Source organism: Symsagittifera roscoffensis, chromosome 5, assembly GCF_963678635.1.
Source record: "Symsagittifera roscoffensis chromosome 5, txSymRosc1.1, whole genome shotgun sequence".
Lineage (NCBI taxonomy): Eukaryota > Metazoa > Xenacoelomorpha > Acoela > Convolutidae > Symsagittifera > Symsagittifera roscoffensis.
Genome location: NC_087066.1, coordinates 11,733,489 through 11,868,896, shown reverse-complemented (window position 1 = coordinate 11,868,896; position 135,408 = coordinate 11,733,489). Strand labels below are relative to the sequence as shown.

The 135,408-nt window shown below is 34.9% G+C and overlaps 2 protein-coding genes and 1 non-coding gene across 4 annotated transcripts; 1 reads left to right on the top strand and 2 right to left on the bottom strand.

Annotated features, from left to right (window-relative positions):
* Nucleotides 1–31,935: 31,935 nt before the first annotated feature.
* On the top strand, nucleotides 31,936–101,304 carry LOC134846599 (FRAS1-related extracellular matrix protein 2-like). The gene is made up of 27 exons (XM_063863984.1): nucleotides 31,936–32,030; nucleotides 37,143–38,397; nucleotides 42,236–43,121; nucleotides 43,389–46,418; nucleotides 46,696–47,500; nucleotides 62,285–62,374; nucleotides 72,464–72,610; nucleotides 73,970–74,107; nucleotides 78,178–78,326; nucleotides 82,602–82,758; nucleotides 85,270–85,395; nucleotides 86,490–86,750; nucleotides 92,102–92,275; nucleotides 92,968–93,192; nucleotides 93,508–93,665; nucleotides 94,009–94,204; nucleotides 94,434–94,610; nucleotides 95,008–95,156; nucleotides 95,506–95,769; nucleotides 95,978–96,119; nucleotides 96,407–96,535; nucleotides 96,893–97,428; nucleotides 97,620–97,863; nucleotides 98,134–98,348; nucleotides 98,966–99,221; nucleotides 99,575–99,750; nucleotides 100,029–101,304. Exons 2-27 carry the CDS (start codon nucleotides 37,841–37,843, stop codon nucleotides 100,899–100,901), a joined length of 10,260 nt encoding a protein of 3,419 aa, XP_063720054.1. The 5' UTR covers nucleotides 31,936–32,030; nucleotides 37,143–37,840; the 3' UTR covers nucleotides 100,902–101,304.
* On the bottom strand, nucleotides 78,902–78,988 carry Trnai-uau (transfer RNA isoleucine (anticodon UAU)). Its single transcript is given in 2 exon segments — nucleotides 78,902–78,937; nucleotides 78,951–78,988. It is a non-coding gene; the product is annotated as a tRNA-Ile (tRNA).
* A 7,911-nt stretch (nucleotides 101,305–109,215) lies between the features above and the next one.
* LOC134846955 (NFX1-type zinc finger-containing protein 1-like) lies at nucleotides 109,216–127,053 on the bottom strand. 2 transcript variants are annotated; one of them, XM_063864399.1, is made up of 3 exons: nucleotides 126,757–127,053; nucleotides 117,415–117,683; nucleotides 109,216–114,998 (listed from the first exon to the last, which is right to left on the bottom strand). In XM_063864399.1, exons 2-3 carry the CDS (start codon nucleotides 117,660–117,662, stop codon nucleotides 109,403–109,405), a joined length of 5,844 nt encoding a protein of 1,947 aa, XP_063720469.1. In that variant the 5' UTR covers nucleotides 117,663–117,683; nucleotides 126,757–127,053; the 3' UTR covers nucleotides 109,216–109,402. The 2 variants fall into 2 exon arrangements, with proteins under 2 accessions (XP_063720469.1, XP_063720468.1); XM_063864398.1 differs by having other exon boundaries at nucleotides 126,788–127,053.
* Between the last annotated feature and the right edge of the window lie 8,355 nt (nucleotides 127,054–135,408).

The following is a 135,408-nucleotide window of genomic DNA, read 5'->3' as shown; positions in this document are numbered from 1 at the left end:
TATATGAAGTCTACGGAAAAAATGCTAAGTCTGGTTAATTTTAAATTGATTTAAATATTTATATCTAAGATAGAGGGCATTTTGATTATCAAAAACATTATTTTAATTTCGTAAATCAAAAGTGTACGATATGCATTGTTTCATAAACAAAAACACATATTTGAGGTAAAATCATTTTAATCCTTTTTTGTTGTTGCAAACTTGCTGTTGGGCTCAAATATAAATTTAACAAAAAAAAAATTTGCTTGCAAAATTGGACTTTTTGTGTTTACAACGTAGTCCAGGGGGATAGACAACCAGATTTGATTTTTCTTTGATCATTTTTTCTGCCCTCTGAGTGAATTTATTATGAAAAAGGTTTTTATCCTCCAAATTACTTTAGGGGTTAATACATGGTTGATTCATAATTTTTTCAATTTTTGTTGACGTATTTTGTTGCCATCCGTACAATTTTGATTGCTATTTGCTGTTGGTGGCGTTTTGCCGTCAGATTAAGGAAGTTTTAGAGATTCTTTCTGGCTAGAATCGATAGATAAAATAATTCAAGGTTTCCAAGAAGCTATACTACCTACAGCGTACACTGCCGGTTGAGGTATATTTGTCATTCTTAATTCGCTTACGGTTAATACGTTGCTTTGATGCAACCTCAATATTATTTCTACAAAACCAGTTTTGGGTTCTGAACTGACGATAAAAGTCTAAACCGGAATAGTGTGTGTATATATTATCATGCTCGGAATAGTTTTCTCTCAAGGCAGCTTGCGATTCGATTTGTTATCAGGCAATTTTTGACGGATATTTTAAATTATGAAAGATATTAAGACCCAGTGCTCAAAACGAGTATATACATAGCAACCGCGTATACACGCAAAGCAGCCGGCTATCGTTGTTTCACCTTGGAATGATTTAGTTAGCCGCTAGATCTTCAAAATGGCGAAAAAGATTAAAGATTGCGCGAAAGTTATCCGAATTTTATCGTTTGTCGTCAAAGTAGCCCGAACTCAAAACACTATATTTTTGCGTAAAATGACAAAAGATATATATATATATATATATATATATTATATATATATATATATATATATATATATCTTTTGTAATTTTACACACAAACATAAGGTTTTGAGTTCGGAGCAATTTTGAAGACAATAGCTTTAACTTGGATTATTATCGTGCAATCTTTTTCATTGCATTGAAGAACTAGCGGCTAGTTAAATCATTCAAATGTGAGACAAGGATAGCTGGTTGCTTTGCAGGTAGCACTGAATGTTCCGACCTTATTCTCAAAAAACTACACAATGTTTTTTTTTAAATCAAACTTTCTTTTTTTGTGTGCGTTGTGTCTGAACGAAAGCCAGATTTTAGGCATTTCCGATATTCATTCTTGTAATAGATATTTTATATTGGAAAACCGTCTGTTTTTGAAAATTGACTATAATAAAATAGTTTTTCATCTTTTTTGCAGTTTTTTTTTGAGTGCTTGAAGCTGTTTGTTCCCACGATTGCGCTCAAAAAAAACTATAAAAAATTTATTCGATTATTCAGGATTTGAGAAAAAAAAATTTAGATTATTTATTACTAGTCCTTCTTTAATAGGCCTGCTCGCTCGCTTGACCTGCTCAAAAATAAACGAAAAACCAAAAATTCAAACCGGCTTCTCTAGACACAGGGAAATTTTAAACCCGGCTTCTCTCCACACTGTTTTTTTTGGCAATTTATTTGATGTTGTAAAAAATCACGACTGAAACAGCTTTATTATGATACTATAGTCAAACACCAAAATGATGACTGTTTAGAGTACCTGATCTTGCGTGGAATACAAAAAAAAACTCAAACACACCCGAATACAAAGTTTCTCCTCATTTTTAATGGTCGGAACAATGAAGCACGCATATTGCACTAGTTAATACGTAATATTACTTTGTTCTTTATATAGAGTGTAGGGTATTAATACTAACAGCTCAAAAATTTGAAAGGTTGAAAATGTTCCCGTTTTTTGAGCACATTGAAAATGACTTTCTAAAAAAATGTATCCTTTCAAAGAGTTTTTTGATCGGTGTTAGAAAGCAGTGAGAACAAAAAGGGCTTCGCTCGCTGATTTGAGCGTTATTGTTTTATCGCTTTTTTTTAGTACAGTTCTGATTGCCAAAAAAAATGACGAGCACCAAAGTTTATGAAACTATCTCACAATTGCTGGAAAGCCTGAACTGATCAAACTGAATAAGTCGATCAAGGCTACATTCCCCTCTCTCGCAACTAGTAAAATCTACAAACAGTTGCATGGGGTCTTGCTGTTAATACCCCCTTAATAACAAATTTGGATCAAAAATAACTAAAAATGCAAAATTTTAAAATTAGATTGGTCAAAACCAGGGGCGGATTTAGGGGGGGGGGGGGAGGGCGGAAATAGATTATTGGCCGACCGACCCTAAAATTTGCCTTCGGCGTCAATATATACTAATTTTGAGTGGGGAGCGCGCGCCGAAAAAACTGGATCTTTTATCTTTTTTGGCCTGTTTTTCAAACATTTTGCCTGCTGCGCACAATTTTCGGTCAAAACAGGGTCTTTTTAGTGCTTTGAGAGAGCTCGGAAAATCAACTTGATCGACCGGCTCTTTTTCCTTTTCCCCCACCTCACTCAAACATGATTTTTATGGTCTAACGAGTTGTTTTACAAGGTTAATTATGAAGACCAAATATGTTTGTCATGGGCTAATTAGTCTGCACGGCAATTTTCATGACAATCGAACAAAGTGAACAGTAACTTCAAATATAAAAATTTGCAGGTGGGGGGGGGGAAAGGAAAAAGAGCCGATCGACCTTAAAAAAAAGGTCGACAAAATTTTCGAAAATTTTTTGAAAATCTGCCCCCCCCCCCCCCCCTCGAGAAAATCCTAGATCCGCCCCTCGTCAAAACTAATTATTTTTGATTAATTTGGCCTCCAAGTAACTCTTTGCTCTGCCTTTTGGCTGTTTTATGCACTGCGCATTAATTTCATAAAAAAGATGCCAAACGCATTTTAAATTGTCGTTTTGGATTTTTCTAGCTTGATTTAACGCTCGGGATAACAAATTGAATGCTGTGTGTGAAATACTCAATTCTGATTACCTGAAAAGTTCAACTAAGAACCAAATTATTACAAACCCCCCATGCTTTAAAGGTAGAAGATGATAACTTGGTCCTGTTTTTAGAACCATATCCTATTTTTTGAAAAAAAAATGGAGCTGAAAACAGTTGAGCACACGGGGGACATAACCACTTTAATTTGTTTGATTGATGCTGCAAGCGGTCAGAAATACTCAACTTCTACTCTAAAATGCGTCGAGTGCATCCACTTAAGCGCCATTTTCACATTCAAGCGCAAAAGTGCTTAAAACCTCCGAGGAGAAATTGAAAACAGTTTGGAGCCTAAATATCATAAAATGAAGATAACTTAAAATGAAGTTAAATTTGCACAAAGATCTTTTACATACACATACATTGTGTTCCATTTGCGTCACCTGAAAATGTTCTCTCAGTTAAAACTAAAACACAAAGTTTCAAAAAAGTTTCCAACTAATTTTACCGCGATCCGATGCAAAGCTTTTGCCCAGAGTATTATTCAAAGCTGCACTGGAATCCATCGGCTAGCCCACTTTTCTGCTGTATATATGTCTATCCGCCAAAAAATTGCCCCTATAAAAGGGCATACAATAAGTAAGGATATATGGGACAAAGAATTGAGCCTACTTGGTGACTTAAAGGAACAACCGGAAATGGATTGTCATATCAATGAAAAAGATACCTAAATGGTCAAAACAGCTCTTCACGTGATGGTGCGTGAAAAGAATTCACGCATCGTTCACTCTCGAATAAGAGTTCACTCGACGCCCTCATTCATTCCCAAATTAAAACATTGCTACAGTTATTCCATATTTTAATTTTTTTTCTTTTTTTTTGCCCCACCCCCATTCCCATCTTTTTAAATTTCGAAGATTGTGCGAATTCAATGGGAAAAGAGGACGAAAGGGTTGTTAATGAGACTGCTACCAACCTCCTTCCGGGATTTGACGACCTGACAACCCAAAGAGTACCCTTGATTGTGGTTTCTGCGATTCGCACAGGATCTATGAAATGCTATTATCTAGCCTGTCTAAGCATAGTCCGTTTCTCTTATTTCCCCACACTACAGACTGAAATATTTTGTTTGGCGAAGCTCTTTTTTTGCGACTCAAGGCCATTTTTTTGCGTATAGAGCTTTCACGTGGTAGCATTATTGCAGCCGTAATCGGTCAGACTGTCTCGTGGATCTGAAGCTAGAGGTCAAGTGAGAGCTCGTCCTCACACACTATCATTGCCATGGCAGGAGATCGATTGCCCTGTGTTGTGTTGTACTACGACCCCCGATTTTAACCAACCAACGTAAAAAAAGAACTGATACCGTGCTTGGTACCTCGTTTTTATCCTGTTTTTTAACTTTTGGCAAAAGGAGTTGTTAAGAGTGTTTTGTTTGGAAAGGAAAATCAAGTCAGGAGGAGAGAATTTTCAAAAATTTTGAAAACCCAGTCCTTTCCGAGAAAGTAATAGATTCACCCCTGAATAAGATAAGATGTCTATGCTGCAGGTTTGTTTTTTAAAACTTATCAAATCGATAGAAATAAGAAATATTGCATTTTGAAGAATTCTTAAAGCGTATCAGAATTTTCGACTCCGTGAATTCAACGTTATATAAAATATTTGCTTCTTGTGAGACTTTTTTGAAAATTATGCTGAAAGCTAGGGGAAAAACGTAAGGAATAATCCAGTGGCTGAGGGACTTGGGGGGATTGTTGCAGAAAAATTTGTCGAAATGAGTAAACTTCATTTCTTGCTATTCTTACTGGTGTTAGATATTGTGGAACAAAAGTTTCTTCCAGACTGATGAATATTTTGTTTTTTGATTCTAGATTATCCTACCGAGTTCATAGTCAGAGGTTGCACTTATCTGAACAGCTTCCTCAAGGATGTGCAAAGGTAAAAGGAGAAGCAGTCTTCTTTTTTCTGACAATAATGTAAATGTCTTATTTTAACCTGTATGTTGAAGAATACATGCTGTATGATATAAGTTTACAAATCAACAAATAGGATTATTTCAATCGATTCTGGCTTCTAAATAATTTGATAAAAAGAAAATGTGAGATGAATGTGAGCGTTATATATACATATATCCTTTAAACCTCCTATTTCGATTTCTTTTTTGATTTCATTCTCAAGTTTCTAGGCAAGTCTTTCCATTTTTGCGCACATATTCCAGCAATCGGAAATTCTGACCCCATTAACTTGTCCAGCACTTCCTTTTTTTAGGTAAATTGTTCGTTTAATTTCATTGTATATTTTAGAGTACTATTTTTTTGTTTTCCTTAGTTGAATGATTTGTGTTTTCAAAAAACAGATCATAAATTTTCAGTATAAAAATTTTCATTATGAATAGTTCTGCAAACAAATTTTTGTTTTTAGAAAGTAGATCACAAAGCAAATTTTTACTCCTCAGTTTTTTGTCGGTTCAAACGATCGACATTTTGTTCTTATAACTACTAACAAATACTCCACTATGACTAAAACCAGACAACGCTAAGGCTTTCAATAAAATAACACAGGCCATTAACGGCAAATTCTGCCATAAGGTATAAAATGACCTAATTTTGCACGCCCGTTTGCTGTGAGAGTTAATAGTTTTTTTTTACAAAACTCAACTCTCCAATGTATTAAACGCCAAGTTATTGTGTTGACTATTTAGTTTTCAATTTTTCCGTTTTAAAAAAGCAAAAATGACACAATTCTGTGTAATTGTCGAATCTACTTATAACTGTTTTAACTGCAAAAACATCAGTTCAATCTCCATACAGACTTTAATTTTTTTGTTTGTTAGATCTGAAAACATTCGAGTTCTCTTCAGAAAAATAAAGAAGTTATATCCACAAATTGAACAATTTGCACTTGATTGCACAATTTATTCCAAAAATAGTAAACACACTATGTGAAACCTATTGGACAGAGATTGTATTTTGTGCTACCCTATGATTCACAGTAGCCCAGCAAAACTTTTAGCGCCAATTTTTACGCAGTGATTTTGATTTGATCAAAAACTGGCAAGTGTTTTACAAACCCGAGTGAAAAACTTGTAACTCCAGCTAATTTTAAAAAAAAGATTTAAAGTGGAACAGTAGCGAAAGCTTCAGCAAGATCAAGAAAAATAGCTAAAGATAAATTTTTTGCTCAAAAACTTGATACTCTTTCTTCACTTAAATTTATAACCGCATCAACCGATGGTTTATTTTTATATGAAACCACAATGAATATAGTTTGGTAAAATGCTCTTTTCTAGATATGCACTAACTTGTTTAATTAGAACGCGCTCATATATATTAATTGAAGTAACCATTGCAGATATAGGCCTAAAAATAAATGCCTCCATTGGATCTCCTTTTTTGCATGTTTTGTATGTTTTTGTATGTTTTGTATGTTTTGTATCCTTTTTCAAATGTTTTGTGTGTTTTTATTTGTTTTTTTTTTGTGAGTAAGAGTCTCTGATAAAATCGGTCAATTAACGTTCTTCAATGAACTGGTTTATTAAAAATACAAGTGATCAGCAATGACAAATTTTGCCTTTTTAATTGCTCAGGCAGGCAAATCCATTGCACCTATCGATTTATGTTTGTCCAATTTGTTTGTAATTTTTTCTACGTTTTTTATGAAATCATTTTATCTGGATTTTTTTCAGAGTTGAGGGTCAAAAAATTCCTAACTGTGCAAAAACAGAGTTAACCTACCTGCATTTTTGTTCTGTCTTCTGTTTTCTCCCTTCTTCGTTTTTTCGTCAATTAAATCGGGTTGTTCACTTTCCTATTTTGGAACCCATACGGGCACCACCTCATTTTTTAGTACCAGTAGAAAACTGACTTTGTGGTATTTTGAATGAATTATCTAGATTCTCAAAAACAATTCGAGATTTCAACTTTTTTAAAACCAAGTATCAGTTGCCATTACGATTGAGTTGTCATGTATTTACGATTAAAAAAAAACAAATTCGTCATATTTGTGTCGAAAGCTACGGCAAATTAGCAAATGGGATCAAATTAAAGGACAAAAAAAATCCTCAAAAATGGAAATTTCACTCTTCAATGGAGGGCCTGGATTTGTTTCGATATCTCTTGAAAAATGTTTAAAATGTGTTAACGTACGAATACAAAACACAAAAAAAAATTTAAAAAGCAAAAAAAAATTACCATGTTAGAAAACCTCTAAATTTTTCTTTTATTAAAGCTTGGTTTAAGAAGTAGGTGGAGTGGAAAACTTGTAGCACAGTGTAGCAGTATTTTTTCATAAAATTGCGTGCTTGATTTTTGCTTGTTGTAATCGGGCAAACTTGACTTCTAAGGTAGTTTCTAAGGTTGTTACACAGTGCAGCATTATTTTTTCATGAAATTGCGCATTTGAATTTCGTTTGTTGCAACCAGGCAACCTTGACTTCTAAGGTAGTTTCTAAGGTTGTACCACAGTGCAGCATTATTTTTTCATGAATTTGCGTACTTGAATTTCGCTTGTTGCAACCGGGCAACCTTGACTTCTAAAGTAGTTTCTAAGTTTGTAACACAGTGCGGCAATATTTTTTCATGAATTTGTGTATTTGAATTTCGCTTGTTGCAACCGGACAACCTCGACTTCTAAGGTAGTTTCGCATTCTATTTACCATTTTAAGCGTATTGTCATTTGGGTGAGAGCAATCGGTAGATATATCATTGGCAATCAAATGGTAGTCCAAACAAGAAACTGTACTTTGACTATGTAGACCATGCAATACAAAAGCAATATAACTTTTTGCAGAACATTTTGTTCGGACCACTTGAAAAATGAACTTTGTCTTCAGGTAAGTTTTAGTTTTTTTTCCGCAAAATCAAGTACCACAATTAATCATCGGAAAGGGTCGAGTGATATATCAAATTCAAGCCAATTCAGTCGTGACTATAACGACATTGAAAATTACGAGCGACAAAAGCGAGTGAGCAGGCTTACCTCAGTTTTTTTTTATTAGCTTCATCTTACAATAGCTTAATTTAAGCTGGGAAAGTTTGATTTTACTCATATAAAAACAGTTTTTTTTAGTTTTATTTTATAGTCAAACAACATTTTTTTGTTGTCAAACAACAAAAATTCAAAAATTTGAGAAAAAATTTTTTTCGAATTCTAGTCATAATTCTACAAAAATTGCTTTCCAAATTGCTCATTCTACTATGATTGTCGAAAATTCCCAAGATTTTTGTACGAGGTTAGTGTTTCCACAGTGGATTGGGTGGGCTAAAAAGTATGCTATGCTCAGAGATTCCTTAATTGGAAGCTGAGAAAAATTGTGAGGAAATGTTAATAGCGGTTAAACTAATTGGTGGCGATTTCATTTCGCGTTTTCGTTGGAGTTTTTCCTTGATTTTATTTGGGGTAATTATATTGCTAGTCATTTTGATCTGTGGTCTGATCTGAGAGTAGTTTATACCTAATTTCCTAAGAGTAAATTAGTTGGTTCTAAGCTTTATAAATATGTGTAGGTTGTCTTGGTGTCGTCATTATTTTGTTTCCTTAGAACACGGTTATTGCTGTTTGTTGCTAGTCATTCATTCCTTGCTGGGGTAGATTAACAAAAAACGAAAAAAGCGTAAAAACTTGAACAAAATTGAACATATGTATCGAAGTCTAAATTTTAGGAACACTTTTTTAAAATATAATGTTTTAAAACGCGAAAGTGTAATTTTATTTCTTGAATTATGCATAATAATTGTCATCCGAAGAGACAAATCAAAATTTAAAGAATTCATGCGGAATTCGGAGTTTAAATGGTTGGTCTGTATATTTTTTAGTAATGAAAAATATTAGCGTTTTGTTGGTGTTTTTGGTTGATTGATGGTTAGTATTGCTAGTAATTGCGCTTTCTTTTATTAAAGTGTGGTCATAAAAAATGAAGTGTTCTGTTTATATTGTGAATGGTTTATATATCTATGGCGGTCTTGTGCGATGGTGCGGCTTGAATCTTCAATCAGGTCAAATACCATTTGATTATAACTAGCGTGATAATTTTGGCGGCTTTTCAAAAAATTTCTAAAATTTTGTCGACCATTTTTTAAGATTGACTAAATTGATTTTCCGAGCGCTCTAAAAGCACTAAAGAAACCTGGGACAAAATCTTAGCGCCGCTGGCAAAATTTTTTTAAAAATGGGCCACAAAAAGCGTTTTTAGCCACATTTTTTGGGAAACAATTTTGTCCGAAAGTTGCGTTTTTTCCGCGCGCTGTCCCCTCAAACTTAGTAATTATTGGCGCTAAAGGCACTTTTAGAAAAAAAATGAGTGCCAGGCAGCCAAAAATGGATATATCAAATTAGTACAAAGGTATGCAGTGTAGAGGTTATATTAAAAACTGCAAGTTAATCAACGGGCAGATTTATCAAAATCGATACCAAATGCCAAACTTGAATGAGTTGATAGCCAATGTAGTCTTGGCTATTAGCGGGAAAGAGGCGGAACCGAATGTGACCTGAAGTATGCATACACAAAAATGCCGCTTAGTGAGCCAACAAGCCGGCAATGTAGTTTTAGTATAGTCCGTGGCAGCATATTGTTTCAAGAGGGGGTTCAATGGATTAGGGAATATGCCTAATGAGTCTAAACGAGGGATGGACTCAAACTTGGGCAATCTACCGGGGTTTGCTTGTGTACCTCGATGATATCCTTATCGCAACCCGGGGGTATGAAGAACGTTCTACAGGTTTTGAATCGACAATAACGCCGCCGTTGAATGAATTAAGTGTACCAGTTTTGCTAAGGAAATCGACTGGGTGGGACTTAAATTATGCAACAAAGGTACAGAACCAGTAGAAAGAAAAGCAGATGCTATTCTAAAAATGAAAAAAACGGAAATGTATTAGACATCCGGTAACTAATCAGATCGATCAACCAATTCAATAAATTCTTCATGAGTTTAGCGGCAACTACAAAGCCTTTTCGGAGTTTTATGGAGAAACATTCGAGGTTTGAATAGGTGTTATATATGATGATACCTTTATAAAAACAATGGGAACTGTGAGTGATTTGTGTAAAAAAAAACGAGAAACAAAATTGAAATGCGAGCTTCAAAAAGGGCAAAGAAGTTGCTTTATATCACTTACTTACCATGGGTTGGAAATAAAATTCGTATGCGTCCCAGTTTTTGAACAAAGCAGAGTTAAAATACAGCATTATTGAGTTGGAATTGTTAGCGGTGTGGGCTGTGACTCACCATCAGAACTACCAGTTTGGAGCCCCATTCAAGATAATTACAGATCACAAGGCACTAGTTTGTCTATCAGAGGAAAAGATTTCAATAATTACTCAAACGAGATTAGTTTGTTGGATCGATAGGCTACTGCCGTTTGATTACAAAATCGATCAAATCCCGGGGAAACGCATGGCATTGGGGGAGTCTCTACCACGTCATCCGGTAGGTGATGCCGCGGAAATCTCGCATTTGAAAATATTTTTTTTGTGGCGAAAATGAACGAATTTGTTAGGCTAATATCACATTCGGCCAAATAGTACAAGAAAACTAAAAAAGCGCAAACGAAGTCAGGTGCAAAACAAAATCTGACAATAATTCAGCACTCGAAAACAATGTGCAGCGAAGGAAATCATTGAGGCGTTTAAGACTTGTAATTTGATCAGAGTGTGCTTTCAAGTTCATTGATGTACGGAGAACTGGTCAATATTAAAAAATTGCTAATCTTTTATAAATGCATAAATTTCCGAGCGCAACAGAAAACACAGGGCAGGGCGCCGAATAATTATTCGTGTAGAATCAGCACAACAAGTGCTTTCTCGGAAAAGAACAAGGATTGAATGTAAGTTAAAATAAAAACTCGAATTATCTAAATATACTTTAATATTTATACTCAAAACTGATCTCGCAGACTTACGAGGTGATTACAGGAACTTTGTAATGAAAAGATTTATCAAGGAAGGACTTATTAACCAACTGATTGCTCTGATTGCTATGAGGTGATTACAGGAACTTAGTAATGAAAAGGTTTATCAAGGAAAGACTTATTAACCAACTGATTGCTCTTCAATCTGGCTAAGTATTGATTTTACCCAGATTACGGTTTTTCGCACCTTTTGTCAGCTTTATCTGACACTATATAAGGTGAAGATTTCTCCCGCCTGCCAAAGCATTTGCATGTTTATCAAAGTTAATTAATGCGTTGACAGTTCTCAGGCATCATAAATTAGCAATGACCTTCGCCAAATTAGTTCAAAGTATGATCTTTACAATTTACTAACAAGGAATTTTCCGTTTCGCTACACCCACAATCAATGCTCACGGAAAAAAATCGATCTTTCAGCCATCAGCTGAGTTTAAAATTATACCGGCGGAAATGTTCCACTTAATTTCGTTTGTGAGGCGGAAATTTTTGATGCAGATTTCACAGTGACTGAGCAGACGAAATTCTCAATTGTATTTTTGAAGCCGCGTTAAAGAAAGATTATTCAGTCATCACTATTCTCGGGTCTCTACAGCTATTACGCATCAAAGTTCCTTACGTCAAACGGAACCATGTTCTTGGATGACAAGTTGGTCGTTCCCCCACAGTTAGGGGCGCCAATCTTGATATCCTGATGTGGTAGCTCAAAACACATGCAGGCATGTTCGAGATGCGCTATATAGCGGCAAATTGAATCTGGTGGCCGCACACAAATCGACAATTTCAAGTTACTACGGCGAACTACAAAGAGTCCATCAAATCATGTAAGAATTTAAAATCAGTTATTTCTATTGTGGAAGTATCTTGCTTAGATTCGGCAAACGAACTGAACCAGGAAATCGAATTGGACATCTTGTTGCCTTTGTCTTAAACCTGGGGAGCGAGAAAGCATCTATTGATCTGCTTTGATCGATTCTTTAAGTTTCTGACGGTTCAAAAACCAACGCGTACAACCGCAGCATTGATTTAAAAATTCCTAGAAAAGTTTATCAAACTACATGCAATACACAGGGCGGTTGGAGCGTACCAGGGGCCAGGAGTTGAGGCAAAATCAATTAGCGGAATATGTACAAGAAAAATCAAGTGAACCTTTGCACCAGTTGTAAATCATCAAGCCTTAAGTTTGATGGAACGGTGTGTTCGAACGCTTTCAGAAAAACTAATGGCATGGGGTTTTATGAAGAAACATTCGAGGCTGGATTAAGTGTTACATAAGATGATTCCCTAATGAAAACAATTGAAACTGTGAGTGATTTGAGTAAAATCAAAAACAAGTAACAAAGTTTAAGTGCGATCTTTCCAAAAGGGCAAAGAAGTTGTTTTATATCACTTACTTACCATGGGTTGGAAATCAAATTCGGAAGCGTCCCAGTTTTAGAACAAAGCAAAGTTAAAATACAGCATTAATGAGTTGGAATTGTTAGCGGTATGGGCCGTGACTAACCATCAGAACTACCAGTTTGGAGCCCCATTCAAGATAATTACAGATCACAAGTCACTAGTTTGTCTATCAGAGGAAAAAACTTCAATAATTACTCAAACGAGATTAGTTTGTTGGATCGATAGGCTACTGCCGTATGGCTACGAAATCGAACAGATCCCGGGGAAACACATGGCATTGGGGGAGTCTCTACCACGTCATCTGGTAGGTGATGCCGCGGAAGTCTAGCATTTGAAAAAAATTTTGTTGTATTGCAAATGAACGAATATGATAGGCTAATATCACATTCGGCCAAATAGTACAAGAAAACAAAATCAATGATGAAGTCAAGTGCAAAACAAAATCTGTCAAAAATTCAGCACTCGGAAACAATGTGCAGCGAAGCAACTCATCGAGGCGTTTAAGACTTGCCATTTGATCAGATTGTGCTTTCAAATTCATTGACGTACGGAGAACTGGTCGATGTTAAAATTTTGCTATTCTTTTCTAAATGCATGGAAAGTATCGATTGATCTGTTTCGGTCGAATCTATAAGTTTCTGGCGGTTCAAAAACCAACGCGTACACTGATTAAAAAATTTCGTTGAAATTTATCACACTACATGCAATACCCAGGGCGATTCGAGTGGACCAGGGGTCATGATTTGTGGCAAAATCAATTAGCGAAATTTGTACAAGAAAATCAAGTTAAAGTTTGCACCAGTTGTGAATCATCAAGCCACAAGTTTGATGGAACGGTGTGTTCGAACGCTTTGAGAAAAGCTAAGGGCATGGTCACTCCAAATGCCGAAACGGGCGTTATAATCAGTAATCAATGAAATTATAAAAAAAAATTAAAAAATAGAACTCATAAATTGATTGGATGAAAACCGAAGCGCATTTCGTATTTTTGGCACACGGTAACTCTCAATGCGCAGACTAAAAACTTGTCATGGCAACATTTTTTTGATTCGAACAAGACGAGGTTTTCTGCACGAGTGATGCAGGATTACGGACGGCCAGATGATGAATCCACCATGGTGGAATTCCAGAAGACGGAGCATCCCTTGGCTCCGAACGCTTCAACTCAGGGAACATCAACGAGTGCTAACACAAGTTTGCCGCAAAACAGAACATCAGTTTTGGTTGCTCAGATGAAAAGTTGTAAAACTTTTCGGAAAATCATGGATCGATTAAAATCGGAACCTTACTTTGAAAAGCTCAGAGAAAAAAAGTTCGGGGAATTTTGATCATAAGGCCTATCCTCGGAAAGTTTATACAAAAGTCTGACATCTCTTGATAGGTCTAGGTACTCAGCTAAGTTAACTAAAACACGGAACTCTGTTAGGATCAGTCCGAAACTATAAACCTTGATGCCAGAAAAACAGCTGCACTGACAGCAACGGCCGAATTTTCGCCGCAAAGGTTGAGTCAGCACAACATGCGATAGTTAATAACGAAGGACAGTGTGGCGATTCTATCACAAAGCTCGTAGAAGGGATTGAGGTCGACAGGAGTCCCGGTGATGTTTCGACCAATAATGGAAGCAGTGGCGAAGGAAATTAGTGATAACAACACAGTCATATCCATTGGTAGAACCTTCCGTGATTGAATCACAAGGCGTCACAATCTACGGTTTCAGATTGCAGTTTCTCTACCAAGGGCTAGAGGACCAGATTTGAGGTAGCAGAAATTATCACAACCGAGAGAAATTAGTGGACATCGCTGAAACCGGGAACCAACGAGCAAGAATAGCAAATGACATGATAGGAAGGGAATTGATGGACAGGATCGAGTCAGTATCTGTGGTATCAGTACCAATAACGGAGAGGATCCGAGGTGCTACGCCGGTCAAAAGAGAGGAACCTCGGACACAGTCGAGCGGACTACACACAAGACCGGAGGGTTGCGGCTGAAGAGGGACCGAAAAATGAGGCGTCAAAAAATGAGGCACCTTGGACATCGCAGGCCAAATGTCAACCTTAAGCATGACAGAGGACGATCATAAACAGATCTTAGAAGAACTAGAAAGTTTGTAGATGTCAGTAACAACAAACCGGCGGCCATGAGGGGAAGAAGTAAGGTGATTGATAGAGGATAGCCCGTAGGCTATGAACAGATTAGTATAAAATTAATAAAGAGTGCAGTAAAAATGAATATTTGTGCTGTAAATTTCTAGTTTATTGAAGGGGGGATTCAGTAACGAGGTCATATTCTGATGCTAGAACATGCAGGTTATTATCATTATTATTACGTCGCGTCTTATTACGTCGCGTCCTGTGACTCCCAAGCTTCACGTGACAGCTACCATGATAGACCGTAGGCTCTGAACAGAATGGTTACATGCCCGCATCCAAGTTTAGGCGTAAATAATCGATTATAACGGATTATTATGATGATTTTTTGACAATTATAATCGATTATAATTACCAAAATTAGGTCCTTAAGGGATTTATAATTGATTATAATCGTGATATTTTCCAAGAGATTATAATCTCTTATAATCGATTATAATTGATTATAGTTCTTACCAAAAGCCCTTAAAATCAATTATAATCGATTATAATCGATTAAAATCTCTTATTTTGCCGGAATTTTCCTATTTTCGAATTGTATCTTATGGGTTATTATTTTTGTGTCAATAAGAAAATCTCTAAAAGAGAGATCTCTTGAACACTTTGGTTCATCTGAACACAAAGTTTTACCACGAAACAAAAGTATCACAGAGATCCTTTCATATGACTGGAAAGGTTCTCGCGGTAGATGAAAGATAATTTTTCCGAATCAATCATGAAACTAAATCAATTTGCGGATGTTTTGGTGTTTAGAAAAGCTTAAAATATGCATCACAAAACAACTCTAATGGGGAAGAAATGGAAAAAAAAAACTTATAAATATGAATTAATTGGAAAATTTTGATAAATTTTTTCTCATTTTTCATAGGAACCAACGTCCACAAAAAGCATAAAATATAAGCAATTTAGATGCAACTTCGAACACAAAAATGGACAAACAAAAGGGATTATAATCAATTATAATCAATTATAATGGATTTTTGAGCAAAACTAACGAAATAGAATTTTGAATAAAAATAATGGATTATAATCAATTATAATCGATTATAATTGTATCAAAAAATAGACGAATAAATAATCGATTATAATGGATTATAATTAATTATAATTTGATTTGAAAAAAAAAGAGATTATAATCGATTATTAATTGATTAAAATCGATTGTTTCTCAATTTTAGTGAGACTGGTACTAAAATCGTAGTATAATCGATTATTAACGCTTGAAACTGGATGCGGGTGTCAGTATTTAGACAACCGCGTATTCAGACTGGTCAGTATTTAGACAAATACTGTTTCAACCAATCAGAATCGAGACAAAATCGAGACAAAGAAGAAATTAATAAATAATTATTATTTATTTTGGATTATTTATGTCTTTTCTCGATTCTGATTGGTTCATACAGTATTTGTATAAATACTGACGAGTATGAATACGCGGCTGTCTAAATACTGGCTGCACTCCGAACAGAATACTATAGTTTATAACACACACTAAAACGAATTAAGATTGATTGCACTTGTTGTCATCCTAATTTATCGAAAAGGGAATGTAGTGTAGATCTCATATTATAATCATTATTCTTCCGTAGCGTCTTATGACTCCCAAGGTTCATGTGACAGCTACCACGAAACATACGTATAGCCATTAGCTAACATAAACATAGTGAGTTAAAACTGATTCTCTACCTTTTAAAGTTACTGAGATTATTTTGAAGCAGTGCAAGTGCATACCCGTACCTTACAAAAACTTGGAAACCAGATCTGAGCATCGTAAAATCTTGCCTATTTCAGATCTTGTCCAGACATGGCGCATGTTTCGTTTGGACATGGACATGTCTGAATCAGGACTGAGGCAGGTATGGATTCCATCACAAAAGCAGATCTGCTCAAGGCCTGATTCAGACCTGGGGCACACATTTCTGTACGGGTACTTCTAAAAGGGTGTTTAAACTTTTTTCAAAGTTTTTTTCGCCTTCCTAGTCATTTTTCATCAAAAACTATTTTAGAATTAACCTACCTTAGTGTAAATTTGAAATATGCCTAAATTTTACTTTTTCCTTCAGATCTTTTTATCACAACCTGCATAAAAAACGATAAAAATTTGAAAAAAAAAACTTTTTTTTATGTATTCAAGACTGTGGTCGGAACATTCTGTGCTACTTGCACAGTAACCGGCTATCCTTGTTTTATTCTCGTGGTTTATATACATTAGTCTCTAAATTTGAGCCATTTTGTTCGTGGGTAGATTTGAGCCATATTGTTCGTGGGTAGAAAAAAGAATATTTTGAATCACATGAAATTTGTTTATTTTTGGTCTTTTTGGTAGTCCTCTACATCTTGGTAGGGAAACAGTGAAAAATGCGTTCTTGATGCGTTTGGGTACCATACTAATTGATACATTCGTAGTAAGGTTTTTGTGCTAGATATCTTTTAAAATATAAGGTAGCAATACGCTTGGTAACAAAGTTTCTGATAATCATTGCGAGATTATTAAAGAAGTTTCGTTTGTTGTCATAGCGGGTACCATTTGTGGTTTAATTACAAAATCTGTTTTTTTTTCAAAAATTTTTACCATCAAAAAAAAAGAAGTAACAAAAATAGCCGGTTACTGTGCCGATAGCACAGAATATTTTGACCACAGTCTTGGAAAATACTAAAACAGATGTTTTTTTTTCCAAATTGGTATTAAGTTTTTTCTGCATGTTGTGATAAAAAGATCTGTTGCATGTTACGATAAAACAAAAAAACAGAACGTAAGGGTATTTGAGAGTCATAGTAAACCCGAAAACAGTTTTTGAATAGAAATGACTTGAAAAACGAAAAAAAAAATTAAAATTTTCATAAAAAAGATTTCAAACTTTATTTGAACTTATTTTGCAAAATTTTTTTTTAATTTTTCATGTTTCTGATTTACAAAATTGCGCTAAAAAACTCCAAAACTATCTTTATATGAGTATAACTAATTTTCACGGTTTATATAAGCTTTTATAAGCGTACACAGTCACCGTATTTGTTAGAAATAAGACCAAAAATCAAAAAATTCAAGCCCGTTTTCATCAACAATGTGAAAGTTTTCTCATAATTTTTCTCTTTTGAATCACGACTGAAAGGGTTCTAATATAATATATCATTCGACCCATTCCGGCAATTATTTGTGGTACCTGATTATGCGAAGAAAACAAAAAGAAAAAATTAAAACACACGCCAATACAAAGTTCATCCCCATTTTCAATGACCAAAACAATAATACAAAATGAAAATCCGAACGGGTTGTATGGTTTACCGCAAAAAAATAAGACTTCACCGCAAAAATATAAGTAAAGTTCAGTCGAATTATTCTAGCTTCGCAGCTAATTCTACAGACCCGGGTTGACCTCCAAAAACCAAAAATGTTTATCTTGCAATTTCGTAGATCAAGTTTATGAAAAAATGCTTGTCATAAAATTTTCATTTAATTTCAAAAAATCCTTGAATTAGTTTCCGCTGCTATTTGAACCAAATATAACAGTCTGGTGGTTAAAAAAAAAAATGTTTCGTTTTTTTGAAAAACAAATGGTTATCATACAATTTCCATAACTATAAATTGTATGACTAGCATTTTTTTGATGGCGACAACAAAAATTTTTCCAAGTAGTATTGAAATTGCCCCAAAAATTCCTATTTCTTTTGTATGGCATGTTTATATATGCCTTGATCAATAACTGATAATTTGAAAATTCTAATTTTAAAATTAATCATTTTTGAAAATTTTTGCCAAAACTTAAAACTTTGATGCTTTCAGTATATGATTTGTGAAGAGAACTCTTACACAATTCAGGTCGTTGCCAATGCATTGTAAATAGCAGACGATCAACCCTTTGGTGACTCTAGTTTTGAGTAAATCATGGTTTTAGTCACTTGTTTTTGGTCACGAACACATGAGAAAAAATGCTTATCCTACATTTTACCATTTATGAAAAAATACTTATCTTAGAGTTTTCTTAACAATTTCTGTATCTATGGAATTGTACGACAGTGTATGATAAGCATTTTTTAATATATGAAAATTGTATGAGAAACATTTTTGGTCAACCCGAAGAGATAGTCAAATTTTTTTTCTTTCCGCATTGTGTGAGCATTGTTTTGTAATATACCTAGTTTTAGTGAAGCCAAGCAAATTGAAACATTTTTGCTTAATGATTGAAATCAACTTTAAGCACATTTTCAGCTTCCTATGAATCTGTGATATTTCTGACTGTTTGACATCATATGACCATATCCAGTCATTCCTTATCAGCTTAACAATCACTTCCTTTTTTCGTTCATACCTTTCCCTCATTTTTCACACTCTCTTTTGTTGCGTTAATGGGAACAGATTGCTCTGTGATGATAAGTGATAAAAGATGGATGATGATGACTGTGATTTGGTGATTATACAACCTTACACTTTTTGCTCTGCCTTTCCTAAACATCTCAGTTGAGCATCAAGCCAGAATATGAAATATAAGAGACTCAAAATATATAATAGACAAGATATGGTGTGAAAATAGATACAAAAATAGATTGCATAAAAAAGATAATCTCACTATCAGCCTTTGCACAAGGTAGAGACGGTATAAACTGGCGTGTTTATCAAACCGAAATATCAATTGCTTACCAATTCAGTAAACTGAATTACTCGCAATAAGCTATCCAACCAATGCCATGTTCAAGGACCAACAAGACCAAGTGAAGAGTTTTTTTGGTTCAAGTTAACCAGCGCATCCTCTCCAGATAGCCGAAGTTAATCCTTTCATTCAGGTTGAATTTGCCTAGCGCTGCTTTTAAAACGATCGTTGGGGGGAGGGGTGGGGATGCATCGCACAAAAATTGATACAGGTGTTTAGTGCTTCAGGTGCTGGTTCTTTTGTTACACGACCCAAAACTGATAATTTTTGCTATCACGAAAATTATTTCTAAATGCTCTGATTGGTTCTGATTGGTTGAAAATAACTCCAGTAAAAGAAAATGAGAATTTTATTAAAAACGGAAGCTCAGTTAATAACTTGGTAATTTTGGGCCGTATAACAGAAAAGACCTCAGATATTTATCGTAACATTTTTTTTCAATGAACAAACTTACAATTTTTCGGTTTAGTGATACGGTTGCCAAATGGTCAACTACCACAACAGACATGACACCAGATATACCGGCGGCGGTCTCATTCTTATTCCGTTTTTCAATGATGTCATCCACACTGAAAAAAAAGAAGATAAGATAAAAAGAAGACCAAGCTGAAGTCCAAGCTGACATTAGAAAATTGGCCGACGTATCAGAAAGTGATCCAGAATTAATGAGTGATCCAAACTGTATTTTTACTCAAACATGTTTTTAAAAATGGTAAATAACCAGTCGACTTAAGGTTTTTAGGTTCATCGATCATTCGTTTTGCAGATCAGTTGTGGCTGCGACACGTACCAGTGAGCAGACATATCAATAAGCAGAAAATGTTAATGACCGATTTTCATGATTTCACGGACGCTGTGAACAAATTTGAATTGCTTCTACGATAGTTTTTTTTTTATTTCGGCATTTTCCATGGGTTAAGAATACTAACAGTTGGACCATGTTGATATGTTGACATGATAGTTGCCGATGTAAGCGTTGTCGGCTTAAGTGACTGTCTATCAAAACGTATCACACCACTTGTTTTGCAGTTATTTGTCTCATCTTCATCTTTTTATCCTGTGATACTATTTTTTAAGCGAGTAAGTATATATGAGGGGAAAATGAAATTGAAATAGTACCACCACTATTATACTATTGCAAGTGCAACGATCACTTGAGTCGATAAATGTGGAAAAACAGAATTTATGATTTGAGTTCTATCTTTCTCTGCCATAATTTCCATTTCGATCGATTTCACAAAAGTCAATGTCATGCCATTTTATCACATTGTTCATTGTACCTTTTTACCATCATTTTCACGCTTGGCTTCTTATCTGTGACTTCTTCTCTGTTTGTTTATACGTTTACTTTTACTCGCCTCATTTTTTATCCAGTTTTTTAAAATATACCCTAGAGCTCAGAGCTAACCGACCCGGACTGGAAAATTGGGATAAAAATCCCCTGAGTAAAAAAGGGTCTTTTCCTTTGTGTCTGCATCGAATTTGACACTAATTAAACTTCGCTCCTTCCATTTTTTTGTTTCTCATCTGCATTTATAATTGTCTGTTTTTCGCTTTTCTTAATTTTCACGACCCGTCAATTTACAAGAAATGAAAATTTAGACTTTTTTGCAGATCTTTAATCTGAATTTCCAAAATCGACTGCAGGAATTTGCATCTAATTAACATTTGAAATCTGCTTTGACAAAAATGACAGACAAGATTACAAGGCTGAAATATCATTTACAACAAGGAAATCAAATGGTAATCTTTTTTTTTTGTTTTTTAGAAGCAATATTTTTCAGTCAGAGATTCCTGTTGAAAAAGAGCTACATGTTGAAACTTAAACGTACTGAATTTTGCATAATAAAACTGTCTCGCAGGTAATTGTTTTGACAGCTGAAATTGATAACGCGTCTAAAATGGAGTGCTAACTAAATTACCAAATAAGTTAAAAGTTCAAGAAAATAATGAAATCAGTTTGTTTTTACATTTTCCTTGTTTATTTTTTTCTACTTTTGTTTGGACCTGTTAAGGATCAAACGCTTCACATGGGTGGATAAAGTCCTTTCATATAACCACCAGATGTGTATAGACCAAATATCTGCTTTTCTTTATACCTGGTACATAAATTTGGACCGAAAATTTTACTCGACCAAACTGAATAAGCCTTTCAGCTTCAAAAATTTTGCGAAAAAAAAGTCAGACAAAACTTATTTGAATGCGCGATGTATTAACACTTTCTGTATCAAAACCCAATGCTAATGCACAGGGGCGGATCTAGGATGTTCTCGAGGGGGGGGGGCGGATTTTCAAAAAAAATTTTTAGGTCGACCAAATTGATTTCTCGAGCTCTCATAAAGCACTGTTTTGACCCTATTTTGGCCAGATTTTCTGCGCCGGAAAAATTTTGAAAAAATAGGCCAAAAAACGCGTTTTTAGGCATTTTTTGGAAAATTTGACAAAAAAATCGTGCTTTCGGCGCGCGCTCCCCCCCCCCCCCCCCCCCCCCCCCCCCAAAGTTAGTATATATTGGCGCCAAAGGCGCCTTTAGAAAAATTTTAAGGTTGGTCGTCCAAAACTGGATTTCTTAAAAGTACCAAAGGGGGACCCTTTGGGTCAGCAGGGGGTCGAATCCCTGAAAGGGGGGCGTCCGCCCCGCCCCCTCCCTAAATCCGCCGCTGCTAATGCACGAAGCTAAGCACTTAAAATCAAAAACAAAATCTTTGACAATTTTTATTGTGCAGGGCTGTTTACATCCTGCAATGCGATATAATAACCAGATGATAATGTTCCTTTCCAATACTATAAAAACGCTTTCAAATGCAAACAAGACTGCTCGTATCAGGGCGAAGCCCTGAATGTTCCGACTGCCTTTTAAGATTTATGGAGCAGCAGTAAAAACATAAAAAAATTAAATGAAATAAAATAAAATGAAATTTTTTTTTCTAAAATTTGAAATTTTTTCTGAAAATCATCCCCCACAGGCCATATAAAGTACAACGAGAGCTTTCGTTCCTTGTAACAAACCAATTATGGCAAATAAGCTTGTTTTAACAAATTTGGAACGATTTCTAAGAAGGATTAACTCTCAGCTTACGCGTTAATAGCGCGAAATATATCGCGCGTTAATTGTCCCAAATTGGTCAAAATGGCAATCTTTAAACCCCCATAACTTTACAAAAAATGATCACAGGTGAATTATTTTTTCAAATTTAAGTTCAGGACAACAATACCTTTTGAGCGATATAAAAAAATTCCGTCAAAAATGGCTAGTTAAAAAGTCGAAATTTGTCTGAAGGAAAAAAAAACCCACCCCGAGCACAAATATTCCGTTACTTTCGTATCGAAAGTCGGAACAACAAAAAACGCTGCATTTCCTGAAAATTGAATGTAGTAACAAATATTATTGTTCCGACTTTCGATACGAAAGTAACGGAATATTTGTGCTCGGGGTGGGTTTTTTTTCTTCAGACAAATTTCGACTTTTTAACTAGCAATTTTTAACGGAATTTTCTTATATCATTCGAAAGCTATTGTTGTCTTGAGCTTAAATTTGAAAAGATATTTTACCTGAGATCATTTTTTGTAAAGTTATGAGGGTTTAAAGATTGGCATTTTGGCCATTTTGACCAATTTGGGACAATTAACACGCGATATAATTCGCGCTATTAACGCGTAAGCGGAGATTTAATCCGTCTTAGCAATCGTTCCAAATTGGTTGAAAAAAGCCTATTTGCCATAATTTATTTGTTACAAGGAGCAAAATCTATATGGCGTGTGGGATGATGATTTTCATAGAAAAATTTTCAATTTTTAGAAAAAAGTTTTTCATTTTATTTTGTTTCATTTAATTTTTTTGTGTTGTTCATGTTATTACTGCTCCATAAACGTTAAAAGGCGGTCGGAATTTTCAGGGCTTCGCCCTGATACGAGCAGTCTTGTTCAAACTTAACGTTCAGTCTAGAAACAACATAAACAAATAATGGAAAAGAAAACAGTCGTTTCAGAAGAACTTGATTTGATTTCCATGATAATTTTCCGTCTTAGGTCCGTCTGAAATTGGTTAAGGTTAAAGTTTTCATATCTTTTTCGGTTTGGAATAAAATGTTTTTTTTTTGTGAAAAGTTGCTCCATTAGTTCGCGTTCAGTATGTAATATAAAGCCTTTTGTATAATGACTTTTTTTGCGTCTTGACTATTTCAGAGAACGGTATAAAAGGTATTCGTTCTCTCATGCAAATAGTATTTTGCTGTTGTAAACGGAACTGACCTTTATTAACCAAAAATGCTGGTTTTGAACTTTTGAAAATTGGTGAAAACATGTTGAATTATGATCTGTATTCAAGCAAAAAACAAACAGGTAGATTTTTTAATCAAGTAATAAGTTTGCAGAAGTTTGGAGTTTTTACTCACCATAGCAGGGTTAAGTTCTATCAGAACACAGTTGATTTTTTAACAAAACCAACTCATTGGACTCTGCTCAAAGTTTTGGGATAATTGCGTTGTTGTAAAACATTGGACTCTTTTCAAATTTTTGGGATAATTGCGTTATTGTACAGCCTTAAAAATGATGCTTGAGTTTTAGTATTTGCAATATCGAATGATTGCAATAGCAAAATAAATTAACATTAAAAAGTAGAAAATGACTTGATAAGAAAACATTTGAACAAGAATTATCGCAAAAATTGCAAAACAAAAACTTTCATACGGCTGTTAGTTTGAGCAAATATAATATCTGAGCGTTCTTGGAACGCTAAAAGTTACTGAGCTGCAGTCCAATTGTTACAAAATTGTGCAAAGAAGCCGTTATTGGTCTCTTTTTGAAGGTTTTATAAGTAATCGGGCTAATCGAAAAACTCAAGCTGTTTCAATCTAAGTCGACAAAAATAGACCTGGTTTGGGCAACAATCTGTTCGAATCATTAATAGTGGATCATTTCTTGAATATTTATGCCAAGTACTTTAACCAAGGTGCAGATCACGGTGGGACAATTTTTATTTAAAAAATTACGAAACTTTGCCCACCAAATTGATTTTCTGAGTTTTCTCAAATTACTATAAAAACTCCAATTTGACCAAATTTTCCGCGACGCATGGAAAATTGTTAAAAAAAAGGCCAAAAAGGTCGTTTCAGACAATTTTTGGAAAACATTGATAAAAAACCGCACATTTTTTGGCGCGCGCTCATCCCTCAAATTTGAATATAATGGTGCCCAAGGTACCTACAGAAAAATTTTCGGGTCAATCAGCCAAAAATGAAGTTCTCAAATTAGTATGAAAGGGCTACCCTTTGGGCCGGCCGGCAGGGTGCCGAATCCCTGGCTTTCGCCCCCCCCCCCCTAAATCTGCCTTTGCTTCAACCCTCGCGGGAACTGTTCTCATCGTAGTCCATATAAATTAGTCGGTATATGCAAAGTTGGAGAATTTGAGTTCAATTCACATATGCCAATACTAGTGTTCAAGAAATTTTTCGGCTCAACTTTTGGCTCAATCATGATAATAATCAGAATTAATTCAAAGTTGCGGGATCTTCTGATAATTTTAAACCAACACCTCCACCGTACCCAGCGAAGGCTGTTTTTCCAGATAGAAATGTTATATAGATTACCTGATCAAACGTTTTGTATTTTCTGTGCAGAGATAATCTTTTTTTTTTTAGCTTAGAAACAAAAATTTTCTGGAAAAAAAAATAACCGGAAAACAGTTCACTGCTCAACCGCAACGAGATAAACATGCTTTGATTATGCACAATATCCGTAGGAATACAATGCAAATTAACACTTGTTATAACAAGGTAGATCGAGCCTCAGCCGGAGACTTTTTTCTTGCTAGAAATAGCCTAGAATTATTTAATTTCTGATCAGAAATAAGGTGAGAAATAAAGAATTTTAGGAAAATCCCTGTTATATTTAAACATTTCAAAAAGAATTTCTGAGCAGAAAGTTCGGTTGGATATAATGTATTCCAGCTTAGAAATAAAGAATTTTCTCAGCACGGGCCGATTTTACTGTTGATCCTTTTTAATCTTCAAAACTTTTCTGTAATTCTTGTTGATATTCTGAAACTGTCTTAATTTTGCAAACAGGCTACAAAAGTCGTTTGTAGACTTTTTATTCGTATTAACTTCAACCTCGAATTTTTATTTCAAAGGGGATGGTGTTCGTTACTACGTGTCATATGCAGTGCTGCTATAATGGCGATGAGAAAATCTTCAATTCCGTACCCAAGGGATTTTCCGTGCAAAATGTGAAATTTTTTATTTCTTACGTAAGTTGATTCTCAGATCTGAAATTCTTGATTTCTCATCTTGATAAGAAATTGGAAAATTCAGATCTGGAATTTGGATCTGAAATAGAAAACTTCAGATCTGAAATTCCATGAAAAACAAAATTTCAGATCTGAATTTAGATCTGAAAAACCCTTTCTTAAATTATAAGCTATGCATTTGGGACAAATAATTGATTTTTAATTTTTGATGTTTCTGGAAAACACAATTATGTTTAGTTTAACTAGCGGTAAAAAACATCCGAATAATTTCTTAAACATTCTTTTCGAACTAAATTTTTTGTTCAACTGTTAAAACGTTTTCAAAGACTATTAAAAAATTAAGTTTTTGATTTTCATGCGCTACTTATGGGTTTCCAATGTTTATCTCATGCTTGGAGAAACATATTTTGGCAGTCTGCCATTTGATACTTTGCTGAGTAACTGCTAGTAGCTAGGAGAAGCTATCGAATACAAAAGTATCAAAAATAGCAAAAACTGCGTCGGAATCAGTAATTTTTCAGATATGAAGTAACCAAGAAAAAATTAATTTCAGATCTGAAATTAGATCTGAAATAAATTTTTTTCAGATCTGAAATAACCAAGAAAAACAAAAATTTCAGATCTGAAACAACCCATTCCTAAAGTATCCAAGCGTTATTTCACATTTCACAACCCATTTCAGATCTGAAAATTAGATCTGAAAAAAGACTATTTCAGATCTGAATTAGAACATTTACTAGATACGGGATTAATTGAATTAAAGTAGCTTAAGAACCAGGGGCAGATCTAGGATTTCAGCAAAAAACGGATTTCCAAAACAAATTGCGAATTGTGTCGAACAATTTTTTTAAAATAAAAGAATTGCTTCACCGAGTTCTCCTCAACCCTTAAAATGGACCTATGTCGGCAACAAAGCGCGAAGTGTTTTTCAAAAGAGTTGTCTTTCCGGTGCACGCTCCCTTTAGTATTTTTTCCCTCGAAAAATTTTAGAACTGGTTGACATTTCCTACGAGAGTATCAGAAAGTGGACCTTTTGAGCGGCCAATAATCTGTAAAAGCTAGTTTTTCAAAGCAACTTCGAAAAAAGTTTCGAACATTTTTCTGTTTTTATATGAATTTCTCAACTCAACTATTAAAAGTATACTTTTAAATTATGTAATAACATGAACGATGATGATGTGATCTCAATACATGTGGGAAAATTTAATTTTCGAGGTTTTGTAAGCCTGGTTTTTTATAATTGTTCTAGACATGCTTGAAAGAACGTATTAGCTGTAAAATGTTTTAGTGCAGATCTTCGCCATTATTTGTTCTGTCTGTGTTTTAACTTGAGACATCTTAGAAGTTGATAGACCTAATATTTTTTACAATGCGTTTAAAAAAATTAAATATTTGAATTGTCAAAAAACTTTTGATTTTGATTTTAAAATTTGATAGTGTACATTTTTGTTCTTACTACTCGCAATGAGAAGGAGGCAGAATTTTGGCCTGGGCTTGACTTTCCCCCTTTAGTTTTCTGGGTTGAGTTCTATACACCGAAAAAGCTAGTTATGCAATACCGTTGAATTTGTCTATGAAACATTGCAGGTTATGCAATTCTCAAACTAAGAAAACTTTTTGACCAACACTTTTTGGGAATGATAGAAACGTAATTATATGCAAAAAATTGCTAAAATTATCTAAAATCATAAAAATGATCAATATTTGTTAAATTGCTCGTTTTTTCTTGCAAATTCTAATCTGTACTCGTAAAAAAGATTTTTTCAAAGAAAAGTTTTGTTCAGTCAAAGTTTTATTTTTGACTATAACGTAATATACCTGCTCAAAACCCTTCGAAAAACATTTTTTTAAATTAGTGTTTTGCATTAGGCAGAAATTTAAACTTTTGAGTTAGATCGGTCAGACACTTTGGCTTTTCCATGTAGTCACTGAAAAAAAAATTTCATGTAATCACCGAAAAAAAATAACAGCTTTCTGCATAAGGATTAAGAAGTTTTCTAAAACTTTTTGAAAAAGCTTTATTTTTAATTTAGTTTCTTGCATTAGGCGCAATTAGATTTAGACAAGTAAAAAACTTTGGCACAGTTAAAATTACGTAAAATTTCCAATCACTAAAAAACATAACAGCTTTCTGCATAAAACATTTGAAGTTTTCTTAAATAAAAAGTTTTTGCGCCGATAAAAAGTAGTACTGGATTTGTTTAAATCATTTTACAGTTCAAGATCTACTAGTTTCAATTTAATGGCTTCATCTCATAATTTTGTTTTTATGATATTTTAAAATCCAATATCAGATAACGTATGGAAAAGAAACAAAATTGAAAAAAAAAATAAAACTAAGAAATAAAAAATTTACTATTGATAGTTTATGGAACTATGCTTGTCTTGAAACTCAGTGAATGACAAGCAGACGGGTTTTATACAGACAGTGAACTTAATTGTCTTTTCAAAGAAAAAGAAAACGAACAAATTTTAAGCTGGTTAAAGTTTAAGTAATTTTTTTACTGCCTTGATATCTGATTATTGAGCCAATTTGCGTTTATTTTTTCAATTATTTGCCAAGTTTCTTTTTTTGTTTCACATTTTTATTTGTTTGTCTAAAATTTTAATGTTATTGCCAATTAAGTTTACAGCAACTCCATACAATGAAAACACGCTTGTCTCATGATTCCATACTATACTAGAAAAAACTGGTCTTAGATTTTTTTATACAATTTTATATTGATTTGAAGTTTGTGGGATATTATTTGTATCGCAACTAAATCAATAATAGTTGCTGGCAAATGTGATTGAGTATTTTAAACCATTTGTGATCTATCATTTTAAAGCCATTCAGATGCGGCTTGGTTTCGACAAAATGGTTTGGATCATGTTAACTATCCCCCCCTTGTTACCTTGTAAAGAATCACCCCTATTAAAATTACATTTATGCACAAAGTTCATTTATTCTCAACTGGATTGGTTTTGTATTTCTCAGATATGTAATCAGTCGCATTCCTATTGGTTGACGTTATTTCAATAAATTTCATACAAACCTTGTTAACTATCCTCCCCCCCCCCCCCTGTATTGCAAAAGGGGGAGGGGGGATAGTTAACATGATCCAATGGTTTCAAAATTTTATAAAAAAATTTGGTTTGATTATTTTTACTGTTATTTTTTAAGTTGTTTCAGCTTTTATCGCATCCTCTATTCAAGTCAACGTCAAGAAATGAAGAGAAGAGAAAGTTTTATTCAAGTTTTATCTTTTATAAGAAAATCTTCTTAGTGCCAATCCTAAACTTTCTGTTATAATTTTACGACAACCAGCTAATGTTTGCGTGTGCCGAGAGTCGGTTATTGCCAGAGTTGGTTCTACAATTTTAAATTGGCACTCTTTGGCAGCTTTTGAGGAAAGTACTTTTGAGAAGGAGATCAAAAATAGTGTTTCCAACTGTTTTGAACAATTTATGCGCATAAAACAAAAAAATTTCTACAACCTTTGATTGTATCAAACTTTTGTTTTATTTTTTGCCCAATAAATGGATGATTGGTCAAAAATCAGATGTGTTCGCAACCCTAAAATATTTTTTTGTTCGTTTTTTTTTTTCATTTGGTCGAAAATCAAAATTTCAACATCTTGAATTGATACTATTTTGCTTCAATCTGGTTGGCTAAAATTGATCAATCAAATTTCAGCACCAACTCAAAATGTTTTGTTCACAGTTTTAAGTCATTTTTTAGAAATCCGAATTGTCCAAAACTATAAAATGCTTGAGAAGCTATTCAAATTTATTTCGAATAATGTGCAGAGTTTAATTAAGTTGAGACCGGAGAACTGCTGTTGTGCCCCTGCTTAAGACCTACACGTCTAAGAACTACATTAGTGTTCAGCCTTATAGTTTTCACTCTAATAAATAAAGCTGAAAATAGCTCCAGGAAAAAATGACACGTTCACATCTTCTTAAACAATTTTATATTGATTTGAAGTTTGTGGGATATTATTTGTATCGCAACTGAACCAATAATAGTAGCTGGCAAATATAATTGAATATTTCAAACCATTTTTGATCTATCATTTTAAAGCCATTCAGATGCGGCTTGTTTTCGAAAAAATGGTTTGGATCATGTTAACTATCCTCCCCCCTATGTTACCTTGTAAAGAATCACCCCTTTTAAAACACATTTATGCACAAAGTACATTTATGCTCAACTGGATTGGTTTTGTATTTCTCAGAAATGTGTTCTGTCGCATTCCTATTGGTTGAAGTTATTTCAATAATTTTCATCCGAACCTTGTTAACTATTGCCCCCTGTTTTGCAATAGGGGGAGGGGGGATAGTTGACATGATCCAATGGTTTCAAAATTTTACTTAAAAAAACTGGTTTGAGTATTTTTAGAGTTCTTTTTAAAGTTATTTTAGCTTTTATCGCATCCTCTATTCAAGTCAACGTCAAGAAATGAAGAGAAGAGAAAGTTTTATTCAAGTTTTATCTTTTATAAGAAAATCTTCTTAGTGCCAATCCTAATTTTTCTGTTAAAATTTTACGACAACCAGCTACTGTTTGCGTGTGTCGAGATTAGGTTATTGCCAGAGTTGGTTCTACAATTTTAAATTGGCACTGTTTGGCAGCTTTTGATGAAAGATACTTTTGAGAAGGAGATCAAAAATAGTGTTTCCAACTGTTTTGAACAATTTATGCACATGAAACAAAATATTTCTACAACCTTTGATTGTATCAGAATTTTGTTTTTTTGCCCATTAAATGGATGATTGGTCAAAAATCAGATGTGTTTGCAACACTAAAATATTTTTTTTGTTCGTTTTTTTTCATTTCGTCCAAAATCTAATTTTCAACATCTTGAATTGATACTATTTTGCTTCAATCTGGTTGGCTAAGACTGATCAATCAAATTTCAGCACCAACTCACAAGGTTTTGTTCACAGTTTTAAGTCATTTTTTAGAAATCCGAATTGTCCAAAACTATAAAATGTTTGAGAAGCTATTCAAATTTGTTTCGAATAATGTGAAGAGTTCAATTAAGTTGAGACCGGAGAACTGCTGTTGTGCCCCTGCTTAAGACCTACACGTCTAAGAACTACATTAGTTTTCGGGTCTACTTAACAATCTCCACCTTTTTCAAGAAAGAGGGGGGGGGGAGATTGTTAAGTAGATCAAACTGGTCGATTTTTTGACCAATCAGAATGCAGCAAAATTAGAATTCTCAATAGAAAGCTCAGTGCTTTTTTACTGAATTTATTTATAGGGGTGGAGATTCTTAAGTAGGTACCATAGGGGGAGATTGTTGAGTAGATCCTAGTATTCATTCTTATACTTTTCACTCTAAAAAATAAAGCTGAAAAAAGCTTCAGGAAAAAATGACACGTTCACATCTTCTTAAACTTCGGCCTTGTTAGAAATCGGCTAAAAAATAAAGTGATCACATTTGTATTAACCAAACCATTCAGTGTGATCAGTGTTTTGTCCTCTGCATTTAGACATAGAATAAAACAAAATCACAAAATTAAGAAATATGGGCGGTTTATGTAAAAAGATCCTTTTTTTTCTGTTGGCTGGATCTTTCAATGTATAAAACAATGTATAAAATTGCATTGGGATCGTTTCTTGAACGGTCAAAGATCTTGTAAGCTTTCCCGCATTAAGAAACAATGAAGAAAATCAACTATTTTTGACAGTATGTTTGATAACAATCAATCAGGTCTTTGCGTTTTCATGGTTACTCTCATTTTTTTGTTTTTGACATATGAAAATTGCCTTAAAACGGTAGAAAAAAATGCATACAGCTGAAAATAGAGGGAAACATTTAAAACATAAAAAAATCACGAGTTAGAAGAAGCATCAATTTGGCTCTGTCATCGCTGATTGTTCCAACCAATCGCTTTTTTTCCACTCAAATCTACTTCCACAAGTCAGAAATCAGATGGATTAAGTGGTGTATCATAATAAATCCATTTCAGTCGTGTTTCGAGCTGCAATAAAAAAATCTGAAAGCGTTTTATGGTTTTCATGGGTTGTTCTTTTATCGAAAAATATCTGTTGGTTTTTGCTTTTCAGGCCAATTTAATGTGAAGAGCGAACAGTTGATTTGGTTCTCTCGCATCACAAGTTTCGTTAAAAGACTGAAATAGTTATTTTTTACATGGTCAAATTGGTGTTGAACATGCCGTTAAGTTAAGGTTACTAGTAGCGCTCAATTTGGGTTAGGGGCATACTCAAAGCATGCAAAAAACATCATTCTAAAAAGATAAACTACTATGGCGTTTCATTTAAGTAAAAAGCTAAACTTATGAGGCTAGAAGTTCAAATGACGTTCGCAGTTCAAATTTTAGTTACCAAATTTGTGATTTTTTTCTTTGATGGTGCTCAGCTGTCGGCTCAACACGTATACTCAGTGGTAAAGCATAAAACACAGTTAGTTTGAGAATTAAGAGATGATATACGTTTTAATTCTCATACAATTTTAATTCATGTTTAAACGTTTATAGTTTATCAACCAATTACGAAACAATCAAATAGTTTTCACGTTTCATCTGCTTTTTATAGATTGATTTGGTCAGTTTTTGAAATGTTTTATTTTAACCTTTTATTTCGTTGGATATTCCATAGAATAAAAATGTAATAGGTAAGGACTTGACTTTTTCCAACGTTTTTTTTCATGTTTGCAGGAATGAATAAAAATGATTATTTATTCATGACTAAATATGCTTTGAAGTATTATTGAGAAGTGACTCTTTTTCTGGCCAAAAAAAACTGCTTTTGCCTCAAGAATAGCAATAAAAATTGCGAAAGTTTGCAATCGCGTTATTTGATTTTTATTGACAACAATTTTCCAATTGCTTGAAATCTTTTCATTTTTTAATTGTTTGTTTTTGCAAGGATTTAAAAATTTGAGCCGAGGCATTGAATGGAACATATTTTGTTTCGATTTTTGAAGAAGGTGCTTTTTACTTTAAAAAAATTCGATTTATTATTTATCTTTAATTTTTTAGTGTTGTTTTGAAAGTTCAATTTTCACTTTATTTTATTGCGAACGAACTCGAAAGTCTCTACACGAAGTTAAAATGTAAATTAAGCTTATTTGGGGAGATTTTTCCGTTTTTGGCCGGGGGTGATTTATTGGGCATATTGTGCTGAAATACTTTCTGATTCCTGGGTTTAACTGCTTGCAATTAAATGAGGACATTTTGTTCATACATGAACTTGTGCTGGCGCGTTAAACGAAAAAATAAAAAATCAGAAATGCAGGTAAGCCTTCAGGCTACATAAAAATGAAGTACAACTGATCAGTGCAATTTGAGTGGATTTAAAAGTGCCCCTTCTTAGCAGTCTAAAGTGGTTTGATTTCTACCGTATACATTACAAACGAAATACAGTTGAAATTTTTATTCCCTTGTCCCAAGATGCCCAAGTTGCATTGCGCCACTGTTCAACACGATTTGCCATTGTTTTAACCCAAATTGAGCCCGGTTTATATCTATTATAGGCACCGATATTTCAGCCCAAAAAGTTACCCGACTTCCGCTTTTAGTCCTTGAGGGTAAGTGGACAACTATTTTTCATCATCTAAAATGTATTTTTTGTAATGATAACTACAATCTACTACTTGATTTTCATATCGCGTATTGAAATTCGAGCCGTGTGAGAAATAAATTGATAATTTTTTTTGATAACTTTCTTTTGCCATCTGGAGTTTGTGAACCAAAAAGTTTACACTAAATCTCATGAGCGACCATTTGTGCCACCAAATTTTAGACGGAGATTATGGACAGATCTAGAATTTTCTCGAGCAGGCGGGTTTTCAAATTTTTCGTATGCCGTTTTTGCCTAATGCTTTAATGCCAATTTTGATGTCATCAAAATAGTTTTCGTCTGCAGGTCTTTTAAAAATAAGTTATGAGCAATTGAAAATTAACCCATTGGGCTTAGTAATGTTGGTTTTATGTCGAGTTTTCAATGCATGCAAAAAACCCACTCGGTTTTATTCAAGCTACTACAGCTTATAAGAATTTTCTCCCCCTCTCTCAAAAACCGTGATCATTTTCCTTCTTGAATTTTTAAATTTTTGACAGGAAAGCAATTATTTGCCGCTGTTATAATTTTCGCACTAACTCTGCTGCACCTAATGCAGCAGATCCATGCCTCAGAAAATTTTGTGTTTTTGTCTAGTGATCAATTTTTGTTTTGATTTCGAAAAAAAAACGAAATACATCTTCACTCAGAGTGTTTTTTCTGTATATTTATTAATGGTGTTGACTGATTTGTAATAATATCTTAAAGACATATTGTGATCACTCGCAGCACTAGACAGGCCAAAAAAATGAAAAACTAAGGGAATGTTTTATTACCACAGAACAGAAGGCTGCTCGTATCAAGGCAACGCCATGAATGTTCCGGTTTCCCTTTATAGGTATCTTTACTTGAGTTTTCCTGCTAAAAATTGGCAAAACTTTTTTAAAAAGTTGGGGAAAAAAGTAGGGCGGGACCGGCTACGGCCACCTGACTGACATCCCCTTTCCCCGCCGTTGGTACTGCATTGAGTACGGCCCGGGGTCAAAACCTGACCGCAAGTAAATAGTTTGTTGATTTTGAGCCCAAATTTTGATATTTTTAAGATAAATTTAAAATTTTTTATCTAAAAGTGTTATTTCGAAAGCAATAGAAAGAAAACGAGAAAATGTATTCCGTTCATCAAAGATTTGAAAAATTGAAAGTAAATCTGGAGTAGCAGCAAACAAATTCACGTGCATTAAGCTACTTGAGCCAAAAAGCAAGCGCTCGCTACTTGTCAACTCCGCTACTTGTTTAAAACTCATTATCTGATTGTCGTTTTTCTTAAGTTTTGACTCGTCTTTTATTGCTGGTTGAATTTTGTTGTCAGTGTCAATCTCAGTTTTTTTTCGTGTTGAATCTTTGAGTGCGCAATTTAATTACTTGTCCAAAAAGTTTTGATATGAGGCAATAAGCTGAACTAATATGATACAACAAACCGCTAGAAAATTTTTGATGGAATTAGATTTTTTTGAAAAAAAAATTTTCTGGTCATAAAACAAAAACAAACTGAATTTTTTAAAGATTGAAATAGACAGAGCGGCCCAAAATCGAAATTGCTGGCTATAGTTTTTCCTTTTTTGTTCGCTTCATAAAAAAAACGTCGGTTTTTTTTATAAACGGTTTACTTGACATTTTCCGCACCCCAAAATGCAAAATGCAATTGATGCTATTTTAGGACTCAAAATTTTAGTTTACCAGGTGTAAATTTTTTTTCGGTGGTCAAATTCTGTTGCAAGTGCAAATGCTCGAAAAAATGGTCTAATTTTGTTGCAAAAAATACTTAACGATAAGTTTTTTATTTCAAAATTTTAATTCCACCGTGAATTTTTTTCAAAGATTTCACTGGATTTTTTAATAAGTACTGCCATTATGGTATCTGACAAAAAATCACTGTTAGTTGTAAGTAGATTTTTTTTATTTGGAAAAATGATGGTAGGTTGATCAACTAAAAATTTAATTTCTGTTTGATCACTCCCAATTGTTTCTAACGACTCGGTCACCTCAAAAAACTTTTTGCTAATACCATTGATATTAATGGATTATAATAAATTTTTGAGAAGAAACTAATCCATTAAATCCAATACAGATGTACAGATGTAAAATTCAGACCACAAAACTGGTTTATTTGACATTGTAATCGATAATTTTCTTTAAAAATATGATCTATTATATCCAATTTAATCAGTTTTTGTCCATTTTTTGGCACTACAATCAAATTTTTTATCAAGATAAGCCATAATAATCGACCACAAAGAATTGTTTTGGATTATATCAATGTAAAATATATTAAGATTAGAATCCATTTTTGATGAATTATAATCGGTTAATTTGTAACTCTATAGATACTGACTATTAAATGTCCAAATAATCGATCATGATCAATCGACAATTTGTAACTCTATAGATACTGACTATTAAATGTCCAAAAAATCGATCATGATCAATCGACGCTTGGTATGGGTATAAAGCAAGTTTGAGCGGAGCGCGAGGAGAAAAAACGGAATTTTTGGTCAATTTCGACAAAGTAGGGGTCTTTTTAAAATGGAGTTTGGAAACTCACTTTGGGTGACCTTAAAAATTAAGACAAAACTTTTCAAAATTTTTATAAACAAAATGACCAATGTGTGACAAAATAAAATGACAAAAAAAAACAATTTAAAAACAAAATGACCGATATGACAGAATTAAATGACAAAGAAAACTATCCGCCCCTCTTTCGAAAAAATTTTAAATCCACTCCTGGATCTACGGTTTTCATTTTCAGAATCGATTGGTCAGATCCCGCAAGCCCATCAAGGTCAATATATTTATAGTTGACTCAATGCAAACTAGAAATGAAAAACCAATTGATCAAAAATTCTATTTCAAGTTCTGTTTCTCCCTTACTTTATTTGTTTTTCAAACCGCTGCAACTCAATTCATATTGTCTAAATTTCACTGAGTAAAGAAAAACAAAAAAGTGCAAAAAAGTGACGAAATATTGATGGTAAAGTAAATAAGTTGGAATTAGCTCTGCGTGGCTCTTTGTGGTATAGATGCCGTAGGATTGGCCAATTTGGTACTATTTCCTCTACTTCCATTTTTTCTGGAATATATTGGCGCGATTTTTCTCTCTTCTTAACTGAAGACAGAATAGAAGAGAAATCACTTTGTGCCTCGTATTTCCTTACTTATTCTTCCTTTCCTCCTCAGTCGTTCCTCCTCTTTTCCTGAATAAATAGGATCAATATTTTAATCTTCAATTTGGCCTCCTTGTGGAGAAAAGTCGCGCCTATGTACAATTGTGAGTGTTTTTGTTGATAATTTGCCAAAATCTACGTTTTTCCTTCTTTTTCGAACAACAAATAAAATCAATCAAAATGTCAGCAGAAAAACTGACATAATCGTAATTCATGCGAGTTCAAATCGTAAGAAAAAAAATTGTTTTTTCATAATCTATTTCATTTATAATTAGAAAATGTAGTTTAACTAGAGCAAATTCGTGTTTTTAATCAGTAAATGTTCTTAGGGTGTGATGTTGCGTGATTTCCCGTATTTGAAGTGCAAAATGGGTGTTATTTCATTATACTAAGTAGATATGTTTTGGATGGTCTAGTCCAAAGTCTAGATATTTTTGTCGCGCCTTCATCAAAATCCATAAAGTCGAGACTTCGAGACGCCATCTTCTTTTTTAATATTTTCAACAGATTTCTCGGATCTTTATGATGATTTCTTAGACCAGTAGCTCTTAGAAAAATGAAATTTAACTGAAAAATTTTCCAGTTTTGCAAACTTTTTTGAGAGTTTCTATGCACCAAGCTGCTCTTTCAAAATCCTTTTTGAGTTATTATATGCAACAAACTGTTTTTTTTCGCATTTTTTCATTAAAAAAATTGCCTCGGTGTCATTTTGCGAATGACAATACTTGCGAAAATGTAGGTTGTTTGACAACTTAATGAAAGCTAGATATTAATTTGCTCCCATTGTTGAAAATAGCCTTGTTTCTGATAAGTCAAGCATGATATCTCTTTTGAGTGTTGATATTGAAATCAAGTTGCCAATTGCAGATTAAGTTGTTTTTGTATTCACAGTCATTTTTGTAAGTGACCCCGACGTAATCGGTTCCGATGATTATCAGCTTAACAGACCGCGAAGTTAGAATAAGAGCCGATTTACCATTGCTAAATTACATGTTTTGTTTCAGAATACAGCAAGCTGTCAAAAGCAATTTCGGACCAAGAGCGTGAAAAGTACTTCCAGTTCATACAAACTCACTTTATAACACCAGCAGTTAAAATTCTACTGAGAAGTTTTATTTATCAAAATTCGAAATCTGCGGGACTTTCTTTGGCAGAATCAAAGTTTACCATTCATTGGTTCCCAGAAGGAGCCCTGCTTTGAATTTTATATATTTGCACCCAATGTTGGATTATTATTTCCATGGCTTTAATAAAATACCTGTTAGTAATATTAATTTATGGGTACTGAGTTGTAAACTATTATGACGATATAACTCAAAATAGCCGCTTATTATTCCAAAATTATTGTAGTTTCGATTTATTTATCGACACTGAGAAAACTATTACATGTCAACCTGGTTCCTGTAAAGTATTCATAAATATTTCTGGGCTCAAACTAATAGTGTTATAATCTCAGTTTGGGATCTTTTCGCATTTTAAATTTGCTTATCGAACCATTTTTTAAAAAGATCAATTCAAAAAATGTGACATCAACAGAACCAAAGCAAATTTCGTTGATACTTCTTTTCCCGTTCCTGTGATTCAACTCTAGTTTACTAATCTTTCCAGTCAACAATTTTTAATAAAAGTTTATTTTACCCAAGTTCAAATAATTTTTATAACTACATTCGAGATATCTTTTTGATAAAACGACCCTAAAAAGATGATTTTTTCGTCTCGCAGCTATTCGCTTTACCTCCTCAAAACTTTATTATTTTTGCTGTCAATTTGGTGCCATATTTGGATTGTCAGTGGGCAAGAAAGGAATATTTATTTCAACCCGCTAATCGCAACCCAACCCGAACTCACAGTTCCACAAGGAGCCGTCGCCAACTTATCTCACGCCAGTTTGCCGATTACTTATTCGGCCGAAGAAAAATGCACAGTTTACGTGAAGCAAAATGATGTCATCACTAGAAAATTCGGCCAATTGACCAAGACCATGTTTAGTTGCGAGAATATCCGTTCTGTACAATTCCACCATTTCGGAGCCGAGTTTCCGCGAAAGGCGAATATTAAACTTCGTATCCAATACGAGAACAGGGCGGGTAGAAAGGTCTATCCGACAACGCTCCTCGTTACGGTATCTACGCCGAAGCTTTATTTAGCATACCCAAGCGCCGATTTGAAAAGCGATCCTACAATTTTGGCTGTGAATTCTCTGAATGCTATTTCACAGACTCTTTCGATGAGACACATTTCAATTGTGGATCGACCTGCGTAAGTCAACCTTATTTTGTCATGTTGAATTTTAGGATTTAAAAGAATTTTTTGCTACTCTCGCAAACGGAAGTATCAAATGAAAATATTTAAAATCTGAAGTGTTAGAATTGTACTTTAAAATCGTATCATTGACTCAGTTTTTGTTCGTTCTAGTCATATTTGTTTTGTACCTAGTCGGTGAATAGAAACTTACTCAGAGTGACAGATTTTAACATATATTAGTTTTTACGCTTAGGATTTAAAAGAATTTTTTGCTACTCTCGCAAACGGAAGTATCAAATGAAAATATTTAAAATCTGAAGTGTTAGAATTGTACTTTAAAATCGTATCATTGACTCAGTTTTTGTTCGTTCTAGTCATATTTGTTTTGTACTTAGTTTCTTTTATATGCAATAAAAATAGTAGAAAGGGATATCGGAGTCAATATTTGAGAGTAAAAATATCAATTGCGGTTGTATCGCATGGTGTAAATCCAACTTTCGCTCTGACCGAAGGGGCGGGATTTATAAGTTATATTACAGGCAAAGTAAAAACCCTGCAGTACTCAAGTTGTCCTTTTCAGCTGTGTGCTTTCGCACAAGGACACAAAATTCGCTAAAATGGAAAAAGGTCAAGTTTGATTGAGCAGTTTTCAAAATTAAAATTACACATATCTTTTACTTCGGTAATGCTGAGGTTGGAATCTTTTTATAGCATTAGAAAAGAAAACAAGACTGCTCATATCAGGGTAAAGCCCTGAATGTTCCGACTGCCTTTCAACTTCTATGGAGCAGTAATAACTTGAAAAATTAAATGTAAAAAAAATAAACTAATTTTTTTTTAATTTTCGATTTTTTTTCATTTTGTGAAGTACAAAATGATAGATTTCGCTCTAATTAACAAATCAATTATGGCAAATAAGCTTACTTGAACCAATTTGGAACGATTTCTAAGACGGAACAAAAACGGTTCACTAAGTTAAGTAATTTCTCTTGAAATCAGTGATGATCCATATAACCATCTGTTTAACAAATTTATTTAAGCATTAGGTTAAAAAATAGTTTGTTAAACTGATTCATCCAATAACTAATTGGTTATACCGATTGGTGAAAAACGTCCTCATCTCGGCTTATACATTAGCTTTTCAGGAATGCATTGTGAATCTCAGTAAGGCCAAGAAATCATAACGTTTTTACCACGCCACTCCAAGCCTTCACTCAGTCATGTTCCTTCAATCAATAAGTGGCAATTTAAGCAATTTAAAATATTTGCTAACGTCCGTAAAAACTCGCATGTCGTATGCTCTCAAAAATGCATCGTGTGAAAATACGTTGAAGAGTATTTATAGTTTTTTTTAACATATCTTAAAATCAAAACTGTTGTCACTGATTTTGGTTAAAAAATTTTAATTGGTTAATGCTAAAAGTTGCTCACAAAAGGCAAAGAAATTGAGCTTAAGTATGAAAATTTAGATGCTAATAGGATAAATTAGGCAAAAAAGAGTCTTTATAGCATTTTGGAGAGCTTTCAAAATCTATTTCGTCGACCTAAAAGCCACTGGATAATAAAATGTTATATCAGTTAAATCAAAATTACCAATCAACTCCCATTTTTGTCCACTCCTCTTTTCCTTGTAATAATTTGCAAAAATTGAAATCTTTTCATTGATTTTTCTCAACACTGAGAGAAGAGAGAAGTTTTGTGTACAAACATTTTAGACTTCAAATCACGACTGAAAGCGCTTAAATATAATATCACACTCGACTATCCTGCATTTTTGTTGCTAACTTTATATCAAAATCGGACCAAGTTAACATCCTCCCCCCGAAACAAGTTTAGGGGGGAGGATGTTAACTTGGTTCTAAGTTGGTAATTTTCAGCCAATCAGAATCGAGCATTTTACATGCAGCGCTTAGCAAATTTAATTTAAACTATGCGCTGGGGTGGAGGATCTTAACTTGGTCTATTTGGGGGGGGGGGGGGGGGGGAGGAGGATGTTAACTTGATCCTCAAAATCAAACTATACATCTAAGGCTAGAAAAACTCAATTAAAATCACAGACTGTATTTTTTTCAATCTGGTTTTTGTTTTTAAATTTTTTGGAAGGTTTCTTTATTTTTACAAATTCTTTTTGCGGTTGTTTGTGCTTATCTAAATTTCCGAAACTAACCCACTTTTTCAAGATTGGATACAGGTTAAAAAATGCTTTTTCGTTTCGACCTTTTATGTTCCGAAATAAAAGTAACTGCGGCTTAGCGCATTTTTTCGCACGCGGGTAATTAAAAAACTGGTGCGAATTATTCCAATTTTTGGGTTTATCTACAACAGGAGAGCCCTCAAATAAAACATTACCAAATTATTTTTCTAGAACAGTTTCACCATATGCGAATATTTGTACGCTGCCCAACAAAACGACAGAATTTTTGAAAAAGAAAACACTTCTTTTGTTTTTTTTTGCATTGATAACCGTGATCAGAGCGTTGTCAATTCTATTCTGTAAAACTTTTTCTTGCCACCGCTAATAATTCGAAATTTTTCAGTCTGAAATTTGATTAGGGGTGGATTTAGGGGGGAGTGGGGGTGCGGACGCCGCCCTCTCAGGGATTCGACACCCTGCCGACCTATAGGGTCTGCCCTATGAACTATTTTGCGATATCCATTTTTTGCTTGACAGACCCCAAAATTTTTTAAAGGCGCCTTGGGCGCCAATTTATACTAGTTGTGAGGAGCGCGCGCCAAAAAAAAAGGGTTTTTTGGTCAAAAATTTCCAAAAAGTGCCTAAAAGCGCTTTTTTTGGTTTTTTGGCCTGCTTTTTCAAAATTTTGCCTGCGGCGCAGAAAATTTTGCCAAACCAGGGTCTTTTAAGTTTTTGGGAGAACTGGAAAAATCAATTTGGTCGACCTAAAAAAAGATCGACAGAATTTTTCAAAAATTATGAAAATCTGAAAATCCAAAAAAAAAAGAATCCAAAGTGCTTTCTCACTCCGGGCATGGTCGAAACAAATAAATAGTGAGATATAAAACCGAGTTTTCAGGATAGATTAACGTTAATAGATATAGTATCTTCATTGAGCGAGGTATATGCTATCTATCTATTAGGGACAGTGATGGGCCCGGGGCGGAAAACTCTGCCCCCAAAGTGTACCCCCTTTGGTACTATTTTACGACATTCATTTTTGGTCGACTAATCTTAAAATTTTTCTTTGGGCGCTTTTGGTTCCAGTATACACTCAACTTGAGGGGAATGTGAGCTTGCCGAGTTTTCTCCTTTAATTCAGGGATTTGCGATTCATGAAATTTCAGAATCAGTTCAATTCCAATTCAACGCGGGCTTTCTTCCTTCAATTTATTTCAATTCTTGAAATCAGAGGCATAAAAACGCAGTATACTTTCTAGTAAATTAACAACTCCCAGAAATTTTTTTAAGTTTTCTAAAAAAAAAACCAGAAGTATTCACTCGTCTTTTCAGGTTTTTCTAGAAGCGCTCGGAGATTTTAAATAAATCTGTTTGAGTTCGTAAACACTTTCGTTGGACACCTAAAAATTTCAGAAAATGCTGCAATCTGATTGTCTGGAAGAAAAAAAATTCCAACCCAGTTCAATGAAATTTCAATTCAATTCTGTTCGCTAAAATCAATTCAATGCCTTAGTGTTTCAAAGTATCGCACATCCTTTTTATGTAATAATTCTAGGATGCCTTTCAAAATCGGTTGTCATTCGTTTTATGCTCATCTGCGAGCAATTCAAGTAACGATTAAGGACTTACTTAGTACAGAAATAGATGAAAAAACATAGGTTCAATGGTCTAGGTAAAACTAATGCTTCTTATTTATTCCTTATCACTTTGTTGTTTCAGTTGTCGAATTGCCATCAACTACAGACTAAACGGAATGTATCCTCAGTTTGGCTCAATCCAGGGTGACAAACTTGGCGGCACTCTTCTCTCGTGTGAGAAATTTCTCGACTCTGGCATCTTTTACAAACACGAGAAATCAGTCTCGGCTCAAGGCCGACAACTCGTGCCTGAATACGACTATATACCACTAGTCGTTGAAGGATACGCGGGGGACACCGGCGGGTCCAAATACGAATATTTCATGCTTCCGGTGAAACTTCCCGCGCGAGATCGTGATGCTAACGAACTTGATCGACCCCAAAAAGAAAGAGCGCCTCAAATACTTGAGTCTCAGTTTCAAGGGGAGTCTAACTTAGTTCCGATTACGTCACAGACACTTGCAGTCTCAGATTTGTTCACGGACTCGGACGAGATTGTGTTCAAAGTCGAAACGGAATCGGGTAATGAAAAACTGTTCATGAAATCCGGACGTCTCGTTTTTACAGACAACCCTGGTCAAGATGTTACGACGTTTACTCAAAAAGATGTGAAAGACCTCAAAATTGCATTCCAGCAGTACGATACTAGCCGAACGTCCATTGCGCATATTTATCTACGTGCCATAGATTCTCATGGTGTCAAATCTGAAAAGCTTGATCTGCAAATTAAAATTCGGCCAAAAAATCCTTTCGCTCCTGAAATAGTCACTAACGATGTTCTGATGGTGGATGAAGGGAAAACTGCGACGTTGTCTAACGTGATGCTTTCGGCTAAGTTGGCAAATCTTCCAGCTGAAAAGTTGAGACTGGATTTCAGGATTGTACAGCCAGGCCAGAGGAGTGGGAATTTCTTCGTAGACAGAAGGAGGCGGACCGACTTCACACTGAGTGACATTACGAATAATGCTGTGAGTTGATTATTGGGTAGAATTCATTTTTGAAAAGTTGCTAACACTCTAAAATTTTATCAAAAATAACATATTCGGTTAAGTTTCTATGTCAAAACAATGCATTTCAGTAACGTTTTAGAAATTTTCAATGGTTTTTATGATATCGAAATAATCATCCGAATGAACAAACTTTAGATACTTGCCACGATTGAAACAAACTTCAGTTCAAAAAAACAATGAAAGAAAAATTTTTATTATGAAAGCTATAGCTGCAAAGCATTTCAGGTGCAATACATACACGGAGGCGATGAAAGTGACTCTGACAACATTGTTCTTGAAATTGTTCAATCAGGAACCGAAGAGAACAAAACTCTCTGTCTTTTTCGGATCCTCGTCAAACCATCGGACGACCAAGCACCTTATCCGAACTTAGATCAACTTCTAGTCGAGATCTCACACGCTCAAAGTGCTATGCTTACTCTAGGACATTTACAATTCGCAGACGCCGACTCAAATTGGAACCAACTTGTGTTTAAACTTCGCTCACCTTTGCCAAACTTGATCACCGTAATAAGAAGAGAACCGTATAATATATTTTCTCGGATGCTCCCTCGTGAAGAAATACCAGAGTACTGGACTCAAGAGGATATTTTTCGAGGTACAATTTTTCTGAAATTTCGAGGAGGTTCCTCTGAAATTGAAAGGAGCGAGTATGTTCGGATAAGTGTCCAAGACCGCAACGCAATTCCTAATACTTCGACGTTTCAACTTCTCGTAAAAATTATACCAAAAGATGAGAACCCTCCAAAAGCAGCGTCTGAATGTTTGATGTATATGGATGTCATTGATTACCAGAAAACAGGGTTCACCAAATTTATGCTCTCGTATGTCGACGAGGGTTCGAAGGATCCCGCCGACATCCAGTACGAAGTGCTTCAGAAGCCCTACGATACAAACACTTTGAATCCTCTCAAAGCTGGGAGTTTAATTTTGCAAAGAAGCGACAGAACTGAAATAGCCCAAAAATTTACTCAGTTTGACATAAATAGCGGGTTTTTAAAGTTCCTTCCTCCGAGTTCAGAACGAGGAGTGACCACTCGTTTTATTGAGTTCGGATTTGCAGTTCAAGACAAATACTCAAACAAAATTTCAAATCAAGTTTTTTCGATCAATCTGAAAGCATTTGACAGACAACCTCCTCAAATTTTTACAGGAAACAAACGAATTTTACCTGGTGACGAGTTTCGAATTGATGACAAATTTTTGCACATTTATTCTGTGAATCCAAACAGTCGACCAAAAATTGAACTGGTAAAAGAGCCCTCACTGGGCGTCCTTTATTTAGACCGAGATGAACTCAAAACGAGTTTGAACCGTGTATTTTATATCGAGGATTTGAAAAACCAAGAGTTCAGGTATCGGAACAATATCGACGCGTTAAGCGGGAAAAGCGAAGAAGAAGATTCGTTCACGCTGTCAATCAACGACGGGGTCAATGTCCTAAACATTGACCTGTTCATAACTATTTCAGGCATGGGTCAATTCGTTACTGATGTGTACAGGAAAGACCAAAATCAAATTGCAATCAATATTTATGTCGCAGAAAATAAAGTTACGAATATTAATAATGCTGTTCACAGATATTTTCAGTCGGTTTTAAATATGACAACAAAGCGAAGCGTATATCGACGAGCTATCGAGGAACTTACCATGGGAAAATCTGGAGAAACTTGTTTCCTGAAAATGACCCGGGGTCCGAAAACAGAACCGAACGGTGCAAATTTATACGGACAACTGAAAAATAATTTCAAAAGTATCCGTACAAAGCCAATAGACTCGACGCAAACTAATATTCTCTCTTGCAATGATGCGGTCAATAGCCAAGTGTTATACCAAACTCACAACCATTTGGAAATTGGAGAGAAACCGAAAACAGACGAAATGGAATTTGACGTGTCTTTATTTGACGAAGGTTCAGAAGTCAGAATTGGGCAAAAGTTTATTCTTCGGGTTTATATTTTACCTGTTGACAGTGAAGAGCCTCAACTTCGGATTTTAAACGACGTGATAGTACCTGAAGGTCGTAAAAGCCGAGTCGGTAACGGGGTTCTACGAATCGACGACGGCGACACACCGAAGAACAAACTATTCTGCTTTGTGAGCCGCAAACCGGAGTTCGGCTATCTGATCGATCAGTCAAATTCGGCTACAAGTGATATTCCGATTAGTGCATTCAAGTATTCGGCTTTGGTATCCGATAAAATCTATTATGTCCAGAGCTTGCACACACATCGGATCAAAACGATTGAGCCTCAACACGACAAGTTCAAACTTCTGTGCACCGATTTTCAGAAGTCAAGTGCTGCTGACGTCATAATAAAAATTCAACCTCAACCTGATGAGTCGCCGAATTTAGAGGTCAAAATGCCACTCTCCTTGAATGAGGGCGGAACTATCAAGCTCGGGTATCCTTACTTCGCAGCTACAGATCGAGACCTCCCGAAAGAAAATTTGACATTAAACATAATCGTCCAGCCCAAATATGGCTACATTAAGCTCGAAAAAGTAATGCCGAATGGCCGATCTCAATCGAGTATAGTCGAGAGCTTCTCGGCTTCTCTCGTTGAGCAAGTTAACTCGGGTTCAGGTGGCCGAACGGAACGTGTGATATACCAACACGATGGATCCGAAAACTTCGAAGACTCGTTCAAGTTACAAGTAAAAGATGGCGGAACTATAACTGCAACTGGAACAATTCCAGTTAAGGTCACACCTTTGGATGACGAAAAACCAAGACTGATTACTCATAACGATTTGATTGTCAAGCCTGGGGATGTTAGGTATCTTACCACAAATACTCTCGATGCAGTTGACGAGGACTCTTCAGAGGAGAAAATAGCGTACCTGGTTAAGCAAACTCCCGTCCAGGGAAACATTGAGAAATGGGACTCTAATTCAGAAGTTTACCGGCCTTTGAGAATCGGTGACAGTTTCAGCCAACTTGACATTGAGCTTCAACATATTGTGAGATACTCGCAAACAGCGCCGGTTTCTAAAGAGCAAGTCAACGATGAAGTTATATTTGATATAACTGACGGTCTTAACACTCGATACGCGCAGCAGTTGCGCATTAAGATCCAGAATAAGGATTTTTTGGGTGAAAAAATAACAAAGACAATTTTGTTGCCGGCCAAGACTAACTCGACGGTGTTTGGCGACGACATTTTGCCAGTGATGGATCTGGACTTTGACGAGAAGAGACGTCAGATGTACTTCAGATTAAGTATTCCACCAGTCAATGGATTCTTAGCTCAGGTAACGAAAAAAAAAACAGTTCAAATTAGTAATATCGTAAATCGCAAAAAAAAAAATTGTTCTGGTTTTTGAAGAACGGCGGATTTTTTCTTTCGAGTGACAATGCTTTCAAGAAACCCTTAAGCTATTGAAACTTCTAGCTTTTCTTTTTCTAGCTTTTCTTAATTTCTAGAGAAAAATTTTTGCTTTGACTCTGAATATAAGGCTGGTTATGATTTAAGCGATTGCATATTAGATTGTACAAGTCAATCAATTAATCTCAGTTTAAACATTTCAGCTGGGTTCTACTCGACAGCCTTCAAACATCGACACCTTCAGTCGAGACCAAGTCAGATCAAAGCAAATTTTCTACTCTCACAACCCTTCTAAGAGGGTCCGAATGGACTGCATGAACATCGAACTGCTCGAAGACAGTCAATCGATGGACAAAACCGTTTTAATTCGACTGTTTCAAATTGTCATCATCGACGAAGCCGACGAGAGTCCGATTTTGACCTTGAAAAACATGACGATTCTCGAAGGTCAAGAAAAACCTCTCTCGGATTACATAATAGTTGACACGCGGAACCGACCTGCGCGAGACTTCTCTTTTATGGTCAACGTCAGTCCAATGAGTGGCGCATTACGTAATCGAAACATCGGTGCAAACGCTCGAGTTGGAATGTTTTCTTACGAGGACTTAGCTCAAGGTTACATAGTATATATCCACAATGGAAAAGAACCGAACGGGATTCCTGAAAGCATTAATTTGAAACTTATTGAAACGAATCCAAAAACAGCGGGCAATTTGAGGTTTTATACGCTACCAAATGTAACGAAACCCGGGAGTCCGTACTTTAAATTCCTAATAGAAGTCACCCCAGTTGATGATGAGCCCCCAAAAATGAAGTTCAGTGGTCCAACTAAAAACATGCACACCATAAATGGAAGACCTGGATTGATTCTCAGCAGTGAGTACATTATGGCGACTGACGAGGATACGGATCCAGAAGGCATCTTCTATGAAGTGACAAGGCTGCCGACATTTGGAGTCTTGTCCAAGACCGTTCATATGGATCAGATGATTACGAATTTTTCGCAAGGTTAGTGATCCAGCTTTATTCATGTGTCAATAATCGGTCAACCCAAAAAACATATTCAAATGGGATTCATTTCATCTGGATTCTTTGTTGAATATTTGACATTTGGTTTACTTCAGATTTTTTTGGCGTGTTTGGTTGAAAAAAATTATAAAATTGTGTGCTGAAAATGTGCTTAAAGTTCTTTGTTCTATTTTTTCATCTGCAAAGATAAGATGGTCGATACTTGCATGCCTACTGCGATTGAAACGATAGCAATTGTTCGGCAATCAAAATGACTGATTTATGAACAAAGAGCTAACACAATTCATTAAGTCTTCTTGAGTATCCATAAAACATATCTTATGAGTTAACGAATTGAACTTTAAGAGTCAAATTCGACACTATTGCTTTTCTCAAAGTGTGCAAACCAAATCTGTTATAACACAACGAAATGTTTATACGTAATCAAAATGCGCATGATCTAAAAACACAATTATATTTGAACGCTCGAGCGCAAAAATCATTCGATTGAATATTCAAAAAAGATTGAATATTCTTTGAACGACTCTGAACAAAACCTTAAAAGAAGCATATTCGATAGTATATAGTAAACAAGACTGCTCGTATCAGGGCGAAGCCCTGAATGTTCCGACTGCTTTTGAAGGTTTATGGAGCAGCAGTAATAACATAAAAACATTATATGAAACAAAATAAAATGAAATTTTTTTTTTCTAAAATTTGAAATTTTTTATAGAAATCATCCCCCCACACGCCATATAAAGTAGAAAAAGATAGTTTTCGTTCCTTGTAACACATCAATTATGGCAAATAAGCTTCGTTCAACCAATTTGGAACGATTTATGAGACTGATTAAACCTCCGCTTACGCGTTAATAGCGCGAAATATACCGCGCGTTAATTGTCCCAAATTGGTCAAAATGGCCAAAATGGCAATCTTTAAACCCTCATAACTTTACGAAAAAAGATCACAGGTGAAATATCTTTTCAAATTTAAGCTCAGGACAACAATACCTTTTGAATGATAAAAAAAAATTCCGGCAAAAATGGCTAGTTAAAAAGTCGAAATTTGTCTGAAGAAAAAAAAAACCCACCCCGAGCACAAATATTCCGTTACTTTCGTATCGAAAGTCGGAACAACAAGACTGCTCGTATCAGGGCAAAACCTGTTTCTGCCTCGTTTCGGTTCTGAGGTAGATCGGTTTCGGGTAGCTAACTGATTGACAACCTTTCATTTCATACGTGTCAATCCCTGAATGTTGCAACTGCCTTTTAAGGTTTATGGAGCAGTAATAACATTTAAAAAAAATGAATTTCATAAAATAAAATGAAAGTTTTTTTTAACTTAAAATTTTTTATGAAGAAAATAATCCCCCACACGTCGTATACAGTAGAAAAGAATAGATTTTGCTCCTTTTAACAAATCAATTATGGCATATAAGATACTTTCAACCAATTTAGAACGATTTTTAAGACGGATTAAATCTCCGCTTACGCGTTAATAGCGCGAAATATATCGCGCATTAGTTGTCCCAAATTGTTCAAAATCGCAATCTTTAAACCCCCGTAACTTTACGAAAAATGATCACAGGACAACAATACCTTCTGAATGATAAAAACAAGTTCCGTCAAAAATGGCTAGTTAAAAAGTCGAAGTTTGTCTGAAGAAAAAAAACCCACCCGAGCACAAATATTCCGTTACTTTCGTATCAAAAGTCGGAACAAAAAATGCAGATTGGATAACATGCTTCTTCGAAAAATGGCTCAAATAAACAAAAAATAATCAAAAAGGTTATTTAATCTTTAGAAGTTTTTAAGTCAAAGATGGTGCAAAAAAATCAAAAAAAAATTTACTGGAGAAAAACTAAGTTTTCAGGGCTTAAAAAGTTTGTTGACGTATTGTTTTAAAATATACATGCTAGTAGCTCGCTTTTTGGTCCGAAATTAAACTAAAATCAAAATATTCAAACCAACTTTTCTCCGCACCGTGAAAATTTCTAGAAGTCGAATCACGACTGAAAAAGTTTTACTTTCGAATTATTTTGTTTATTAATTCAGTTATCTGATTTTGATTGGAAAACAAAACAAAACAAAAGAAAAAGAACTAAAACACATCCGAATACAAAACTTCTTCCTCATTTTTAATGATCGGAACAAAACCACTCCAGTATCATTTTTATTGAAAACCCTACAAATCAAATAATTACAAGCATATTCGGTTGCTGTGCAAACAGCAAAAAAATTTCAATCTTGATAAAATTAAAAAAACTAAAAACTATAAAACTATAAACTGATTTTTTTTTCAAATTGTTACGCTTCTATTCGTGAATTCGTGATGCGTTGAGAGTATTAGGCATCTTCAGTAATAATAAATCAAGTATATTGCACGACAGCTTTTCAAACTCTGATGAAAAAATCAAAAAGCATCCATTATCAAAATCAAAAACAAATCCGAGCTTTTTATTTTCTCTGCTTTAAAGAATGTGTAGAAAAAATAAATATTTTCCAGAAAACAAACTTAAATTTCATGTTTTTTTAAATTATAAATGTTATATGATTATAAACTTTTTCGCTCGCTTTATTCGCTTTATTCATAGTTTGTCAATATGTCATTAACCAAAAACTATTCGAGACCAGTTTTTGGACAGTCGGTACATTCAGGGTTTTGTCCTGATACGAGCAGTCTTGGTTATTCAAATATTTAAAGAAGGGAAAAGTCTGTTTAAATTTAATAAAAAAACTTCATGGTGTTAGTCAGTTGAAGCTGTAAATTAAGAATATCCAGATCTTTTCTTTCTTCTCAATGCGACAAAAAATCATCAAATTTTTACAATTACATTTTTTGTATGTGGAGGTATTGATTTTGATAGATGAAAATGCGTCGTCCAAATAGTTACACTGCCTATTTGCAAAGCGGAACCAAACTTGTTGTCGAACATTATCATCATCATCATCATCATGAAATGAAATAGTTTGAAGCAAATGTTTCATACTGGCCATCAAATGGATACAAACTGTAAAACAACCGTATAAAGTCACTGGCTCAAACTTCTTGCATTTTTTCTGCAATTTGACGCTGGACTTAGTCATTTATGCTCGACTTATCTTACTAGTCTGTCGGCAATACTTATTGAAAAAATAAAAACTTATACTTGTCCCAAAAAGTACTCCAATTTTTAGCACAGGCATTAGTCAGAAAAAGCTTGTATTTTTGGCTTCATGTACAGGAAAGATGAAAACAGACAAAAAGTCAGTTTTTTAATTTCCAATTACCACTGACATTAATCTGATATAAACGTCGCGCTCGCTTCTCCGGCTACTTGTTTTCTTATACCAAAATTTGGCTAAATAAAAACTCAACCAATTTCTTACCGCCCTCTAAATAAAAGGTGTTCGGCGGACATAGTTCAGCTTTCATTTGCCGCTAGCTTTTATTAGCCATATTTAGCGCGTGCTGTAGAAAACTTTTTTAAGTATTTTACTTTTCAGCGTTTTCTGTTTGTTGCAAAAGTTTTAGTTTACCCAGAAGTTAATTGCTCGTGAAATTTGTTTGACATGAATTTCATTGTAATCTTTTCACTCGAAAGTTTCACTTCAGGTCAAGAAAACTTAGACGTCAGTTCTTGACTTGATTTAAAGAAATAAGGAGGATCGGAAAACTCTTTCTTGTCCGCTGAATACAAATTACAGATTTCACCTTTCAAAGACAGCGGGTCGTAGGAAGTTTATGAAACAAACTAATATGAATGATCTAAACCCGAGGCTATTTAATCATATGTTATACGTAATAAAACCAGTAATAAATTTTGCCCTGCTAAATTAACAGCAACAGAAGAGCCACTCTTTTGAAAGTATTGGACTAGGTCACGTTTTTAGGAATGTACCGAGGTTTTGGCGGGAAATCTTGTTTTTCTAGCAGCTAGAGGTTGGTTTGGGGGTGGAAAAATGACAGTAATAAAAATCCGGGGGATAAAAAAGATATCCCCAATTTTCACAAAAGAGGCCCCGAATGTTAAAATAAATTCAAAAATGCTCGCCTAATCTTCCTATTTAATCTAACCTTTGTCTTACCGAATTATTTTTCCTCTCTCTTGCTGGGGTTCAAAAGGAATTTAACTCCGAGGTTGGAATGAAAGAAAGTCTAATAAGCTCCCCTCTGGAAATCTTAATAAACAACAAACCCCATTTGTCCCATAAGATTTGTCCTTTCACGTGGCGTGGCACACCGAATGCCCTGCTGTTACTGAAAATGTGCAATAATTATCCTGGTTGCAGAGAAACTTTTTCATAAATAATTATTAATTTGACAAAAAAAAATGAAGATTTTTTTAAAAATAATTAAGTGCGATAATAATCTGATGAAAAATAAATTTTTCTACAAAATTTTTTCATATGGAGCTTTTTTTCAGCTTTTCAGTTAAAAGCAAACGTTTTTAACGGCTCTTCAACACTGCCTCAGAATTAGGTCAAGCGGCGTAAATTTCTTCTTGTTTTATACAACTTCTAATTATTAAATATTGATTAACTAATAAATACGGATGATTTTCGCATAATCCATTTCAAAAATTGGTTTGGACCAAAAAAATTCTACTTTATTACATAGTATGCTATTTGACCGTCTGCCAATTTTCATGTCTCCCCAGGTTACCCCTGTCCATAGCTAGAGTTAGTTAGTAGTAATATCTAAGTTATGAGTCTGCTTACGTAACCAGTATCATGAGCTGCACGCGTGCTGCGTGATTTGCCCGTGTTGAGGTAAACAATAGCTAGTTTGGCCCTAGGGTTCAAGCAGACATTCTTTATTTGGTTCGCCTATCAAATTTCAGGCATGGCAAGGTCTCCTTGGGTACTGAAATTTATTATCGAACTCATGCTGTGCATATGCTGTTACGGGGCTGCTAATTGAAAGAACCCTCCCCTATCTTGGCATTAGAAGCGTATAAGAAGGCAAAATGGGAAATTAAGTAGCGGAACATCTGATTAGATTCGTCCTTTATCCAGGATTATTGTTGTAAGGCTACCGCAAATCTTCCAGGAAACATGCTAACGTTTAATGGAGTTTTCTCAGAATTATATTGACTCTAAATTCCAAATTTCCCAATTTCATTAATAGGTAGGTTCTCGTGATATTAAAATAGGGGCTGTAGTTAATGAGATCTCCTGCGTATGTATTAGTCAATCCAATCCATTCTGATATTTATTTACAGTATAACAGTTTGTTTTCGTTTCCTGAAATAGAGTTAAGAGTTTTCTGGTGTGTGTGTACCCCATACGATTATGGAGAAATAATATTTTTATTCAGTCATGAATTACTTTTATGATTTCACTTTAAAATGGGCGTCCCCCGATAGTACAAGAACCTTTTATGAAAATTACAAAAAAAAAACAGGCTGGCTGATTGCTCAGTGAGATTCAGGGACGGATTTAGGGGGAGGGGCGGATTTTTTGGCAGACGCTTCCCCTCTCCCTCAGGGATTCGACCCTCTGCCGACCCAAAGGTTCCACCTTTGTTACTTTTAAAGAAAAACATTACTGGCCGAACGACCCTAAAATTTTAAAGGGTCGGCTTTTTGTAACTGTTTTTTCTAAAATTTTCCTGCGGCGTAGAAAATTGGGTCTATCTACGGTCTTTTTAGTGCTTTAGGAGAGCTCGGAAAATTAATTTGGTTGGCCTAAAAAAAAGGTCGTCAAAATTTTCGAAACCCATGTGATGAGAGAATAATACAAACGCGTAAAAAGTTTATATATATATATATATATATATATATATATATATATATATATATATATATACAGGGGCGGATCTAGGATTTTCTCGAGGGGGGTGGGGGATTTTCAAACATTTTTCAAAAAATTTTGACCTTTTTTGAAAAAACAGGCCAAAAAAGGCGTTTTTAGGCACTTTTGGAAAATTTTGACCAAAATTTTGAAAATTTTAGGCACTTTTTGGAAAATTTAAAATTTTGGTCCCTTCTCAAAATTAGTAGATATTGGCGCCGAAGGCGCCTTTAGAAAAATTTTAGGGTCGGTCGGCCAAAAATGGATTTCTTAAAAAGTATCATAGGGGGGACCCTTTGGGTCGGCAGTGTGTCGAATCCCTGAGGGGGGCGTCCGCCCCCCACCTAAATCCGCCCCTGTATATACATATATATAATCAGCAACAACTGATTTCAAAAAATGATAAAGTACTGAAAAAAGTGATACATATTTTTACAATTTTACCCAATTATTTTTTGATCATTTTAGAAAACTTTGTCTTGTCTCGATTCTGGTATTGGACAACTTTTTTTAAAATTATAACGTCATTCAAATCACGATGAAAAGGATTCAATATGGTTTATCACTCGGATTTTTCGATGATTGTTTGTGGCACCTGTGTTTGGGTGGAAAACAGAACAAGAAAAAAAGAAAGACAAAAAACTGAAACAAACCCTACATCAAGTTTCCTCTCCATTTTTAATGATCAGAACAGTTATTGTCAACACATGGGACCCTAGTCTCGAAGGCCGTTTATCTTGCAAGTTATTTGGTCTGTAAGCCGATAAAGAGTGAAAAGTTTGATTAAAAATTTTAAACGTGCTGATATGAATTTTCAATTGATTTCAACAGCTTCTCGTACGCATAAACACTTCCCCGTTACCTCCCCAATAGTTGAGCTCCTGTGCATATCATCAAATTTTAGCCTGAGCGTGGATAAACGGATTTTTTTAATTGTGTTATTTTCCCGCAAAATTATATAGTACAACTCAGAGGCGGATTCCCCCCTTTGATGCTTTTTAAGAAATCAATTTTTGTCCGACCGACCCTGAAATTGCTCTAAAGGCGCATTTGGTGCCAATATATACTTCTTTTGAGGGGGAGCGTGAGACAAAAAACACGATTTTTTTTCAAAATTTTCCAAAAAATGCCAAAAAAAAAGATTTTGTATCTGTTTTTTTTTTTTAATTTGCTTGCCGCGCTGAAAATTTGACCTAAACTGTGTCTTTTTAGTGCTTTAGGAGAGCTCGGAAAATCAATTCTGTCGACCTAAAAAAAAGGTCGTCAAAACTTTTGAAACCCATGTGATGAGAGAATAATACAAACGCGTAAAAAGTTTATATATATATATAATCAGCAACAGCTGTTTTCAAAAAATGATAAAGTACTGAAAAAAGTGAAACTTTTTTTTTTTACAATTTTACCCAATTATTTTTTGATCATTTTAGAAATTTTTGTTTTGTCTCGATTCTGGTATGGGACAACTTTAAAAAAAAATTATAACGTCATTCAAATCACGATGAAAAGGATTCAATATGGCTTATCACTCGACTTTTTCGATGATTGTTTGTGGCACCTGTGTTTGGGCGGAAAACAGAACAAGAAAAAAAGAAAGACAAAAAACTGAAACAAACCCTACATCAAGTTTCCTCTCCATTTTTAATGATCAGAACAATTATTGTCAACACATGAGACCCTAGACTCGAAGGCCGTTTATCTTGCAAGTTATTTGGTCTGAAAGCCGATAAAGAGTGAAAAGTTTGATTAAAATTTTTAAAGGTGCTGATATGAATTTTCAATTGATTTCAACAGCTTGTCGTACGCATAAACGCTTCCCCGTTACGTCCCCAACAGTTGAGCTCCTGTGCATATCATCAATTTTTAGCCTGAGCGTGGATAATCGGATTTTTTCAATTGTGTTATTTTCCCGCAAAATTATATAGTACAACTCATGGGCGGATTCCCCCCTTTGATGCTTTTTAAGAAATCAATTTTTGTCCGACCGACCCTAAAATTGCTCTAAAGGCGCATTCGGTGCCAATATATACTAACTTTGAGGGGAGCGTGCGCCAAAAAACACGATTTTTTGTCAAAATTTTCCAAAAAGTGCCCAAAAACAGATTTTGTATCTGTTTTTTTTTAATTTGCTTGCCGCGCTGAAAATTTGGCCAAAACAGTGTCTTTTTAGTGCTTTCGGAGAGCTCGGAAAATCAATTCTGTCGACCTAAAAAAAAGGTCGTCAAAATTTTCGAATATTTTTTAAAAATCCGCCCCCCCTCGAGAAAATTCTAGATCCGCCCCTGGTACAACTTCAGTTCTGATGAGTATAATTGATATATTTTGAAAAAAAAACATTTTCAGTCGTAATAAAATCCATGTAGAAATTTTTTCGAAATTTATACAGTTTTAATAAAAAAACGTTTATGATAATTCAGGGTGCTGAGCCTATGAGTTTGATTCACTCTTTTGTTAGTAAAACAAAAAAGTTGTGTTACCTTCAGGGGCGGATCTAGGATTTTCTCGAGGGGGGCGGATTTTCAAAAAATATTCGAAAATTTTGACGACCTTTTTTTTAGGTCGAAGGCGCCTTGAGAAAAATTTTAGGGTCGGTCGGCCAAAAATTGGTTTCGTAAAAAGTACCAAAGGGGGGACCCTTTTGGTCGGCAGGGGGTCGAATCCCTGAGGGGGAGGGGGGCGTCCACCCCCTCCCCTAAATCCGCCCCTGGTTACCTTACTTCAGCGAATTAGTTTTGCTTTCGAAAGACTGAATTAATGCGCAGCCCCTCAGCTCCTAAAAAGCAAAAAAAATTATACTATATTTTTTAATGGAATAAAAGTATAAAAGTTGTTTTTTTTGCCAAAGTGCTCAGCAACTATCTATTCTTTGATCTGCTTATTTTCGCTGTAAGTAAATTTTCGATTATCTGCAACCTAGTAAGATTTCATTTGTTTTTAGCGGTGGAGTGTGATATCGCTTTACTCGCAAAGTTTTGTAGTATTTCCCGTATCTGCGCCAGAAACTGTCTGCGTTGTAGTGAATTTGAAATCCTATTTTCAATTTCTATGCTTAACCTTAGAAATGGATAATGGAAACTTTTTGACGTTAATTCGAGTGTAAGCATTTGTTGCTTCTCCGATTAAAAATATTGCCAGGAAGAAGCTTGTTAGCAAATACTTTTTGTTGTTCCGACTTTGGTAACGAAAGTAACGGAATATTTCTGCTCGGGTGTAATTAATCATTTTATTACTGCTCCATAGACCATAGACCTTAAAACCTGACACGAGCAGTCATGTTGTTCCGACTTTCGTAACGAAAATAAAGGAATATTTGTGCTCAGGGTGGGTTTTTTTTCTTCAGACAAATTTTGACTTTTTATCTAGCCATTTTTCACCGAATTTTTTAAATATCATTCGAAAGCAATTGTTGTCCTAAGTTTAAATTTGAAGAGATATTTCACCTTCTTTTTGCAAAGTTATGGGGTTTAAAGACTACCATTTTGGCCAATTTGGGACAATTAACGTGCGATATAGTTCGCGCTATTAACGCGTAAGCGGGGATTTACTCCGTCATAGAAACCGTTCCAAATTGGTTCAAGGAAGCTTATTTGCCATATTTGATTTGTTAATAGGAGCAAATTCTATTACTTTGTTCTTAATATGACGTGTGGAGATGTTTTTACAAAAGTCTAAAAAAATTTTTAAATATTTCAATTGATTTTTATATTTAAATTTTTCATGTTTTTACTGCTCCATAGACCTTAAAAAGCAGCCGGAACATTCAGGGCTTCTCCTTGATACGAGCAGTTTTATTTTTGTTGCGCATAAATTGAATTTAAGCGTAATAGTAATTTCAAACCGCTTGTGTCATGTGGAAGCACCTGATTGTTCCGGCTGCTCTTGCGTATCGAATGCAGTTTTTGTGAATAAATTAGCATTATTTTGAAAGTTCTCTCTTTAAAAAATCAATTTTTTTCTCCATACGCTACATCCTTAACATAATGATAACATTTGCGTCAATTAGCGCAGCAAACTCAAATAATTAATTTGCGTCAGTGCGATTTTTAATGGTTTTTTGCCCAGTTACTTTTGCCGCCTCCTGTACGCGTTATTAGCACTTACGAAGTTTTGCGCGAAAGATGTATTCTAAATAGGCAATTTGCAATTGTCAAAAAAAAACAATTTTCTAGATTTTGAGCTCATAAGACAGTTTTTCAAATAGTATTTAAAATTTCCGTCAATAACTATTAATTAAATGGTCAAACTTTCTCTGAAAAAAAATTTGCAGGAACTTACGTTAATAATCTTCTAAATTAGGAACAAAAATAGGTCGTTATCAAAACAGCTGCAGTACTTGATAGCCACTGACTCATCATAAATCAATTGGCGCAATTTGAATCAATTTAGAAACTATGAGTGAAACCCTAGAAACTATGAGTTCTTTATGGTTTTTACAAAAATATGTTTGGTTTAAAAAAATTAATAGAATATTTTTTATGCTAGCCAGAATACTAAGAAAATTAGTAAACAAGCGGCACTGCATCCGGATGAAATACAAACCGAAATTATAAAACAAATATTCCAAAACAAAGATGAATTACCGAACTGAGACTCCGTCTCATTGTGAAAATTATTGCCCAGTGGCCTGGCAGTGGGTACAATACGCACTGGGGCAGCGTTTCGCATCGATAACAACCAATTATTTTCACAAACATTTCGTGTCTCTGAACTGGCAAACACGCATCAAGTATCAACCAGGCAGCATTGAAGTCATATTGAAACGCAGAGGCGAAGCAGAGCTTCGCACTACCTGCAATGCCAGTCAAACATGCATTGCAGGCTAGCAGCCAAAAAGTCAAACGAAAAACTTAATTCGAAAAAATGAAGAAATGTAGAAAAACCACATACACAAAAATTTCACAATTTTTTCTCAAGTGATTTCCAATTAGAGGAAGACACGCACTGAAATACAATCACCGGCATGAAAAAAATAGAAGAAAAATTTATCGAACCGCAGGTAAGATGAAAAATTTGGTTAAGTGTTTTTGAGCAGAAAATGATATTCTTTTCATGAAAAACTTTGAGCTCCAAAGTTCTGAGTTTCTAAAACTTTTTTGTCCTTTTGTCTGTTTCCAGAGGCGAAAAATTTGAATTTGGTTTAAATCAAGTTATTATACGATACAAATTATTTTGTTAAATAAATCATTATACCTTAAAAAAATCCATATTTTGATTTGATAAAGCTTGCTGATCTGAAACGTAATTAGATTGAATAGTTTCGGGCAAAATTTTGTGTTAGCTCGACCACCGTCGGGCTAGATTCTTCTCACCGGCATGAAATACAATCACCGGCATGAAAAAAAAACCAAGAAAAATTTATCGAACCGCAGGTAAGATGATAAATTTGGTTAAGTGTTTTTGAGCAGAAAATGATATTCTTTTCATGAAAAACTTTGAGCTCCAAAGTTCTGAATTTCTAAAACTTTTTTGTCCTTTTGTCTGTTTCCAGAGGCAAAAAATTTGAATTTGGTTTAAATCAAGTTATTATACGATACAAATGATTTTGTTAAATAAATCATTATACCTTAAAAAAATCCATATTTTGATTTGATAAAGCTTGCTGATCTGAAACGTAATTAGATTGAATAGTGTCGGGCAAAATTTTGTGTTAGTTCGACCACCGTCGGGCTAGGTTCTTCTCACCGGCATGAAATACAATCACCGGCATGAAAAAAAAACAGAAGAAAAATGTATCGAACAGCAGATAAGATGATAAATTTGGTTAAGTGTTTTTGAGCAAAAAATGATATTCTTTTCATGAAAAACTTTGAGCTCCAAAGTTCTGAATTTCTAAAATTTTTTTGTCCTTTTGTCTGTTTCCAGAGGCAAAAAATTTGAATTTGGTTTAAATCAAGTTATTATACGATACAAATGATTTTGTTAAATAAATCAGTATACCTTAAAAAAATCCATATTTTGATTTGATAAAGCTTGCTGATCTGAAACGTAATTAGATTGAGTAGTGTCGGGCAAAATTTTGTGTTAGCTCGACCACCGTCGGGCTAGATTCTTCTCACCGGCATGAAATACAATCACCGGCATGAAAAAAAACAGAAGAAAAATTTATCGAACCGCAGGTAAGATGATAAATTTGGTTAAGTGTTTTTGAGCAGAAAATGATATTCTTTTCATGAAAAACTTTGAGCTCCAAAGTTCTGAATTTCTAAAATTTTTTTGTCCTTTTGTCTGTTTCCAGAGGCAAAAAATTTGAATTTCGTTTAAATCAAGTTATTATACGATACAAATGATTTTGTTAAATAAATCAGTATACCTTAAAAAAATCCATATTTTGATTTGATAAAGCTTGCTGATCTGAAACGTAATTAGATTGAATAGTGTCGGGCAAAATTTTGTGTTAGCTCGACCACCGTCGGGCTAGATTCTTCTCACCGGCATGAAATACAATCACCGGCATGAAAAAAAACAGAAGAAAAATTTATCGAACCGCAGGTAAGATGATAAATTTGGTTAAGAGTTTTTGAGCAGAAAATGATATTCTTTTCATGAAAAACTTTGAGCTCCAAAGTTCTGAATTTCTAAAATTTTTTTGTCCTTTTGTCTGTTTCCAGAGGCAAAAAATTTGAATTTGGTTTAAATCAAGTTATTATACGATACAAATGATTTTGTTAAATAAATCAGTATACCTTAAAAAAATCCATATTTTGATTTGATAAAGCTTGCTGATCTGAAACGTAATTAGATTGAATAGTGTCGGCCAAAATTTTGTGTTAGCTCGACCACCGTCGGGCTAGATTCTTCTCACCGGCATGAAATACAATCACCGGCATGAAAAAAAACAGAAGAAAAATTTATCGAACCGCAGGTAAGATGATAAATTTGGTTAAGTGTTTTTGAGCAGAAAATGATATTCTTTTCATGAAAAACTTTGAGCTCCAAAGTTCTGAATTTCTAAAAATTTTTTGTCATTTTGTCTGTTTCCAGAGGCAAAAAATTTGAATTTGGTTTAAATCAAGTTATTATACGATACAAATGATTTTGTTAAATAAATCAGTATACCTTAAAAAAATCCATATTTTGATTTGATAAAGCTTGCTGATCTGAAACGTAATTAGATTGAATAGTGTCGGGCAAAATTTTGTGTTAGCTCGACCACCGTCGGGCTAGATTCTTCTCACCGGCATGAAATACAATCACCGGCATGAAAAAAAAACAGAAGAAAAATGTATCGAACAGCAGATAAGATGATAAATTTGGTTAAGTGTTTTTGAGCAGAAAATGATATTCTTTTCATGAAAAACTTTGAGCTCCAAAGTTCTGAATTTCTAAAACTTTTTTGTCCTTTTGTCTGTTTCCAGAGGCGAAAAATTTGAATTTGGTTTAAATCAAGTTATTATACGATACAAATGATTTTGTTAAATAAATCATTATACCTTAAAAAAATCCATATTTTGATTTGATAAAGCTTGCTGATCTGAAACGTAATTAGATTGAATAGTGTCGGGCAAAATTTTGTGTTAGCTCGACCACCGTCGGGCTAGATTCTTCTCACCGGCATGAAATACAATCACCGGCATGAAAAAAAAACAGAAGAAAAATTTATCGAACCGCAGGTAAGATGATAAAATTGGTTAAGTGTTTTTGAGCAGAAAATGATATTCTTTTCATGAAAAACTTTGAGCTCCAAAGTTCTGAATTTCTAAAACTTTTTTGTCCTTTTGTCTGTTTCCAGAGGCGAAAAATTTGAATTTGGTTTAAATCAAGTTATTATACGATACAAATGATTTTGTTAAATAAATCATTATACCTTAAAAAAAATCCATATTTTGATTTGATAAAGCTTGCTGATCTGAAACGTAATTAGATTGAATAGTGTCGGGCAAAATTTTGTGTTAGCTCGACCACCGTCTGGCTAGATTCCTTCATAAAGATAATTTTGCGAAATTCTTTTTCGGTCGACCAGTGTTGAAAATGGAATATTCAAGACGAACACTGAGAAAAATTCCTGACAAATCCCGGTCAACCATTCAAAAGTTTCCGAAATAGTACGGTGATACCGATTTGGTTTTACAGCACAAACAATAAACATTATTTTACACTCAGTTTAATTCAATGAAAAACTGAGCAGAGAAACATTTAAAAGAAAAGTTCATTTTGATTAGAAGGATATCCGGTTACTGTGCAAGTAGTATAGAATGTTCCAACCATAGTCTTTAAAAATCTACAATTTGTTTTTTCAAATTAGTATAACTTTTTCTACGTGGTCTGATAAAAGGATCTGACGTAAAACTATACTTTAGGCATATTCGACAATCACAAAAATTTAGGCAAACAGAACAACCATTTTTGAAGAAAAATGACTAGAAAAACAAACAAAAAATCGAAAACAATTAAAAAAATGAAATTTTCAATTTTTTTCCCGCAGATGGCATCAAAAATCTCCAAAAACTAGTTTCATTCGAATGAAATTAAAATTAGGCACAATTAAGCTATTTTGAACAGCCTAAATTATGCATAAAGAAAAGAAAAAGCATAAATAAAAGCTCTAATTTAGACGAAAAATTTAAAATTTCAAACTGTTTTTTCTCGACACTGGGAAAAGTTTTATATATTTTTTAAAAATTTCACTTGAATCATGAATGAAAGGGTTTTTATGATTTATCACTGAAAACCCTCCGTTGATTATTTGTGGTAGCTGATTTTGCGTGAATTATCTAAATTTTAGAGATTCTCTCAAACATAACCGGTAAAAAATGTGGTCTGAATATATTTGGAAAATTGTCAAGAAAAGAAATGTTTTATTTGTAGACAATTTCAACTTTTTTTAATAAAAATTTTTGTTGAATAATGTATATTTATATCAAAGACCATATGCTATTGATCTATTCAAAGTTAGCGGCGATTTCCATTTGTATTTGTAGTTCAAGTTTTACCTGAGCCCATAACCATCAAAATTTTCGTCGCATATCTTCAGAATCCGAAGGCATCTTTTTTCATCATTTTGCTTTCATTTTAGCTGACATCAATGAGAAGAGGATCTACTACCTGCTCAAATTCGGCACAACCGAGTGGCGGGACTCATTCGAGTACAACTTAGCCGACAGAGGTGAGTCAAGCTCATTTAACCGAACATTTCCAAATTTCTTATTTTTTCAGTACACATTTCTCACTAACTATTGAGATCATATTGAAATCAATAAAATGCAGCTTACAAATAGTCACAAAAAAAACAAATTAGTTTGTTAGTTTGAATTAGTTAAGAGCAAATTACTTAGAGAATTGAACAGGTTCAAAAAGCCAAATTAAAAACCAAGTTTTCTGTGGATTCAGTTACATAGTATAGTTCGCAGTTTTGCGCGAGTTCTCGAAAATTCACCAATTGCACAATTTATCACAACTATTTTCGTAGTTACGGCGCTGTTAATTCTCATTTTTGTTTCTATTTTTAAATTTTCTTCAATCTTTGACATTCAGACCTCGTCGTCTTCAGTTTGGCCATGGATAATCAATTAATTAGACAAACTCCCACGCATTTCATCATTGTTTTGTTTTGTTTGATGTATCTTCATTCTGCGTAGCACGCTTGTCTTTTTTTGTTTTCTCAAAACAAATTAATTTTTTCCTCAAAAAAATAGAGACACTGGTGGTATTTTTAAAACTCTATTAAAAAATTCAATTCATTTGATCAACGGTAAAAAAATTAAGGTCAAGTTCATGTTAACGATTAAGGCGAAGAGTAGTCAAATCTAATAAACAATGCTGGGCATTTTGAATTGATGACTTGTTGATGGGATATATCGAAGGGGGGTGTGTGGTCAGTTAATTTCTTTTCTTGGTTCACTGGGGTGGCGGGGAGGGGGGGGTTAGGTAGTGACCGAGGGGGTGGCTGTCTAATGGGTCTGTCAGAAGGGCTAATTGAGTTTAGTCTCAATGGGCTAATCAGCTGTCAGCACTCTGCTTCTCAGTCGCTAATACTCTCCCCTCAATCCGCTGACAGCCGCTGATTAGTAAAGAGTAGCAAAGCAATCTCGCCAGTCCCCTACGCGCGTGAATGAATGAGCAACAACGACTGGACATAGACTAAACTATATTTATGCGCGGGAAGGGGGTAGTATTTGTGTTTATGATAAAATAAACATTACGAAGAAAAAGCAAATTTTGGCTGGTCGAATTGGGTTCGAAGTAAACTGTTTACAAGAATTAGATTACAAAATTGTAATTTTAAAAAGTTAGATTTCCATAGCATTTTTGATAGACCTCATTATTTCACAAGTCTTATCAACATGATGGAAAAATTGATATAACATTTTTTTGTTTCTAAAATAGTTTCAATGTTTTGTTTTGATTAAGCACAATGAAGATTTAACAGCCTTAAGACAGTTTGCCAGCCATTGTGATTGCTAAAATGAATAACAGTTTGTGAAAGTCAGAGGTCAAAAACTTCTTCGCTACGGAAATGAGTTTGCAAAATCAGTTTTTCCGAATCTAGTTCTCCTGCCATTTCTCATTAGGAAATCGTCCTTCTAATTCCGGCTTCTAATCCCACTCCCTCCTCCTTTCCAATTGACAGGGTTAAAAAGGTAAATTAGCGGATTAGACACAAATTGTGACATCATACTCAAACTCATTCAAGCCTTCAGCATTTCTTGTTGGCATTTATGAAGCGTACTAGGGTTGCAATACTTTAAGGTAAATAAGTTGCGGTTTTGAAGTAGAGTAAGGAATGTAGTTTTTGTTTGTTTTTTTAGGAATAACTCTTGAAATTTTTTCGAGCTCAATTTTAATTTTTCGCGGTTTGACTTTTGATTTCTATTTAAGTTCAGTGCATTCACATTGTTAAAAGGAAAGCAGATTCTAGTATACAAGTGTACAGGCACAAAAAATTTGCTCGACCTCTAGTTTTGATAATGAAATTCTATTTTCAGATTTCACAGCGGAATGAAAAATTTATCTATTCATACAGTTTACTTAAATTGGGTTAATTTGATCAAAAAAGAGTCAATCATAAATTGTTCTCGAAATTGAAAGAGCCAAAGAGCCTAAAGGCAATGTACTTTTTTTGTTAAAAAATCGAAAATTGTGTTTTTTGTTCGATTTCTTTGCGTTGATTACTCTCTTCCAACTGTCAGTTTGCTATGTTTTGAATTTTAACTCGAATCGCAACAACGTTCGCTGTAATATGATGCTCGACTCGACTCGATCTAATCTCGACTCGATCTTATCTCGACCACAGAGGCTAACCTGAGCTTTGCGTTAATTGCAACACCAAAAATGATTGATTAAAAATTGGAAAAAAAAAAAGAAAATCCAAAAACTAAAAAAAAAACCTTCAAAATTGTTTGTCAAAAAACATTTAATGGCAATATAGGCCAACACAAATAGCATTCGGAGTTCTGGAAAAAAGCCAAAATTACAAAAAGTCTTCTCTGAGGGAATTACACCGACAAAAATATGAAGAGAGACAACCTAAATTAGCCGAAAATTTTCAGTTTGCAAAATTACAGGTCCCGTCTGGAATCTAATTCCTGAAATTATTTCATACCCTACACCCGCAAACCATAAACGCACAAAAAAGTTTTGATCGCTTGTTGAACGACCCAAAATGAGGCCACTAAGCCGGTATAATAAAAGCCGAAACCTATCAAGCCAAAAAAGAAAAAAAAATTACGAAAAAAAAAAATGAAATGTTAACACATTGAGTTAGTAAAGTAACAATATAAACAGCAGATTTTGAATAGGACAGGTATTCAAAATGCTAAAATGCACAAATTGTATCTGTAGCGGTAATTTTGTTTCTAATAGAGGCTTCCAGGGAAAAAGTCCAGATGAGTCCTGTGAACATCTGTGAAGTTGTCCTGTGAAGTTGTTTATTGGAAAAAACTCTAGTACCGATTACAAAACCCTTGTTTATTGCAAGGTTAAAAAATTTATTGGACAGTTTGAGATAAGTAACGCGCGATATATTTCGTGCTATCAACGAACGCGTAAGCTGAGATTCAATTTGATTTAGAAAATATTCTAAATTGCATTGAGGGTTGTTGATTGGTCTATTTAATACTAATTTGCCTAAAGCGAAAACTATCTCTTTGTAAATATCACTCTAAAATTCTTTTTTTTTGAAAATTTTATCAAGTTTTTCTGAAAAAGAACATTACTCTATAAACCTTAAAAGGAAGCCGAAACATTCAGGTCTTCGCTTTTACGCAAGCAGTCCTGTTTTAATTTATTCTTTGCCATATGAAATTTTTTTAAGCAAAATCCGGAACCTTAATTGAAAACGGTATGAGTCGTGAGATTCATCATTCAAACCTTAATCGAGTCAAAAAAAATTTTAAATTCTGAGCGTCCACAAAGTGTTGTTTAAAAAATTTTAATTAAACACTACCATAGATAGCGGAAAGCGGATATGAAGAAGAATGCGAAGAAGATTTTTCAGCAGTTGTTGATTTTTTGGGCCAGATGGGGGAGTATCAAAGTATCCCCTGACAAATCAAAGGGTACGATATTCATTTTTTATTCCATTCCTAAAATTCCTAAGAGTGTCTGTCGCGCCAATTGACTCTTTTTTGCGCCAATGGCTTTTAAAAAAAATTCGCCATAGACGCGGAAAATTTAAGAGCTCGGAAATTCGATTTGGTTGACTAAAAATGTTCTCAAGGTTTTCGAAGTTTGAGAAAATCCGCGTCTGGTTTTCAGCGATTATTTTGTTACTCACACTAATTCGTACATAATTTGAGTGATTAATTCTTACTTTGGGAAATAAGTTTGTTTTTATATGTTTTCTTTGCAACAGTGAGATAGGATTCCCAACAATTGTTAAAAAACTGAGAAAAATTTTAAATTCTTTTGGTTGAACAGATTGGTTTTTGGGGCTTTTTGAAGCAGAAAAAATCTTTTAACAATGTTTTAGAAAATATGCTAGAAACGTGAAAAAAACACTGAAATCCATTTTAATTCACTTTCTCTTTCGCCCTAATTTTCGCAGAAATTGGCAATCAATGAGCCCTTAGAAATTTTTTGTTGGGTATTTCGGTCAAAAATGGATGCTGTAAAATAGTACCGAGCCTTTGGGTATTGCAGTTGTCGAATCCCGCCCTGACTTCACCACTGGGCAAGAAAATGGCCTTGCTTTTTTAAATCGTGTTGTTAAATGACAATTATTGAGGTAGTGGGAAGGAACTATGGCGTGGGTGTGTTTTTTGGCTTCCCGATTTGGACCACCTGGAAGGATTCTTCAAAAGTTTCAATTTTTTTTTTCTATTTTAAGACTTTCTTAGATTTTTTGTTGGACCATTCAATGCCACTTGCTCAGCAACTGGTTCTCCTTGTTTTAAATTGCCTGTTTTATGTGATTTTAACTCTCTGGAGGAATTTTAGGCCCTGAATAGACTCCAAATTTTTAGACGTCAATTCACCTCGCTTGGTTTTACTTGGTAGCAATAGAATGAAATCAGAATTGATCTAATTTTTTGTTCAATTGTCAGCCGCTGCCTTCAACCTTTTGTTGTCAAAATGTCACTTTACCCTTCAATTTACCCCCTGCCTAACCCGCGCCTACCGAGGAACTATAACACATGTAGATTCTTTCACGTATCTCCCACGCTTGTTCAACTTGTTCAACTAATCAGCCCAAAAGTATTGTCCTTCTTTTCCCCAAAGACCGAAATGCTAAAAGTTTCCAATCGGCAAAAGTGGCAACTATTGTCCCCTTTTTAAACGCTTTCCCGCCTTTTTCCAGATTAACTGGCGCTAGAGTTGAACTCTGAATTGTAAAAACAGTTGTATATGTCAAGGTCCAGGAAACTTTGAACGGTAGTTTAAAAATCGATGCAGTTTTTATGGCCCAAAATCATGGCGCGTTATGTGCAATAAATGTCTGTGGCTGTTAGTTAGGTAGAGGGTAGAATGAAAAATGGTTGCCAATTTAACAAATTTCCCCCTCGATTAATTTTGGTCCGGGGGTTCAAACCGGAATTTTGATGCTGCAATCAATCCAATTCGCCTTCAATTGCACGCTCTGGTATTTAGCTGCATCTGTCACATTTAAAAATACTAGAGAAGAATGCCTAGAATACTTAATATGTTAATGGGATTAAGGGTCGACTTCAAACGTCGTACCCAATTTAACCCAAATCGGAACATCCCATCAAGGAAGAATTAATTCGGGGATGAATATCTAATCGCAATGAAGTATTCGCTATCTCGAAACCGAGGAATAGAAAAAAGGTCTCTGTGAATTTTTTTGGGAAGATCAGAAAATTTGGCTGTGTTGACCTACAAAAAAGGTTGACCGAGCTTTCTTTGTTTTTATTTTATTCGCCCTTCGTTGCGAAAAACCTTCAGGCCAGCCTGAAACAGACAGACCAAAAGTGTGATCAAATTTTTGAACCCAAATTTTAATTTACAAAATATTCAAAAATTCTGAAATGATAAAAGCTAAAGTGCCCGTTTGAACAAACTTGAATCAAAATGAACTACATTAATCACGTGCACTTCAGGAATATTACCAATAATCCCTCCTCTTGAAGCTTCCGCCTTTTAAAGATCCCGCCCATAAAAGAATTACAAAATGGGATACTTTTAATGACTGTCGTCTTCGCCTCGAGTGGAATGTTTGTCTCGGAGGAAGTCTGGACAAATCTGTCTGAATTTTCTAGCCTCAGGGTCAAAATTGAGTTCAGATTCTGTTGCACCGGCTGCAATCGCTCCAAAGTTTTTCAACTGGTGTCTAGCTTGAGGTTCACTGCAACTTGGGTTGGTCTCAAGTTGGGTGCTCTAGCTTGCTGATGTTGTTCAACCTAATCTAGCGTTGTGTAATTAATGAGAATCTTGGTATGCCGGTCAGTGTATTGTCGAATATGACTTTTATCAGTGTGCGCATAATTATAAAATATTTGTGTGCTCATAACTACAAGCATAACGTGAGGAAAAGTAGCCAACATTTTTTGTGCCAAAATTTTCCGCGCTGCAGGCTGTTTTTCAATTTAACATGGCGTTTTTGAGCAACTTTCAAAATCTTTGAACAAAAAACAAGTGAATTCTGTAAAAATACAACCCGCATTGGCAAAAATAAGATTGCAATCGCTTATAATCGATTTTTATACCGATTTTCTACTAGTAAAAAATCGATTGTATTTAACCCAATTAGACACTAAAATGGATATTATAGGGATTTTATACAATTCAGAAAAACCGATTTTATAGTCTAGAAAATGAATTTTTTGGCAGTATAAAATCTGTGTAGAATCTGTATAAAATCGATTATAATCGATTGTAATGCATTTTCTGAGGACCCAAAAAAATCGATTAAATTGTCTAAAAAATGCATTATATTGTCTAAAAAATTGATTTTTTTTACTCTTAGAAGCATGCTGTTTGAAAACTCGAAACAAAAGTTGAATTCAAACTAAACGACACAAATTCAAGAAAATCATCGATATAAACAAGACTCAGTCACAAAAATATGCATAAATTCATGAAAATCATCAATATATAAACAAGATTTTGGGCACAAAAATAAGCAATAAAAATATTAAAAAACTATCAATGTAAATCAGATATTGGGCAAAAACCAATGTACTAAATACAGAAAAAGGTCGCTAAAAATTCGTTTTTGAGCTCAAAAACATGCAACAAAAATATAGCAACTTAAAACTCAGGGAACATATTTCGACTCGAGAAAATATAAGAAAAAAATTAAGAAGATACTGGGGTTTTCCATTTTTGGACAAAAACCTTTTTTTTTAGTTTTTTTTTTTTGATTTTATCCCCCCGAAACGAACACCAACTCACAAACAATCAAAATCTAGTGGAAAAAAAACGAAAACTCGCCCTTATTCTCGTTTTATCAGTTTTGGTCTTATTATAATGATTTATGTTGTTTTAATCAATTTTGGCCATTTTCAAAAAACAAGACGCGTAACAAAACTTTTTTCAATTTCGAATTTTTTTCTATAAAAATTTAAACGAAATTGCAATGGATTTTATAGGGTATATAATTTATATAAAATATGTATATAATGTGTATAAAATCAGTTAAAAATTTATATATAATTTGTAGCAAAAAAGGCACTTAAAAATGGATTTTCGTCACTATCAAATCGATTGGATTATGGTCACTATCAAATCGATTGAAATAAGTATAAACTGCAATCAATTGTAATCGATTTGATAGTAAAAAAAAATCCATTATTTTGTGCATAAAATTAAACTAGCTCGCTGAACTGTAGATTTTATTTGCGATTATCAATTGCAATCTTAGTTTTGCCAATGCGGGAACCCTTAGAGTTTTTTTGCTTTGCTCTCTGGTGGAAAATGTTGAGATTCGTGGACACCATGTGAATTCAGCTAGTTTTAACCGAAACTGAGGAGCTTCTAACTAGATTTAATAATATTCGCGCATGACGCATGTAATAAAATAAAAGATTTGTAGTCGTATAAAGCGTGTAACAAACAGGGGTCTAATCATACAAAACCATGAAATTAGTCTGTGAAAAAAGTGCTACTCATACAATTATATATTCAAGAATATTATGGGGAAAGCACTTTTCCAAATAAATTTTTTCAGATATCCTCTGAAATTGTTTTTAAAATATTTTGAATGTGTCAATTGCAGTTTTTTGTCAAACGAGATATTATGATTTTTTTCTTCAAAAAATTAATTGTATTTTGCATGAAAAAAAATCATGTATTTTCATATAGAGGTAACAATTGTTCTACAAAAAAACTTTGATGTTTCATTAGATGCAGTTGCAGCAAAGTGACACCAATATTTTGCAATTTTCAATTTCAAAAAAAACATATCTATTAAAAAATACGCGATCAATTTAGCAAAACGCGCAATCCCAAAGAATTTATAAACATTTTCCAAGAATAAAGTCTAAAAAAGCTCTACCATTTTTTATTAAGTAATTTAGAAGCATCCGAATTAGCGATTGAAATAAGTGAAATCAGAAATCGATTTAGTAGCATAATTTTCCAGAATATTTACTATAGGTGTGAAGTTTATTTGCAAGCTTTTTAAAAGTCGATGAGAGTATTTATATAGGTCTTGATGATTTTAGTTTTAATTTTTTTAGTGTCAGGCTCAAATTTACTTTTTCGCGGTTTGATTTTCGATTTTTTCTTCAGTTCAATTCATTTCCTTTGTGAAAAGGAAGGCAAACTCTACTATCAAAAAGCGAAAAGGTAAAGATCACGAAAAACTTGATAGTCTTCTAATTTCCGGAATGGAATTCAATTATCAGATATTTTAAATTTCTCAAATAAAATTTATACTATTTGATCCAGTGTTCTCAAATTGAGTTATTTTCATCAAAAGTTTATCAATCAAAATGTGTTTAGAAATTTCAAAAACTCTAAGGCCATCTTTTTTTGTTTTTCAAAAAGCAATTTGAAGCAAGTTATGTATTTTTTTTCGGTTTACTAGCGTTTATTGATTCTTTTCCAACTGTCTTTTGGCTATATCCTTTGACAATTTCGTCACTCAGGCACCCGGTTCGTGTTTCGAATTTAAATTAAGGAGTAGGAATTAACTTTTGTGTGGGGTAAATTTTTATTTTTTGTGCTGTTTTTGCTAGCTGAAAGCTGGTTTCTGTGAGACCAAAAAGTTTTATCATATTGAAATCTTATGAAATGTGATTTGGTTCAAAAGAATATAAGCTGTAAAGGTTCTCTTTGCATTATTGTCTAGAATACCCGCTATGTTTAGTGACACTGAATTAAGAAAAATTTGTTTTCTACATTAATTCTATCTGGAAAGTTTTTGAATTTACACCGCTTGTTTTCTCCGAATTTCACAAGATTATCGCATGCACAGTTATCTCTGCATTATGTTGTTGTCCCTGTAACGGAGAAATCCAACTTCTAACAAAAGAGCAAAAAGAGAAAGAGCAAAAAATATCAGGCAAATTTTTGCCTATTTTAGGCAGTTGCTTAGAACAAAGTTCCAGAGGATCTTCAATGATCTAATTTTGTATAAAAAACTTTTAAACTCGTTATGATTTTAAAACTTATCGAAATATTGAAGCATTTGATAAAAAAATTGATTTTTCTAATGCATAAATAAATCAATTTTTCATGCTTGTGAATTTTTATTTTCGCCTCTTCTCGCTTCCCAAAAAATCATCGAAAATCAGTTTTAAAATGTGAATAGGGACTTTTATACTGAATTTTTTTATTCTTTGGCCCAAGTGAAGGCTGACTTCTACATCGCAGACTTGTGCCTTTCAGCCCTCAAATAAAATAAAATTCCACCGTCTTTCGCTATAAATATAAAAACACAAAAGATTTTTTGGGAGTGGTCTTTTATTGAAATGAATGTATAAAAATACCTTTAAATTTGATTCAAAACATTAAATGTGGCCTCTGTAGCAACTGATTTTTCTGGATGAAAGTTCTGCTGAACTTTTTTTTGTTGTTTAAACTAAGACTTCATTCTTTCAAGGAGCTTAAAACAATCAATACTTTCAAACATAGTTTGCCATTCTATCAAGATTATGACGTGAGGTGAAATTTGAGTTTTCCGCGTAAAATCAGGTGCTATAAAAAGCATCATATCAAATATGAAATCATTTTTAAAATGTTCTAACCGGAATTTGATCTGCTGAAAGAAAACCGATCACTCGTGGCGGAAAAATGGTTTCAAGTTCTCTTTTCCCTTTTATAATTTATTTTGCGAGTATTTTACGAGCATGGTATCTTCAGTGCGAAAAGTAAAATTTTCTCTAAATTGACCAAAAAATTAATTCTTTGAATTTACCTGAAAGTTTTTTTTATTTCTTATTTTTAGTCGAAATTCACCCAAAAGCAGTAGCGGATTGGGGGGGGGGGGGGGGGGGGGGTGGGGGGTTGGGAGGACGTTCTTTTTCCTAAAAATTCGAACCCCTGCCGACCCAAAGGGTATTCACTTTGTACTATTTTGGGATATCGTCCCAAAGCGCCCAATAAATAGTTTGCCGTGCAATATAGTCAAAATTAATTATAACAGCATTTTGAGGAAGGATCAAAAAATTGGCTTCGTGACTGCAACAAAAATTGGCTTCGTGACGCGTTTTCCTTCTTTTTTTCTTCAAAAGCTTCGTGTTGTTAATTTTGCTTGTACAATTTTTTTTCTGCGTTCATTTTATGGCTTTTTGTTACTTCTTCTAAGATAACTTTTCTTTTCTAACTAAATTACAAACTAAATTTTGTGCAGGTGGCAATAGGGTCACTGGATTGCGTCATGAACTCATGTGGTCCTATTTGACCCTGGCCAAGAGGTCATACACTGTAGCCGAGAGTGCAGGGGAGCTGAAGATCACAGTGCTTCGCAAGGGGTACTTAGGAAACACCGCCTATGTGGGTATGTGAACTACTTTAACTCTTAACATAAACAATGCTAGTGTTCATAACCAACCCCAAAAGTGTTGATTGATTAAGTGTGTTTGTGATTGTGGTTGTGGTGTGGTATGTTACTAATAGTAATCAAAAACTTAATGTTTCGTGTAACTCCAATTTATTATCCAAATAAGGATTTTTGTGAAATTTGTATGTTACGATTGATTACAATTTAGGAGGTGTTGGAAGGAGAAATCCTTTTTTTTTTGGGGGGGGGGGGGGGGGGGGGGGGGAGTAGGTTTAGATGGGGGCTAGTTAAGATACGGTGAAACTATAGAAAACTATTTCAAAAACGATTCTGTTTTCGAAATATTGAAATACTTCTAGTCAGCTATTTTGTCTGTTTTCAAATTAGAAGCAAAAAGGTAAGGAATCTGCCGCTTAAGATGACGTGGTTTTGGGTATAATTTGAAATAAATTAGTTTATAGGATCATATTGGGATCTTTGGAACCCCTCCCAGTGTCTAATTTACATTTATACCAGTCATATATTGAGGGGAAATTTTCATAAAAAGTCAAAATTTGCGCTTGTAAAAAATACTTGCCACCTCTCATTTTGATCAAACTTGCAACACATACTAAACATTGCGTCCCTTGTGTTGGCTTGTTTGCACCCTAGGGTGGTTTATTATACTTATACTCTCTGTTTATTATTCATAACGCTAACCAAGTAAGAGACGGATAGGAATAACCGAAGGTTTCTCTGGCCAACTGAAGGCCATAAAATGGGGTCATAAAAAGTTATATACACCGGATATAAAAGGACTTTTCTCTGACACAGTTAGTCTCCCTCCGATGAATTCTGCTGGTTTCCATTTGAAAATAAAATTGTTTGTCTCGTTCCAGTTTTCTGCCAGGAATAAACAATATTTTATTGTTCAGTAAACAAAAGTTAAGCTGGATGCCGCTGGTAATAAAAAAGCAAATAATTTTCAACAAAATGCTGAAATGATTTTTTGTTACATGAAACGCATGGAAGAAATTACAAAGTTGAAAAATAAGGTTTATATGCAAGGAAAAATTTTACTGTCCATCTTAAATATGAGCTAAGTTGCTCAGCGTTTGGCTCAGCCAGTTCGGCACGGAACTCAAGAAAGAATTTTAATTTGAGTTCAGTTGAGTTCCGACGCCCCATCTTCCTAAATCCGCTACTGCCGCTAACATTTTCATCTTGTTCTAGGAATTTTTTATCTTCTATGTAGGAATTATGTAAGAACAAATACAAATAGTCTTATAATTACTAATATTTAACAAATTATTTTGATAATTTCGCCAACTAACTTTTTAAATTTTTTGACTAATAAATGTGTGTGTGTCGGAACAGACGTTAAAATAAAAGACGCGACCGCGAAAAGCGGAGAGGATTTTGATGACATCTGGTCTCTGACCGACAAAGACCTCTGGTGGACTCAAACGGGACAGCACCAACGCATTATCAACATGCCATCGGACGCCGAGAAGGGTAAAGTATTATGTCACCCAGATTACATCATCTCAGCTCCCATTATGGCCTACGAGTAGATGCAACAGGGTGTTGCGCAATAGGTTACGTAATATGGAATGTCTTCGGAGCAAGTTTAGACAGCAGCGTTTATCTGTTCTCTTCTGTTTCTCGCCGTTATTATGCAACTATCAGACCACCGAACAGTGTCGGTTACATAACTTTATTCAGTTATCGTCCTTTACAGAGCAGTGATGGTAACTTATTGTGAAGACATAAAAATCGCAATCGTAATACCTCAAACCTCAATTTTCAATATTTTTTACTCAATATGTTAGCAGAGGCTCAAGCTTTACGATTTTTTTCTCTGGTTCAAGTTTCTTTGTTTCAAGTCTTGCAAAAGTTAGATATAAGGTTATATAATTCAGATATATTAGCTAGTATGCGTTGGCTACAATATTTTTGAGACTTTGAAATTTTTTCTGCAACTTTTTTTGTTTTTTCTTCTTGATTTTTCTAAACACTGCTCTGTCACTTGCAATTCGTAGCCTGTAGAAAGTAGACTTCCGAGATCTCGTCCAATCACATTCGATGTGAATTCTGATTGGACAATAATATAATTGGACTCCACATGCTGGCTGTGACAATGGCATCCTGCTGACACTACTCACCCGCTGTTGTGCTGATGGACAAACAATTATAATACGTCTAACTCACACCTGCTGTCTGTTCTAATCATTTAGACTACAATTACTTTTGTACCATACTGATACACTTGGCTGATTAACATCAATTTACAAAGTAGGGCGGCAACGCTCGCTTAGCCTAAAGATCAGTCAGTTGAAAATTAGTGGTCTAATTTTCAATTTAAAATAAACAACACGGAATTGAACACCGAAATTTTAAATCAAACAGCAAAAATTGTATTTTGTGTTTTTGCGACAAAAAGACAAAAATATGAAAAAAATCTGGAATTGTTTTTTGACCTTTTGGCTAAACGGGCGATGTCCGGCTTGAAAATAGAACACACTTATATTTGATGGACTATTTTAGGTTTAGAAGACTACTATCAACTGTTTATGAACTAATCAATTAGGTCTAGTTTAGATGGTTAATTAACTAATTCAATTGTCAAGTAGTTATCGAATTTAAGTTTTATTATTCACTATCCACCAACTAATCGTCTAACAATTAACTCACTATTAACATGATATTTGGTTATTGTTAATTTTTAAGTTTTAGCTCAAATGATGTTTCTTACTTGTTGTAGATACATGTTAGAATTCATTCATTTTTTTAAAAACTTAAAAAAAGAATTAATTTTAACAGTAATTTTGTTTACAAATATGAAACTTATACTTAATGGTTCTTCTATAAACCAGACGGAGTAGTTTCTGACAAAATTCCAAATTAGTGAGAATAATTTTTTGAAAAAAATGGTTGTAGTTTCGAATAAAGGGCCAATAAATTAACATGTTTGTATTCATCAGAGATGATAATTCGGCCGACTTGCTTCGGTTACGCTTGCAACTACAGACGCCGATTTTCAACAGGTAGTTGTATGTTCACATACACATGCGCAAACTGGTTGACCTTGACATTGACCTCTAATTTGAAGATGGCCTTGAATATGTTGACATGACATGACCTATGTGCAGTTACGAACTTTGTTGAACTCCTTTTTAACAACCACACAACCCCTCTGTCTGACCAAAACTTTTTCGTGTTTATTTGTATTTTCGTACTTTTTGTCACGACTCCCTTAACTTTCAAAGATATGTTTCTTCGAAAAATATTTTGTGTACTTAACCTCACCCTTCAACTTAACAATCATTTTGAAAAAAGAAACGGAACCAATATGACAACAAAGATAGCCTACAAAAAGCACAGAATGTTTCAGCCACTCTGAATTGAGTAAACAAGTTCAAAAATCAGAAAACTAAAAAAAAATTTAAAAAATCGTTTCTGCAAATTCTGTCAGTCATTCGTGGATTTGGTGTCATCTAGTCTGAAAATTTTCAAGCGAGTTTTTTTGAAACTGCAGTTTTTGATATTTTGGAGTCCAAATCACGACCAATAGAGTTTTAATATGATATCACTTTTGATCGTTCGAGCTTTCTCTAAGGCAGTCAAAGTCGAGTGGATAAAAAACACTTTCTCTATATTTGCTTCCCTTTACTGATTGAAATGGTCGAAATACATGTTTTCGTTCGGAATAATCGTTTTCAGTAATAACAAAAACTCTGAATTAATTTTTTTCGAAAGCAAAAAAATGCTTTGCTTTTCCAATTTTTCTTGAGCTTGATATCATACTTCAACACGTGCGAAGTTTTTTAGGTAATCAAAGATGGCTGAAAAACACCAAACGCCAATTTTTTTTTCACTTTGTGAAGTGGTCGGAACAGTATTTAAAGAAAAATGGACGAATTCTCAGAACACTTTTTGTGAAAAGCTTAAATAAGCTTCTAATTTCAAGCCAAATCAACTATCGATTCGCGCCCAGAAGGCTCTGATTAGGGCACTCAAGCCAAAAAAAAATCTTTTTTTTTTTTCAGGTAGCTTTCGTGTGTAGCAACACTGGGTTTGACTTAAACTCCAGACGAAATTAAAATACGATATTTCAAATAAAAAATACAAAGAACAGCTTAAAAGTGAGCCATGAGTGAGTTCGTACATCATTGTCCAAAATCAATTGTAAAGTTTGATCTAAAAGACGAAAATTTTAGACAACTTTTCTTGACCCAGACTTTGTTTTTTTTCAAACCCAATTCTTAACTCAAAAAGTTTAAATATCATACCACTCTTAATAATCTATAAGCACTATTCGAGGAACCTGATTTTTTATTTAAAAAATACGCCTTTTTTGTCTTGATTTCTGCAGTATTGATAATCTGTTGAAAAATTGTTGATTTTTTTTTACAATTCGTTCTATTGCTTTTATACAATGATTCAAAATGTTATATTACGACGAAGTCGGTAGGGTGACAATTCGTAACAGGTAACACTTTGTAACAGGCGACAATTCGTAACAAGCGATAATCTTAGTAAGGCATTGGCTGCGCTTACATCCGAGACGAGAGGAATATTGCGCGTGAATCAGTGTTACCCCGCTTAATTCACTGTTACGAATTGTCGCCTGTTACGAATTGTCGTCTCACGGACAAACTATTTTGAAGATTTTGAAAAGCTAATGTGTGGTTGGCTAATCACCAATCAGGGTAAATGGCTGATTTTTGGACTTCCGGTTCCCGTTTTTTTCAAAAACAGTTCAACAAACTTAAGAATTCGCTATTCTGAAGGCCAATTAGCAAATACGTAATAGAAGAGAAGTGTGCAATTAGCCGAACTGCGTGTGTGATAGCTCAGTTGCATTTGCTTAAAATTGCATCTATACAGATTTGTCTAAAAGCATTAGTAGTTTCAATAAAGCTTATGGTTAGTTCTACAAGATTTACTTCAGAACTAAATCTGACGAAAACAGAAAATATCTTGGTGATTTTTTTCCGCCTCGAACACAATAATTTAAATGAGCATTTCAAATTAAATAACAAGAACTGATAATGCACTTTTCACGAAGAAAATAATGATGTTGGAGAATTATTTAAGCACTTACTAAAGTCGGATGACATAATCATGAATTAGACACGTAATTAAGGCACCATTTTGATAAACTCGAATTTTAAACGAAAAAAATTCGTTAACTTTTGATTAAAAAACCGTGTTTTTTAAAAATTTTTTAGAGGCTGTTTTTTTCTAGATTTTCTAGATTAATTTTTTCTGCAAAATGTTTTTTTTAGCTATTTATTTTAAAATGCATCTTGCCACTACGCTCTTTTGATTCTGAAACTATATGTCCAAACTTAAAGCCAGTTCTTTGGTTTGTAGAGCATGTCCAAAAACTTTATTATACCAAAATCATTCACACTTTCGGTCACCTTAAACTCCATCAATCAACTTTTTTCAAACTTTTATGTTTCTTTCACAAACTTCACTAAAGCATCACGAAAATATCACGAATTTTTCACGTTTAATGGGGTGACCGAAAGTGTTTTTTATGAAATAATTGCTGATATGCTTGCAATTATTTCCAGGCATGAAGTTGACAGATGTGGATCGGAAGTACTCGGGTGTGGGGGAGATAGACAACAATGACATAGTGTTGGGGGAGGTAGACCCTAAGTCGGGTACCCACGTGACCAACCACAGACAGATCACATTCAACGAAGGCGAAAGTGAAAAGGTGAGAGGTGCCTCACAATCTTTTGGGTTTCCAGGAAATTTTAAGCCCGTCAGGAATTGTGAGCGAGCTAAGCAGAACTGCGACACCCCCCGTCCCCCGTCTACCTAAAAGTTTTAAAAGTAAAAATTGTGGGCTCTTTTCTAGTCCCCCCTCCTTTCAAAATACCGAGTTTTATGTTTGTTTTACGTGTTATTACGACTAAATGCGTGATGTTACGCTGTATATATGAAGAACAAATCTGTCGGTTCACAGTTGTCGATTTGTTCAACACGCAAAATTTCAATGCATTATGACAACGTTAAATAAGCTTTTCAAATTTGAATTTGAAAGGGGGGGGACTGGAAAAGAGCCAAATAGTGTTCACAGTGTCCGATTGGTATAAAACTGGCATGCAAAATTATAAAGATATTCCAATATCTTTAAAAACTGGTCACTTTAAAACTGGTCACATAAATCTGGTCACATAAATCTGGTCACGTTATAAAACTGATGCTAAAGGAAAAAGAGCCGGAGTGGTAATCGCCTGTGTCAAAATTGTGATCTGATTGATTCTCCAAAATCTTCAAAATGCGAGGTGCTCCCGGGCAGGCTCGAACTGCCGACATCCGCATTGCTCATTCTGTCTATAAGTACGGCGCTCTAACCGACTGAGCTACGGGAGCTTATTGTACAGTGTAGAAAACCCGGATATGGTCTCGCCCATGCTAATTACACCGATAGTTCCGATCCTGAATATTATTAAAGCACAAGAATCATGTTTCAGATTTTTGTAAGAACTTTTGAATGATATCTTTGGAGCCAAAAAGATTAGGAACACTGTGACAACTTGAACTACAATCCAAAATGAGAATTACACTCAACAGTTTAATACTTCGCACTACCCCGCCGCACGAATCCACGTATACATAGACCCCAAATTGAGTATGGATCTAGGATTTTCAAATGGATCCAGTCAACCAAATTGTTTTTTGAGCTCTCCCAAATTTAAAAAGACCTTAATTTGACCAAGTTTTCTGCGCCGCATGCAAATTTTTGAAAGTATATGCCAAAAAGGCGTTCTTAGGCACCTTTTGGAAAATTTTGACAAAAAAACACGTTTTTTTGGCGCGAGCGTCCTCCTCAACATTAGTAGATATTGGCGTCAAAGGCGCCTTAAGAAAAATTTATTAGGGTCCGAAAAAAAAGTTTTTTGGTGTTGGATCAATCTTCCCGGGTGTTGTCATACAATTTTCAATAATGAAAAAATACTGATCATACAGTTTTGTGTAACTCCATAGATATAGAAATTGTTCAGAAAACTTTAAGATAAGCCATTTTTCATACATGGAAATTGTAGGATAAGCATTTTTCCATAAACCAAATTTTTGGGATATGTTGGTGACCGACAACAAGTGACTTAAGCCATGCTTTACTCAAAACTAGAGTCACCAAAAGGTTGATCGTCTGGCTTTTACAATGCATTGGAAACGACTTGAATTGTTTAAGAGTTCTTTTCACAAATAATATAATGAAAGCATCAAACTTTTTAAACAAAGATGATTATTTTTAAAAGTAGAAATTTCAAATTATCAGACATTGATCAAGGCATATATATACATGCCATACAAAAGAAATAGACGTTTTTTGCCTGTTTAAAAAACATTATCCAGAGAAACGAAAAAGAAATCAAATTTTCGTGAATCCCTTCGTACGTTATGCAGACACAAAATTAAAATTTGCATACTTTTTTTGAAAAATGTTTGAGTACAAAATTCGGTTTGCGATCGAGAAAAAAAAACAAAAAAATTTGGGGCAATTTCAATATTATTTCTTGTCGCTATCAAAAAATGCAAATCATACAATTTTCATTTATGGAAGTTTTATGATACCCATTTTTCGAAAAAAAAAGAAACATCGTTTGCTTTTCATCACCAGACCGTTTTATTTGGTTCAAATAGCCGCAGTAACTAGTTCGAATTTTGTTTCAATGAATTTTTGAAATTGTATGAAAGGTGTATGATTAGCATTTTGCAATACATTTGATGAATGGAATTGTATGATAAGCTTTTTTGGTGTATGAAATTGTAAGACAAACATTTTTGGTTTATGGATGTCAACCCGGGTTCCTTGCCTCATTCAAAACTGAAACTAAAGTGAATGATGCAAGCGACATACTATTTAAATTGTTATTTTTAAATTTATTGAAATGTTTCATTTAAAAAGCTTGAATTCATCATTTTACAACTTTACATTCAAGTAAGTTGGATTTTTAAAAAAAAATAGATAATTTTTCAGCAATGACAACACTGCGGGACCCCTATTAGTTAAAAATAAATTAACTAAAACATAACTAAATAAAGCATAATCACTAAATGTCGACGTCTGAAGAATGCGACGAGCTGCCTGCTGCGTCGCGACAAAATTTGATTTTTAACTCACAGTTTTCGGTGGAACTTTTTATTGTCTAAAAAATATTGATGCCATGAGCTCAAAAAAATAAATTTTACTTGTGGTCTTTTTTGTTTCGACTTTTGAATAAAGTGCCAAAATGTTGACACTTTATATTCCGATTTTTGCTGTTTCTATTACGGCTTTTGCAAGAAAATACAGAAAATTATAATCGGGGCGATTTTTTTTATTCTTCGATCTTTTTCTTCCAGAAATTGTTTTTTTTTCAAATTCTTCATAGAAACAATCTTCAGCGATCCAAAAAATCGTTTTCAATGTCATTTAACCCAATAAAATTGATGACTTCCTTGGCTCAAAGTCTGGTAAAGTTCTGAGGGTTTGAAAATTGGCAATTTGGACAATTTCTGGACTAATTTATGTGCGTTTTGAAAGGGTTACTCAAGTTATTCATTTGTGGTGATTTATCCTCACAATTGTTCCAAATTGAATGGAAGCAAGCTAATTGTCACATTAAATTCCTATGCGAATTGCGAAAATAATGTCAGCACTTAATTTTTGATACAGGAAGTCCTAACGTATTGACAATGTATCAACATTTCCCTTAATAAATTTATTGCAGACCATTAAAAGGGCCCATTAAGAGACTATTATAACCTTCAGTGCTTTCCCTTGAACTGGCAGTGTACAATTCCAAAAAAAAATTACAAAAACTACTCAAGATCAGTAAAAAGTCAGTTGGATTTTTCTTGGCTCTACCCTGATGATGAAAAAAGCCGCCTTATTTATAAGGTTAGGGGGTTTAAAAATGCTAATTTGGCCAATTAGAGATACTTAAGGCGGGTTAAATTGCGTTCTTTTAGCTCGTTAGCGGCGAAAAATTTGAAGTGGTTTAGGCTAATTGCCCTTTTTAATACGCTACTGGATGCAAAAAATAATCACATAGTTTCCTACATAGCGTGCGGGGGATAAGAAAATCATAAAAAATACTTTTCAAATTTACTCTTGCAAAAAGCAAGGTTATTGCAACCGGGTACTAGCCTTTTTTCCGTAAACATGGGAAGACTGAAATTGGTCGTGGTACAGAGATTAAGTCATGGTTCTTAATGTCTTTCCTTAGTACTGTAACTAATTCGTGTCAAACTGCGGAAAAAATTAGATGTAGATGTTTTTTGTGGGCCATTCGGGTTTTGTCTTTATTTTGTCGGCTTATTTTTAATTTAAAATTCCCAACAAACTTTTGAATAATTCTTAAAAATTTTTCAAAAAAATTTGGAGCGTTGTAAAAATGATTTTAGGCTGCTGGTTTAAGCCCGACAAAAACGTCTGCTAAGAACGGAAAATGTTTTTAAGTAGATGACAGTTTTTGTGGCTGCATGGATTCTGTGTTCTTATTCAGATTTAGTTTTGTGGACTTTATTTGTTGGAACTTAGCATTTTAATCCTGGTTAAATTTTAGCAATTTCATATTTACTTTTGACCAGATTGTTTTGTCTACAAAAAATTTTAGCGGGTTTCGGGATCAAGATTGTGCTTGTTTTTGATTTGATTTTTGACAGTTTTTGAATTATTTCTTTCAAGTTTTTTTTATTATCATCAAATACCCAAAATTGCTTGCCCAAAACTACTTCATGGACGTTAAGGAGCGTAAAAAATTACTTTAGATACGCTTTTATTGGCGTTATAGGTATTCGCCTTGAAAGGAGCATTCTTGCTGAGATTTCATTCCGGTCGAGATTTGATTTGAAATGTGCGCAATTCGTTAAATCGACCTAATTGTGTAGCCAATTTACTAAGGATCATATGTCATGGGATAATACCGTTTGATATTTATGCTATATAAGACGCCATCTTTTAAAATTAGGGTATCATAGTTTTTGCGGTTTGTAGATCTGGGCACTGAAAATAGCAGATGATGACAAGCACGAGGGGGCTGAGAGTTTCCGGGTTACTCTGGTGGACCCTGTGCTGGCAATTCTGGAGACGGAAGCACAAGGGGAGAACGGCATAGACACTGCAATCATCGACATCATAGATGATGAAGACAGTGAGTTAACTTCATGTTGAGTTTTTAGCAAAAACTATTATGATAGTTATAACGAAGTTATTCATTTAAAAAATAACTAAAAAATTGAACCTGATGACACAGACATTTTTAAAATAGTCAGGGGCGGATTTAGGGGGGGAAGGCGGGGGGGGGCGGACGCCTCCCCCCCTCAGGGATTCGACCCCCTGCCGACCCAAAGGGTCCCCCCTCTGATACTTTTTCAGAAATCCATTTTTGGCCGACCGACCCTAAAATTTTTCTAAAGGCGCCTTTGGCGCCAATATATACTAACTTTGAGGGGGAGTGCGAACCAAAAAAAACGCGATTTTTTTGTCAACATTTTTCAAAAAGTTCCCAAAAACGGCTTTTTTGACTGTTTTTTCAAAAATTTGCCTGCGGCGCAGAAAATTTTGCCAAAATAGGGGCAAAACAATCAATTTGGTCGACCTAAAAAAAAAAGGTCGTCAAAACTTTCGATTTTTTTTGAAAATCCGCCCCCCCCCCCCCCTCGAGAAAATCCTAGATCCGCCCCTGAAAATAGTTAAAAGTTTCTATCATTTCAGTGCAAAAGGACGTTGACAATTATAGACTAAGTTGCTGGTTTTACACCCAAATTTTCTTGAATTGTAGAAATCGAACTTATGAACCCTGTTCTTTAAAAAACTTGAATAGTCAATTTTTGAATAATTATAATATTGTTGACTTCAATAAGGCCCTTTACATTATCTATTTTTGTGTTTGAAGACGAGACTATAATCTTCATTTCAATATTAGCTTTTTGTTAAGCCTCACAGGAAAGCAAAAATAGTATCTCTTTAAGATTGTTTTTAAGATGTATTCTTTATCTTTTAATCAAAGATGGACCATAATATTCAGAATTGATTCTTAGTTTTGAAGTGTCCTCGTTTGTTTTATGACTTCCGTTTTCAAGTCATTCTTCTCATCTTCATTTTCAAACAGAGGACTTTTAGTCTTTTTGCTTCTTTCTCTCCTTCTTCAAGTCTTTTGATACATTTGGGCTTTCGCTTTTTCATTTCACTAATGCATTTTTATGAGACGTGATGATTTAACAGCAGAGTTGGTCAAAGTGCTCGGACATGCCGTTCTTTTCGGAACGCGCCAATTGGACTAAGGCTCAGTCAGCCTAAATTGTCATTCTATCTACACAAGCGTCTAAAGCAAGCCCAAAGCTTAAAATCCGCAAAGCATTGCTTTTTTTTTGAATTTTTTAAACCATTTTTTGAAAAACCTTTTGAAATTAAAAATTAAAATTCCATGTGATTTATTGATGCTAAAAAAATTTTAATTAAAATGAATCTAATGCGGAATTTAATTGTTCGGCTACCTGGGCAGTTACTTTGTTCATATTTCTAAGTTGTGACTTCCCGCGAGACACCCTCAAGTTTTTATCTGATAGAAAAGTATCATAAAATGCTCGGAAGACTTTAATATTCGTTAGCTCCTTGCAAGTTAATAGACCTTTACTATCTTGAGACTTCTCCGATGAGAATAAAGTTCCTTTCGATTGACTTTTTCACTTTTCAAACCTTAAGATAGAGTTATTTGAATTTCGATGGAGCTTTGTTAGACGAAGTCCCAAAGGAAGCAGCTCTTCCCCAAAATGATGTTGCTAGTGCAATAAATTTGAAAAGAGTTCTCTAAAGAAGTTATGAGTTTAATGCTTTTTGAGTCCCTGTAGACTAGTATGTCTTTTGTCGGTGCCATAATATTGATTAAATTTAGCTCTTTGAAGAGCAACCGATAGCAGATTTGAGTGGGTTTAAGAAATATGCCTTAGGGTTAAAAAAGGATTAAATTGAAAGTTATTGTTCATCACCAGGTCATGACGAAGGTTTTTTTTGGAGACGAAGTCCAACTTCGCATTGCTTGATTGAAAAACAAAACAAAAAATCATAAAATTGACTCGTCATGATTGACTCTCTGAGCTATTTTACCTCTCCTATTCCGTTTCATTCATTTGCACAACGAAGCGTAGTGTTAGATTTTGACATCAATTATGTTCTTATAGAAATAATATATTAGGATTTTAAGATTTTGGAAACATAGTCTGCTCATGATAACATGAAACATTTTGTACCGAATAAAGACTTCAAACAGAGTAATCATTCTTTGAGAAAAAGGATCTCGAATTTAAGTGTTTTTTTGTTCTCAAATTTGTTCTCAAATTTGATCACTCAAATTTGATCACTTGTTCTTCACTTTGATCGCGGTTGGAGGGGTCCCAGTGTCATCAGACTTTTCAAGGCGAAATGGATGTCATGCCCCTCCCCCACGGTTGCTACTGCTTTGAGGACGACCGGGGCTAAAAAAACTCTTCATTCATCCGTTCATTCTGAGAGCTTATTGAATAAATTATACTTGAGCTATCTCACTAAAGAGGACAAAGGTCACCAAGATTAGCGAACTTGTCACCTTTTTGTTTGTTTTCCTTGTTTATTCGTTTGTTTTCCTTGTTTGTTTCATGTCATTGTTTGTGTTGTTTGTGTGCAGAGGCGGTGGTGGGTGTGGTGGATGAGAGACTGGAGGTGGAGGAGAATGCTGGCTTCATCAGAGTGGACCTCATTCGCAAGGGGGACTTGTCCAAACCCACACGTGTCTACTGCTACACCACCTCGGGTAATCTTTAGCTAGTCTTATAGAATGCACATGACATAAGAAAGAGTTAATTTCTCCACATCAAAATTTTATGGAAAAAATTTTTTAACATTTTGAACAAAATTTAAGCAAAATGGATTTGATATTCATATTTCTACACTCTTTAAATTCGATTTTTTATCAGACCCGTGAAAAATTTTTTTAAAAATTTAAAATGCTCGATTTTACGCCATCATAAATTTGGGTGTTCCTGATAGTCTACTCAAAATAAAAGGTTGTCCAATTCAAAGAACGTGAAAAATAACGATGAAAACTTATTGTACTCGAATGTGCCACTGGGATATGCTCAGTGTTTTTTATCCTGGGTCCCTCGGGGTCTTTTGAGGTTAGTAGTCCACAAAAAAGAATGATTGCGTATCAATATAAATCCAATAAGTTGGCTCCCCCTGGGCGCCTATGGAGATAAGATCTGAATAGAAGAAGGTTTGCAAATAGACCCGAGGAAGTATTTGTGGCACCCTTGTTTGTTTTTGATGCAGGAGAAAATTTGGACCCGGAAATGTACGCTATTATGACGTCAGCATTTATACCAGAAAAAAGAAAGGACGATGGAAAATTTACTTCACCTCTTTGAACAAAGTTCAATGTTTAAGTGGAAATCACATTGTTTGAAAGCCATGTAGATATTGCGACTATAAACAAAAAAGTAGGTCTACACTCCGAGATCAAAACTACATATACCAGCAAGCCAGGTTGCAAGTAGATTGCTTTAAACTATCTATTTGTAGTCGTTTCTGAGCAAAATTTTATTTCAGAGCTTAAATTAAAAAACCTGAGGGAGAAATTCAAGATAATTTTTTTTTCACTATTGAGCTGTACAAATTATGACTGTAAAACACAAAAAAAATGCAACCAGTTTTATCAAATGTGACATTTTTCTTTTTTCGTACAATTTTTTTTATTGAAACAGAATAATAATAATAAATAAATTGAATTCCTGCAAAATCACAAGCCTCATAACAAATTTAGCATCAAAATCTTTACAAACAAATAGGTTCAAATGAAGCTAGCAACTCTACATAGGATCAGTCACATGATGTCAATTTGTTTTCCAGACACGGCAGTTGAAGAAAGTCTCACTAACGGTGTAGTTGGTGACTTCAAAAAACTTCCCAACCCCTCTCAGCCCCAAGAAGTCCTTTTCAAAAGTGGACAGAAACAGGCCTACTGTGAAGTGCAGATCATCGATGACTCACTTTATGAACCCCTCCCCCCTGAAGAGTTTCACGTGACCCTAGCTACGAAGGAGGATGGGACTTTTATTGACTCGATGAGTCAAGACTGTCTTGTGAGAATTCTGCCTGACTCGAAAGATTGTAAGTGAATTACTAATAGCATACAATTTAGTTTTCGTGATTTGCTGATTAAAATGAAAAAAAAAATTAAAGCAAATTTTCACTTATGGGTGGAGTTTTTAAAGTGTAAGTTCATTTTTCGAAGTTGAGCTCAAGGAAATCTGAAAATAGGTTTTCGATTACCCTTTGGGTCGACCAATGAACAATCAGATATTCAGATCATCAAAAATGTCCAAAGAATGGATTCTTTATTGACCTGCAAGAGGCGTTCCGAGAAATTTTACGCCCTGCAAAAAAGATTTTAACTGTGATAGACAAATGATAATGCGGTACACCAAACCAAGATTGAATCCAAGCCGTTCTTATTAGAAATTAAGGTTGGCTTTTGATACCAGACGAAAAGTTAAGCAAAAGACAAGAATAAATGTAGTTTTTTGGAGGTGGTTTTGTCTCTTTTTATTGTTCCTACTTTTGAATACTTAGAAATGCGGAGTACTTATACTTCGATGTTTTTTAATTCAGTCAATACTCGGCAATCGAAAAAAAAGTTTTCACCAAAAACTTCTAGTACCTCATTAAAGAAATTGACTTCTTGAGTTCAAACTTAAAAAGATATATTAATTACTATTTTTTTTACGTCTAAGGGTTCGAAAATTGCTACTTTGGCCATGCTCTGGACTAATTTCTGCATGCTGTGAAAACTTTCTTCATCATGTTGAAAACGTAACGCGAATTATGTTTGCGTATCAAGTTATCCCGCTCCCGCTTTACCAGACGCATTTACAATCGCATTTGTACGACTCAAATTTTGACAATTGATGTTTGATATTGTCCAAAACTTACGGTTTTTGATAGTATCTTCACCAACAAATATTCGATACTAATTAATTCAGTCGGAACAATCAGGGTCTTGCCCTGATATTTCTGGAAGTCTTGTTGCTCCAACTTTCGAAGAAAGTGAGGAGTATACATGCTTGGGGTAGTTTTTTTTCTACATTGAGACTAATTCTACAAAAAAGTTTGGATCGACCCCGGAATGGCGGATTGTCAAGCGAGTGTGGTTGCCACTTACCTAAATGCGGTTAGAGTTGCTCGGTTAGTAGTTTTATTCCGCAGTCCTAATCGTTCAAAATTGAATTGAGGCACACCAAATGGTCATATTAATTCGACCGAATTTTTAGCAAATAAAGTTTGACATTTTTAGTTTTGTTTTTATTGAGTCAAGTTTCGACAATCAAAATAAATGTTTTTTGCCGATCAAATGTATAACCCATTCAAAATATCAACTCTCTGTATTTAAAAAGATTTCTTACATTTGATAATTTTTTGAAAAGTTCTGGAACTTGAAAAAGGCCAATTGGCCAAGTTCTGGGTTAATTTATGCTCGCTCTTAAGACTTTTTTATTGCTGAAAACGTAAAACGATCTATTTTTGAGAGAAGCTAATCGGTTGTATTATTTCCAAGAAAGTGACGGAATATTTGTGCTCGGCGTATTTCTTTAGACAAATTTCGATTTTGTAACTACAAAATTTTGACGAAATTTTTTTCATCAGTCAGTTGGTATTGTTGTTTTGAACTCAAAATATTTTTTACTTGTACCATGTTTTTGTAAGCTTATGAGGGTTTGAAGATTGCCAATACTACCAATTTGGGACAACTCATGCTTGATATATTTCGCACTATTACCGCGTAAGCGGAGATTTAATCGCTCTTAGAAATTGTTCCAAATTGGTTGATGCAGGCTATTTGTTATGATTGCTAAGTTACTAGGAGCTAAATCTATCACGATGTTCTTAAAATAGCGTGTGGGGATGATTTAAAAACATCTAGAAAAATTTTTAAAATTTTTTTTCATGTTTTTGAAAAATTCATCATTTTTTGAAGCAAACACTGCTCCATAGACCTTAAAAGGCAATTGGAACATTCAGGGCTTTGCCTTGATACGGGAAGTCTTGTCATTTTTGTTTTTGATTTTGTCCCAATTTCTTTTGGTCTTGTCTTGTCATTTTTGTGTTTGATATTGTTCAATTTTTTTTTTCACCAACAACTAAGTGATACCGATTAAGGTGCGGTCGGAACATTCAGGTCGTTGCCCCGATATATGAGCATACCGGTTTTGATTAATAGACGAGTCTTGTTCAAAATCTACCGTCTGTTATCAATTTATATAATCAAAGAATATGAACTTTGACGCGGAAAAGTTCTCCAAAAAAGACAAAAGTCAAGCCATGTGAATAAATGAACAACATTGCTTTTGTTCAACAGTTTTCTCTTGGGAACAACTTTTCCCAGAACAGCGGGAGAAAAGGAAATAACTTCCTGATAATTTATTCAGTCTGCGTGAAATGATTTTAGTTCTCATAACAATGCCGCCCTAAATAATACAAATGCAACTGTTTTCAAAAACTAATCAACTGTTTTCTAGCCACATGCTTAGAGGAAGTAATTCGAAGGTACCTCGGAAAGTTGCAGATTGAATTCGAAAGAGCGATTTTTTTCTTTTTCTTTTCAAGGTATGTTGAACTCGCAAAGCTCCTCCTAACTTGATACCTTAAATAGATTAGACTTTCCTGCAATCTTATCAAAAGTTTCAAATTCCATAAATAATTAATTTGAAAAGTTACAACATGTTATCATTCGTATCGACCTTCAGGTATTTTCTGGTACACAAAAATGAGAGCAAACGGCAGTTCCTTTATAACCTCCTTTTGCAATTGTTTTGCTAAAGTTTGAGATGCTTTTAGATTAATAAAACAGTGCTGTTGTTTTTTGCGTAAAATGAACCAGGAGCTAGCCAACAAATGAACAATTTCTCAGAACTAAGCGCACTGTATTGCCTTGAGCGAGAATAAGAAAAATACATATGAAAGTCAGTTGTAAATTCAGATGCTAAAAAATGTAAAATCAGGCGGTATCACGAAAAAAAAATACAATAAACAAAAGTGAGAAAAACTTGTAGTCAATGTCAAAATAGCACCTTAGTTCAATGTCAATCGAAATTCGTGTTATAAGCTATTCAATTATGTCCATCCCCTGAAAAGCATGGTCAAAATATTATCAGACTTTTGCAAATAGCTAAAGGATCAAAAACAATGGGTCATATCAAGATCATGTCTCGACTTTCAAAAGCTTCAAAGTGCCTCTTTAACCCAATTTGTCAATCTTTTTTTCATACTCTAGCTGTTCGTATTAAACTAAAATCCCAGTCTTTGAAAAGTTTGCACGCCACTAATCCTTTCCCATTTTGACCCCAATTTTAATCAACTTCGGGCTTAGAAAGCTTGTCAAAGTTTCAACCAAGGCATTATCTTTTCTGCTAATCCCTTGATCTAAACACAGTCAGACCGACCCGTTTCTCAGAACATTTGGTTTTCGGCTTGAAATGTTTCAAAATTATGAGCTAATTCACGCTTGCTGGCTCAAAATTTATGTGTCTGTTTATTTTATAAGCAGTTGTGAAAAATTGAATCAGTTTCTTGACAAGCTAGCTGAAGGTTCTTGGGTTAATTTTGGCCTGTCAGTTAGAGGATGGATTAAAAAGCTTGATTGTGACAAAATGCGATATTCAAATGGGTTTATTCAAATGATCTTTGGCCAGTCTACTTTGCTCCTTAGATTAAAGTTTTATGCTTTAAAATTGGAGAAAATCCAGTGGCTCTGAAATGATAACATGTGTAAGTTTTATGAGGAGCTAAATCGAGGTTTGTATTTATTGAGCAATTATGTTACCGTAAACCATAAAAATATAAATTGAAGTACTTTTTCTTCGAGTCGTTTTCTTTTTCATTTGTTTCATAAATGGGTTTTAATTTTGAAAACTACCAGTGAAGAAACAAAAAACGTGGACTTTCAGAATGCCCTGATTCAATCTTCGATAGATTTTTGATCTTTCATAAGTTAAAGATTTTTAAAATTTTATTACGAAAATGTATGAATCTAAATTTGTCCCGTTTATTTTTTTCCACAATAGATATACCAAGTTGAATAGCGATTTTTTTCTTCCAGGGATTCAATGAGAACAGAAAAACGCAAATTGAGTAGATTGATTCAATTTTTTTTAATTATACAAGACGAACAAGCATTTCTAGTATAATAATGAAACTTGATGGACAAGAAAAAATAGTTGGTCTACTCAAATGTTAAGGAATCTTAATGAAGAAAAGGAAAACATTTTCTCTATTTACGCGAGTTCTGAGAGAGAGTTTCTATTGAGTTTTTAAACCTTGAATACACATAACTTCAGAGAATTAACTTTTGAGAGAATTTTAAATTGCTGTTTTTTCTTGTTTCGTTGCAACCATGGAAAGAGTTTTGATTTTACTGACGAAAACTAGTCTTGGAAGCTTCATTTAGCGCTGTCTTGGCAAAAAAAGTTTTCTTAAAAATAAATAATTGTGCAAAAAGTAGAAAAAACCTAGAACATGTCTTAAATGTTTTTCAAATTTAAGAGTCAATAATAAGTGAAGATCGACTCTTATATAACTTGTTGTGGTTTTTTTGTTTGTTTTTTTTCCGAAAAATCTTGAAATGCTCTAATAACTACTCACTTGCGTTCATATATATTAATGCATCTATGAAAGCTTTCAAGTATGTATGCATTTTTTGAGTTCAATTCAAGATAGTTTGCTGAGAGGTAGGCAAAATTCGCTCTCTAAATACTAATGCGCAGATGGTAAGAAACGACGTGAAAGACTTCTAGTTTCGAGATCGGAATTTAATTTAAAGAATTATTAGTGGAACAAAAAATAACCCATTGATCCAATTTTTTCAAAATGGGTTAAAACTATCAAAAACGTGTCAATCATAAATTGTTGTTAATCTTACAAAAACTCTAAGGCCATATATAATTTACTTCAAAATTGGAAAACCTAAATTTTCTCAAAAACTCTTGACTCTCCTTCAATTGCGTGTTGGCTGTTGTTTATTGATAATCTTTTTTGTCGATAACTATTGTCGATAATGCCTGACTTACTAACTTTCTACTCGTGTTTATAACACTCTAATTACTTACTTTATTTGTGTGCGTATAGTTTTCTGAATTTGTGAAATTGAAGAGTTTTTTTTGAAAGTTTTGTTCTAGTTTTTTCTGGTCGGATCGTTCTGGGCTTCTTGCAACGAAACCGGCTATCCTCTATTGGGTGAAAAAAACGGTCTGAACTTTTTTGCCTCATGACTGTTTTTGAGATCGGCGTTTGAACGCATCTTTGTGATCAGTTTTCACAAAACTATAAGGGTTTTATTTTGAGACTACTTTGACGTTTATTGTTCAAATTGGGATAAAAAACGTGCAACTTTTTTGTTTTATCAAATTCTATGACTTCGTTCTTCGTTATTTAATCCCTAATTAATATGTTTGTTGTGTGTGCTGCAGTGCCTCTGATTGGCTTTGCCGACACTGGGGAGTTGAAGGTGTTGGAAAATGTGGGCAGTGTGGGGGTGGAGTTGTTCAGAAGTGGACCAGACACCAGCCAGACCTCATCTGTGCTGGTCACTCTCGCAGACTACACGCCACTCAAGGGAGAACAAAAGTATCACAAGGCATGGGGTGAGCATGTAATAAATAGCATTGTAATTGTTTTGAACGCTCTAAATGAGGACGGCGAACTTGTCTTCGGGTGTTTTTAAGTTTTTTATTACATTTTTTAAACTTTTTTCCGCAAAAAAATCAGATCTCACAGGTAATTATCAGAATAGGTTGAGTTACATATCATATTGAACCCTTTGTAGTCAGTGATTCGAACGACATCAAGAAATTTTCAAGCCATGGGATGAATAAGTAATAAAATGGATTATAAGTCTAATTAAGGCAAAAAATTTATGTTTTTGGCTCACGGCTCTGTTCGTTTTCGTGAACCGACAATTCGTTATAATTATACTAAACTATAATTTAAGCCTCAAACGCTAATTTATGCGCACCAGTCCCTTCGTGAAGGATGTAAGCGAAGCGGAGCAAGCGTATTCTAATTGCCAATGCCTTGTTACGAATTCTCGCTCATTACGAATTGTCACTTGTTACGAATTGTCGCCCTACCGTTCGTTTTTAAGGTTTATGCAGTTTCTGTTGCAAAAATAAACATTAAAACAATTTGAACTCGGTTGTTTCTACCCCTTTTTATATCATGTAATCGCATGATTTTTTCCAAAAAAATATGATGGCTTTGAAATTTTTATCAAGCAAAAACGATACACTATTTTAGGCTCTAACTTTTAAAACATGATCTAAAACATTTTTTTTAGTTGGCGAGGACTTCGAGTTCGATCCCAAAGGCATCCGCGTTGAGTTCGGTCCGGACGAGATCTCGCGTATCTTCTACCTCACCATCCTGGATGACGACGAGGAGCAGATGCCCCTTTTGGAGGGGGGAGAGGGACTGAGACTGAAGTTGGCCTCTGCTGAGGATGCGGCAGTGGATCAGCGGAAGAGTACTAAGTTACTGGTGGTGGATGACTCCAGTCTAGACAGTGAGTTTAACGAGGCTTCTGATAATCTGAACACACTAATTGGACAATTATTACAACTAAAAAGCTTTAAACAGTGGTCAAAAATAGCTGTCGAGGTTTCGAATCGAAAAACTTGCAAAGATGTTAAACAGCAGATGCTCTGAAGTCATGTTAAAATGATTTTTCATGCCCGTCCTTTGGGGATTCGATCCCTTGATCATACACCCCCGATCCCCTTTAGTACTACCTTAAGACAAATTCTGATATCTAGAAGTCAAGTACATGATACCTTTTAATAATGTTAAAACAAGGCTAGTAAAATATATCTGCTTATAGGACCTCACATGAGCTTCAACAGTTCTCAGTATGTGGTGTCTGAATCAGCCGGGATAATCCAGATAGGAGTGATTAGAAGCGGAGATTTGGGTGCGGACACTTCTGTCGTCTGCTCTGCCACAGACGGATCAGCCAAGTCACCCACAGAGTTCAAATACGTTAGTGCATTTGAACTCAATGTAATCATTGTTTCTTTTTCAAGCGACATGACTTCAAAACGCAAGACTTCTGTTTGATCCTATATTTCATCAGATGATTATTTGTTTTACTTGCTTTTACGGCTGATTGCTTCGTTTTTTTCTTTATGCTCTAGTTTGTTTGCATTGCTTTAAGTTTAGTCTACTCAAGTCATTTCAAATCGGAGAAGAATTGGACAGAGCCCTCTTAAGTTTTGACCTCAAATTATTTTCGATTTTTTAAAAAAGAGTCATTAATTTGGCATAAGCTGTATTGAGTGTGGTTAATTTCAAACATTTTCTCTATAAAAAAATTGAATTTCAGGTTTCCCAGAAGATCTCGTTCTCCAAAGGAGAGTTCTTGAAGTACTGTGAGGTGCCGATAGTCGATGATTCCACATTCGAGGACTCCAAGGAGTTCTTTGCCATCCTCAAGGATCCCAGAGCTTCCAAAGGGTCTCCGGTTCCAGTGAATATTGGACCAATCGGGAGAGCTACTGTACTTATCACGGACGATGACCGTAATTGAGTTTCATTTATAGCTGTAAATTTTCAATTATTTAGGCTGTTCTTTATTATATTCGGTTCTCTAAGGTACTCTAAAGTAGATATCGATTCCTTTCTTTGTCCAATATATGTTGTTTCTGGGTTTATTTTTGATATTTTTCATACAAAAATTATCTGTCTATATATTTTTTCAATGAATCATTCATTTTTGAATTGTTAAACAATTTCTGGATTTGCTTTCAGGTCCCAAAGTGTTCTTTGGACAGGAGAGATACCGAGTGGAGGAGTTTGAGAACAGGAGGAACTTCCTGGACTTGAGAGTGAACAGGAGTGGGGATCTGTCCTCCCAGATATCGGTGGGAGTGATGTCTGCCGACCTCAGTGCCAAAGCAGACCTGGACTACGTCAGAGTGGATCAAGGTAGGCTGTAATTGTGTTTTTAAAAATCTTTTGTGTAGTCACAGAAAAAACTGAAAAGTAATCACCATAGTCTCAAAGGCAAAAATAAGCGCCATAGTCTCCTTGATGTATCTAAAGTTTGGCGATAAAATTTTTTTTATACTTTGTTCCTTCCCGACTCGTTTCGGAACAAAAACGAGTAACTTTGCGCAACTTTTAAACAGATTCTTATGTATTTTAGAACTGTTAGTCATCTTTCAATTTTTGATGTTCTAAATCTCGATAAATCTGTTTTTTATATATCGGCAAAAAAACCAATATTGTTTGGTTTCAAAACTTTCAGATAGATTTTTAGTTTGTCGTTTGGTCAACTTGCCAGGTTACTCTTTAGTCTGTATGCATCTCCTTTGGTTTTTAGTATTCATCTTCGGTGCTGGCGAGACAAGCAAGCAGTTGCGACTGGAGGTGCTTCCGGACAGTGAGTGGGAGTTGGTTAAGAACTTCGAACTCATCCTCAAGCTCATGAGTGACTACTCCACCACGCCCAAAGAGTCACCAGAGGTCACGGTAAGGTCACACAATATGTCATTAGCAAAAAATTTAAAAGAATCAAGTTGTGTTTAAAAGAGGGTGGTTAAACAATCCTCTCGTGATGATCATCAAATCACTGCAATCAAATCATCAATCATTTTTTTCCCATTTCATGTTCAAAAAAAAAAAATTTCTGAACCTTTTAAGCAACTATAGTTTACTACAAATTATAGCTATTACAAAAAAGTCAAATTGTTTTTTTAAATAATATAGGTTGAAAAATTTGTTCCGAAACAAAGTGTCAATATCATGGAAAATCCATTTGCGAAGTTTCAGTTAGAGAACAATGTTGTCCATCTAAAAAACTGAATTGAAACTTTTCCAGACTCCTCGAGTGCAAGTGGACATTGTAGACCGTGCTTATGATGAGAGTGTGCTCAGTTTTCCCCAGCAGACCAAAGTCATCTCCCTCAAGTACCTCTCTAGTCCCAGACCCCAGCAGACCTCCTCCTCCTCCTCTTCTTCGTCGTCTTCTTCTTCATCGGCCTACTACCCTCGATCGAGCAGCTCGTCTAAAAATCCCCTCGGAGGGGGAGGGGGCAGTCGGCTAAGCGTAGTCCACGCGGGGTTCCCAGTCATCTGTTTAACGGTGAGAAATGTTTCTTCTTCTGGTGAAATTTTCACCTATTAGCTTTTTTGATTCGCAAGTTAGCTTTAAGTTTACTTGTTAAAAGGATTTTTTTGAAGAAAATGAAGCACTATTTAAAATTTGATGACGTCTGTTCACGTCTTTTTCAACCAGTAAATTAATATTATACTGATGTTCATTCTGAATATCATCGGTTGTTTTTGTCCAGGGCTGTGACCCTCGCTACGACTTCTCCCTCAGCAACAACACAACCGAGAACAGGTACCTGGACAAGTGTCGACTGCTGAACAACTCACGCACTGTCTACAATTGGACAGTCTACGACAACTCTTTTTCGGGGACAAAAAAGGGTAAATAAAAAAATATATGTTTTTTTTTGGTTATGTTTTGATTAGATCAAGTGAAAACTCGTATTGAATCGGGGCTGTGTTCACAGAAAAATCTTAAATCCGATGCGAGCCCATCAGAGATATTATTTATAGAAAAATGTAAACCTCCTAATTCATTGTTTTTTAATTTACTTTTAAAAAAAGCATTTCATGTGAAATTTGCGTATCACGCTTAATCCACCATTTAGCAATAAGTTTTTCTTAGACTTTACTTAACCTAGATAGAAATGGTTTTTCAAATTGTCCAGGAAGGTATGTGAATACCAGCCGCGGTATTTTGGGCGATGGAAGCAAGGCAGTGCTGGATGCGGCCTACCTGTATCCGGGTCAGACAGTAGAGTGCAGCGCCACTGCGGTCGGCAACAATGGACAAATGGGTAAATATACGGGTTGTTCGTTTTTCGCCTGAGACAGATATCTTACCTCTTTCCAGCTAATAAGTATCCATTACAAATATATTAATAAAAGTAAACATTACAAGCTCATCGTCGTCTCTGCTTCCTGATTTTTTTTCGGTGTTTGCAGCAATTAGTTAAATCATTTTGTATTTTACAAGATTTCGAAGGTTTGTAACTCAAGTTCACTTAAGCGCTAACTGTTTGCTCAATTTAGTATTTCAATCAAGGGTCTCAATTCACTTTGAATCTGATTTCTTCACCGGAAAACTCTCTTTTTAGAGACATTTAACAATCCGAATATTGAACAAAACATGGCAGAAAACATTTTTTTTGCAGGTAAAACAGAAAAAAGCGGCCCGATTGATGTTGTCATCAATGAAGACACGCTCTGTGTGCCCCAAGGCAGATCCCAGGACTTCTATTCCTCCCCATTGCCTGATGTGTTTTTCACTTACAACGACAACAAACGCTACTCGAATTTATTCCACGTCAAAGCTACCATTCCTCATATGTTTGGTCTTATACCTATTGTATCAACCTTACCTATGACACAATTAGTTGCTAATTTCAACTCTGACAGTTTTGACACGGAAGACACTGAGGTCAAAAATAAAGCCGAACTAATGTGTTCGACCCTGAAGTTTCTTCTACCAAAAAAAGACATTACGCTCGACGTGGGATTCGAACCTAGACCTACTGAAGAGGCGTATCTGAGTAGTAGATATGAGTTTAATGAGACGTTGAGGGGTCCGACGACAGTGCAGATTTATAAGAACTTGAATCTTGCCCAGTGTGAGTGGTCTTTTGACGGCTACTTCTCCTTGTCAGACTTGACTCAAGCATGTGGGGCAACTCAGACTAAACAGAAGTCGGTTAGTAGTTCTTTCCTTGTCTGTAATTTTGATTTTTGACAAGAATGTCCAAAAATGGGCTTCAGAGTATCTCAAAAAAGGCGAATTATGTTGGTGTTTGTAAAGAGCTGTTTTTATCAAGTTTCATGTACTGTTATTTGTTCCATTATACATAAAATTATGATAGAGATAGAGCCCGGTTGATTTTTCAGCTCCCCTCGGCGACCATGTCCCTTGTTGAACTGATCGTACCCGTGAGAGTGAACTTCATGCGCTACATGAGTAACAACTACCAGACGAGTAACAGCAGAAAGAGCAGTGGAAATAGTCTAGGGTGGATCTCAGACCAAAAAGATGTCAGTCAGAAGTTGGTGTTCTCTTACACAACCAAAGGCATGATATACAGAAACGAGTGGTCTTCTGGGATACCCACGTTAGATGACACGTCCTATAAAGGTACAAATCAATGATTTTTCTAATAGTTCACTTGATTTGCTTTGCAGCTTTTTCTTAACATGAAAAGCTTCAAACTGTTAATTGAAATGGTTTTTATCAATAATTGTACAGAAAATTTCAGTTAATTACAAATCTGTTGAAAATTTTGCCAATTTTATGCTTAAATGAACGCGACCATTTTGTTTAAAAAAGAAAAGTCAATAAAAGCTCAAATAAAAAGTCAATAAAAACTGAAAGCACAATTAAATAGTCGGAACTGTTTTTATCCAGGTCGTCTCTACATGAAAAAGATAGTGTTAGACGACGAGTCGCGTCTACACATGTACTTCAGCAGCGAGGTCATGTTCAGTGGGTGTTACGAGGTGCAGATGAACTCACTTACCAGTCAAGTGTTCCACCCACACAACGACCTCAGACTGCAGTTGAAGACCACCCAGCAGGGGTCATGTGTGCAGAGACACTGGGAGGTCATTGCCTCGTACCAGGTGGGTAACAATTTTAGTAATGATTGTGAATTAACAAAAACAGTCTACACTTAGACAGGCGTGATAGCCTTTCCTGGATCCTCTGCGAATCGCAGAAGCAACAATTAATTAGTTTAAATGTTTTCAGGCTTAAAATCAGAAAAGTAAAAAGTTTTGTACAATTTACAACCAAGTCTAAACCCTGAGAGAAGCTCATTAGACCAAATGAGCAGTTTTCAAACGCTTCTGTTCCAGGTTAATTAAAAGGACACTAAATAAAGAGATAGATGTACATTGAAACGAGCTGAACTTCAAAAAATGTCTGATATTCTTAAATGTCTGAAATTCTTAAATGTCTGAAATTCTTCGTCTGGATAGAAGTTGTTATTCGATAAAAAATTTCAATCAAAAGTCTTTGCAGATATTCATTAGTTGTAAACATATTTGGTCAGAAAATGATCTAAATAGACTGTTACAACTTTTAAATTACTATATTTAAAAACGATCTTTAAAACCACGAGATGTTGTTTCTTAATTAGTTTTCAGCCTGCAAAACGTTACTTCAATTTTTCAAACGCCTTCAAGTTACAAATTTATCATAAGTTGAAACATTTGAACGTTGACCAAATCTGTTTCAGAATCCGGTAGCCGGTGAGCTCCAATCCAAAGATGACCTCACAGTCCGTGGGGACTTCAGTGGTCCCTACACAGTGCGACTCATTGCGTGTGAGCGGGAAATGGGCGTGTTCAATGCACCCTGTCGACTGCCACGCCCTGTGGACTTCACAATAGATGTGATCAAACAGACAGTCCAGGGTTCCATGAGTCAGCAGTATACTTATGGGTCGGGTATTCAGTTCAAGGGCAGTAAGGAGTCACAAGGGGTCACCAAAGGTCAGTGGAGTTCAAATTTTACCTGAAAAAAAATTAAATTTGTTCTCAAATAATAAATGCCCGAAGTTGATCGATTCCATGCAAATCTCGGTAAAATTTAAAATTTAAAGCAAGCATCGTTTGAATCTGATTTCAACGAGTATACTTTTTATATCGAATATACGGCATTAAACAAGCGCTGCATATCCGGTATAAAAATGATTACTTTTCAATTCGAAGAGCTAAATGTTCGATACATATCAGTTTCTTCCACAAACGAGCATACATATTAATGCTATCGAAAAAACCGTTTTTCAAGAAGAAAACTTCAAGTCAAGTTAGTTTACGACGTCTCAATTTGACTCATTTTGCAGGGGGAATTGTGCGACTGACACTGACCAATCCGGACCCATCCCAGTTCCAGATGTCAATCTACAGAGTCTATCTGTGTCAGGGGGTGCCTGGATACATACCCCAGTACAAGCCAGAGGCTAGAGAGTACGGATGTCTCATAGACAGCGCACTCATCCAGCAGAGGAACAAGCTATACGTAAGTTCAATATACTCTTGGTGCGAATAATTGCTTTTTTGTTTGGTGATAGTTTGAGATCTCTAGATTTTGTATAATTTTTTTAATATTGTTTTCAAAGCAGAAAGATGTTTTTTCTTTTTTATTCTTGATATGTTTTTGAGCCTTTGGACCACATTACCTCACAGAAGCGATCCATTGGTTTCGTTTTTTTAAAGAAAACAATCATAAATCTCTTGAACGCGAGCAACGAAAGTGCATATAAATTTTACACAAAATTTATCACGAGTCGCTTTTAGGACGCAGACGATGACGTCATGGCCCAGACTGTGGACCCGTTCCAAGTGCAGATCAATGGACTCACTGTCCAATTCTCATCCATGCCTCTGTTCAACACTCCCCTAGAAGACTCATCCCAATCTTCGTCTTACAATCATTGGGTCATCCAAGTCTTATTCTACAGATCCAAAGAGGTCTTCAGGAATCGACGCGAATCCAAAAGTGAATCAGACGAATTAGGTAAAGAATACTACACAGAATTTGCCGACGATAGGGGTCCCACTACGACTTTCGACTCGCCTCAACATGCGACTCTGTCTCGATTCGTTCGACAAGAAAGCCCTTCGTCTAACTTTGACACTATGGCTTCAGTTCCAAAAGAGGCAGCATCAATCGGCAACAAAAACAGAGGAACCATTATTGCGTTTGTACCGTTCGTTGAGCCGACGAAAGAGAAAACCGACCAGAACCGACAGACTACAAACATGGCCGAAGTTGCAGTTCCGATTGTTCCGATCATCAGTGTTTTAGCTATTGTATCAGTCGTTGTAGCTCTTGTTATTGCAATTTTGTTAGCCCGACGTCAGAAAAACAGATCACGTGCAGCTCATTATAAGGACAAATGTTTTAATGGACACACGGTTCCTCCGCCTACTATGTTATATACACCTGTGCAAATAAGCGAATCATATCCTTCATCATTCCCACCTGTAACTTCAGCACTGAAACAAAATGACCCCATGCGGGCGGCCACTTTACCCACGAAAGGTCGCTCACATAAAGGTCAAGTTATGTTTTCACCCCAAGTTACGACTATTTCAGGGGGCGAAGAGTATATTGATCATAATGGCGTTTTCCGCACAATAGGAGGATACATGGAAACTAGTGCTTAAATAACATTAAAAATCTATCCCTCCAGAAAAGTTCCAAAACTTTGACACGAAGTCTTTTTTGGCAAAAAAACTTTCTCTGTGTCAAAAACCAGGTGCTATTATATTTAAACTTTGTTAAATTTCCGTAGTTCTGTTGTGTATATTTATATCTTAAACCGTCTTAAAATGAACGACATTTCAATTATTAAAACTTTCACCTTTGCTGCCAATTTCACACTTCGAAAATCAAATCTCAAAATTCTTAATTAATTTTTGGCTTGCAGGCCAATGCCAAATTCGCATTTCGATGTTTCGATTCACTTAAATTCTTATTCGGCGAAGAATTGTTGGCGTTTTTTCAACTTGATTTTAGGGTTGTTCAAATGCCCGATATTTTATGTTTTTCTAAAGCATATTTGTCGAGTCTGATATGTGCAATAAATGCTAATTCATATATATGTTAATTCATTTTCATTGAAGCGTTGAACTTTTTTATAGCGCTTTAACTAGCTCAAGAATAAAAACAGTGTTTTATACAAAAGCAGTGTTCATGTTCATCAATCTGTTTGAAGCACCGGAGGTAGAAGTTGCACGCTAGTTAATAAAAAACAGATGAGCCCCCAGATCTGCCCTTACGTTTATTTAAAACGACTTGGGATGCTAAAAGCTGCAATAAAACCTGAACGAAAGAACAATATTTACAATTTTTTTGCGTGTAAATTGCCAACGTATAAAAAACTTTTGAATATTCATATGTTGTGGTTTTTGCAGCGGATAGGAAACTGAAAGAGAGCCGTAATCAGAGATTTTTTTGTGTAAATAAACCTGTCAGATTCTTATTGTTGGGGTCTGAGTCTCGGCTGGACCTTGATTTTGTTCCGACCACTGAAACTTTGTAATCTGGGGCGTACTAGCTTTTGTTTTTCTTTGTTTTCGGTTTCCACGCAAAATTAAACAACAACAAATAACCGAATTAAACGTCGGAAGGAAAGATATAGCATATTAAAGCTTTTGCCGATTGAAAATCATTTAAATTTTTTTCAAAAACTTTGAACTTTGTTTGAGTTTAGAACTATATTCAACGAATTTCAAGAAAAGTCTTCGCGCTTAATTTCTCTAATTTTTGGTTTAGTTTCGAGCAAATACAGCGAGCGAGCAGGCCTACAATTTAGAAAAGACGTAAAAATAGTCTTTGAAGCTTTTTAGCGAATTTTTCAAAATGATATAATCTCAAAAAAAATTACTAAAAATTGAAAAAAAATGAAGAAAAAAAAGTTTCGATTTTTTCTAAAATTTTTGGATAGTTTTCGATTAATTTTTTTGATGAATGTTTTTTTTATTCATAGAATTGAATTTTTTTTTAAAACGTTTTTGTTCAGATACGCTCGTAACGAAGAAAAAAACCTTAAAATTTTGTATTTTGCATTTATTGGAGGAATTGGGAAACTGGAAAAGAACCGTAATCAGAAACTAAACTTTTTTTCCAAGAAAAACATCCTGTGATGTTTGGCTTTGCTGTTAGTTTTCTTTTTGTTTTCTTAACTAAATTTTTTTGATCTTACTGTTAAATGTATCAGTTTTTTAGGCTTTCACTCAGATCAGCTCTCAGGCAAACGAACTTTTGCAATGGATTTTTCTGTGCTACTTGCACAGCAACGGGCTATTTCTATTTGTTGTGCTTTTTTGTTAGTAAGAGTCGTTGAAAGTAGTGAAGACGCATATAAATATGTCGCGATGTTTTTTGCTGTAGTTTTTTCAGGAAAAAAAGCATTTTAACTTGTTCATGCTTAACATTGATTTTGTACGATTCATTTATAGTTTTTTTGAAAACTCAGTTCTTTTCCTAAGTTCTAAAAAAAAACATCACTTATGAACAGCATCTACACTAACAAACAGCGAACAACTTCACTACTGACCTTCGAAGGAATGCGGAATATTTATGCTTGAGGTGACTTTTTATTCTGTCAGTTTTCGACTTTTTTGCGAAGACTTTTTGATTGACTTTTTAATATCATCTAAATGATAATGTTTCTTGAAGCGCATATGTGAAAAGATTTTTTTTTTACTTCTGATCAATTTTCCTTAAGTTTTGAATAATTGAATTTGAGACGGAATATACCTCGGCTCTTTTTCCTCCCCAGAGTGCACAGAGAGAACTGGTCCACCAAACTTTCAGGGACACATTATTCACTGGAAAAACAATGAGAGTGTACAACTATAATATAGTTTCGAAAGGTCACACCATATGACAGTGAAACAAAACAAACTTGCATTATCACCATTCGACTCAAAACGTTTTCTACTTTTCGACGGAATTTCGACAGTGCCCTTTGGCCATAAAGCCGCTGAAGAAAATCCTTTTCTAGAAGACATTTACATGGACACCGAGTGGGCCAACTCATACAATGAAACTGATAACAGTTCTCCCGATTTTACACTTCCGGATTGGGGATTTTTACAGCGGCCCTACTCAGAAGCAGAGCTGCAAGAAGAAAAAGAAGCTTGTAGTAGCCGAGTCCGTGAACGTCCCCCTATAAAAAAACCATTTATTTTATCTGAAGCTTCAGAAGAACGACCATCTAAAAAACAGCGCAAAGAAAACCAAAACAATAAACATTAAAGTCTGAAACATATATTTTCAGATGATTTTTACTGTTCGTCCTTTTTATACTTCGACTTGTATATGTTTTGGTTTTTACCAATTTAAAACTAATAAAATACTCGTATTGAGCTCAATCACTGTTTTAACATAAATAGCTTCAGGCAAATAAACTAGTAGACGCAAACCAAGTGTTAATTCAAACAAATGTGTGAAATCCTTAGGCTTGTTTTCAATAACAAACTTTAATAGCATGACAAATCTTTGACGAAAAGAAAGAAAGCCAGGAAATGATATCCACATGAAACTAGGACGAAAAAGAAAAGTTTAGGAATTAGGACGATTAATTTTAATTATCGCGGGAAAAGGGACCGCTTTAAAAGGAATTAGAAGGAATTATTGTATCGCGTCCCGGTTGTTGAGCTCAGCTTAACAAGATCCTAAGGAGGGGGTCTTTTACTTTAGGGGTGGGAACTTGCGATCATTTACAAAATCCTAGGATAGGGGTCCTCCAAAAAATTAAGGACCCCTTTCCTAGGATTTTGCTTTACGTGAGGACCCCCCCCTTAGGAAGGACCCCCCCCCCCCTTAGGATCCGGGACACGATACAATACTACTAAGGCTATTCTTAACGCAGGCTCCAGTTCATGAAAAAGTAAGACAACAGTCGTTCAAGAAAAGTTCTACTACGTCGTTCCACTAATCTCATCGCTCTAGATAAGTCACCATTATCGCGAGTATCAATTTGATTTTGTTTTCAAAACACAATTCACTAATGAACTTTGCAACCACTCTCGAAACCTGATATGCTCGTCTGACTCTCAGTAGGGCATGTAACTTTATGAAATTCTGCGGCAAATGACCTTAGAAAGTCAGCTGTATTTCTTGGTAGCACTTCTGTCGGATCTAATTTCGTAACGTCCAACCCTGGTATTTTAAAATTAAGTGAATACTCAATTTGATGCACTCTTTGCAACTTGCCGCGGTAATCTGGCATTGTCTATTCATATCCACAACCCGAGTTTTAAACAAGCCATTTGGTCTTTCATAACTATTATGCCATCGGAAGTATGAAAAGTATTCGAAAGTTGTCGGAAATAACTACCAAATTTAGTGATATTGTTCAATTCCTTTTTTGAACATAACCTCTATAATAAAACTCATTTTTTCAACCGTTTTTGTTAATATTGCAACAAATTCAGCATCAAAAACTCCAAGCCAATCAAAAAAAAACGAGGAAAATTTTTTGACCGTATAGCCTACAGTTCAGTCAAATGCTGACGAATTGAATCTGTGCCATAGAATTTAAAAGTCAACAAATCCCCCTAGCATCCGGCCTCGGGTTATTTGGTATCTCTTCTCTTTTTCAGTCCTTTCCAATAAATAAATTAATTTGCAGCTTAGGCCTTGCTCTGATTACTTGTCAGTTTTGGTACAACAGTCACTTTCAAAACATTCTTTTTGGTGCAACAGTCACCTTCTAAACGCATCAATGGTTTTCTTTGCCGCGCGTTCTTTCTGGTTATGTAACTCCCGCCAAGTTTCTGGTTCTGCAAACGACGTCATTTTGAACGTTCTTCAATTCAGTTTTCTCGGTGACAGATGGCGCTATTAACCGAGTTAGTTCCCCAGTTGAGCGGCAACAAAAGTATTATCTAGTTCATATACTATTTATATTTCGGCGTTTCCTACTGCATGCGGGGATAAATAATCCTCCGCCAATCCAGCCAAGCAGTCTCGTTTGTGTAGTATTTGAGTTTTTTTATTCGGAAAAGCATACTAAGGAAGCTTTGTGATCTTGTTCGGCATTGGTTACGATTGAGCCAGAAATAAACAGTTCTGTTAATGAGTCACTGACCACACAGCTGTCCAAATTTCTAGTCTTTTGATGCCGTATTTCAATTCACCCTCAATCAAAAACCGCGGCGAGTTTAGAATTGGTTTCCAATCATCTGCATGAATTTTGTTATTTCAAACGAAACTACTCAAAACAAGATTGCCTCATTCAAAACGAAAATGGAAGGCTTTTTCTTTAGTTCCCTAAATATTTTAGTTGTAACCGTCAAAAGAGGTATGAACCGTAGAATTGGTAAGTGAAAAAGTAGAGTGTTCTTATATCAATAGTTTCAGTTTGTTTCGCTCGCATTTTTTTCGCAAACATAGTACCCTTGATCTATTTTACAGCGACGGTTTTATAGTTCAATTTTTTTCAAACCCGGGTGGCTGATAAAATATCCTTAAATAATATAATGGTTTTCAACATAAACGTAATTTTGATTCCCCCCACTACTGAAGTTGCACTGTCGTCTGGTTTCTTTACTAAGAAACTAAAAGGCATCTGTGAGTACGTGCTTCAGATTGTTCTAACCTCAGTTCTCTAGACTGGCAAAACCATGTTTCCCAAGATTTCTCCTTGGCCTCGTTCAGTGATGTCAGACTCTGTGCGATGGGCTACCCAGCTTTTTGACTCTAACTTGACAAATAAACGACCGCTCGTTTTCATAATTTTGCGATACGTTACTAAACTTCGGAAAACGTTACTAAACTTTTTTGGAACTGTTTCGATACCCACAATACTAACCCGCGTCTTTAACGCATGGTATTACTTTAGAATATGATTAACACCGGTCTCGCACAGTCAATCTGGAAGCCTGTTGGACCTTTTGTACATAACTTCTCCGCGTTCTCTCACAACTACAAACTGAAGCGCATCACTTGGGCTTTAAAATTCCATGCATCTTTAATTCTACTTAATAGATGGTTCAACAAAAAAGATATTACTCCTAATAAATATAAAGACATCCCGCTTGCTGGATTCTTTTTTTCATCCAAAATTGCAGCCTCGGATCAAAACGCTTAACGCTCCCAAAACTGTTCCATGCTCTCGTTCTCCCTCTGTTTCCGACCGAATCGCGTAAATTTAAAAGTAATGACTTTCGCTTTCTTCATGGATGCCTCTGACGCTAATTTCCACAATTCAAAAGAATTATTTTTGACAGTTAACCTATGTGGATACTTTTGATAAAGGACTGCTGCTTTTATTTAGTTTCTTGTGGGAACTCTTAATTAGAACTAGCAGTATCCATTTTTGAGCGCATTTGTTGCTGCCTTGTTGTAGCTTTAAGAGTATGCGTAAAAATTTTGATTGATTTTAAACATCCTTGTCTTTAAGGATATCCAAAAGAACTAGGTTACCAGGATTAGGTTGTGCGGTTATTGCGTTTGCTTTTGAAGTGGCAATTTTTGATTTCAATTTCTTGCTTTCAATGCTTTAAAAGAGAGCCAATTTTTATAAGGTTGAGTTTTTCAAAATTTGTTTTTTCTTTTCTTGGTCATTAGACACCTAGAGTTTTTTGCTAACTGTTGGTGGGGATGAGCTTTGATTTCGAGTGCTTCAAACCATTATCATTTGAAATGCAAGTACCAGCTACATACTTCTGATATTTATAATATGTGATGCAGCGCAATTTTTCAAATGTTTTTCTGTGTCAATGTTTTGTGAGTTTTTCCGTGTCAATAACATTTTTTTTAGAAGTTTCGAGTTAAAATTTTTTGAGCGATTTTAACTTCCAGAATTAACTCGGCAAAAATTGATTTGGGGCTGACTTCCCCACTTTGTTGTTCCAGAAAATTTTGAAAAAATTTTTGATAGAAAAAATTTAAAAAAAATTTGTTTGAATCTTTTTTTCCATCTTGTTGCTCGAAACGCTCTGTACTAGTTGCAAAACAATTAGCTCTCATTTTAAAAAGCAACATCTCAGCTACTGGATACTTAATACCAATCCGAATTGCTGTTAAAAGCTGGTATTACATCAATCAATTCTTTTACCCGAGTTGATCAAAAATGCTACTCAATCAATTTTGATTTATGTAAAAATGCTAGCCATACTTTTAATGCAGTCCATGAAAACAAAAACATCATGACAGCTTTTTTACTTTTGATTTTTCTTTTATGGAAATTGTATGACAAGCATTTTCCCCTAAACACAACAAAAATGTTTTTTTTTAATTTTAATTTCTCAAAATGTTTTTGATGTGTTCGTCACCGAACACAAGAGGCAAAATCCTTGGTTACTCTCTTACTCGCAACAAGAATAACCAAACAATGCATCGCAAACGACCTGAAATGTCTTAGTTTTGTCTTGAACAAAGGATAGAATGAAAGTATCAAAGTTTTAAAAATCGGTAAAAAATCTTAAAGGTTATTTTTTTTTCCAAATTTTACCCCTCATTAATCATACATTGATCAAGGCATACAAACAAAGGTGTTTTGGGCTTTTTTGAAACGTTATTCTGAGAAATGGAATTAAAATAATTTTCGTGTATCCAGGCAATAACTCCAGGAAAAAAATAACTTTCGTGTATATCAGGCTAGTCATAAAATTTTCAAAGAAAAGGTTAGGCATAGTTTCTGGAACTGCACGATTAACATTTTCGGTCTATGGAGATCAACCCGGATATATACCAGAAATGATGCCCTTGAATCTTTGGGAAAAATTGCGAGGTCAAACTATGCATTTTGTGCATTCTAAGCGGATTCTAGAACAGTCCAAAATCAGATTTGTCGCGGAATCCACAACATTGTCATTTTTTTTTATCTTATTAGCTGTTTTGGATTCCACAAACAAATAGCTTAAACACTGTATTGCTTAAAATCGCTCTAAAAACATGCATTTTTGCGGAATCCGCAATAAAGTTTTCGGAATCTGGATCAGTTTGTGGAATCCCCAAGCAAATAATCATATATGTGTTTAGTAAAATTACGCTGTCCTGGAATCCGCAAATTGTAAGTGGAAACCGCAAATTGTAAGTGGAATCCGCAAATTGTAAGTGGATTCTGCAAATTGTAAGCGGAATCCGCAAATTGTAAGCGGAACCCGCATAAATTAGCGGATTCCACGTACATTTGCAGAGTCCGCTCACAGTTGCGGAATCCAGAACTACTAGCTAAATTCTTCTTTTGCGGAATCCGCGACAAAACAAATGTGCCGACAAAACTTACGTTCCAAGCATTTGTACGCGGAATCCACAGAAATATTGTAGGTGGAATCCATTTACATTATGGAACATTTTTTAAAACTAGTCTCTGGAATCCAGGAACATACAGACACAAAATTGTGCGCCTATCCAGTGCACAGTTTGGCCTTGTAATGACGTTTTGTTGCTATTTTTCAAAGAAACTTTACCTTAGGGATGTAGGGCTATTTTTTCTTCCTACAGAAATTTCCTACGAGATATATTGTGCTATCATATTAAATCCTTGTTAGCCATGACCTGAATACCACAACAAACAACAATGAAAACTACTATCAAAAGAATTTTTAATTTATAGTATATAACAATTGTACGTTTAATTTTTTTGCTCCTTTAAAAACAATTTTCTTGTCCAAGTCGCTGATATTATAATTGAGGCTGCAATTTAAGAAAAAAAACGCTTTTTTTAAAAAAAAAAGTGGCTCGCTTTTTTGTCGTTTACCCGTGTATTTATTTGCTTTGACTAAGTGCATTGATTGATTACCTCGAAGTTGCAATGTGACGCGTAGGACAAATTCCAAAAATTAATATATTTTTAATTTCTTATCGGTAATTATTTCGAAACTTTTTCACATGCCGTTTTATGAGAAATTATTAACTGGCACTTTTTTCTAGGGTTGCGTAAAAAAGAGAGAGTGTAGTCGGAAAACAACTGGGGAATGAATAAAATAATCAAATTTTACTAGATTACAAAAGCTAGACTTCAGAATCAAATAGATTACAAAAGGTATTACCACGCAGTTAGGATTTCAGAAAAGTATCAGCCATTTAACCCAAGATGTGAGTAGAAAGAAAAAGCAGCAACAGTTAAGTGTCAAGATGAAGTAGATACAAGTATTCAGTAGAGTTGAAATGCTTTTTAAACTCAGAAACACAAAGATCAGTCAATCTACTGAAGATGCAATTCGAAGCATGGCAGAATTCTGTTCACATTATTAATAACGATTTCCGAACCCCTCCCGTTTGCATTTGGCGCAATTTTGTGTGAGTCACAAGAGCACAAATTATCAGGTCCAATAGATCTCCCACAATCCCCTAGTCGCGATTTCCCAGGTAACACTTTGCAGAGCAGTAGTTTTGGAGCCCCTCTTGCATAGGAAAGGCTAATATCTGGTAATTCGGAGAGATAAACTCCCCATCCATAAGCGCAGCTTCTAAGCTTTCTTAGATCGAAGTTATTTCGAGCAATGTTGTCAAGATTGGCATCAGTTGGAGTTCCGTGGAAAGCTAAAATCGGTTCTCCTTCCTCTTGGTTGGGATATTTCGCTTTCATCAGGGCACATTCAGCAGCAAACTTTGCCTCCAAGGCTGGATTTTGGTGATAGTAAATCGCTGCCAGTTTTCTGTTAGAAAATTGCGGGTTTTGTATCAATGAATAAAACTGGGCTGCGGCCATTAGATAATTCTGTGTTTCGGCATTATCGATTCCTCGCTTGTGTTTCAATTCTATCTTTTGATATCCTCCCGGTCCCATTGAGGACATTCCACTCAAAGCGTAATTAAATCCGGACATCACAGGCACGCCACGCTTGTTGTAGTGTACAATGTATTCGGGCAGAACCCTATCCGGGTCGAAAACCACAAACTCATCAAACAATACACCACCAGTGTCTTTCGTACCACGAGGAGCAAAAATTGAATCGAATCCTTCCTTTTTCAACTTTGCGCCATTTGCATCATCCCATGCTTTATCGCATTTTTTAGTTTTCCCGAGACCTACTTTACATACTAGCAGCATGTTGCTTTGCTTCGTATATTTCTCTTGCGCCGATTTTGACGAATCAGTGGCCAGATAAACTCCTGGGCCATACATGCCTTTAGAAGATGGTTTGAAACCATTTTTGATAATCTTTTCAACCGCATCCATGTCGGTGCCGTGAAATTTCTGGTCTATATAACTGGAGTCAAACATTTTCATAACTGCTTCGTGGAATTTGGCAGACAGTTCGCTGTTTTTAATTTTTTCGATTTTTTGAATCATCGGAAACCAATTGTGAGTTTTCTGGACACTTTTCAGAACCATGTCTTCAACTTTCATGTACTCTGCCGAAGTTTCGCCGTTTGGAGACAAAGTTTCTCTGCTGAAAGTTGTAACTGCCGAGTTTCCAGTTTTTGCATCCTCAAGTTCTTTTCTGAACCGCTTAGCTAAATCTTCATGCTGCTTTTTCAACTGCGCATTTCTTCTCTCGTTCTCAATCCGAATTATTTCTTTGCATTTTGAGCAGTTTTCCTTTTTATCTGGACAAGCTTGCCAGCACAACTTATCACAAGCATGTCCGCAGAACGGAAGTATTACGATGCAGTTTTCCAGGCAATTGTATGACGCAATGGGGTCTGAGCACCTTTTCGTACCTGGTTTTTTGCATTTCGCGCATATTATCTGAACGTCAGATTTGCACTTATCTTGTGAAAACTCTTGATGGCAGTACTTTTGCATTGGACCTGAACAATCGCGACAAAAGGTGGGAACTCTTTTTCTACACAGTAAGTGTTCATGTTTTGGTTCACACTTTTGATCACACGCGTGATCGCATCTCGTGAATTTGATTAGACACGGTTTCCCACACACGATATCTTTTGGATCTTGGAAACATTTCCGGTTTCTTTCGTGAAGACATCTCATCAAGTCATTGTACTTGATGGGATGTTTACATATATCATGCGAGTGGTCTGGCTGGCACAACATGGGACAGAGATGTTTTCGACATGATGGCATTAACATTCCGCACGTTTTTTGGCAGAAACTCTGCGGTGGGAAAACTTCAGAGTCTTTTATTTGAATTGTTGTAATTAGTCTGTGCTCTTCTCTTGGGCATTGTATAGTAAAAACTGAGTCCAGTGAATCATTCAAACGCAATTTACTCATAAAGACTTTCCATTTAGGTTGATCATTAAACATTTTGTCGTTTCCGATGAAAATGCAGAGTCTTTTTGCTCTAGACTGAGCGACACAGCGCCTGTTTAGTTCTTTCATGAACCCAACTTTGCCTGAATTATTTGACCTTGTCAGTGAAATTATCACAACTTCATTTTCATCACCCTGATACATGTCGATTGTTTGTATCTGCACATTCTCTGATCTATCCATTTTTTCGGGAAAACAGCTTTTCTGACCCTTTTGAAGCTGTTCGAGTTCTTTTCTGATCAATCCCTTTTGACCTTTATAAGCTGCAATAATTGTAATTTCTGAAGGTTTGAACCCTTGGCCGACAAGGAAATTAGCCAACTGACTGCAGCGTTTCGCTTCTTCGATATTAGTGTAACTTCTCTCGGCCTTTTCTATGCAATCGTGAGTCCAGAAGAAAATAGATTTTGGGGTGAACTTAACTTTCCGGATTGCAACAACGTTTGGACCGTCCTTTAAATCGGGATAAATGTCAGTTAGGTAAGCCGATATTCCAGGTCGCATTCGATTCTGGAACTGTAACAGAGCATAGGGCATCTTGCCAAGAATCAACCTTTCCATCATTGAAATATCAAAATTATAATCCTTAATGAGTTCGAAGCTCTCGACGGAAGGTCTCAGTTGCTTATGGTCACCAATCATGACCAAGTGTTGCACGTATGGCTTCAGGAGCGCCGTCAGTTGGGGTTCCAGAACCTCCGCCGCCTCCTCGACCACAACGACACTAGGTCGCAACAGGTCGATGAGGTGTCGGTTTATCGAAGCACCTGTAATAGTCATCCCGATTACCCTGCAATGACTCATAACACTATAACTGAGTCTAGCATCTAATTCCGATTTAGCATCACAAAATTTTTTGAATTTTTCAAGTGCCCCAGGAACACTAACATCATCGTCAGATCCATCAGAGTCCGGATCCTTATTTAGCGATGCCAAAATTGCGGACTGGATTGCAATTAGACGAACTCTTAGTGGCATTTCAGAAATATTTTCTCTGTCGCTCAAAATTGTACTGGGAGATTTTTCGCAGAGATCGGATGCAAAGCTTTGCAACTGCAGCGCAAGTGGATAATTTGGATTGTTTTGAGATGCCCTCAACCTTACAGCTTCATTTGAAAGTTGTTTGAAGTCTTTAAAGCCGGAAGACTTCGAGTCAGCTAGAACTTTAAATCGGTCCATTTCCAGATCCAAATCGTCTATATCGTCATCGTCAGTGCTTTGCTGAGCTTGTCTCAAATTCTTCGTTGGTTTTTCAATTTCAACTACAAACTCTTGCTCAACTTCTTTGACAAACTTCTCATTCGGAAGCCACTGCCTTAAACTGTGGTCAAGTATCAGCAGAAAGTCGTCAACAGCGTCTAGGCAATTCGGACCCAGAGCCAGTGCTGCCTTCAAATCAGAATTAGGGAGTCCAAACATTCGACACTCGTCGATCGCACTTTTGCAAATTTTCATTATTTCTGAGCTCGTTACAGCTTTGCCAGTAGTTATAGTTTTGAAAACCATGAGTTTATTAACGGGAATGTTCTTTATCGTCGATAAAAATTTCCAAATTTGAGCTTCGCTCAAGAATTTTGACGCAAAATCCAGAGTGGTCAGACTATATTTCTTCGAATTGATTTCGAGAGCATAGCACAGTTGACGTTTTGCTTCATCTAGCTTCTGATTGGTTTCAAATCTTTCCGCTTTGAGGGCAGAAGGCACTTTTCCTTGCTCAAATGCAACACCTCTCATGCTTCGTAAATTGGTCGCTTCCAGCTCCGGTGCTTCACTTCGACCTCCGATTCGGCAAATTTCTTCGGAAGGCAGAAAACTCAAAACACGTTTAAGAAACTCATCAAGCGCGTGATTTTTGTATGTTAACAGCAATACTGGTCCACGTAATTTGGGCTGCATAGTCATAATCAGGTTGACAAATTTTGCACCCAAATACGTTTTTCCACAACCGGGAGGTCCCTGGACAATCGCTATTTCATTTTTCAGCATGCATCTCAGTGCCAGTCGCTGGCTGTCGTCAATTACTTCGGATTTATTGGATTTCAAATGCGACGTGAACATTAGTGCATCATAGGAAGTAGGTAAATTCGGATAAATTATGTCGTTGTTAAAGGTGGCGTTTTGGGTCTGTAAATACTTTGGGACATTTGATGGCACCAGTGACACTAATTGTGGCTCGAATGCCAGACTTTCTTTATCCATGAGCTGCAGGTTAGCCAAAACTGGCTCATGAGCCTTGAAGTAAGTTGGACTCTCAACCAAACTAAGATGTCCGCTGGCACAATCAAGTTGTTGCAACACCTGCTCCATAGACGCTTCATTGCTGGCCTTTGACAGTTCCAGTGCAAACCCTAAAGTTCCCTGCCTACTTTGGGATCCTTGGGAAGAAGACGAAGAAGCAGCAGGTTTAGGTTCTTTCTCACGCATGAAGACTGTGGCCCAAACGGAGTCTTGGAAGGATCCGGAGGCAGATAGACATACAAGGTTTCCGTACTGCAGGTCTCCATTTCTGATGGTCTGTCCTGGTCGCAAAGAGTTCTCGTCCAAACTCATCACTAGAATGATTCCATTTTCACTCAAGGTGATCCCTTTGAAGTGAACTCTCTTGTATACAATCATGTCTCGAAAGTCCAGTTTGTTCTCCAAAAGCTCACTGATTCCAGTTTTTAGAGCAGCGAAGCAGTTTTCACGTAGGAGTCGGAAATAAGTATCCAAGTAATGAGAGACTGAACTATACGGCTCGCTGGTCAAAACCGGCTGTAGTCTTCTGTCCTCGGAGCTCAATTGGCCAAAAAGCTCTTGTGATGTTGGGATGTTTGGCAGTTGATCCCATTCTAAGACCCGGAAATCGGAACTGTAATCTTCACTTCCACGAATGACATTTTTGATGCATTTGATCCAGTGTTTATCATACTCTTCGCGAGCAAATTTGTCCAGCATTGGAATAAGAATTGATGTTTTCTCGGGCTGGAATTCTGTTACATTTTGGAAAAATATGAGCAAAATTGGCAAGAGGTAATTGAGTTCAGCCTCATTTGGAGTACCAACTCCAAAGAACTGATAGGAATCCAAGAGTGTTTGGAAGAATCTTCGAACATGATGTTTCGACATGTTACCATAAGTGGCCACATTATTGGCCACTACTATTTTCTGAAGAAAGATTTGATAAAAATGAGATGGCGGTTCTTTCGTTCCATAGAAAAACTCCCAAATAGCGGTTGACTTCAAGTAAGAAACAAGCTTCTCAGTATTTAATGCATTGCTCGACATTGGCTGTATTGCAAAATTCATATCCATAAAAAACTCCAAAACTTGTTCAGTATTTCGGGATGTTGTTATCTCTACAATGGATGCCTTTATAGCTTCTGGTTTTTGAGGGTTCTTGTACCCCAAACGTACTTCAAGAACATCTCCCTGTAGTAGATACTGGTCAAAAGGAGTGAGGAGGTTTCGTCTGATGAAGATGTCCTTCTGAGTGTACTCTTCGGGTAATTCTTGATGAGGCCGGCCAAAAAAGTGACCTTCACACACTGCGCATATGTCAACAAGCACTGAATCGGCGTCAGCTTTGCGATTACCAAACCTGCAGAAAAACATGAATATCTATAAGTTTCTGGTTTTAAATTCCAGCTTTGACTAACCGAAATCCTCACACGGAAGCAAAGCTGATTTGAATTGAAAAATTAGAAAGAAAAGACCCAAAAGCAGTGTCGGATCTATGGTTTTCTCGAGGGGGGGGGGATTTCAAAAAAAATCGAAAATTTTGTCGACCCCTTTTTTTAAGTAGGCCAAATTGATTGTCTGACTTCTCAATCAATATAAAGACCATATTTAGACTAAATTTTCTGCGCCACAGGCAGTGTTGGTCCTTTAATAACACAGTACGTTTTAAACATGTTTTAAACACTGTTTTAAACGTCTGTCAGCAAAAGCGTGTTATTTTCTCGTGTCATAAATGACGTCATAACAAACCGGCCTCCGATATGTGCTTGAGATTACTTGCAATTGTTCCCACCTCGGCCGGCCTCGAAATAGTTTTCTCGACGATGGGAATGGTTAAAGACGGAAAAAGAAACAACTTGGACAGTGCAAAAACTGCAAAACTTCCATTTTGTATGCGTGCTCTTTATGATTGAATTTCATTTATGAACATTTTTGCTCAGTTTTTAACTTTGACATTTTAAACATTAGTGACGTTATAAACGTTTTAAACGTCCTCTTTCCCAAAATGACATAAATTGACCAACACTGGCCACAGGCAAAAAAAAATAGGCCAAAAACCGCGAAGTTTTAGGCCAGAAGACCGCGTTTTGTGGTCAAAAATAATTATTTGCTTAAATGTGTAATTAAAAGAAAATGAGTGCTTTCAATAAATTATTTTTAAAAAAAATCAAGATTGCTCGTATCGGGGCGACGAAGCACTGAAAATTTTGACTGCTTTTTTAAGGCCTATGGAGTAAGGTACGCCTAAAAAATAAAGAAAAAGTTTTTGTAAAATTTTTGAGATTTTTTATATCATCACCCCACACGCCATAAAAAAAAACGAAGTGATAGACTTCGCTCTTATTAACGTAGCAATTGTGAAAAATAGCCTGCTTCAACCAATAGCCTGCTTTGAAACCCGCGATCCGGTAAGTTGAAATTTGCCCTCAAAATTAGTACACGTTGGCGTCAAAGGCGCCTTAAGAAAAGTTTTAGGGCCAGTCAGCCAAACATGGATATCTCAAATTTGTACAAAAAGTGGGGAACCCTTTGGATCGCCATGAGGTCGAATCACTGAGGAAGGGGGAGGCGTCCGTCCACTCCTCCCTCCTCTTAAATGCGCTACTCCCCAAAAGCTCTAATAACTCAAGAAAATACTATTACTGTCAAAATAGGTTATCCTAATGGCTGTTGATTTTTTTGGTGCGGTTTTTGGTCCGTTCAAAACGTTCTATTTTCTGAAGCTCGAAAAAAAATTTAAAGATAAAAATAAAAACAGGCAACAATGAAGAGCGCTTAACTCAACATATATAAACAATGCTATTCAAAATCTGTAGTGAACAGTCATGCCCGAGTCGAGATTTTTCACCTAATTTGAAGCAAGATTTGAGCGGTTTGAGCGGTTTCTTAATACAATTACGCTCAAAATCTTGCTTCAAAATGAGCGGTTTGAGCGGTTTTTGAACGGTTAACAATTTTTAACATTATTCTGAACATCTTGCCTTTTATGAAAAAATGGTTATCATACAATTTTCATATATGCAAATTGTATGATAACTATTTTTTTAGCTTCAAATTAAATTTTCGTTTTTGATGAGCAATGTCCTATCAATTGAGCAAAAGCACTCTTAAATAATTTAAATTTGTTTACAAACACGTTTGAACAATTTCTGAAAATCTTGCCTTTCATGAAAAAATGTATGATAACCATTTTTTTCAAAAAAAAACAAACGTAGTTATTTTTTATCACCAGACTGTTGTATTTGGTTCAAATAGCCGGAAAAACTAGATTGAATCTTTTTTCAATGGTTTTTTGAAATTGTATGCAAATTGTATGATTAGCATTTTTCCATACATTTGATGCAGGCAATTGTATGATAAGCTTTTTCGGTGTGGAGAAAATTAAAATAAGCATTTTCGGTTTATGGATGTCAACCCGGTGTCACATTACCTTTCCAGGCCTTTTTGTTGGTGTTAATCGGTTTTCTTTACAAGACCGCTCAAAAACCGCCCAAATCTTGATTGAAAAACCGTTCAAAAATCACCGCAAGAAATGAGCGGTTTTTTAAGCAAGATTTGAGCGGTTTGAGCCGTTTTTCCAAAAAAAAAAACGCCCAAACCGCTCAAATCTTGCTGAAAAACCGCTCAAACCGCTCATATCTTGAGCGGTTTTTGAGCGGGATCTCGACCCGGGTGTAGCCACGGAAATTCAATGAAAAATTTAGAGCATTACAACATATTTAAAAAAACTGGATTGTAATTTCGACAGAGCAAAATTTTAAACTGCAAAATTTTACTTGTTTGGATTGAAGTTTGGCGGGCCTTGCGGATTTCTTCCCCCGTTTCGGAACCTTGAAGCTGACCTTCCACGTGATGACCCTGGTTGATTTGGCTGACCCCTTCCTCCTCTTTGCCCTGCATGATGGGTATTCGGTCGGCGAGATTGACTCCGTGCTCCCCCACGACTTCCTCTCCCTCCTCCCCTTCCTCCTCTAAAGGGGACCCCTGATGCACTTTGTCGGTGGGGACCACCTGCCCCGTCCATAGTAGTTGCAGAACTGTTGTCCTTTGAAAAAAAAATTTAAACTCGAATTTTATTATTTATTGTTATTTTATAGAAAATCTATAGCCGGTCCAGCAACTGATCTCACACCTCATCACACAATGGGTAATTTGGTATAATTTAAAAGTCTTAACTAGAGCCGCTCAATTCAAGTTTTTTTCAAAAAGCGCCAAAAAATATGCCTGAGGTGCAAAAATTTTTGAAAAAAAATTTGAGCCAGTGATAAGCTGTTTTTTAATGAAGATTATAATGTCCTCGGCTTCCCTGGCTCAAACTCTCAACAAGAGAAAAAAAATTATTTAAGACACAAATCTAAAATTTTCCGTGCAGATGTTCTTCCGAAATTTTGAAAACATTGATTTTTTCATCATTCACAAAGATTCACAAAGATTTTCCCCAAGCTTCTATTTTCATGCTTTTATATGGTAAGAGAAACTGTCGCCTGCAAAAATAGGTCACTATTTTTCAACAATAGATTCAATAGATTCAACAATAGATTCAACAATAGATTGAAATTTTTTCAACAATTTCAACAATAGATTTTCAAGGGACAATAGATTTTCAACTACAAAACTTAAAAAGAAAAACAAAGAAATTTTTATCCAATGATGACAAATGTAGTCTAGGCTGAAATTTTTTATCGCCTGAAACAAAATGATTATGAGTTTTTGATGCAAAACCAAATTTCTACTCTTTATGTTTTATAAGGTAAGATAAACTATCGCTTGCAATAAAAATTAATAACGATTTTCAACTACTAAATTTTGTGAAGTAAAAGCTTTCTGGAACGTACAAGTGAAAGTGAAGTTTATGATGTAAATTAGATGACAAATCAAATCTCCCAATCCAGTTTTTCTGTGAGATTATTGCCTTTCAACCAGTGCGCTTTTTAATTCAGACAATGCATCGTTATTGTGTTTTTGGACGAAAAAAATTTATAGCGAAACTCAAAAAAAAATTTTACCATTGGAGAAGTTGCTGGCCATTCAATTTTCATGTATGGTAAATTGATTATCATCATATACAGGAACGGATCTAGGATTTTCTCAAGAGGGGTGGATTTTCAAAAAAGTTTTGTCAACCTCTTTTTTAGGTCAACCATATTGATTTTCCGAGCACTCCCAAAACACTAAAAAGACCCTGTTTTGGCCAAATTTTCGGTCATGCAGGCTAAATTTAAAAAAAGGCCTTTTTTGGAAAACTTTTAGGCGTTTTTAGGAGCTTATTGGAAAATTTTGACCGAAAAAATGCGTTTTTTCGGCGCGCGCTCTCCCTCACATTTAGTATATATTGGCAACCTCTAGAAAATTTTAAGGGTCCGTCACCAAATATTGATACCTCAAAACAGTACAGAAGGGGGAACCTTTGGGTCGGAAAGGGGTCGAATCCCCGAAGGAAGGGCATCCGCCCTTTCGCCTCCCCACCCGCCCCTCCTCTCTAAATCTTCCCCTGATCATAGAGGTTTCAAATACATTTGTGTGCAAATGGAAATATCAGAAATTGTATGAAAAGTAGTTTATAACTTATCGAAATTGCGCTAGAAAGTTGGTTAACCCGGAAAAGGGCCTATTTTTGTTTGAAAACTTAGCACGCTTAACGATTATTTAATAGATTGATCCCTTTAAAGTGATCAAGTTCATCAGATTAAAACGTAAACAATACTCAAATTTTTAGTCAAGGATAGCAAACAGGCAAAGTATGGCATAAATTTCCACAAGCATAAAAAAATTCAAATCTTTACATCTAGCATAAAAATTAGCTCAAAACGAGCTTAAAACTCTAGTACTGTCAAAACTGGAGAACAAATTATCATCAAAAACAAAAAAAAAATCAAGTTTTACAAAAAACTTATGTATACGATGTCTTTGTTTTTCCCTTAAACGATCAGATTTATCACGTTTTTGATCAAAACTTTCCAACAGTTGATCAATTTTTGCCATTGTGTTTCAGCATATGATGAGCATATTTTTTGTCTTTTCTCACCTATATTATAATATTCCATACGCTCACGAATTCCTGTATTCAAAGTAGAAAGTCAAATCCCCCAAAATCCAAGTGGAATGCTTATTGCAGCTGTACAAACTTATAAAGAGTAGCATCTTTGATTTCATAAAGTTTTCGGGGCCGACACAAAAAATCTTGCTTCGAGTTTCGATATTAATGTTTTGTGGACAAAATGCTTAATTGTTCGACTTTCGAAGAATATTTGTGCTCGGTGTGGTTTTTTTGTTCTCCAGACAAATTTTGACTTTTTAACTAGCATTTTTTGACAAAAACTTTCTATATTTTTCAAAAAGTACTATAGTCCGAAACTTCAAAAAATATGTCAACTACTGGGATTTTTTGTAAAGCTATGCGTGCATTTCGTACTATTAACGCGTAAGCGGAGATTTAATCTGTATTAAAAATTGTTTTAAGTTGGATTGAGGCATGCTTTTTGTCTATTTAATACATAGCGTGTGAGAGATGATTTTCAGAAAAAAATTATCCCCCATTTTTTTCTTTCTTTTTTTAGAACTTCATCAATTAGTTTTTTAAATTACTCCATAGAAATTAAAACGCAGTAAAAATATTCAGGGCTTCGCCTTGATAGGAGCAGTTTTGTTCTCCTAAGCTTCAAAATATAGATTTATGCGTACTTGATTGAGTTTTTTTATAATTGAAATTTATTTAAATTCGTGATTTGATTTTTGGGATGGTTTTAGGCGGTGTATCGGTTAGCATACAGCTCGACTAGCTTGAAAGTTTAAAAACTGAAAATCGTATCGACTAACCTAAAAATCGAAACAATTATTCAAATTGGATCACTTTAAGTATTCTCCCTATCCTAGAGCAACTAGTAGAATTGCCACCCTTATAAAGAAGTAATTCAATGGTTAAGCTTATACAGATTTTGTACCTAGTAACGAATCTGCCACATTTTTGCCAAGAAAGGGAACAACTAACGAGATCCGTCAACTTTTCTCAAATTTTCAAAAATCATTATACACAAGAGCCTAGATTTAGGGAGAGAAGAGTGAATTGGACGCATTTACATCAAGGATTCAACCCCCTCATCAACCAAAGGGTCTCTCCTTTGGTATTATTTTATGTCCTCAAATTTCGGCGATCAACAAAGAAAATTTTCCTGAAGGCGCCTTTGGCGCCAATACATTTATTTTGAAAGGTAGCGCGCGCGGATTAACCACACAACTTCTCCCCCAAATCAATTGAGGAGGGAGACTACAAGAATTTTTTGTAAACCAACTTTGATTATAGACTATAGTTGTTCAAAATCAAACGTATTTTAAAGAAAACTGAATTAAAACATTAATTTGTGTAATTAAGAGCTTACAAATGCAAATCCGCATTAAAAAAATAAAAACCAAGTTTCTTTATGCATTTGTATTAAATGCAAATTTTATACATTATGAGACCAAACTGTGCACTGGATAGACGCACAATTTTGTGTCTGTATGTTCCTTAATACCAGAGACAAGTTTTTAACCATGGATTTCACAGACAAAACTTACGCCGATTCCGCGTACAAATACCTCAAACATAAACTTTGTCGGCAACTTAGTTTTGTTTCGGATTTCGCAACGAGCGAATATAGATAGTTGTTCCGGATTCAGTAAATGTAAGCGGGTTCCGCAAATGTAAGTGGATTCCGCAAATTTATGCGGGTTTCAATTCACAAATAGCACCATTTGGCCTCGTTATGTAAAGAATTATTTTTCAGAATTTATACATGCGTGAAGATGGCATTCTACGAAAGGATAGCGTTCTACGATCCGCAAAAGCTAAAAAGCGCAAATTGTTGGTCAAAAATCTAAGAAGTTCCCAAAATTGGCATTTTTGGCCTGTTTTTTTTTTAATTTTCATGCTATATTCCCCTTGATTATATATACAAATATACAAAAAAATAAATCAGTTGTTTTTACGCATTTCACAGTTCGTTCAGCACTCAGAGCTTGGTTCAAGCCACAACAGGTCGGGGTGCGACTTTTCACAACTTTTCCTAGCATTAAAAAATTTCAATTGCTTGCTGGTTGCTAAACGTATCCTGTTTTTAAGTTCTCAGCAATCTGAGAATTTCAATTTGAGAGGGTCGGTATTGTTGTTTTGTATTTCATAGAAAAAAAAAGATATCAAAATTATGCTAGTCGATACATTTTCAGATTTTCAAACTTTTAAGCTAGTCGAATTGTATGCTAGTCGAGCGATCACCTGGTTCTACTTCTACAAAAGCAATAACTTAGTAAGTTTGCTTTTTCTATTTTTCTTAAACATATAGTCTCTAACAACCAAGCAGCTCTTGTTAATCTCAGCTCTAGTTTTCGTATAAAAATCTGAGCACGCGCTTAAACACATGTTGATAATAAAAAATTGACTCACTTAAGAAGTGAGGCTGCAGCGGTGTCTGGCAAAAAAGATAGCATCTGCCGTTTTATTTTCGAAAATTAATTCCGCATGAAATATTCATTTCAAACAAGTGCGCTGAAGATACTGCTGGAGATTTTTTTAAAACGCATATCTAATTTATTCTCTTAATAGTGTAGTATAATAATCATAATTTGATATCGTTTGGTTTTTTGACTTATTAAATCAATTAGTTTGCCCTCGAAGTCGATTTCTGAAAAACTGGTATTTTATCTCTCTTAACTCGATTTGGAGGTGGGGGCATTGTTGTACGATTAATCCGACGGCACGCTAATAAGTGCCTCAAGGAAATCTTGGAGGGGGTCAAGGGTATTATGTTAGGGTATTAACGGTATTAACATTAATAACTTGCTAGTCGTGATTCGGATTTCGTCAATCAGATTTCGTTTTAATCAGTGTTGTGAGAAACCGGTATCACTTTTCCTGATTTTCATCCCAATTAACAGAGAGGATGAAAAAGAGAAAAGTAGAGCAATCACCTTAGTTCCCTTATTTTTGTATTTCTTCTTGCCCAACGCCTAATTATGATTTGGAATAGTTTTTACTGACAAAATTGGGGTCTAAATATTCTGCTCACAACAACTGGCCATCTCTATTTTTGCGGAAAATTGCCTTGTATTTGCGACGAGTCTCATTTTTGTTAGCGTTAATTGATAATTCGACCACCTTAAATTTGATCACCTGGCAATCAAAAATTTTCAGTCGCGCCGACTTTGAAGTCGCGCCAATTCACAACATGAAGACAAGCAAAACCGCAACTTAAATTATACAGAACAACTTTTCGAAAATTTCTTTTCAAAAAAACCTCGAACTGAGTGATGCATGGGTCTTTTCTGTTTTACACCCTCAAAATGATGCAAATTGTAATTGAGAAAATTAATCAAAAAATTGTGTCAACATTACTAGAAAATGTAAGATATTACAATGGGACTGATCAAAAAGAAGTCTTTTTTTTTACTAAATTTAGCGTCAAACTGGCTCTTTTCTCAGGTTTTTGGGCCGTTTCTGCGCATAAGTTTCATAAACGGTACAAAATGCGATTTAAATAGTGGTTTAATTAGCTTTTTTTAATCAATTTTCTAACTTCATTTAACTTTCCGAATATCAGCCCTGCCTTCTTAAGTAAAATCATTTCATTTCCATTTTTCATCATTTAGGTGGTGAAGGTGGGGGGGAGGTGTATAACTGAAAAGAACCCAATGCATTACGCAACCGTCACTTGAGGCGAGTAATAGTCCGCGGACCGTAAGGTTCAAGGGGATCCTTTCAAGACACTGAAAGTTAAAGTAAAAAGTTCACCAAAAACACCCCGGTTGACCACAAACGCTTGTAATGAAATTTATAAAAACGATTGCCAAAATAAGAAATGATCTCCCTAGTACCAAAACTAATCAAATCGATTTCTGATTGGTCGAAATGTGATAGAACGAATCAGTAAATTAGTTTTCTTCTGTTTTTACAAAGAATACGAATAATAACAAGACTGCTCGTATCAGGGCGAAGCCTTGAATGTTCCGACTGCCTTTTAAGGTTTATGGAGCAGCAGTAATAACATTAAAAAAATTAATTGAAACAAAATAAAATGAAATTTTTTTTCTAAAATTTGAATTTTTTTAATAAAAATCATCCCCCCACACGCCATATAAAGTACAAAAAGATAAATTTCGTTCCTTGTAACAAATCAATTATGGCAAATAAGCTTCGTTCAACCAATTTGGAACGATTTATAAGACGGATTAAATCTCCGCATACGCGTTAATAGCGCGAAATATATCGCGCGTTAATTGTCCCAAATTGGTCAAAATGGCAATCTTTAAACCCTCATATCTTAACGAAAAATGATCACAGGTGAAATATCTTTTCAATTTTAAGCTCAGGACAACAATACCTTTCGAATGATATTTAAAAAATTCCGCCAAAAATGGCTAGTTAAAAAGTCGAAATTTGTCTGAAGAAAAAAAAACCCACCCCGAGCACAAATATTCCGTTACTTTCGTACCGAAAATCGGAACAATAATATGAATAATTATCACGGCTTCTCACTCAAAGTTGTCTCAGCGACAACGGTTTTTACAGCCAATTTCTTAATTCAGAGGATAATATAAAAACGGAGTAAAAATAGTATTTTTAAAATTTGTCGGTTCAGAAAATTTAACGGAGCGTTCCGATAATACAACAAGACTGCTCGTATCAGGGCGAAGCCCTGAATGTTCCGATTGCCTTTTAAGGTTTTATGGAGCAGTATTAACATCAAAAAATTGAATGTAATAAAATAAAATGAAAAATTTTTTTTTCTAAAACTTGAAATTTTGTATGAAAATCATCCCCCCACACGCCATATAAAGTAGAGAAAGATAGATTTAGCTCCTTGTAACAAAACAATTATGGCAACTTCTTTCAACCAATTTGGAACGATTTTAAGACGGATTAAATCTCCGCTTACGCGTTAATAGCGCGAAATATATCGCGCGTTAATTGTCCCAAATTGACCAAAATGGCAATCTTTAAACCCCCATAACTTTACGAAAAATAATCACAGGTGAAATATCTTTTCCAATTTGAGCTCAGGACAACAATAGCTTTCAAATGATAAAAAAAAAATTCCGTCAAAAAAGACTAGTTAAAAAGTCGAAATTTGTCTGAAGAAAAAAAAACCACCCCGAGCACAAATATTCCGTTACTTTCGTATCGAAAGTCGGAACAATAAAAGAAACTTACTGTAAGTTAACTTATAATTGCCTTTCTTTACCACTCCAACTTGAAATAAAACGTGATCTAATATTACAATTATAAAGTAATTAAATAATAAAAATTTGAATCTTCAAATGAGAAATGTCAAAATTATCCGAACTTCCAAACGTTCATTTCCAATCTGCTATTTCCAATTTTAGTTTGTTCTGGTTTTCTGCAACTTCTCTGCAGATACTTTTTGCAAATTTTCATTTTAATTTTCTCAATTCAACACCGCTGCTCTTATGATCTTTTTGAAAAAACTGTGGCTTCTGGCTATTTGTGGGTGGTTTATCTTTGCTCAGTTTCAGTTTTGCCCATAAGTTGCGCCGCCCTATAGTCCCAATTTCTATACTTGTCGACATACAAAAATAATTATCTGTCATATTTGATGTTGCCTAAGGATATAAATGAATATGTTATTTGACTTTTCAAATAAGAAACTATTTTTTAAATGATGAACCAAATAAATGGGTCAGCCAACAGAGGCGCGTTTATAATAATATTACTAAAAAAAATTGTTTCCAATCTATTCTTTTATTAAATTATATGAAACAAAATAAGCAAAACTAGTGGCTGACAATCAATTGGAAGGACACTATTAGACCTTGAGGTCCGTTTTCAAGCGACTCAAGCCAAAAAATTGCTTGCGCAATGCTTGCAGAGAAAGATACTTAGCTGCTCGAAATTCAAATTTTTTGATAGAGTTACAGATATTGAAAGAAAAACAATCTTAGAAAAAAAATACAATTTAACTACATAATTTCATTCGCATGGATTTTTAACCACTAAAAAATTTGGGACTGCGCTCTTATTCAAAATATAATTTCCTAAAAAAATTGCGGTTAAAAACGTTTATTTGATGTTTTGTTGCTGTTTTGAACTCTGGCCCAACAGAGGGTAGGATTCTATAGGAAAATTAGAGCCGGTTATCTCCGCGAAGGGGCGACGAGGGCGTAGCGCGCTCACCGATGACCTTAAACCAACAGCTTAAAGAAGTCGGGTTAGCAGGGAGGATCTGGATTTTTCACGAGGGGGAGGGGGGGAGAACTTTCAACACCGCTGCTCTTATGATCTTTTTGAATTTTTGCGCCGCAGACAGAATTTTGAAAAAAAACAGGCCACAAAAGGATCTTTTTAGTGCTTTGGCTTTGGGAGGGCTCGGAAAATTTAAGGGTTCGTCAGTCAAAAATGGATATCTCAAATTAGTACAAAAGTTGGACGTACCCTGTGCGTCGGCAGGTGATCGAATTCCTGAGAGGGAGGGGGAGGGGGATCCGCCTCCCCCTCCTCCCTAATATTCCCGGTGCGGCTTAGTATAGTCTTTATGGCCCAATGATTTTCTTCGACAATAACGCCACTGATTTGTTATTTTTGGTGCAAATGTGGGATCTTGTTAACTATCTTGGCTCACAGTTCGACCAATCAGAAATCGAGTTGAATAATTTTGGTACAAATGGGACCGTTTTTTCATTTTGGTACAAATGACCGTTGGTAGAAATGGGACGTCACCACTATTTCCCGTCTACTTCGATTTTCAGAAACTCAACTTTGGCGGTCACATTTTCAATAGCTTTAATACAATTTTCAGAATTTAAAAATATTTAAAAATTTTTACGAGGGTATTATAAAATTCAAATACGAACGCGCGAAATTGAAAACTCATGTAATTGTTGACTTTTTTGAAATGCATATTTTATACGGAAATGGTTGTCAAAATTAATACATGCAGGAGGGGATAGTTAACAAGTCCAAAAGGGGGGATAGTTAACAAGTCCAAAAGGGGGGATAGTTAACAAGATCCCAAATGGGGACTGCTTTTGCAGTTTGGTACTTATTGTGGGTCCTTTCGACTTATTTGACCACGAGAAAAAAAGATCCAGCGCCGCTCTCTATGAAATAAACTATCCTGAATAAAAGTTACCTGAGGTGTAGGAAAAGAAGCAAAAACTTACTTTTGAATGCAGAATGTGTAACTTGCTCAGACGAAAAATACCTTGTTTAAAAATTTTGAATTTGATTATTTTATAAAATTTTGCAATAGATTTGCGTGAATTTGAGGTGATTTTTTTGCCATGAATATCTGTGTTAAATTATTCAAGCACTATGGAACAGGAAAGGAAATGTAATTCTCAATGTATGTTAAACAAATGTATTTCTCAGAAAAGCAAATAAAAACAATAAAGTGACGTGTTGAATGTATGATGGCCAGAACGTACCAATTTGTTTTTGCAAAGAGTATAATATGCCACGCGCAAAATAAACATATACCAAAAATGTTTCTCAAACCATTTGATCATGTTTCTCAAACGTTGCAGCTTTGAGACCTCCAAGCAGAATATTAGTTTTAGCCGATGGAATTATTTCATTTTTACCATCCCATTTCTGGATCTCTTTAACTATATCACCCCTTTTGCAGGGGGGGGGGGGGGGAGGGAGATTTGTTTACTAGGTTTAAAATTCTCATATCCTTATCCGTTGATTTATTTATTCACAGGATGGCGGGGGAGGTGTTCGTTACTAGGTACCCGTGGGGAATATAGTTAAAGATATTCATATTTCTAGCCTGAAAAAGTTTGAAGACGCATTTCAAGATATGGAACAATAAATGCAGAATACTAAGCAGTAGGGAGCGGATAAAAAGTGAAAAGTTTTTTTTGCTTTTTAAAATTTTTAGCTCTTTTTTCCTTAACAACCCCCCTCCACCTTGCATCAGCCTCAATTTTATGGTGCAATGGGGGTTTTTATAAGGTTAATTATGAAGACCAAATATATTTGTTATGGCCTAATTAGTTAGGATGTCAATTTTCATAACAATCGGTTGGTGAGAACAGCCACTTTACTGATAAAAGTTTGCAGGTGGGGAAAAGTAAAAAGCCTCAAAAACTTATAAGTTTGAGTTAAAGTAACCTAAAAGCAGCAACCAGAACCATATAAGAACCGTTATTGAGAAAAGTGAAAAACATCGAATATAACATATTTTTGTGGTCTATAATGTTATCAATATAATCGATTTCCAGTTACGCTCAGACAATAGAAATGGGTTGAAATGGAATTTGAATCTATCTTTTCTAGCAAAAAAAAATAATGCATTATTTTTGGATTTGAAATCAGTTATAATGAACTATACAATAAGTAGAAAATCATATAAAAAGTGATTTTTTTCCTTCCTTGTTTCGCTTCATTTTGAAAATACATCAGAAAACATTTGAATTGATAACAAAACACGTTCTCAAACCAAAAATTTAGATTGAAAACATGATAATAATCGCTGGGGTAAACCCCTCCTCCTGAACTAATTACCCCTCATGAACCACTCTCCCTCACATAAAGCACTAAATACTACTGTTAGCGCATGTTTAAATACAGATAGTTATTATAGTTTAGGAATTTCTTAAACAACATTTTGGGGTCAGTTTTTAACAAAAATTTTTCTTAAATCTCAGAAAACCTTTTAACCTTAGAATCTAAAATTTGAGCTAATTTACTTCTAGTTTTTGTTTTTTTTTTCAAACAATTTTAGCAGCTGATTTTGCTGAATTATTTCAGCCAGCTTCTGTCGTGAGTTTAGAAGCTGTTCAAAATACTGTTCAAATAAAAAATTCAAAATTTTGAAAAGTTCGCTTCCTCACAAAATTGAAATTGTGAAAAAATATTGAAAGAAAAATGGACTTCCGAAAAAATTTTAACTAACGAAAAATGATTTGTTGAATCCTGAATTAAATTTTCTCTTTTCAAAGTTTTTTAAAGCAACCGTACGTCCTCTGTCAGAAATATTTGGTGTCGCGACTCGGGGAAAGTCTGTTTATTTTTTCTAAAATTTTTTAATGAATTTTGTTAATATTTTTATTTTTTAATTGCAAACAATTCTGCTGGAGGAAACACCGAAAGCTTTACTCGTAGTTCCCTTATTGGATTTTTCTTCTTTCTAAGAAATAACTTCTCTGATCATTCTGTTAACTTTACCTTGAGAGGCATGATTTTGTTATGTCTGTGTTATGTCTGTAGGTAACTTATTTAGGTTTGGAACATTTCCGCTGGTTTCAAGTAATTAATCATTTGATTGAGCATTCAGCGAAACGGAGCGAATTGATTGCTTTTTTTACATAGGCTTGAAAAATCAATTTTGCGTCTATATGTACTGCCAAGCATCTCAAAGTTTGCAACTCTTCATTTTTCTCGTTTTTCAATGAAAAACAGTCTTGTATTAATATCAGTGTACTGCTTTTTGATTATTTTAATTGTCGTTATTTAGTGTAAGTTTCTTCTGGCACAGCCAATTATTGGTCTCTTTCATGACTGCTTGAAGTACCTTTGTTAACTGGAGGCTATTTTCACTATTTATACTGTTTGTTTTGTTAACTTTGATAGTGTTTCTTCATTGGCAGACATCATTTACATATAGTATAAAAAGCATTGGAACTAGAATAAGGCCTTGCTCTACTCCACTTTCAATTCTATTTAGTGAGAATTTATGAACTTCAGTTTCTATATACTGAGTACAATCTGATAAGTTTAACTTTAAAATCTAGTTTACCGGTCCTCGGAAGAAAATGTCATTGACTTTTTTTTAAAGTAAAACGGATTATCAACAATATCAAATGCTTTTTTCAAGTCTATAAACGTGTTTGTTTCAGGATAAAACCTGATTTCAAACTACATTTCCTGCATGAGCGATGCAATTGCATCTATTGTGATTCGTTTCTCCCAAAATCCGAATTTTTTTCGAAACTTTTCTTAAAAACTGTTTCTGCAAGTAGCTTTTTACGTGTTTTATGAAGAGTAACTGATGTCATAGCAGTCTGCCTATAAGTTTTTTGAGACATCAACAGTACTTATTATTTCTTGAGATGATATTTTCCCAAAGAACATTGCTTTTGATTGCTCTGGTATGGTAATTGGCAATGAGCTGGTACTGTTTTCATATAAAATACTCCCCATATCTAAAATATCTTGTGAACTTCTCTGCATTTTCACAACTTAAGATTGCCAGACTGGCAGACTTGGAATTTTTTAAAATTCTTTTAATGGCTGAATTACTCCCGGCAAATTTTTGCTGTATTCATTTTGAATCTGTTTATATATGTTCTCAGAAAAACAAATAAAAACAATAAAGTGACGTGTTGAATGTATGATGGCCAGAACGTACCAATTTGTATTTGCAAAGCGTATAATATGCCAAGCGCAAAATAAACATATACCAAAAATGTTTCTCAAACCATTTGATCATGTTTCTCAAACGTTGCAGCTTTGAGACCTCCAAGCAGAATATTAGTTTTAGCCGATGGAATTATTTCATTTTTACCATCCCATTTCTGGATCTCTTTAACCATATCACCCCTTTTGCAGGGGGGGGGGGGAGATTTGTTTACTATGTTTAAAATTCTCATATCCTTATCCGTTGATTTATTTATTCACAGGGGGGCGGGGGAGGTGTTCGTTACTAAGTACCCGTGGGGAATAAAGTTAAATATATTCATATTTCTAGCCTGAAAAAGTTTGAAGACGCATTTCAAGATATGGAACAATAAATGCAGAATACTAAGCAGTAGCGAGCGGATAAAAAGTGAAAAGTTTTTTTTGCTTTTTAAAATTTTTAGCTCTTTTTTCCTTAACAAGACCCCCCCCACCTAGCATCAGCCTCAATTTTATGGTGCAATGGGGGTTTTTATTAGGTTAATTATGAAGACCAGATATATTTGTTATGGCCTAATTAGTTAGGATGTCAATTTTCATAACAATCGGTTGGTGAGAACAGCCACTTTACTGATAAAATTTTGCAGGTGGGGAAAAGGGAAAAAGCCTCAAAAACTAATAAGTTTGAGTTAAATTAGCCTAAAAGCAGCAACCAGAACCATATAAGAACCGTTATTGAGAAAAATGAAAAAAAACTTCGAATATAACATATTTTTGTGGTCTAAAATGTTATCAATATAATCGATTTCCAGTTACGCTCAGACAATAGAAATGGGTTGAAATGGAATTTGAATCTATCTTTTCCCGCAAAAAATATAATGCATTATTTTTCGATTTGAAATCAATTATAATGAACAATACAATAAGTAGAAAATCATATGAAAAGTGATTTTTTCCTTCCTTGTTTCGCTTCATTTTGAAAATACATCAGAAAACATTTGAATAGATAACAAAACACGTTCTCAAACCAAAAAGTTAGATTGAAAACATGATAAAAATCGCTGGGGTAAACCCCTCCTCCTGAACTAATTACCCCTCATGAACCACTCTCCCTCACATAACTCATAAAGCACTAACCACTACTGTTAGCGCATGTTTAAATACAGATAGTTATTATAGTTTAGGAATTTCCTAAACAACGTTTTGGGGTCAGTTTTTTATCAAAAATCTTCCTTAAATCTCAGAAAACCCTTCAACTTTAGAATCTAAAACTTGAGCTAATTTACTTCTAGCTTTTTTTAAACAATTTTAGTAGCTGATTTTGCTGAATTGTTTCAGCCAGCTTCTGTCGTGAGTTTAGAAACTGTTCAAAATACTGTTCAAATAAAAAATTCAAAATTTTGAAAAGTTCATTTCCTCACAAAAATGAGATTGTGAAAAAATGTTGAAGAAAAATGGACTTCCGAAAAAATTTTGACTAACGAAAAATGATTTGTTGAATCCTGAATTAAATTTTCTCTTTTCAAAGTTTTTTAAAGCAACCGTACGTCCTCTGTCAGAAATATTTGGTGTCGCGACTCGGGGAAAGTCTGTTTATTTTTTCTAAAATTTTTTAATGAATTTTGTTAATATTTTTATTTTTTAATTGCAAACAATTCTGCTGGAGGAAACACCGAAAGCTTTACTCGTAGTTCCCTTATTGGATTTTTCTTCTTTCTAAGAAATAACTTCTCTGATCATTCTGTTAACTTTACCTTGAGAGGCATGATTTTGTTATGTCTGTGTTATGTCTGTAGGTAACTTATTTAGGTTTGGAACATTTCCGCTGGTTTCAAGTAATTAATCATTTGATTGAGCATTCAGCGAAACGGAGCGAATTGATTGCTTTTTTTACATAGGCTTGAAAAATCAATTTTGCGTCTATATGTACTGCCAAGTATCTCAAAGTTTGCAACTCTTCATTTTTCTCGTTTTTCAATGAAAAACAGTCTTGTATTAATATCAGTGTACTGCTTTTTGATTATTTTAATTGTCGTTATTTAGTGTAAGTTTCTTCTGGCACAGCCAATTGTTGGTCTCTTTCATGACTGCTTGAAGTACCTTTGTTAACTGGAGGCTATTTTCACTATTTATACTGTTTGTTTTGTTAACTTTGATAGTGTTTCTTCATTGGCAGACATCATTTACATATAGTATAAAAAGCATTGGAACTAAATAAAAGCATTGGAATTAAAACTTGCTCTACTCCACTTTCAATTCTATTTAGTGAAAATTTGTGAACTTCAGTTTCTATACACTGAGTACAGTCTGATAAGTTAAACTTTAAAATCTTTTCTATACACTGAGTACAATCTGATAAGTTAAACTTTAAAATCTAGTTTACCGGTCCTCGGAAGAGTATGTCATTGACTTTTTTTAAGGTAAAAAGGATTATTAACAATATCAAATGCTTTTTTCAAGTCTATAAATTGTCTGTTTCAGGATAAAATCTTATTTCAAACTACATTTCCTGCATGAGCGATGCAATTACATCTATTGTGATTCGTTTCTCCCAAAATCCGAAAAAAAATTTTCGAAACTTTTCTTAAAAATTGTTTTGCAAGTAGTTTTTTTACGTGTTTTATGAAGAGTAACTGATATCATAGCAGTCTGGCTATTAGTTTTTTGAGACATCAACAGTACTTATTATTTCTTGAGATGATATTTTTTCAAAGAACATTGCTTTTGATTGCTCTGTTATGGTAATTGGCAATGAACTGGTACTGTTTTCATATAAAATACTCCCGATATCTAAAATATCTTGTGAACTTCTCTGCATTTTCACAACTCAAGATTGCTAACTTGGATTTGTTTAAAATTCTTTTAATGGCTGAAATACTCGCGGCAAATTTTTGCTGTATTCATTTTGAATCTGTTTAGTTATGTTCAAACTAAAAAGCAGAATACTGACCACCGCAGTCGCACCAACACTTGCGAACTTGCAAACAGAGGGTAGGATTTAACGCTCACCGGCAATTTTAAACCAACAGTTAAAAGAAGTTGGCTCAGCAGGCTCGACCTACGATTTTCACGAGGGGTAGGGGGAGGAGGATTTTTTAAAAAGATCGTAAATGTTGTTGACCTTTTTTTAATAAAGAAAATAGTTTTACGTGCCTTCTACAAAGTAAAGCACTAAAAATACCCTGGTAATCTATGTTGTCCAAGTTTTCTGCAGCGCAGACAATGTTTTGAATCGAAACAGGCATAAAAAAAATTTTAGGCCTTTTTTGGAAAATTATTACCTAAAAAATTGCGTTTTTTAGCGCGCACTCCTCCCTCAAAATTAATATATATCGGCGCATAAGGCGCCTTTAGAATAATATTTACTTTAGGGCAAGTCGACCAAAAATGGATATCCCAAATTAGTACAAAGAGAGGACCTTTTAGGTCGGCAGGGGTCGAATTCTTGAGGGGGTCGCATCCCACCTAATTTCGTTGGCAAGCTTAGTATTGTCTTAGGCCATTGATACTAACTCCTTTGATTTGATATTAAGTTGCAAATGAAATGAATTGAGACTGATTGTTTGTTTTGTTACTTGTAAATAGCCACCGTCCTTTCGTCTTATTTGATCACGAGAAAGTAAAGATCCAGCGCCGCTCTCTGTGAAATAAACTACCCTGAATAAAAATTACCTAAGTCTAGGAAAGAAGCGAAAACTTACTTTTGAATGCAAAATGTGTAACTGGCTCAGAAGAAGAACACTTGTTTAAAAATGTTGATGATTGATTATACTATATTTTTTGGCAATATATTTGCGTAAATTTAGGGTAATTTTTTTGTTGCAATAGATTTTAGTGTCAAGTTAATCAAGCACTATGGAAGAGCAAAACTAAAAACTCTGTGTTTTATGCCTCCAAAAATAACAAATTATTTCTCAGAAAAGCAAATGTACACAAAAAGTGACGGTGCTTAATGTAATTTGTCCAAAGCGTATCATATATAACATGTAAATTATTTAATATTGAAAGTTTTCTGAAGGCATAAGGCGCTTTTAGAATAATGTTTACTTTAGGGCGCGTCGACCAAAAATGGATATCCCAAATTAGTACAAAGGGAGGACCTTTTAGGTCGGCAGGGGTCGAATTCTTGAGGGGTCGCCTCCCACCTAATTTCGATGGTAAGCTTAGTATAGTCTTCGGCCATTGATACTAACTCCTTTGATTTGATATTTAGTTGCAATTGTGATGAATTGAGACTGATTGTTTGTTTTGTTACTTGTAAACAGCCACCGTCATTTTGTCTTATTTGATCACGAGAAATTAAAGATCCAGCGCCGCTCTCTGTGAAATAAACTACCCTGAATAAAAATTACCTAAGTCTAGGAAAGAAGCGAAAACTTACTTTTGAATGCAAAATGTGTAACTGGCTCAGAAGAAGAACACTTGTTTAAAAATGTTGATGATTGATTATACTACATTTTTTGGCAACATATTTGCGTAAATTTAGGGTAATTTTTGTTTTTGCAATAGATTTTAGTGTCAAGTTAATCAAGCACTATGGAAGAGCAAAACAAAAAACTCTGTGTTTTATGTGTTTTATGCCTCCAAAAATAACAAAGTATTTCTCAGAAAACCAAATGTACACAAAAATTGACGGTGCTTAATATAATTTGTCCAAAGCGTATCATATATAATATGTCAATTATTTAATATTGAAAATTATCTAAGGGCATAAGGCGCCTTGAGAATAATGTTTACTTTAGGGCGCGTCTACCAAAAATGGATATCCCAAATTAGTACAAAGGGAGGACCTTTTAAGTCGGCAGGGGTCGAATTCTTGAGCGGTCGCCTCCCACCTAAATTCGTTGGTCGTTGGTAAGCTTAGTATAGTCTTAGGCCATTGATACTAACTCCTTTGATTTGATATTTAGTTGCAAATGGGATGAATTGAGACTGATTGTTTGTTTTGTTACTTGTAAATAGCCACCGTCCTTTCGTCTTATTTGATCACGAGAAATTAAAGATCCAGCGTCGCTCTCTGTGAAATAAACTACGCTGAATAAAAGTTACCTAAGTCTAGGAAAGAAGCGAAAACTTACTTTTGAATGCAAAATGTGCAACTGGCTCAGAAGAAAAACACTTGTTTAAAAATGTTGATGATTGATTATACTACATTTTTTGGCAATATAAATGTGTAAATTTAGGGTAATTTTTTTGTTGCAATAGATTTTAGTGTCAAGTTATTCAAGCACTATGGAAGAGCAAAACAAAAAACTCTGTGTTTTATGCCTCCAAAAATAACAAAGTATTTCTCAGAAAAGCAAATGTACACAATAAGTGACGGTGCTTAATGTAATTTGCCCAAAGCGTATCATATATAATATGTCAATTATTAAATATTGAAAATTTTCTAGAGGCATAAGGCGCCTTTAGAATAATGTTTACTTTGGGGCGCGTCGAC

Excerpts from the sequence above, each read along its gene's own strand:
- LOC134846599 (XM_063863984.1), top strand. The coding sequence starts at position 37,841 with ATGATTTTTTCGTCTCGCAGCTATTCGCTTTACCTCCTCAAAACTTTA. Across the intron at positions 74,108-78,177 it reads GCCATCGGACGCCGAGAAGG|GCATGAAGTTGACAGATGTG; the intron begins GTAAAGTATTAT and ends AATTATTTCCAG. Across the intron at positions 98,349-98,965 it reads AGGTCATTGCCTCGTACCAG|AATCCGGTAGCCGGTGAGCT; the intron begins GTGGGTAACAAT and ends AATCTGTTTCAG.
- LOC134846955 (XM_063864399.1), bottom strand. The coding sequence starts at position 117,662 with ATGGACGGGGCAGGTGGTCCCCACCGACAAAGTGCATCAGGGGTCCCC. Across the intron at positions 114,999-117,414 it reads CCAAACTTCAATCCAAACAA|GTTTGGTAATCGCAAAGCTG; the intron begins GTAAAATTTTGC and ends GTTTTTCTGCAG.